Consider the following 144,179-nt stretch of genomic DNA (forward strand, 5'->3'; position numbering starts at 1 on the left):
TGTAGGGGAACAATATAATAAATGGGAGACAAAGGTGTAAGGTAGGGGTCATCATGGGCCGGGCTAGGGCCGGCCCTACCCTAAATTTTAGGGCTTAGGGTCGGGCCGGGCCGGGCCTAGTCAAAGTCAACAAAATTTAGGGCCGGGTAGGGTCTGGCCGGGGCTTAAATATGCTAACCCTTACCCGCCCGAAAAGCCCGATCCGTTAGGGCCGAAAGGGCCGGGTCGGGCCGGCCCTCAAATAGGGCCAAAATGGGCCAAAAAAAGGCCTTATTTTGTTTAAATAAAAAAAAAATTATTTTTTTCTTCTCAAAATATGGCTTAATGGTATATATTGGTAATAAAAGACTCATTGTTTTTTATTGAACATATTTAATACACACACCGAAGGTGGAAGTCACTGAAATTTTTACCACTACCATATATTCATATACGGACGACATCCAACGGTGCATTTTAAAAAATTCCATTTTGTCCCCCATTTTGCTCATGGAGGATAACAAGCCTAATAAACGAGTTATACTACATTAATAGGCATATAAGGATTATGTGCGATCCAAAAATTTTGAAATGGAAATCGACCAATCTGAAAATTCTCATATGTTTATACAACATTGATAGGTATTGTGTAAAAAAATTAGGCCGATCTGCCATGAATAAGGCGCCCAACGTAGCGGTCAACGCTTTGCACAAGCAAACTTCCCTAAGGGGAGCGGCACCATGCGCGGACAAACGTTGCGGAATTTTGACATCCGTAAGTAGACCCCCTACTCATGAGAGTGTGGGAGCTGAAAGATCGAAAAAATTGAATTGCCAAGGACCGGTTAAGAGCATATTTGTTTTATGTTCTATTTAGGGTATTGAGTTGACCGGGTAGATCGAGGTCCAACCGAATGCGGAAATTGTTGAAATTTCTACCACTAACATATATTCATATGCAAACAACATCCAGCGGTTCATTTTAAAAAATTCCATTTCGTCCCCCATTTTGCTCATGGAGGGTAACAAGCCTAATAAACTAGTTATACTACATTACAAGACATATAAGGATTATGTGCGATCCAAAAATTTTGAAATGAAAATCGATCAATCGGAAAATTCTCATATGTTTATACAATAGTGATAGGTATTTTGTAAAGAAATTAGGCCGATCCGCCGTGAATAAGGCACCTAACGGAGCGGTCAACGCTTTGCACAAGCAAACTTCCCTAAGGGGAGCGGCACCATGCGCGGACAAACGTTGCGGAATTTTGACATCCATAAGTAGACCCCCTACCCATGAGAGTGTGGGATCTGAAAGATCGAAAAAAGTGAATTGCCAAGGACCGGTTAAGAGCATATTTGTTTTATGTTCTATTTAGGGTATTGAGTTGACCGGGTAGATCGAGGTCCAACCGAATGTGGAAATTGTTGAAATTTCTACCACTAACATATATTCATATGAAAACAACATCCAGCGGTTCATTTTAAAAAATTCCATTTCGTTCCCCATTTTGCTCATGGAGGGTAACAAGCCTAATAAACTAGTTATACTACATTAATAGGCATATAAGGATTATGTGCGATCCAAAAATTTTGAAATAAAAATCGATCAATCGGAAAATTCTTATATGTTTATACAATAGTGATAGGTATTGTGTAAAGAAATTAGGCCGATCCGCTGTGAATAAGGCACCTAACGGAGCGGTCAACGCTTTGCACAAGCAAACTTCCCTAAGGGGAGCGGCACCATGCGCGGACAAACGTTGCGGAATTTTGACATCCATAAGTAGACCCCTACCCATGAGAGTGTGGGAGCTGAAAGATCGAAAAAAGTGAATTGCCAAGGACCGGTTAAGAGCATATTTGTTTTATGTTCTATTTAGGGTATTGAGTTGACCGGGTAGATCGAGGTCCAAACGAAGGCGGAAATTGCTAAAATTTCTACCTCTAACATATATTCATATGCAAATAACATCCAGCGGTGCATTTTAAAAAATTCCATTTCGTCCCCCATTTTTCTCATTAAGAAGTTAACATTACATTGGTAAAATAGTTTCAACTCGACCAATTGATTATTTTTAGTTATGTTGATTAATTGATTTATTTTAAAATTGGTATTACATGAATATATTGTCCAATTTGAAATAATAGCTTTGTAATTATTACAGTTAATTAGTTAACAGTAATTATTGGTAAATATTAAAATACCCATAAGATTATATTAAAACGGCGGCGTTTTTGCCGAATTAACGGTTAATTCTTAAAAAAAAATTTATTTTTTCTTCTCAAAATATGGCTCAATTTAAAAGACTCATTTCCTAATATGGCAGATTGAAATAATTTTCTACACTTCCATAGTTTTATACATATAACACATGTAATAGAAAATAACAAAAATAAAATATAAATTTTAGGGCCGGGCTTTTAGGGCCGGGCCGGGCCTAGCCCTTACGGGCTCAATCGGGCCGGGCCGTAGGGTAGGGCCGGGCTTTATTTGTGTGACCCATACCCTACCCTAAATAAAAAAGGGTCGGGCCGGCCCGCCCTAATGGAAGGGCCGGGCCGGGCTTCGGCCCTACGGGCCGAGCGGGCTTAGGGCCCAAGGGCCATATGATGAGGCCTAGTGTAAGGTGTAAGAATGAGACCATTTGTCATCTTTCAAATTTTGAATTTCAAAATAACCTAGACCCAAAGTCTTCCCACCTAAAGTCTCTAACCCTAGTCAGGGCCAGTCCTCAGCTTTTTGATGCCTTAGGCGAAATTTTGTGTGTGTGCCCAACTAGCTTAAATGGACATGTAATGATTCTTACAAAATGTCATATTCTAAATTTTTTTGTTTTAGGGGTTTGGAACCCAGTCAAGCTGGGCGGCTCATCCCCACGCCGATTTTATTACATAAAGAAACATTATACAATGGGGGGGACATAAAACCAAAACCCCATATAAAAAAGATTACAAATCATCTAAAATGATGCCTTCTTGCATTTCTTGAAGCAAAATCATCAATTATCTTCTCATAGTCAACATTTACCTACATATTTCTTTCAATGGTTAAAATAGCTAATCCATTCAGCCTATCTTGAGTCATGGTAGTCGGCAGATAAGACTTTAATAATTTTAATTTTGAAAAACTTCTTTCGGCGGATGCTACCGTCACCGGTATAGTCAATAAAATCCTATAGGCAACCATAACACTTGGAAACATATCCATTTTCTTTGCAAACTCCATAATTTGAATGGATGTCCAAGGCCTATCTGTTTCTTAGCCCAAGTTTACATTAGGTTCATTGAAAGGTAATTTACGTGAGTCTTCTAGGTCTAGCCCACTAGGACCTAAACTCAAATGGAGGTTCTAACCCTAGGGTTCCACTTTGGTGGTAAGCTGATTACACACATCATCAACCATACATAACGTTACAAAAATTTAACGAAATCAAACAAGCCAAATAAAATAAACTTTAAACAAAACAAATTTTGGCCTCCAAGGATTATCCTCCGTACCCAAGCTTCGACAACAACAGCCTGCAAAACAAACTAAAGTAGGGGTTAGGCTCCTACATCCAGTCATTGCCCATGCCCGCCCCCATATCTAAGTTTAAAAAAACATGAGTTATCGTTTTGAGAAAAAGTAATAGATAAAAACCGGTTTGCGATTCCACGTGATTGTCACCACGTAATTACAATCCCACGGCAATTGATCATCTTTCACACTTCCATCACAACCGTCCATCTAGCCAATCACTTTCTGGAATTCAATAATCACAAGGCTAGAGACAAAGGGGATAATTCAATAACAAGGGCATGGTGCACACTGCCCACCACTGGTGGCTCAAGGAGGAACTAACCTCTCCTTACATCCCCATCAATTGCCAACACATCAATCCAATCCACGCAAACCATTTCAATTGTAAAACAGATAATTTCCAAAAACCATGCAGGAGGCCTCATATAAAACATAGTATATGCAAGAAAAGTATAGATAGCAACTACCTGGAACTCGAGCTTTCACTTGCAGCACTTGGCCTCAATGCAACCTTGTAGCAACCACCACTTCACAAGTTCCTACCAAGATATCAAGCCTAGACCAAATAAGTGACATTAATAACGATATACTAGGCTAGCTATTCACTCTCAATACTCTCCGAAGAAAACATTTCCTTTAACCTAATTACTAACTAATAACCAGACCATTTGGGTTCCAATAAGGGGTTTGTTATTAGGAAGAGAGGGTAAGAACACTTTTTAAAAGACAAGTTGCTGAAAACCGAAAACAGAGTTTTAAAGGAGTTGTCAAGGGTCACGGAATTGTTCAAAATACTTGAGGTAAATTCTTGAGAAATTTTGAAAGAAGGATGGCTTGACAACCAACTTAGTAAGATTGAAATGGTTATTGAATTTCAAGTGAAACCAAACAAAGAGTAAAGGTTTTAAAGGCTAAAGTAAAACAATGTGCGGATTCTTTCCAGAAATACCAGCTTCTGTACACCTTTTTCAAAACTTCATAACTAATTCTAGAAACAAATTTTGACGTGATTCAAAATCCGGAATGTTCAACTATGTGTCTACTATATTTCTCTAGAAGACACTGATCCCAAATTCCGAGCGGTTTAGCACCAGTTTTGAAATAAATGAAACTGGGTCAGAATGTACCGAAAAGTGAAAAAACTGTAGAAAGTTGCTCTTTTGCTCAAAGTTCTTTTGGTACCCAATATGGCCAGTCGAAGCTAACCCAACACACTTAAGAGGCATGTATAATGCTCCTAATGATCTATAGCTCAAGTTACTTTCTTATACTATATGGGCAGGTGCTGTAGCTCGATCATATAATGCATTGAAACATGATATTTGGACAGCTACAAACAACAAATAACCTTTGAACCAAATACGATTCTAATACTCAAGGTGTAGCCATGACCTAGCAGAATCCCTAGACATTAGAATGGATAAGAAATCAAAATTAAGGCAGCAAGATACCAACAACAACAGTGACTGTGGGGGTGGTCAACAAAATTGACCCTACAATCAAGCCAATTAAAGGGAAGTAATAGCAACAGTAAATGCAACGGTTAATGTAGCTATAAATGCGATATTCAGTCTGGCAATCATGGCCGCCAATAAGTGACGATTATTGTAGGAGTGAATACGGCCTTAATGGTGGCGTGCCGCTCAAGTCACTGCGACTTGTCGTGCAAGTTTACTTGCAGCCCACGCCGAAATACACCTATAAATAGGCTGCTCGACGTCGAGGTAAGGCATCGAATTCCAATTCTCTCTACTCCACTACTAAGAAACGTACTGACTTAGGCATCAGAGAGTTTTCTGCAGGTAGCCCCCTCCTCCTCGAGCCGACGGTCAAACTTCGAGTCAACGCTCGAGGGAAGCTTCTCGATCGTTCCCGATCAGCTCCCGCTCCAGTCCGCATTCATTGGTGAGTCAAACTCCTCTACGGAATTTTTCTTCACCAACAAGTGGCGCCGTCTGTGGGAAACACTTATTCCCTAAAAAGTGATGGCGGGAGCTGCCCCTGACGGGATTCCATTTCTGTCACTAAGGACTGGTAGTGACGAAATTCCTCCGCACCAGCCGCCGAATGGATCCATCTCGAGCCCCATCGACGACCTGAACTTGCCTCCAGCTGACGAGACGCAGAGGCTGAGGCAGGAACTATAGCAATTTCGGAAGGAAAAGCGGGACCGCGACGCTCGTCGTCGACGAAAACTTGAAAGGTTCCTACAACTTGATAGTGACTCATCAGACGACGACGCCATCGGCGATCTCCACCAAACTAACAACGTAGTAGCAAACGCAGGCGCTAGCGGCGTTATCGGGGGAATCTTTGGTGGACCCCTCGTCGAGGGGGTTGGAGGCACGTCGAATGGGGGGCAGAACGGCGGAGCCAGATTAGGCCAATCCAAAAGGGCACACAACGAATCATGGCGCGAGAAGATAGAAAAAATGATTGATGCATGTAAGCGTGCCGGCCCACGAGAGCTGGCGGCGGAAATCGCAAGGGACGTCGGTAAGTCTCCGTTTACCGACGAAATTTTGAATGCGGCAAAACCCCGGCAAAGGACATGGACGACATCATTACAAGGGTTCAGGGGGAGATCATAATTGAAAAAGTCATAGAAGCACGCGAAGCCCAACTCACTGCTGTTGTCACCTCGAGAGAAGTTGAATGGAATAACACAAAGAATGACATTCAAAGTGATAAAGGAGGGAAGCCTCAAGATTATCCCCTTGAAGAATGGTTTACGATTCACCCTGTGACCATATACAAAAGACACGGTCATGAAGGAATATTTGAGAAGCCGCCCCCCCCAACCGGAGGCTAGTGACTAGGTTGAGAGAAGTCGATATTGCCCGCTCCACGAGACAAGGGGGCACGAAATATATAAGTGTCAAGGAGTGCGACCAATAATCGTTACAGCAATGAAGGCTGGTAAACTCCTTCAGTATAAAATGATATAAATTAAGGCAATCAGAGGGTTCATGGAAAAGTCCACGCGCCGAAATTCATCTCGAGTAATGGAGAAGGTATGATAATATGGTGACTTCGTTTTGATCAAAAGATGGCACAACTCGTAAAACTCAGGTAAGAAACATAAAAGAGTTTAAGTGATTTTTGCGCGTGTTGATATCTCATTCGAGAGACTATTGAAATTATGTATTTTGTATTTCTCGCATGAATAATATCACTGGGACTGGTTCCTCGTGTAGGACAGTCCTATTAATATGTATGACTGGTTCCTCGAGTAGGACAGTTGCATTCAATTTGTAGAAACTGGTTCCTCGAGTAGGTCAGTTGTTTTGATACGTAGGAGCTGGTTCCTCGAGCAGGACAGTTGCCTAAATGGTTCCGAACTGGTTCCTCGAGTAGGACAGTTGTTTTGATTCGTAGGAGCTGGTTCCTAGAGCAGGACAGTTGCCTAAATGGTTCGGAACTGGTTCCTCGAGTAGGACAGTTTATTTGATTCGCAGGAGCTGGTTCCTCGAGTAGGACAGTTGCCTTAATGGTTCGAAACTGGTTCCTCGAGTAGGACAGTTACGTTTGATTCATAGGAGCTGGTTCCTCGAGTAGGACAGTTGCCTTAATGGTTCGAAACTGGTTCCTCGAGTAGGACAGTTACCTTAATGCTTCGGGGAGGATGGTGTGCCTCACCCCTCGCCGAGGGCGGGGGCGGGATGATGGACCAAACCCTCGCTGCAGGCGGGGGTGGGATGGCATGCCTCACCCCTCGCCGAGGGCGGGGGTGGGATGATGGACCACACCCTCGCTGCGGGCGGGGGTGGGATGGCGTGCCTCACCCCTCGTTGTGGGCGAGGGTGGGATGATGGACCACACCCTCGCTGCAGGCGGGGGTGGGATGGCGTGACTAATTTTACATGTGCAAGATCTGGTGGTTATGCAATCGGTTCTGTACGAGGAGTAGGGGCAATCCCATCCCCGGACGTTGATATGCCGCACTGCGTGGCGGCTGTCTCTCCATTACGGTTTGATTTCCATTCTTCTATTGTTTTGCACAGCTCCATGCCTCGAATATTTTACTCTTGTTTTGTTTTTCTTTCTGAGCGTCTGCGAGCACAGATAAGAAAAACAAGGGGGCAACTAGGAGAGTGGAATACAAGGGGGCACATAGGAGAGTCGATTTCGAGGCACCCTCGTCGAAATAGACTTCGATTTGGAGGCACCCTCGTCGAAATAGACTTCGATTTCGAGGCACTCTCGTCGAAATAGACGCTGATTTCGAGGCACCCTCGTCGAAATAGACGCCGATTTCGAGGCACCCTCGTCGAAATAGACGCCGATTTTGAGACACCCTCGTCGAAATAGACTTCGATTTCGAGTCACCCTCGTCGAAATGGACATCGACGTCGAGGCACCCTTGTCGAAGTGGACACCTACGCCGAAGTTGAGACGTCCTTGCCTTCATTAAAATAGACGCCTACGCCGACGTCGAGGTTGACGCCAAGGGCCGACGATGAGATGCCAACTTCGAGGTCGACACTGAGGTTATTGCGAAACACGTCACCGACGTCGAGGTTGGAGTCCACGTCTAGGTTAGCGCCTACGTCGAGGTCGACGCCGAGGTTATTGAGAAAGACGTCACCGACGTCGAGGTTATTGCGAAAGAAGTCATCGACGTCGAGGTTGGCGCCGACGTCGAGGTTGACATCGAGGTTATTGAGAAAAACGTCACCGACGTAGAGGTTGGCGCCGACGTCAAGGTTGACACCGACTTGGAGGTTAGCGCCGAGGTTATTGAGAGCGACATCATCGACGTTGAGGCTGGCATCGTAGTTATTGAGAAGGATGTCACGACGTCGAGGCTGGTGTCGAGGTTATTGAGGAAAAGTCACCACCGTCGAGGTTGACGCCGCAGACATTAAAGAAGACGTCATCGACGCCTACGCCGACGTCGACGTCATGGTCATTGTGAAGGAGACGTTATGACGTCAAGGCCAACGTAGCAGAATGTTAGGTGACTAAGAAGGGAAAAGAGGAAGAGTTTCGCAGTAGGGTACCTCAAGCTCGGACTCTGGTTTGAGTTGCGCTGGGGGCACGGCTTAGGAACGAGGTAGCTCAGCGGGGGCACCGAGCGCAGGTGGGACTAGAAACTAGGCTTCGGCGCTGTGGGCGAGGCACCGGAGACTCAACAAGCAGACGAGTCCGCAACGCAAAGACCTGACACTAGAATGGCTGCATGACAAAGGCAGATTTGAGTCCTGATTTGGGCACGTCGGCGTCGTCAACGAGATGAGATGCCGACTCTAAACAAGGAACGAGGATCTTCTTATACGGGCATCTACATTTTCAACACAAGGAAGACCTAGATGAAATTCAAAGAAGGGTGCCCAAAGAGAAGTATAAAGATGTGGAGCCCATAGAGAAATTTGAGCTTTGGAAATTTTCTCTTGGGATGAATTCCTAATGAGAAAATTTGGGGGCATTGTGGGGGTGGTCAACAAAATTGACCCTACAATCAAGGCAATTAAAGGGAAGTAATAGCAACAGTAAATGAAACGGTTAATGTAGCTATAAATGCGATGATAAATGCGATATTCAGTATGGCAATCATGGCCGCCAATAAGTGACGATTATTGCAGGAGTGAATACGGCCTGAATGGTAGCGTGCCGCTCAAGTCACTGCGACTTGCCGTGCAAGTTTACTTGCAGCCCACGCCGAAATACACCTATAAATAGGCTGCTCGATGTCGAGGTAAGGCATCGAATTCCAATTCTCTCTACTCCACTACTAAGAAACGTACTGACTTAGGCATCGGAGAGTTTTCTGCAGGTACCCCCCTCCTCCTCGAGCCGACGGTCAAACTTCGAGTCAATGCTCGAGGGAAGCTTCTCGATTGTTCCCGATCAGCTCCCGCTCCAGTCCGTATTCATTGGTGAGTCAAACTCCTCTACGGAATTTTTCTTCACCAACAGTGACAAGTTCGTAGTCTTTAAGAATTCGTAATAACAACCAAAAATATATAGAGTTTTATGGAAAAGATGATACTCACCAAAGACTAATCAAAAAGGTGAGTTTCTCTTGAGGATTTCAACAGGAAAGAGAGCTGAGGGAGCTGATTGGATCAAGTCCAGTTGCAGGTCAAGAAATTCGCTCCATCTCGAACATGCAGAGTGAAACAGAAACTTCTCAATATGTGGAAGAGTTGTTTTGAATGTATTGAGCCTAAAATCGAGGAAAGAAAGGGGAACTTGATGGTTCCAGAATCTTACCAAGTGTTTGTATCAGTCTCAAGTAAGATGTGAGGGATTCGGGTAGAGCAACAGAGGGAATTCAAGCAGAAATCCGGAACAGGCTCGCTTCCGAACAGCTTCCTCTTCGAGGGATGTACAGGTCTCAAAACGTTTCCGATGGAGCTGAAATTTGGAGAATAGATAAAGGAGATGTAGAAGAACAACTTTGATGAATAAAGTTTTTTGGTCGGAGGTCCCTAACTAGGAGTTTCGAGGCATGCAAACACACTGATGTGCCCAGCAAAGAGAGAAAGGGCGAGAAAAGGAGGGTGGACGACAGTCTCTGGTTTGGGACTCTCCCTTTTGAATATCTGGAGTGATGTTCTTGGAGGAGTTGCCATATGCATGGTGATAACATGGAAGGGAAGGGCTGAACGAGGTTTACTTTCCCTCTGCCCAATTTGACGAGAACAAAGAAAGAGGAAAGACTTGGGCTTTGTATTGGTACAAGCAAGCTCAACGTATTGGTGGAAAAGGGGTTTGGATCAGCTAAGGCATGTGATAGGAAAAATAGGGTGTAAAAACCAATATGATGGGGAAATAAAAGTTGAACAAATAAATAAAAGAAAACTCAAAAATTAAAAATGTTGGCAAGACTAAATAAGAATTGGGCCTTACCAAACTTGTATGTAGATAGAAAAATGGCAAGGTAAATTTGGTCGGAATTTTGTTTGAGTTTGAAAAATATAAGGAGTAAATAAATTATGCTTTTGAAAGTCGGTGAGATGGTTGACGAGTAAGCGTCGGGTAAGGCGAGTAGGAATTCAACCAACGGGTAAGGAATAAGGTAAAATGAGAAATCGTAAACGCACGCACAAGTATATTTCAAAATTATGCAAAGATGTCATTATGAGCTACAAGGACCATATTGGATCAAGGGAGATGTTCGGGTCAAAGGTCGACTAACTTATTGGCTAGGTTCACTAGCATACCCGTCTGTTGGGTGTCCAAAGTAAATTTTGGACTCTAACCTTATGCTATTCTTGGACCTAAGGCCCAAGCCCAAACTATTTCCAAAAGTCTTTGGCCAAACAAAGGTCATGAAAAATTATCCCGTCAAAAAGTGATGTTTGGAATTTCACGGGGTCTACAATTCAAACAACAGCTTTTCAATTCATCATCATCCAAATAAGCTAGCTTTGATGCATCAAACAAGAAGCCAAATATAGATTCAAAAGTTTTCATTTGTTCAAACCTGCTCTTTAATTGAGGAAGAGCCATATCAACTAAAACTAAAAAGTAATCAGTTCTAAAGGACTCTTGAGCCGATTGTTGTTCCCTTTCAGTATTTGGAATTTCATCAAAATGTTTTTTTTCTGCAAACATGACGTTTTATAGGAAATACAGGCTCAACTCCCATGTCATTTGCAATTTCTTTAGCTTCAGTCATGGCAAAATTAAACCTATTTTCCCTATACTTTTCAAAATAAGAAACCAGTCCCTCTAAATTCTTCACGGCAACATCAAGAAGCATATCTTTGGATTGTAACTTTTTACTAACCAAGTTAATTTTATACAAAATGTCATGCCAAATAACCAAACTTAAAATAAAATTAAAGCTTGAAAGTTCACCAGATATCAAAGACTCAGCATCCCTACACACATTTCCATCATCACTAATTTCTGCCAGTTTTTTTAAGGCTTCTTTTATCGCCAGCTTGAGTTTTTATAGCTTTGACACTTTCAATATGACTTTCCCAGCGTGTAGTTGACAAAGATTTCAAAGTCAAGTCATCTACATATTCAAGTAAAACACTCCATCGCTTTGTAGAATTAGAGAACACCGTATAAATTGTTTGACACGTTCCAAAAAAAGACTTTGCTTTATGACAAGAGTTTGCCATGTCACACAATACTAAATTAAGAGAATGACAACCACACGGCATATAAAAGGCTCGAGGATTTATATCAAGCAATCTTTTTTGAAAACCTTGGTGTTTTCCTTTCATATTAGAACCATTATCATAGCCTTGTCCTCGCACACAATCAATATCTAAATCAAGAGATTTTAAAGCTGCTTGTAATTCATTAAAAAGCCCTAAACCAGATGTATCTTCCACATTTAGAAATTCTAAAAAGAACTCTTCTATTTTTATTGGAGAACTCAACACATCTATGCATCTTATAATTAAAGTCATCTGTTCTTTGTGACTTGCATCAGGAGTGCAATCAAGAATTACCGAAAAATATTTTGCCTCTTTGATTTTAAGGCCAACATACCAATCAGCTCATTTTGAATTTTATGGCTAAGATAATGATAATGAATTTGTTTATCTTGAATAAGTCGAAAATCTTGTTTCATTATGGGATCAAACTCAGCAATCATTTCAAGTAAGCCTAAAAAATTGCCATTAGAATCTTCATAAATTTTTTCATTTGTTCCACGAAAGGCCAAAATTATTCTTTGCAAGACATTTCACAACAGCAACTATTCTGACCATAACCTCTTTCCAATGTTCAGTATCTTTCTTAATTAACTCTTGTAACTCTTTATCAATTGTTTGATTCTTATTCAATCTCACTCGCAACTCAGCCCAAGTTCTCAAGTTAATGAGGTGCTCAGAATTGTTTTCATGTAAATTTAATGTTGTACCAAGATGTTTCCAATCTTTTATCCCATCACTTGCTAATTGACTTCTCGAGCGAGCTGTTTTAAATAATTTGCAACAGAAACAAAAAACTTTATCTAGCTCTTTTGAGTAAATCAACCATTTTCTAGCAAAAGATTCACCATTTAGTAATTTTCGAACATAAAACTCAGAAGAAAAATGCCGACCTAATTCATCCTTAGGAAAGTTGATATCATATTCCGTAATAGGTCCTTTTTCTACAACCAAGTCTCTCATTTTTGAATCTAGACTATCCCAAACTCTAGGATCAAAAATATTCAAATTAGCAGATGATTTCAAGCATTCAAGTTCATTGGCAATAATTTCATCATGGCAAGGATTTTCATTATTTTCTGTTTCATCACTTTCATTTTCACCTATATCACCAAGTTCTTCGTTTACCTCATTCTGATTTTCTACAAACTCATCAGAATGAATTTGTAGTTCATGTTCATTTACTAAATTCTCAACATGATTTTCAACAGATTCATTTGTTTCTTTAACAAAATATCTATCTAAAGATCCCCGTTGAGATTGAATAATTTCTTCTTCTCTTTTCTTTCTTTTTCTTTTTTGAGAACCTGAGAGTTGCTTCCGAGGAAACATTATTGAAACTAGCTAGAAAAAACTCAAACAAGCAAGCCAAAACACTAAACGTTGAATGATAAACACTTTAGCATAGAACTATAAAACCTGGAAATCTGGAATCAGCTTTTTTCCTTCTTGTTTTTTCCTTTTCTGATTGAGACTGACTTGCAAATCCAACTTCTAATTGCACCTAATATTGAAAAGTGAAAACCAATGAATGAGCAGGTTGTTAGAAATCAAAATTTGGTGTTCTTCAATTTTGATATCTAATATTCAATGGTTACTCAATTGCCAATTGCCAGAATAATCCATCATCAAGAAGTCCATGGAGAAAATAAAATGAAAACTTGTAAATTGGATTCAAGTCGTTCTGTAAAATTTTTGAGTAATCAATAACCACATCTGACTATAACTAGAATAGTATATGAGAGAAACTAAAGAATACACCAAAAAGAAGCATGGCATTTCTGAAGTTGCACTTACCGGACAGAATTTCTTGACCATTAGTCATTAGATGAGCGTCACTTCAATCGTGTAAGCATACTGGATCCGATGCTTTGGCTGCTGCAGAATGAGTGCTCATCGGCAGGGCCGGTCCTGAATTGAAGAACACCCAATACAAATCAAAATTAGATTTCAAAATTGAAGAACACCCAATACCAATCAAAATTAGATATCAAAATTGAAGATTTGAAGAACACCCAATACCTATTTTGATTTGTACCTCAGCCTACATCGATCGAAAGCTGAAAAATTCGTTTGATCACCGTAGAATAACAGAAACATAGAGAGGAGAAAGATTGGGTGATGGATGAGAATGAACTGAAGAATTGAGTAACCATTGAAACCAATTTAAAGAAAAAATTTGCAGGGTTTCAAGGTTTGGGACTTGGGAGAGAGCAAGAGACGCTTGATAATCAATTTTGTTCCCGTTGCGCGTTGGAAGAAGAAGAACTGAAGAACAATGAGAAGTAAAGACGCGATTACGCGTCTAGAAATCTGAATTTTTGTTTTTTTTTTTAACACGTCCCACTCTATACATATATAATTATATATATTTAAATATATTATATAATATATATATATATATTAAATCTTATGGTTGAAATCTGGTGACCCCCAATATTTTGGGCCCTGGGCTGTCGCCTATAATGCCCATGGGCAAGGCCGGCCCTGACCCTAGTCAGCTCTTCCTTGTCCTCCACACATGTTCTCAGCCGGCCAACTCGACCGGAAATGTCCGGAATCCGTCGTTGACCACCGTTGACCCTTTTTTTTTGTCCGTTTGCGCACTTTCTTCTCCTTTGTTCCTTCAATTGAATCTCCATCGAGAGTAAGGAATTGGCCGTCGACTTCTTCATACCAAAGGTTCCTCCATGAGTGTAGATCATCCTGGTAAAATTTCAGAGCTTAGTTCACCGTGGTGTGGCCGGAAATGCTGCCGGAATCCGTACAGATCCCATTTTGCAGTTTTTGTCTTCTAGTGCAGAAACTTGCACCAATCTTTTGAGGGCCTTTCATTCCGAACTAGCTCTTGCACTCTTCATAAAAAAATGATCCTTAGGATGTCTAGAATGGATCTGGAAAGTTTAAACTCATTTGGAGTTCATTTGGTCAGTCTACCGCTCCTCCTTCCTTGCCTAGCTCGGTTTCTCCTAGCCGAAGTAGGAAAATGTCCTAAGATTGACTTTTTAGTGCATTTCCAAGCTTCTCCATCATTTCCTAGCATGAGAAGGAAAATATAATAAATAAAAACAAAGGTTAAGCAAAAGTGCAAGATTAGGGGAATAATTACTAGGTAATTATGGACCTAACAGCCACAACCACCACATCTCCTCCACCTTCCAAATCCACACCTACTAAACTCAACCCCATCCTCACCATCCTCACCACCAATCACCTTTGGTCCACGACCCAAAATCTGCCACCAGTTTTGCCGTCCCTCCTCGGGTCCTTCGACTGCGACGAGTGTTCCTTATTACACTGGGGCCAACCTCAACGTCCTCCACTACTGCCCAATTGATCAGGTTCTTTCCTTGGCGGTGATCCGATTCAAAACTCATAGAGAACTGCAACGTCTGGCTCCCTCTCACCCTAATTCAAAGCCTCCATTCTTCCTCCACTTCTCTGGCAATCGAGGTCAGCTCAATCTCTCGTGCCCGTACAGAAGACTTGATGTTGAGGTGGAAAGAAGGAGAGGAATAAAAAGGTGGGGGAGAGTAGAAGGCGTGGTAGAAGAGCTGGAGGTGGAGAGAGCAGCCGACGAGGAAAGAGCAAGACTAAATCAAGAAGAAGAGGGTGAAGTCGGTGTGGTAGGGACAGGTGGTGAGGTTGGGGGTGGAGACGTCGACGGCAGTGGTGGTGGTTATGAGCAGAAGGGCTTGGGATTTAAGAGGCAAAACCAACGAAGTGAAGTGTGAGAGAGAGAGACTGTTTTACCCCTCAAAATATGACACGTGTCACACAAACTAACGACGTCATTGACGTCGTGTAAATATACTGGGTCTGATTTGCAATTTGATGTACCAAAGTTTATATTTTAGAACTTCATGCACAGAAATTAATGGTGGTCCAAACTTCAAGTACATTTACCAAAATTTTCCCTTTTTTAAATGACAGACTTTTTGAAAAGTTCACAGACTCTTTAAAAAGTTGATAGATTGCTATTGATTTCTTAAAACCATTGATTTTAGTAACAGACTTTTTATTGATTCTTGAAAATCCATATACTTTATTATGAATGACTTATATAGATTTTCTAATATATAAAAATAAAAAACATAACCAATGTAGTCCAAATGCAAAGCAAGATAATAACTCTTTGCCTCTTCAATGGTCAAGTATCATCTAGTAGAACTTGACTCAAATGAATGATTATTACTCTGTCTAGCTAGTTTGTTCTCATTTCTAATCTCCCAATCAACTTAAACATGCAATATAGATCACTTGATGTTTATGGTTAATTATTCTCATCAATTTTTTTTTTCTCCTATTAACATATATCATAAAAATATTGATCAATGTCTTGATCTATAATCAATCAATCGAAATTCAATTGTTCAAGCTTTCTTTGAACCATGATATAAATTCAAATCGATGAGAATAATTAATAAGACAAAACCCAGTATTTCATAGCAACACTATTCAAGGTTTTAGGGGTAGACCACAATATTTGGGTCTTAGGGTTTCATAAATCATTTTTTATTGTTATTAGGGTTCCAAGTATCACAATTGAACAAAAAAGAAGAAAAAAAATCGTATTCTACAATGAATATGTTGGGTATCAACAAATATTAATATCATGAAAGATTAGAGAAAAGATAAGAAGAAACAAGAAAGAGAAATGATAGATAACCAACCTCTTTGCGCGCAGAGAGAAAACTTTGATAGATTTAAATAAAAAAAACAAAAATCATCTTTGATAGACTTTTTCAATTTTTTGGTCTGGTGGCTAGAAAATTATTGGAATTTGGTATGTATAGTTAACACTACAAAGTCTATGATTATCCTTGATTTTCTAATTCCATAAGTATGAATGAAATTTTGAATACCTCTGAACTTTTATTCATTTTTAAAAGTCCTAAATGAATACCCCTAGATTTTGGTGGAATTCATAAAGTCTTTAAAAATCCTAATTTGTCACACCCCTGATTTTACACACATGAAAATCGATATATATAACCCCATAATTATATATGCGTGAACGTCCAGTCATCAATACAAAATACCTGAAATCTTTTTCCCTTAATCTTACACACATATTGATGCCCTGAACCCTCAAAGTTAATATACACTCACTCCAAAGAGTTATATATTACACAAGCTTACGAATTAAATTGTCAACAACAAGATAAACGTAAATGCTCCTCAGAGCTCACTACCACGGAAGTCCAAATAACGATAAAGTCACAAAATTTGCTTCCTACCGTAAGGCTGCAAAGGCGCTACCTCAGCTTTAGCACGATTATCCTAACCTGCAGGATTAACCCCTACACCGTTGGAATGGTGCACCGGGTTGTCACACAACAAACCCGGTAAGCTTTTGCAAGCCCGTATGAGTAACTCGAAACAACTCACACCAAATCACAACCACAACCACACTTAAAATCAAGTTAAGTAAAATCAATAATCCCTGCATTTAAACTTAGTTCAGGAGATCACATCAAAACAACAATCCAAAAAGCAGTAATCCCTGCATATAACTTAGTTCAGGAGATTACATTAAAACAATCGATAAAATCATAGTAATCCCTGCATAGAAATTTAGTTCAGGAGATTACATCAAAACAACAATCCAAAAAGCAGTAATCCCTGCATATAACTTAGTTCAGGAGATTACATTAAAACAATCGATAAAATCATAGTAATCCCTGCATAGAAATTTAGTTCAGGAGATTACATTAAAACAAACAATCTCAGTTTAAATATTATTCTCAAAACAACTCACACTTGAATTCTATCAAAATAACATAGAAAGCAACTCACACCTTGATTTCTATCAATCGTACCATAACGTACCATAGAAAACAACTCACACTTGAATTCTATCAAAATAACATAGAAAGCAACTCACACCTTGATTTCTATCAAAATAACATAGAAAGCAACTCACACCTTGATTTCTATCAATCGTACCATAACGTACCAAAACGTACCAAGTCGTTAATAAGGAAAACAACTTACACCTTGTCCCCTTAAAAACCGTTAATAAGGAAGCAACTCACACTTTATTCCCTAAAAACACGTAATGTCATGAGTTATCAATAACCAATTCCCGTTACCCCATGAATTACCTAGATGGCAGACAGACTAGAGCTCTAACTGAACGTAACCACTCGTCCGGCCAAAGACGTGATTACCTGATATTCTGCCCAAGGTCATAGACCTTCGATCCTCGGGCCGCACTGTCCCTTGGAGCAAATCATTAAAACAGTCGCACAAGACTCAAAAACATTACACATATCTTACGCTTTTCAAAACAATCGAAATCGACATTTCCAAAATCATTGTTTTCCGAAAAGCCACAAAACAATAAAAAGCATCATTTCATGCATATTGTTTTCATACACAAATCTCAACGCTTTTCAAAACAAATCGAATCAACAATTCCAAGTCATTTGTTTTCCAAAAGCCACAACCCAAAACAATAAAACGCATCATTCATGCCTATTGTTTTCATAAATCCACAACCCACTAAAACATATAATTTGCAGTTAAATCAATAACTCACAAAACGATAAGGTGTTCCGTTCCAAAATGAACCTTGTGAGATTACTCACCTCGAAACTCCCGCTGCGTCTTCTATACAGAACCGAACCAAAACTATCACCAACAACTCGTCCAATTCACCTTTAGAAGCACCTAATCACCAATGACCTCAAATCAGTAACGATTCACAAACGATTTAAGTCCGAAACCCCTGTTTTGAACTAAAATCCCCAAAGTGGTGCCAATCGAGGCAAAACCACATCCGAGACCTCCCAAAGTCTCCGGAATACGTCCATGATCGATGTGACCAAACCACATGTCGACCGGACGCTCGAATCCTCACGGATCGAATAAATCGATCGGTATGAAACTGCAAAAATCATAACAATTCCATACGAACTCCAAAATTTGCATATTATATATCGAAACGCTCGTATCAACGAGTAGAACATATATAATACCACAAATAGTTCCTTAAGTGGCCGGAACACCGCCAGAACGCCACCACAGACGGTGGAGCACCGCCACCGGCCAAAACTCATTATTTCACAAAACTCCCAACATCAAAAAGCTTCATCTAAGCATGCTTGTGGATTCTCATAACTAGCTCGAAGTCAGAAAACAAGCTTAAGGGATCGAAAACTACCTCACAAGCCGTGAACAGTAATCCCAACTGAGTTGATCGAAGTTTCACGTGAATCGATCCAAACAAACACCAAGGATCGATCGGCGAGGCTGCTCTGAGCTCAACCAAGAAAACTCGAAGCCTTGCCGACGTCGGAACAAGGATTTCCGACCGGGTCCGAAAACTCCAATCTGCACCGCCTTCTATCGCCGTCACCACCGAGAATCGGCGCTAGAGAACACCACAGGGAGGAGCGCACGGAGGAGGCGAACTGATCTGGAAAGTTTCGTCGCCGGAGATGGCCGGAGCTCGCCGGAAAAGTCGGGTCGGATCGACCGGGTTCGGGTCGGGTCAGTCGAAGATTTTCGTTTCTGAAGGCGCGGACGAGAGAGAAGAGAGAGAGGAAAATTATTTCCGGAAATGGAAATGAGGAAAATGAAATAAAATTCTGATTTTCCATATTTATACTAAAACGGAAACTTCTTCCGATAGCCATAACTTTCTCATACGAATTCCGATTGACGCGTTTCACATGTCCACGAACTCGTATCGACGCGCTCTACAACTTTTGTGAAGGAAGTTTTCGGAGAATCTCAACGCTTCGAAAGTCAACCTTTGCAACCCCCCCTAAAGTCATACTTCCCGAATAAAAATTCGTCCGAAACACTTCCACTCCATCCACGAGCCACGAAACCGTCAGACAACCACAATTTAAATTCCGGAAAATCCTCGGAAAATAAATACGAATTTCCGGGGCATCACATAATTGAGTACCCCAAGGCTTTCATGGACTGCTGAAAGTCTATATTGAATACACCCAGACTTTTAAATTCCATAGATTTCTTAAAAAGTTCCACTAATTCCACAAACACCCCCCTAAATACCCCTAGATTTTGGTGGAATTCATGAAGTCTTTAAATATCCTAAATGAATACCCCAAGACTTTCATGGACTGCTAAAAGTCTATATTGAATATGGAAAATTCTAGTATACGTTAATGTATGGCATCCATCAAGTTTGTTGAATATTTTAGGCCGTTGGATATAATTAAAATGTGAATATATCTAACGGTCTAAAATATTCAACGATGGTAACCTGCTTACCCGTTAGCCTATGAAATTTTTTTTTTTTTCAAATATTTAAATTACATATCTCCATTAAATTTTGAGACTCTCAGAAAACCCTAAATTGAAATAGAGAAGACGAAGAAAAGAGGAAGTACGATGTGCCAAGGCCGAAGAACAGAGAAAAGTGGACGCTAAACTTGAAGCTTGAATATTTGGTTTTAGATGCAACGGTCGTCAATATCATCCTGGTTTCACTGTTTGGGCAGATAGTTACGACCAGTACTACAACTGGAAGTTTCAATCAATACTCAGGTACGTAGAATCCTTTAATCGCTGGTTTTAGGGAAGTTGAGGTTTCTTGTGAATTAGTTACTTTTCTTGATTGCAGTGCCTTAAAACTAAGAGACATGGCCCTAATATTAACGTGATTATAAGCTGCGATTATAAGACTTTATAGTGGTAGGTTGTGCCATTATCATCTAGATGATGGGTTTAGGGTTTTCTGTTTGTTCGTCTTCTCCTTTTATGTAAATATAAAATGCACATGGTCCTTCCTTTTACACTAACGAACAAAATATAAACTGCACCTCTTGACTTAATTGGTCCTCTGTTTTACTCTATTAATTACTAGTTGGATTTATATTATTCTCTATGTTTTAGAATGGGATGGTTTCAGCATTTGTCAAGTGAGTTTCCGTGTTGTTCTTCTAGTCTTGTTCCTTTTGTTTGTTTGGGCCTTGCTGTTTGTTTCTTTGGTCTGTTGGCTTTGTGTTTTTGTTATGTTGTTTGATGCCAGACGTATTCCACCTTCTGTGTAAGGTTTGGAGTGTGTTTTTGGTTTTCTTTGTATTGTTCTTGGTTCAATAGATTGCTTTGTATCTAAAAAAAAGGTTTCTGATGGTTTCAGCATTTGTCAAGCTGAGTGAGTGAGAAAATGTGCAGCTTCTATTTACATAAAGAAGTGAGAAATTTGTTGAGTGGATTAGTCAAAAAGGGAAAAGCTGATGAGTAATAGATGGATGAGCTTTACTGCATTTTTAGTAAGTTATTGGTAGTAGCCTAATGAAAACGTTAGAAAGTAAAGCAGGTTTCAGCATCATTTTTTCTTTATTCTACCAGTCTGGCCCCAAGTATATGCTAGCCTCTACCACATTTTGAAGATTTAGAATGGAGTAATTCAGTTTTAGATATTTATACATTGAATGGATGAGCTTTACTGCATTTTGAAATGAGACATGACTAATGCAGCAGAAGCTTTATCTTTAACTGAATTTCTAAACAAGCACTAACATATCATAAATTCAAGAAAGGACAATCCTTTAGCTTTGATCTCATGATATCTTGTTCGTGGTTCTTAAAATGTAATTTTTTTCTCATGGATGGATTGAAAGACAGACAATCATGATACCAATTAGAAGAAATAAGTTACTATGTTAACAATGCATCAATTCCTCTAAACTGCATCTTTTTACGTAGTTTTCCCAATCAAAAGTATAAATTACATGAAGATGAAAGCGAACATTTTTGTGTGGTGTGCTTATATTTACATGTAGTATTTGATATCTTTGATATGTTATTGAAAGTGGAGAACCTCAGTTGGCAGTAAGAGCATACTGGTTTAGATAAGTCGTTATAGTAGATTAATCTAGGAGAATGGTCCGGGCTAGAAAATTAGACCAAACATAATGTTAATTGATTATGGTTTGTTAATACTTGGGTAATATTTTCTTTGTTTCAAGCATGGATGGATCGTATGAACCTTCAATATCTGATATTGGTTTGGTGTCCCAAAGTTTGATAAATGGAAGTGACTGTAATGAAATGCAATATAAGGGAGTTCGGTATGATAAGTTGTCTATAGAAGATCTTAAAGGGTAGGAGTTTAAGACTGTGGAGGAAGCTGAGTCCTTTTATAATGCTTATGCAAAGGCCATGGGTTTTGATGTTAGAAACGGCTACAAGAGATTAAGTATACGCACAACAGGGAGAGTCACTTCATTACGGTTGGTTTGTTCTACTCAAGGGAAAAGAAGAGAAGAGTACATGAGTAATAAGAAAAGAGTTCGCAGGCCAAAGAAAGAAACAAGATTCAATTGTCCATGCTTGTTCAAAGTAAGGTACCGTTCGAATATTAATGCCTATATTGTTGATGATTTCATAATTTCATAACGAACCACTCACATCAGCTTGCACAAACACATGAGTCACATCTTCTTCAATCACACAGATCAATTGAAGATCATCATTTAGCACTGGCCACATCTATGCAGAGAGTATCTGTTAAGCATTGTCATACATATGAATACATTGTTGATAGATCAGGAAGCTTTAAGAATGTCAGGTTTATTATGAAGGACTTGTACAACAAGTTAGATTCAAGACGCCCGAGAAATTTTACTCGAGGATGATGCAGAAGCTGCACTTGCATATATGAGAGGCAAAGTTGCCACAGACTCACATTTCTACAGCAAGTTTAGCATAGATGAAGATTACAGGTTGGCGAATATGTTTTGGAGAGACTCTAATTCTCTGGTGGATTATACTTGTTTTGGAGATGTCTTGGTGTTTGATAGTATCTACAAAACCAATCCTTATGAAAAGCCGTTAGTATTGTTTGTTGGTTCAAACAATCATTTATCGACCACCGTTTTATAGCCTAATGCGAAGCGCTATTGAAGTGGTACTCTCTGGTTGTCCTCATCGTCTGTGTACATGGCACATAGCAAAGAATGCCCGAAGGCACCTGCGTAAGAACAATGTTTTTTTTTCTGAATTTAGACGTATGTGGGATGATGTAACTCCAGATATGGTTAACACACATGGTCTCCACAATAAGGATTGGGTTAAGATGATGTATGAAAGGAGGCAAATATGGGATGAGGCACTCAAAGATGTGAGGGTATGAATAGCTATATAAAGGGTTATCTAAAAAACGGTGTGAAATTATTTGAACATATCTTGGCACTTGATAGGGCATTATTACGTCTTAGGAACAAGGTTATGGAAGAGGATTTTAGGTCCAATAACTCTAGTCATGTCCTTACTTCTTCACTTTGAAAATTGGAACATCATGCAAGTACTATTTTCACTGATAGCGTGTTTGAGCATCTACTTAAAGATTAAAGATTTTAGGACACATAACTCTATTCATGTCTTTACTTCTTCTTTTTTTAACATGGAACATCATGCAGGTACTATGTTCACTAATAGTGTGTTTAAGCATGTACGTAATGAGATTGATGGGGTCGGCGATTTAATAACATCTCGAACTATGATGTTTGGTTCAAGTCATGTATACTTTAGATCTAGTTACATTGACAACAAGCAAGAGACTGAGTACACGACGATTTACTATCCTGATGAAAACAATCCTCGTATGGAGTGTTCATGTAAGCTGTTTGAATGTGAAGACATTCTATGTTGTCATATATTTAACGTTATGAAACATGAGCGTATGAATGAGATTTCTTCATCCTTAGTAATGAAGAGGTGGACGAAGTCTGCAAAATTTGATATGCAAATATCAGTTCATGAAGACAACGTCCCTAATGAAGCTATCGAATTTGCCAGGTACATACTTCATATTAATATTATTCAATTCTTCTTATTTTACACTAAAAATGTCACTTACTTTTCTTTTCTTTTTTTCACAACACATTATAATTAGTTTTAGGCTCATTTGTGAATCTTAACTGATGTCTTGTTATAGTGTGATCAACAAATAATAAATCATATATCATGCAGCTACAGCGATTTAAATTGTTTTGGAAGTAAACTGTGTTTTCTTGCATTGAAAACAAAGAAGGGCACGGACATCCTGAACAAAGAATTCATCAGACTAGAGACCATACTATGAGACTTGTGGAAGCAGGAAAAAGAAAAAATTGTTACTCCGAAGCACTGCAGTAATATTATAAAAGATCCAATCAAGGTGTGGACCAAAGGCACCCAAAAGAGCACAAGCATTAAAAGATCTAGACAGTGTAGTTGGTGCAAGAACTACGGACACACAAAAACGACATGCCCGCAAAAAAAAACGTCGACGAAGCAGAGCTTGAAACATTTGGTTGAAACAGAGTAATAATTGGTTTCTATGAGCAAAGAATTTTTCAATTTTTAGCTATAAGTTATGGTCAATCCAGTTTTGTTAACGTACATTTTGTTTACAATGAGCAGCATATTATTTATTCATGATTACTATCGTTACTGCAGTTTCGATCCAAAAGGTCTATCGAAATCCTTTCTTCTGCTTATGCACATCTTATTGTGTATTAGGCGTATTAGGCTTGGCAAACAACTTCTTTATTAGTTCCATCATTTTATCCTTTTGTTATCTTTTGGCGATTTTCATTTGGGTTACTTTTCTGCCAACGTCAATGTTGATACAGCGATGGCACACAAAAAAATAAAAATAAATAAATAAAAATTTTAATATGAGGGCGAGTTGCTGGTCAAGTCATGAAACTTAGTAATTTTGGTCAACGTGGCTGCAAGTGGACTTGGTTTATGTGTTTGAACTTTGAACTGATTAACACCAAAGTCACGGCGACTTCAACCAACAAAAAGGGCGACCCCCCATGCCCTAGCTCACTTACAAAGAAAAAAGAAAAAGAAAAAAAAAGAGATGTAATAAGCTACTCTACGCATCCATATGAATGACATCTCACTAGCTTCAGCATCATTTGACCATTCAAAACAAAGGCTACTGATGATGATAACAAAATAACATTAATATCGAAGGTGGAATAACATGAATGTCAATCCAAGCAAAATGAAGAAGTCATATGCAAGTACAATAAACTCTCAATACTAGCCTTGGGAATTAAGTCTATGAAATCATCTCATTACATGCTCGTATCCCCCAAATTTCTTTCTATTCTAAACCACCACAAAATACTCTTACAGACACACAAAAGTAGAAAAGCTCCAGTATTAAAAGTGCTTTAGAGCTTCCCAAACAACATTAATACTCATCCTAGATTCCCAAACTACAAAGTGAAGTTTGTCACATTTGTAACAATCAAAATCAATCCAATTTCAACTCAAAGTAGTCCAAACAAAAGAGAAAATGCAAAATGCATAGTACCCCTCCGCCGCGGGTGTATCCTCTAGCAATCTTCTCACGATGAACGGCCTTGATGAACCCGTCCCCGATCCCACACCCAGATTTCTCCTGTTCATTTTATTTTGTAATTTCACCTTGGAGATCAAAAACGGACTTCTAACAATAACCAAAACATTTCATTAAGATATTTCTATGAACAGATAATTACGGGATACAAAGCTTCATCAGCAACCTATAAAATACAAATTTGGATTAAACAGTTAAATTTCACACCAAATTAATCCAAAGACTCAAACTTCTCTAAAGATTATGGGTACCCAAAAAGCAATTAAACAAACAATGAACAAAACTGAAGATGAACACACATCTTTGATATACCCCATAATCTCCGCTGCCAAGGTCTCCGGCATATCCCCAATACCCGGCTTTGATTGCAGAGTCATGGGACAACTTATAGGACAAATTATTTCACGGTCTTAGTAATATACTGAAGTCACTTGTGCTGAATTTCATATATCAGCTCTAAATGTGCATCAAATATGCACACTTTTAGTGATAGAAAGGTCATACAATTAAGCCTTAAGAAAGATAAACGTCTCAGACATGTGGCAAATTAATGTATCATCAGAGTTGTCTTGCAGCAATATCTTGTTGTTTAAATATATTTCAACCGTTTTGCAGATTATGGCGGAATCGAAAGTAATAAAAAGCAATAGTAAATTAAAGAATAAAACAGAAGACAAGAAGGAAGAGAAAGTAATTGTTGGGCAATTTGCGTTCAACTAATACCTGTAAGTACATGTACCTATATCATATATGTTGAATATTAATTGTAGCTAACCTTGTTTACCTTCTCATTTTCGTCAGAAAAATCCAAGCAGATGAGTTGATGGCTTGCGGAAAGAAGGTGAAGAAAGATAATGAGGTAACTTGTTAATTTTATATGTTACTGAAAACACTCGATGGAACAATTTATAGAGAATAGGTTCAAGATCAAACAACACAAAGATTTGCTAACGCAGTGTAAACCTCACCACTGAGGAAACTTCACTGCGAGGCTTGTAACGTAGCCTACACAAAAATCAAATCCACTATTAAAGAGAAAGAATACATTTTACAAGTAGTGATATCAAACACGATCACTTTCCTAGCATCAAGCTAACTTGTCTACAATTTGGAAAGCCTATACTACACACTCAGATGGCTTCAATCTTTGGTAAGCTTTACTGAATCAATCTTTCCTCTGCACCTTGTATCAAGGACTCACTAATCTCAATTATGATGCATGAGATGGATGCAGTGAGCAAGCAAGGTAAAAAGAATCAAAAGGAGAGTTTTGCATAAAACAGTTTGTGAGGAATATGCAACACAATGAACTCTAAGATGAAAAACTCTGCTAATGAACACTAGTTTCGAAACCTTTTATAGCGTCACAAGACTCCCCCTTAATCAAGACTCTGTAACCACTAAAAAGATAAACAAAGAAAGGTTTTTCAAACTGATTTCGATATGTAATCAATCTATTGCTAATTATATGCAAGCACAATGTTTATCTGATATGAGTATTAAAACCGTTTTAATGCAGATAATATTTCCAAACCAATTTCATGATATGCAAAGCAAATCAGATCCATTACGCATGCAGATTGATATGAAATGTAAACTACCTTTAACCTAAGATCAGTGAGCTTGATTTTTGCTTTCTGAGTCGATCCTTGATCACCGCAAAAGTAGGAGAGACTTTTGCAAACTCTGATCTCCTAGTAGCCTTGGGAGAATATGTGTTGAATGGAAATATCCCAATATACCTACAATCTCTCCCTTTGTGCATTCCCATTCAACACATAGATTTTTCTTCTTTATCCTACATATCAGTCTTCACAAAATAATCAAACACAAAGACTCATAATCAAAAAGGCTCAATAAACACGAGTTATACCTAGACGGTTTACTTGGATCAAGGAATTAGTTTCCATCCTTTTCCCGGAAGCAAAGGTTAAAACTTCAACATCCAACAACTAAACAAGCATCCAAATAGTTTGTGCTTATGCACTTACAAACCAAAACAAAATAAAAATAATGTCCAAAGAGAAACAAAAAGGCGAAAGAAGAAAAATTAACAGAAAATTGAAAATTTTTACTTCTCCTCCTTTGAAGGGCGCTCAAACTCCTCCATCAGCTTGGCCAACCGGTCCTGAAACTCCTTAGTGTCGATGGAATCGTCGCTGTCATCCTGCGTTGCCTCCTTGCGAGCAGCCGTGGTGGATGGTCCGGGATCTCCTCCAGCAGGGGCCCTGTTTTTCATAGCCTCCTTGCTTGTCACAACCTCCCTCCTAGGAAACCCCGGGGGGGGGGGGGGGGGGGGAGGGTGGGGGGATCAGCGAGAAGTTCATATCAGCGACATAGTCGACAAGGCATGTGACACGCTAGTCAGTCACCATGATACCGTCTCGGAGAGCAGAGCACATGTCATCGATGGACGCTATGAGGCTGTCCAGAGTGGCCGGAGGTCGAGAGGAGGAGGACTCCCCAGTAAGCAGCCGAGGGGAAGAGGAGGGGGACTCTAAGTGCACTCGCGAGATGGATGTTGGTCCCCCGGATGAGTGAGGCCAGCTCTGGCAGCGGCCTGGCATCCTTCCTCTTCCAAATATAAAGGAGGATGACGTTGGTTGCCCCCAATGCGAGTAGTGATCTTGGTGAGTACCATGCTTGGGAGGAAGCGAGAAGATGAAAAGATGGTGTGTTTTGAAACTGCACAGTGAGACAAACCCTAAAGAGGAACAACATTTATATAGAACAGAAGATTTAGGGTTAGGCATATCAAGGGACACGCCGATTGGCAACAAAGGTTGCTTCTCTTAGAAGGAGAGAATTTAAGACACATAAATGCCCCTAGATTAGTGCGCGCACAAGGACACTCCCCCTAAAAGTAAGTTGGTTTTGGAATGAATCATAAAGCCATTATAGAACAAATTCACATAATATATTCCAAATCAAGTAATTAAGAGCATAATATTATGTCACATCTCTAAGGAGAGAATATAGCATAGTTTAAGCACAGAGAAGCACATAACGATTAATGGAAGACACCATGGTTCAGATAATAAACTCAACCATGATATATTCTATCAACAAAGAGGATTGAGACTCAAAACTAGATCTCAAGCAGCAAACCTGTGAAATATGTGAGCATAAACGATAAATGGAGCTTTGAGACATGTTTAGAGAGAGAGAGAAGGGAAGTGAAGTCAGTGAACTGAGGGCTTGTGCCATCTTCTTATGTCTCCTAAGAGAGACAAGACACACTGCTCTTATAAAAGCATCAGAACCATTTTTTTTTTTTACTTTTTCAATGTAACAACTATAACAGCAAGTACTCATGTAGAGAGAAACACTTCAACAACGTACTCCCAGATCAAATGATCTTAGGGTGCTAAACATAACAAGGATGCTCAACGAAATGTGCCCCGAGTTGCTGCTCATATTTTCAAGGTGTAACTCCTTTAAGTACCTGACCATCTCGTTTCTTACAAACCCTGGAAAGTTCACCATAACCAGGACCTGATTACTTTGAGAGAAGGTATACTAATCATCCATTCTCGTTTCTTACAAACCTTGGAAAGTTCACCACAACCAAGACCTGATTACTTTGAGAGGAGGGATGATAATTTTCATCCGGCCTGATTGAAGTTCTTTTGGAATTGAGTCAGTTCACACACTTCACCTATGTTCTCAGCACAATTAAACAAATAGCATATCGCCACTTATAGTTATGAGTGAGAGTGCAGAATGAGTTTAACTGATTAAGAAACTAAACAAGAGTGGACAATCATTGTCCAGAATAGGACATGGCAGTATGAAATATAACACCAAAAATATGTGCAACCTCTAATGGCAATGTTCAAAGTACACTAAGTTCACAATTTTCTCACTAAAAGTTAGACAAATACCATGCTACCCTAAAACTTAGAGCATATTCCAATGGCATTCCTCAACAATTCAAACCTAGCAGTGTCTAACGGTTTAGTGAAAAGATCAGCTAACTGACTGTCAGTGGGCACAAAGCTTAATTCAAGAATATTCTGCTCAACCAAATCTCTAATGAAATGATATCTAAGATCAATGTACTTTGTCCTAGATTGTTGAACAGGATTCTTGGTGATATTTATGGCACTAGTATTGTCACAGAAGATAGACAACTTACCTTGGGATATACCATAGTCCATGAGCATTTGTTTCATCCACAACATTTGTGTACAGCAACTGCTAGCTGCCACATATTTAGCTTCAGCAGTCGAGAGAGAGATACAATTTTGCTTCTTGCTGTGCCAGGCGACTAGGTTGTTCCCAACAAAGAAACAACCTCATGATGTACTCTTTCTATCCTTTAGATTACCTCCCCAGTCCGCATATGAGTAACCTGCAATTTCCACATTAGTATCAAAGGTATAAAAAATGCCACAAGAAACAGTACCTGTGACATATCGGAAGATTCTTCGGACAGCTTCCAAATGTGACTCCTTGGGATTAGCTTGAAACCGTGCACAGACTCCAACACTATATGAGATATCTGGTCGACTGGCAGTGAGGTACAACAAACTGCCAATCATGCTCCGATAGAGAGTGGGATCAACCGACTTGCCATCTTTGTCTTCACTCAATTTTCTAGTGGTACTCATGGGGTTGTTTACCACTTTCTTTGACTCAAGTTCAAATTTCTTGATTAGATTCTCTGCATACTTTGTTTGAGAGAGAAACATGCCTGTGTCAAGCTGCTTTACTTGTAGTCCAAGAAAGAAGGTTAGTTCACCACACATACTCATCTCAAATTCATTTTCCATGACAGACTGAAATTCTTTGACAAGAAACTTAGATGTAGAGCCAAAAACAATGTCATCAACATATACTTGTGCAATGATAATGTCATTTCTTAATTGTTTCACAAATAAAGTTTTATCAACAGACCCTCTAGAGTAACCTTTGCTCACAAGATGAGCAAATAACCTTTCATACTAGGCTCGAGGATCCTGTTTCAGTCCATACAATGCCTTCTTAAGTCTATACACATGATTCAGGTTGTGTGGATCTTTGAATCCCTGCAGCTGTTCCACATAAACTTCCTCCTGCAATATTCCATTTAGAAAAGCACTTTTGACATCCATTTGAAACAATTTGAACTTGAGATGGCAAGCTACAGACAACAGTAATCTCACATATTCTAATCTTGCAACAGGAGCAAATGTTTCATCAAAGTCAAGACCCTCAACCTGTGAGTAGCCCTGAGCAACCAACCTAGCTTTGTTTCTAGTTACATTCCCTTTCTCATCACTCTTATTCCTGAAAATCCACTTGGTTCCTATAACATTACAATTACTAGGTCTAGGTACTAAATACCACACATCATTCCTAGTAAATTGATTCAATTCTTCCTGCATAGCACTGATCCAGTGATCATCTAATAAAGCCTCTTTAACATTTTTTGGTTCAACTAATGACACAAAACCAAACTGGGATATAACATTCATATTCATTTGATTTTCAGTGACAAAACAAAGCAGTACATTCTCTTGGCTTATCTTGTCTTGACTTACCTATGCACCAGCTTGCTTCCTATTCTTTAGACCATCTGTGACACTCCCAATGATATCTTAACTGGAATGATCTTTTTGTACCTATTCGAAACCTCTCCTCATTGTTGGAGCTGGTTCAAAAATATTGTCAGTCATCTCCTCCTCCTCAGCCTCAATGGATTCACTTAAAGGGGATGTGGTTAAGGTGGAGGTTGATGGTATATCTGCAAAGGATTCCTCCTGTTTGGCAAACTGATCATCGATAGAAACATTTATGGATTCCATAACAACTCTAGTTCTTTTGTTGTAGACTCGGTAGGCTCTCTGTTCATAGAGTATCCGAGAAATACACCATCAAGATGTATGGAATATGTAGCAGGGACTTCCAAAGACATGAAAGTGTTCGATGTTAGGTTTCTTACCGTTCCATAGTTCATAAGTAGTCTTATCAGTTCCTGGTCTTAAGAAGACTCTGTTGATGGTATAGCAGGCAGTACTTATAGCTTCAGCCCAAAAGTTTATGCTGAGGCCAGCAGCATGAAGCATTACTCTAGTCATATCCAACAGTATCCTGTTTTTCCTTTCCACAATTCCATTTTGCTGAGGAGTGATAGGAGCATTTTAATGCGACGTTTTAACTGCATTTCCTTACATTTCTTGCGTCATTTCCTTAGTAAAACTCTGTTTAGGAAAGTTTCCATTCTTTGATTGGGAAAGTTCCTATTTGTAGAAAGTTTCCATTTTTCTTAGTTTCTATTTTCCATTTTTAGAAAGTTTCTATTCTTGTAGTTTTCATTTCTCATTTCTGGCAAGTTTCTATTTTTCATTTTTAGTAACTTTCTATTTTTCATTTTTAGTAACTTTCTATTTTTCATTTTTTAGTAAGTTTCTATTTTTCAAATTAGGAAAGTTTCTATTTCTCATACTAGTTTCTATTTTCAGGACCTCCGAGCTAAAAAGTGGAAATGAACGCACGAATGGAAAGAGGAGCCTGCGAACATCAAGACGAACAAATATGAGAGATAACGGCCCACACATTTGAGCAGAAATGAAGAAACAAGCTTTCCTAGTGCAACCAGGAAACCCTGCGAAATGGAGGAGAGCTTACCAATGAAGTTTCCAACGCAACTATGAAAAGAAATGAAGAAAATGAAGTGTCTTGCGTTGGAAAATAAGAAGGCTTGAAGATGAAGCAACGAAGCCCAAGAGCACTTTGAATTTTCGGCAAAATGGATCATGGCCCATCATGGCCCAAGAGATTAGGGTTTGTGACGCATGAAGAAACCCTAGGAGAGTTTTGCCGTCCAAAATGAAGAGAGAAACAAGGAGTTGGCGTCCAAAAATCAGAAATTAAAAGGAGATATTCTAGGGAGATTTTCTAGGGCTATTTTTATGGAAATACATCAAGAGATAAACCCTAGAAGATCTTTTGCCGTCCAAGCCAAGAGGAAAAGAAGGAATTGCCGTGATATTCATGAAGAAACCCTAGAGAATTCGGCAAGGAGAGATTCTAGGGGAGAGTTTTAAGGAAAGCCAAAGTGTGGAGACCAAGAAACGGCCAAAAAGGAGTCTAGGTTCGTTCCCTATATTCTCTAAGGAAGTTTGGCCGAAATTGAACTACAAAATCAGAATATATCTTTATATATTTCGGCCCAAATATTAGGGAATTAAAATGGAGTTTTGTGATTGGTTGAACCATGTCATAGGGCTTATTTGGCAAGCTATTATTGGAGGAAATTATGTGGCATTTTCAGATTAATTCCTTGGGATATTAAGAGGTTTACACGGCTTGGAAAGCAAGGAGGCGTCCACTATATATTCTCCCCTCTTCTCAACGTCAGGGGTTCCTCTTCCCACACAATTACAACTTTAGAAAAAAAAATCAGAAAACTCTCTCTAGCTTAGCCGTGTTCTTCTCCATCCTCTAGGGCAACCACGAAGTTCAAGCAAGGCCAAGGAAGAAGAGGACAAGCCGTGCACATCATCCATCACCATCCTTGAAGATTGCTTTCGAAATTCAAGAGACCATTCATCCCATCTCCATCTCTTGGTGTAATCCGATTCTCCTTGCACTACAAAAAAGAATTCAATTGGCTTCACCAATTTGCGTCGGCGTGCAATTGCCGTCGCTAAAGCCTACTTTTTTGCGACGGCAAAACTTGACCGTCGCAATTGTGTAAAAGTTATGCGACTGTATTAATTTCCGTCGCCACTTGTGGTCGCCAACCCCTACGGTTTACTTCGGCAAGAATTTGCCGTCGCAAGGTAATAACAATTGGCGACTGCAAAAAACTTGCCGTCGCGTTATCCTGATTAACTTTGCTCCGCCCTCTTTCTTCTTTCAGTTCTTTGAGCCCATAACTCCATCTCGATCTGATACCCCGATGATTACCCAGATCTCCTCCTCGTCTCCTCCTCTTTCCATCACCTCCTTGAGCTATTTTCCTCTCTAGATCTACCAAATTCAGCAGAATACAACCGACGACTAAATGACCCGATTTAGGTCAACTCCATCGAGTTTATCAGGAGATCTACCAACCAGTCGTTCCTCAAGACGAGCTTGAGTCCACTTTATCCAAGGCTATTTACAATCTAGAGATGTCGATGATTAAGAAGAAGAACGACTGAGAGCTAGAGAGACAGAGACATAGTGTGTGTTTGTTTGGTTTGTACGAATAGATAGACGGATCAAATGGAAATTCTCTGCTCATCATCTGAATACGGGGTCAACTGGGTTTTGATTTCATCTTATTTTTGAGATTTCGTTCCCACCTTTACTTCTTTTCTGATTCATTTTTTTCTTATATTGCTTTTGCAGGGAAGTTTGAGTATCTTAGAGGCAAGGGTTGCGAATTTGTAGGTATGGTTTTCCCAATTTTGCTGATTTTTTTTTTCCCTTGCTACTCTTTTGCTGATATTGATATGAGTTTGAGTACGGGGTCAATTGGGTTTTGAATATTGTTATGCATGTTTCAGGAAGATTACATCTTTTTAAATTTTTTTTTTCTATTTGTTTTCCAATGGTTAGCAACAGTAGAGGTGACAAGTTTTTGGGGTTTTGTTTCTGGGTTTCATCTCTGAGATTTATGACATGATTTCAGGTAATTGGGTTTTGATAATGTTATGGGCACAAGCAGAGTTGATGAGGATGCTGAACCTGTTTTACAATATGGACACAGGTAGAAGCCTGCTGCTTTTAATATCTACAATTTAAGGTCTTCAATATCTTAACTACTATTTAGAAGTGCCTTAGCATTTTTTTTTCTTTAATGGAATTACTCCATGAAATCGTTTCTGTATAATGCACAGGGTTTTTATGAACGATTTGTGTCTAGAATTTGATCGATAGTGTATATATTTTGCTAGGTAGTGTAGCAAAGTCCAATTTTCCTGGTTACTTATCATCCGAAGCACCATCGTTACTATCAAATCACACTTTTGCCCCCACTGATTTGAGAAGCTATTCTTCAGATTTTCTGCTTAGAGATGTAAGAAGTTTAACTGCTACTTATGGATTGATATAAGTCTATGATTATGGATGTGTATAATGTGTGCATGTGTGAAGAATTGTGTTATTTGACTACTGCAGAAATCGTTGGGGTCTGTGCCGTATGGTGTAGATGATAGTGTGGGTAGTAGAGTTCGTTCTGATTCGGGTGTTGGGGTGACAGCAGGGTCTAGCCTATATGATCCTTTGGAAGATACTGAAGCCAGAGACAAGATATTGCGGTGATTTACTTTGAGTCTTGTGACATTTTTGTATACATGCCTGCGTATATTGTAATGTATGAAAGAATTGTGTTGTTCTGTCTGTTTGCATATGAGGTCAATGACGCCTGGGGTTTATGGTGTAGATGCTGTGAGTATTAGTGTTCGTGGTGAACCTGGTCTTACTGTAACAGCAGGGGCTGGTTTTCCATCTCCTTTACAAGCTCAGACTTTACTAAACCAAAGACATGAGGTCGGAGCTGGCATTGGCTCAAGTGTTTCTACTGACTTCTTTAGAGAAAGGTTTGTGCCTTCGAGGAGTGGTGATGGTCTCCTAGTCCTGAAAGGGGAATCAAATTAACATTTAGTTTGTGGATGAACTTCTCACTGACTGTACCAGAAGAGAAGTAGGCCGTATCCTTTTGCTTTTCGTGTGTCTATTTTTGCATGCCTGTGAATGTTTCAGGTATGCAACATTTCCAAGATAACTGTTTTTTACTTTGCGGTGGAAATGACTCCCCGAAACCTGCTATTTCATTCCTTTGTTCCAGTCATTTCAAACCTTAACTTATTATGAAGATCTATTTCGTCCATTCATTGGCTTTAAAGAAATCAAAGTAGTTCACAAGGAGCCTAGACACGTAAGTGCACTCATTTGCCTAGTTCTATCAAGTAATTTTGATAGACATCATAAAGGTTTAACACTGAGAGTCCACCGATCACTTATAGAGGAAAGCAACTGCACTTGTCATTGCCTTTTAGTGATGCAGAGTTGAGATAAGGCTATGGTTTTGTCCGTGTCAACTAGCAAAAACTTTTTGCTTGGGGAAAATGGTTTTTTGTTGCCATTTGTGTCTTGCTTCTGAATTGCTTCTGATCATAGTTTCCCTGTGTTTGGGTAGCAGAGTGGAGATAAGGCAATGGTTTTATGCTTTGTGGAGTTTGTGGATCCAAAGTGTGCTTTGACGGCTATGGAAGCTCTACAAGGTATCATATATGCAATATTCGTGATCTCTCTGCTTAGACTAAAAAAATTTGCATTTGATTACATTACTAAGCATAAGTATGCTGTTCAGTATTTTATTTTCCATTCTAGTCTGAAGTATCTTCAGAAAAAATATCTCATATTTAAATGTTTACTGTCTATGTAGCTTTTTTGTAGCCTGTTTGGAAAAATGAGTTGATAAAGCTTTCATTAATTTCTAGCAATTTGAGGAAAAATATATCACTTATCAAGCTCTGAAATGTGGATGTACACAGGTTACAAGTTTGATGACAAGAAACCTGATTCCCTTCCATTGAGGATCCACTTTGCACATTTTCCTTTCCGTCTACCATCTTATTCCGATCAGAAACAAACTGGAATCCGACACTGACGAAAAAATGACCGGTATGAAATCCCTTGTCTTCGTCCAGAGATGAGCAAATCTTTTCAATACAAAGGGATTGACAATGGTTAGTAGTAAACTACAAAGGGAGGGCATAAACTCAAAGAGTTGAGCCAAAGCTTGCTTTGGTTGAGGTATAGCTGCAAAACGAGGCATTCTTAGAGAATTGGGAACCTACTAAAAGCTCTTATCTTGGTGAGAACATCAATCTTCTTTTGTTCTTGATATAAACTTTGTTTTCCTTTTAGACACCAAAGACTAAACTATGGTTTCTGCAGCAGAAATTTATAACTAAGCTAGTGATGCTGTGATTCACCTGTTCTCAATTCTAGTTTACTGATTATCACTTTGCCCCGTCATGTTTATTGGGTTCTGTAGTTTAGTGCTTATGTTTAAATGGATTTGTACTCTTTCTTGCTTTTCATGGAATTGATGGGAAAAGATTCAGAAAGTGATGGGAAAAGATAAGGACATGAGGAATCAATTACACAACCAGATGAGTTTAGCACATTGTTTACTGCTAATAAACCTTTGCTGTTGTTCACACTTAATTTTCTGATACAGTCTTCATCTTATCTTAAGATATAAAGTATGTTTAGAGAGATAGATGAGTTTAAGGTTGGCAATTTTGTTTCTTTTAAGAAGAAACGAGTTTAAAATCTTTAGATTGCAGAATTTAATATGCTTCTGGAGTTGTGGACCTTCATATGCAACAAATCTTGGACTTTCATACTAACCTTTTGAGTTTTTAATTTATGCTTTTGGATTTCTCAAGCATATATATAAGGTAGGCTCAGTAAAATAGGAATATAAAGAGCAAGTTAGTCTGCAACAATAAGTAATTGTAAGGTTGTAATGGTAATGATCATGTTGTAATAGATAGCAAAGTTGTGGAGTTAAGCTGCTAATTTACCTGATTTGCTTCCATTAAATTATCCTTTGTCAACATTAGCTGCAGTTTCAAAAAGGCTTAAAGTCAGAATGCTCAGCCATGATTCCATTCGATTATGTTACAGGGACTCTTGTTTTGGCTCTAATTGGTGGTCATTTAAAACTTTGTTGGTTTTTGCTGTAACGGTTCTGTGCTACTTTGCTATTCTATCTATTTGATTTGCTTTGCTGGAGATTATATCTAGTACAATAGGATCATTGTAAACAGATATATCCCAGCTTTAGTTGGTAGTCATAAAATCTGAGCACTAATTTGTTCCCGAAATCTTTTTTTAAACAATTTAATGGGAAAGACTATCCTTTGCTTTTGTGAGACTGGTTTGATGGTTTTGATATTAAGGTATGTGTTTTGAATTCGGGTTTGAGGAGGTTGGAATGAAAAAGGTGTAAGCTTTTGATTTTTATTTTGTGTGTGACATCAATTGGTGAATAACAATGATAGTTATTGATGATTCACAATCTTTTGATCTCAGTTGTTTGTGATGAGTTGATTATGTGGCCTATTCCTCTAAGGGTTTATCTTTTGGATCCTTCCTGGGCACAGGACAATGAAGCTTAGAAGTAAAACAGGGCATATCAATACCGTAAGACAGTAGGAACTAAATGCTTTCATAGAGTATATATGAATTGAAACTATAATGAAATGATTGAAAGCTACGAAACTAAGTAAAGGTTTTTTGGTTTTGTATCTTATTTCTTTTGTGTAATTCTTGTTCATTGTTTATCAATTCTTGTTCATTGTTTATCAAGTTCTAAATTTGCAACTCTATGTTCATTGAATCTTGAATTTATGCAGGTATGTCCAGAACTACAAGGAAAAGGAGAAGTTGGAGCATAAGTTCTGAAGTGCACAGTTGGGAAAGGAGGATGAGAGGCAGAGCTTTCAGCAACATTTTTTGGAGATTTGCAGGTATGAAAAACTCATGTGTAGTTTAAATTTCACTTTAATTTTTTTTTTTTTATGTGGATTGGTGTGTAGTGTGCACACTGATATTGTTTGATTTGGTTGACAGTAAATTTGCCAACCTAGGATATATGCTTTAATGAAGTAATTAATCACTCAAATGTACACTTCTCCAAATTTCACTCTAAATTTCACTCAAATGTACACTTCTCCGCACTAGGATCTATGCTTTCATAAAGTAATTAATCAGAGGATATCAATATCAATTTGCCTAAACTTTAGTATCAGTAAGTGTAGTCCCAAGTCTCATGCTCATCCTCCCTCTCTTCACTTGATTTATGTTTCTTTATCTGAATACTTTTCACTTATCTATGTAGATAGAAAATGGACACATATCTTGAGGAAGATGGAGCAAAGCTTTTCTTGAAGTAGAGGAAGAAAAGTACCTTGTATTATCTTGTAAACTCTTGTATAAGAGCTTCATTGCTTTTGTAACATTTGTGAGAAAAATCAAAATGTAACATTCCCTTTTCAATATGTTTAATTCCTTTTTGTACAGCTTTTATCCAAAAAAAAAAAAAAAAATCTGGCAATGCATATTTGCATGCCAGATTTTTTTTTAATTCATAAATAAAATTTTGCGACGGCAATTTTACCGTCGCAAAGTTTTGGTAGCGGTCGGTGGCGTCGCCATAGATATTTGCGACGGCATTTTTCAGTCGCAAAAGTCTTGCGACGGCAACCCCTTGCCGTCGCTAATAAGTTTGCGACGGTGCATTTGCCGTCGCAAATACCAATGGCGACGCCCCCAACGACATCGGCGCAATTGCCGTCGCCTTGCCGTCGCCATTGATCTTTCGCGACGGCAATTTCACTTTCCGCGACGGCACATTGCCGTGGCAATTTGAATTTTTTTTTGTAGTGTTGTAACCTTTGCTTTGTAATTTTCGTTGGTTATGCCCTAGTTGACACATGTGTTTGAACAAGTTTCGAATTCTGAAATTCTATGATTAATTGTTAATTTTCAGATTCATGTTTTGCGATTTATGGTTGCTTATGTGTGAGTGTTTGATTAAATTTGCATGATAGATAACTTTTGTATTTTAATCTTATGTGGTTGCAAACACCTAGGGTTTTTATATAATTGGTGCTACGAATTTAAGAACATGAATCAACTTTTTGGTTTTGTGTTCTTGAATCAATAAGTAGTAAAGGTTTTGTACAAAAACCGAATTTAATCAGGAAAATTCTACAATGTGTTAACGTATGACATGCATACAATTGCCTTAAAAGTTGTAAAATGAGTCCTCAAAATAGTAATATTAGTCCTCAAAGCGGTAACATGAGTCCTTAAAGTGGTAAATTTTCTTAGTTACCACATGAGTCCTCAAAATAGTAATATTAGTCCTTAAAGTGGTAACATGAGTCCTTAAAGTGGTAAATTTTCTTAGTTTACTGTATGAGTCCTCAAAATAGTAATATTAGTCCTCAAAGTGGTAACATGAGTCCTTAAAGTGGTAAAAATAGTTGATGTATGAGAAATGTTAACATACCATAGCTTTACCCATTTAATCAAAGAAGATTGCAATTAGGTGGACTTTTTCATACTAAGTTGCACATTTGAATTGATAGCCTTTCTAGATGCTTAATGCGTTAGACATGTATGATTGACTAGCTTTCTAGGGCTTGAATGCATGTTTGATAGGATTAGTCTATGTGCTTTCGCTTAGATTAATTAGCGTTGAAAGTAAAATATGGGAAATTGTTTGCTTTGAACGTTTCACATGATCAATTCCTCTTGCATGACTATGATGAACAATGATGAACTTGAATTAATTTTAATCATATGTTTCGATTTTGATCTTTGTTCTTGCATTCCATTTATAATTTTATGTTTTTGCATTTTAATTGTTTTATTAACTTAGTTTTATTTTCAGAAAAACCAAAATCAAAAACCCCCTTTTAATTCGTAAATAATGTGCATATGTGTAAATATTGTACTTTGTTTTAATTTTAATTGTTTAATTGTTTGACAATGACAGGTGTACCCTCAATCCCCGGAATAGAACGATCCCTACTTACTTATACTACTAACGATATTTCAGGGTTAAATTATGCGCTTGCTTTGAGCGCATCAAGGAGTGATTGGGGCCGAGAACTCATGTGACACACCAAGCTCATTAAAATAGTTAACGAAGGCAGTATTTTTAAATTCAGTACCATTATCTGATCTTACCAGTATTAGAAGACTGCTTTTCAACTAACATCGTTTGACTCAAGTTCTTAAAAGATTCAAAAGCTTCAGTCTTATCTTTTAAGAAGTTGACCCAAGTAAATCTAGAGAAATTATCCACTACTACTAACATATAACTCTTACCTCCAATACTCTCCGATTGAGCTGGTCCCATGAGATCCATATGAAGCAGTTCCAAGAATAGTGTGGTTGTAGCAGAGTTCACCACCTTATGAGGTGCCTTGGCAAACTTTCCGATTTTGTAGTCACCACAAATCTTGTCAGTCTTGCCATTTAAAACAGGCAAGCATCTAACACACTGCTTAGAGGACAATTTTAATAAGTCTTGATAGTTCACATGGCCTAGTCTCCTGTGCCATAGTTCAAAAATCTCTTCTGTGGAGCTTACTGATAGACATGACTGCATGCTAACAGATTTATCAGCTTGAATATGATAACAATTGTCAAAAGATCTCTTTTCTCCAATTATACCTTCTCCTTTGTGATTCAGCACCAAGCACCTTTGTTTATTAAACCACACATCCCATAGTCATCAGCCAAATGGCTGACACTAATCAAATTTGCGGTTAAACCTTCCACATATAGCACATTCTTGAGATTAGGTATACCTGGAGTATTCACAGTGCCTCGTGCAAGGATACTTGCTTTCCTTCCATCACCAAAAGTCCAAAAGTTCCCGAACCAGTTGTGCATTCATTCTCGAACGAAGAAAACCAAGCTTTGTCTCCAATCATATGTTTGGAACAGCCACTGTCAACGTACCAGAAGTCTCGACGTTTGTCTGCCAACGCTGTGAGTGCTACCAGGCAAGTGGCTTCAATGTGAGATGAAGCTTTATATATACTTACACACGACAAGAGACAGGTAGCATCAATAACATCAGAACGAGCTAAAACACACTTATTAGTGTCCTTTTTAGTCCAGATTAATTTTCTTTTATCAGTGGGCAGATTATTCTTTGAAAATAGTTCAATTAATTTAATGATGAGTTCCTTCTGTTCTTTAAGTTCACTCTGTAGAGATTCCACAGTACACTTTTCTTGAGCAGGTTGTGCTTTTAAAACTCTCTCATTACATTTAGGTCTAATATGTTCTAACTTACCACAGTGATGGTAAATAGGAACAAAGATTTTAGAATTCAAATACCTGTTTTGACCAGTTGCAGTTCCTTGGTCAACCATTACCTGTTGAGCACGTTTTGGCTGTTCATCCATCTTGTCCTTCAGTACAGAGTCGACTTCTTTGAACATAGCTATGACTGATTCACCCTTCTTTGCAATTGGTTTTGATTCTCACAAATTTTGTGCTCTTGGAACTCTCCCCAGAGTAGCCTAAGACAAAGGTATCATGAGGAGCTTTTCCTAACCCAAACAATTTGGACACTGCTCCCGAGCTGATCTCAAACTTGGCAAATTTTTCTTGAGTGGACTTCAGCTCACCCTGTAAGGAATCATTTTTAGTTAATAAATCTAGATTCAAAGTTTGTTGTCCCCTTGCCTTAAGTTCCAACATTTTGATCTTGTTGAGAAGCTCTGTCTGCTCAGTCTTCCAAGTCAGGGAGCCTTGGTTACTTTGTAATTAGTTCATCAGTGAACTTGCTTCTCTCCTGTTTCCACATGGCTTGTGAAGTTTTAAGTATGAGCTCACTCTTCTCCTTCTCAACCCTCAAGGCCTCAATCTCCTGTTCCAATTCCATGTTTTTGAGCAATGTGGCTTTTGACACCTTATAGAGTTGTTTGCAGCGGATATCAGTTTCCTCATCTGAAAAAGCATCATCACTGTCAGACTCAGTTAGAAGAGATGAAACAAATGCCACATTTTCAACTTCCTGAGACTCATCATCATTCCATGTTGACAGAAGTGATTTGTTGCTGCTATTTCCATGTTTCCTGTTACCACAGTCAGTAGAAATATGGCCATAGCCACCACATTCATAACATTTGGTTTTTCCGGGATTATTCATCTTGTTATTTCCTTTTCCATTCCTAGCATTGTTATCATTATTACTAATATGGTAAGAATTTCTCCTGGAATCGTTGAGATTTCTATTTGAACTCTTGTTCTTAAGAAATTTCCTGAACTCTTTCATTAAGAGAGCAAGATCAAGAGGTTCTTCTTCTTCTTCAGCTACTTTCATAGCCTTAAACACAACACATTTCACTTTCTTTTCAGGTTTCAGCCTCATCTCATAGGTCTTTAGATTCCCGATAAGTTCATCTAGAGGATGGTCATCAATGTCAAAGGAATCCTCAATACTAGTGACCTTAGAGTGAAATTTTTCTGGCAAGGCCCTTAGTATTTTCGTAACAAGTTTATCTTCCTCAAATGGTGTGCCTAAACTCCGACATTGACCGCAATTTTCAAAATTCTACCATGGAAATCATCTACTGTCTCCTCATCTGCCATAGTTTCAAACTCATTGATCAAGTTTTGCAGTTTTTGTGCACGTACCTTTTTGTTGCCTTCATATGTAGTTTGTAGAAGGTCCCAAGCCTGCTTGGCGTTTTCACAATGATTGATCCTTAGTTTCTCTCTTTCAAACAAAGCTGTGAATATGCTATTCTTAGCTTTGAAGTCAGCTTGAAGATCACATACTTCTTCACCTGTCCAGTCCTTTCGTGGCTTTGGGGTGACAGCAAAGGATCCTTCTCCCTTGGCCGGAACAACTGTTGTAAAATTTTAATTAAAATTCGCAAGCGCACAAATCGTCGTTAGTATAGTGTGCAAGTATAAGGTCGTTTCAACTGAGGATTGATAATCAATTTAAATCCTAATCTAATTAATCCAAACACAAAAACACATAAACAATCAAACTAAAGAAAATATGGTTTTAAGGTTTTTGACTAAACAAATAATGTGAAAATTAAAGAAAAAAAGAAACAAACAAACAAATAATGATAAAACCTAGGGTTTCAGTATCAACCACTAACAATCCTATTTATGTTTAAATGTAATTAACAGATTCTTTTGTTTCTCTAGATGATAATTCCGGTATCTAAATCCTTCTCAAGTACTCTAGACCATAGTTTTCCTTAAGTGTATGATGCTCTTCCTCTCGGGTAAAGATCTTACATCCTAACTATGCAGTTTATCCTTCTCAGGTATAAATTTAACATGCAAGACTCATTACGCTTTAGAAAACAAGGGAATCAAGCAAACCATTAGTTTTTCTCAAGTAATAATGTAATTTACCACACTTAATAACAAGAAGCTAATCAAATTATATTGCATCTCTGCTTCAAATTTGTCTTCCAATTACTATATGCAAAGCCCTAAGGTGATCAATCAAAGAACTTAAACATAAAGCATCAATTCAAATAGTGATTAAGCATTCATCATAAAGAAATTATAAATCATTCAATATAACATCAAAGTACATAAATGTCACGCCCCTGATTTTTAAAACAATTAAAAATCGATATACAATCCCATAATTATACATGCGTGATCGTTCAGATATCAATACCAAATACCTGGAAACTTTGGCAAAATAGTCAAATTACCCCCTAACTTTTCTCATGACTGCCGATTTACCCCCTGACATTTCAATTTTGATTATTTACATCCTCACTTTTCTAAATGTTGCCAATTTACACCCTATAGTTAAATTTTAGATTTTCCATCCAATTTCTCCGTTAATTTGGTTAGCATGTGAGGGGCCTTTTCATCTCTACAATTGTCACCCAAAAAATAAAAAATAAAATACTGCTATTCATCTCCCACAACTTTTTTTTTTTCCCTCAGCTTCTCATCTTCTTCTCTATCTATCTCGCAATTATCTTCTTCTCAGCATGACCTCTTCCTCTATGTTCCTTTTATCGAGATCAATATAACACAATCCCAACTTGAATCAATCAAGATGACCTTCACATGCTTGCTACAATTTTAATTTTCATATTCCATACATATAAATATTTTAGTTTGTTCGATGGCTTCTCAATCTTATACACAATACAAACCCCTCCAACTGGAAACATGGAAGATCAAATTCTCATATGAATGTTTGAAATATTAATGACCAGTCCGGCCTTCAAAGAAAAAGAAAAATAGAAACCTAAATAATGTGACTAGCAAATATTAATTAAGCGATCAGTTGCAAGCTAACGACCAATCTTGAAATAAAGGGAGTGAAGAAGAAGAAGAGATGGACAAGGAAGAAGCGACAAAGGACAAGTTTTTTTTTTTTTTTTTCCTTTTTTAACGAAGAACAGTTTTGAATGTTTTTTTTTTTTTTTCTTTGACGATGTGTTGGTTTGTTTAATTTATTTTTTTTTGGGGTGATAGTCGAAAATAAAAGACAAAAAAGCCCCTCACATGCTAACCAAATTAACGGAAAATTGGATGGAAAGTCTAAAAAATAACGATACGGTGTAAATCGGCAACAATTAGAAATGTGAGGGTGTAGAAAATCAAAATTGAAATGTAAAGGGGTAAATCGGCAGCCATGAGAAAAGTCAGGGGGTAATTTGGCTATTTTGCCGGAAACGTTTTTCCCTTTAAACTACATACATATTGATGCCCTGAACCCACTATGTCAATATTGACCCGCTCCGTAGAGTCATATATTACATAAGCTTACGAATTAAATTGTCAACAAAATAAAACGTAAATGCTCCTCAGAGCTTACTACAACGGAAGTCCAGATAACGGTAAAGTCACAAAATTGGCTTCCTACCGTTAAGCTGCAAGTATGCTACCCCAGCTTCAGCAACGATTATCCTGACCTGCAGGATTAATCCCTACACCGTTAAATAGTGCACCGGGTTGTCACACAACAAATCCGGTAAGCTTGTGAAAGCTCGTATGAGTAACTCAAAACAATCAACATAACTCACACAAGAAATAAGGAAAACAACTCACACTTTGATTCCTTAAAAGCACGCAACATAGAAAGCAACTCACTCCTTGGTTTCTATCAAAGCGTAACATAGAAAGCAACTCAGACCTTGATTTCTATCAATCATAACATAGAAAGCAACTCACACCTTAATTTCTATCAATCGTTAATAAGGAAAACAACTTGCACATTGTCCCCTTAAAAACCGTTAATAAGGAAGCAACTCACACCTTGTTCCCTAAAAACACGTAATCACATGAGTTTGCAGTTTATAAATAACTCTCAAAACGATAAGGGTATTCCGTTCGTAAATGAACCTTGTGAGATTACTCACCTCGAAACTCCCACTGTGTCTTCACACCACTAGACTGCTTATAGAATGCTCTCTATCAAGCACCAAAGGAAGTACAGCCTTGATTCAGCCAACGAATCACAATTAAATAAAGTTCGAATCCCCAAATTGAACTAAAATCTCAAAGTAACGCCAATTGAGGTGAAACCACTTCCGAGACCTCCCAAAGTCTCCGGAATACTTCCACGATCGATGTGTCCAAACCACAAGTCGATCGGACGCTCGAATCCTCACGGATCAAATAAATCGACCGGTATGAAACTGTAAAAATCATAACAAATTCATACGAACTCCAAAAATTGCGTATTATATATCGAAACGCTCGTATCGACGAATAGAAGATATATAATACCAGAAACAGTCCCTTACATGGCCGAAACGCCACCACAGGAGGTGGCGCACCGCCCCCGGCCAAAACTCAATATTTCACAAAACTCCCAACAACAAAGATGTTCATCTCAGCATGCTTATCAATTTTCATAACTAGCACGAAGTCAGAAACTAAGTGGTCGAAAACTACCTCGCAAGCCGTGAATTACTGTTCAATCCGAGTTGAACCAAGTTTCACGTGAATCGATCCAAAAAACCACCACAGATCGACCAAGGAGGCTGCTGCAAGCTCCCCAAGCCTGGTTTGAAGCTTCGTCGACGTCGGAGATCGAAGAACCGATCGGGTCCGAATACACAATTTTTCGCCGTCTTCCAGCGCCGTCGTGGGTGAGAATCGCTGCTAGAGGATACCAGAGGGAGGAGCGCACGGCGGAGACGAGCCGATCTGGAAAGTTTCACTGTCAGAGATCGCCGGAGCTTGCCGGAAAAGCCGGGTCGAGTCAGTCGGTTTTCTTCGATACTGAAGGTATCAATCAAGAGAGAAGAGAGAGAGAGAGAAGGATTTCCAGAAATGGTAAATGGGAATTATGAAAGAATTTTCGGAAATTCCCTATTTATACTAAAATGGAAACTTTTTCCGAAAGCCATAACTTTCTCATACGAACTCCGATTGACCCGTTTCCCATGTCAACGAACTCGTATCGACGTGCTCTACAACTTTCATGAAGGAAGTTTTCAGAGAATCCCAACGTATAAAAAGTCAACCTTGAACCCCCCCCCCTAAATCCACGATTTTCGAATAAATAGTTGTCCGTAACAATTCCACTTCACACATGACATACGAATAAAGCACAATAACGATTATTTGTACAACTGGTCCATTATTAATTACCAAAATTAAATAACAAAAATCCAGGTCATCTGTGATGACCTGGAATTTAATTTTAGTAATTATTAATGGACCAGTTGTACGAATAATTGTTATTGTGCTTTATTCATAGGTTGTTTGTGAAGTGTAATGGTTTTCGTACGTGTAATTATTTGAATTTCACAGTTTAGGGGGTCGTGTTAAGTTTGACCTTTTATACGTTGGGATTATCGGAAAACTTCCTTCAAGAAAGTTGTAGAGCGCGTCGATACGAGTTCGTGGACATGCGAAACGCATCAATCAGAGTTCGTATGAGAAAGTTATGGCTAGCGGAAGAAGTTTCCGTTTTAGTATAAATAGAAAAAAAAAATCAGAATTATTTCCATAATTCCATTTCCATTTCTGTATATCAGTTTTCTCTCTCTTTTCTCTCTCGGTCGACTCCTTCAGAAACAAAACTTTCCGTCTGACCCGACCCGAACCCAGCGATCCGACCCGGCCGTGAATTTTGGACAGCTGGTTCGCCTCCTCCGTGCGCTCCTCCCTGTGGTGTCCTCTAGCGGCGATAGCCACCGTGTACGGCGCAGCTAGGCGGTGCAGCTTGGCGTTTTCTGACCCGACCGGAAAACACAGCTCCGGCGATTGCACGGCTTCAAGTTTCTTTTTGTGAGCTCAGAACAGCCTCCTTGATCGATCTATAGTCTTTGTTTCGATCGATTTACGTGGAAATCGGTTCAACTCAGTTTGATCAAAAATCCAAAGCTTGTGATGTAGTTTTCGATCCCTTATGCTTGTTTTCTGACTTCGAGCTAGTTATGAAAATCCACAAGCATGCTTAGATGAAGCTTTTTGTTGTTGGGAGTTTTGTGAAATAATGAGTTTTGGCCGGCGGCGGTGCGCCTCCGTCTGTGGCGGCGTTCCGGCCATGTTTGGGACTGTTTTTGGTATTATATGTCTTCTACTCGTCGATACGAGCATTTCGATATATAATATGCAAATTTTGGAGTTCGAATGGATTTGTTATGATTTTTACCGTTTCATATCGGTGAATTTATTCGATCCGTGAGGATTTGAGTATCCGATCGACTTGTGGTTTGGACATATCGATCGTGGAAGTGTTCCGGAGACCTTGGGAGGTCTTGGATGTGGTTTCGCCTCGATTGGAGCCACATTGGGGATTTTAGTTCAAAACAGGGGTTTCGGACTTAAATCAAATGTGAATCATTACTAAGTGGAAACCGTATGTGCACTATGCCAATAACCTCATCAGACGACAGACTTTGACTGTCGTCTGATATGAAGAAAATCTGTCGTCTATTAAGCTGATATCTGATTGGTGTTCAGACGACAGTCAATGCCCGACGTCAGAAGGTGACTCAGACGACAGTCACCAAAAATATATCTGTCGTCTGAATGTTGCTCAGATATGCACAAACGGGTAGTATATGTGGTTAAATATGATATCAGATGACAGTCAAATGTTGTTGTTGTTTAACTTTAGCAACAGACTTTAATAATTTTCTATTGTATTAAAAAATATGAGACAACAATAAAGTGTCGACTGAATGTGTAGAATTTAGAAGTTTATTTTCAAAATATGTTGTGTGAACTTCATTGACACAACATTTTCTTTCATTTATCTATTGTGTCTCTTATTCTAAAAGGACTTTTAATTGTCCTCTGATTGTGTGGATGCTTGAAATCTCTTTGTTATTTCTGATGTGTGTACTTCTTTCAAACCACAATCATTGATAACATTCTATTGTTTGATATTGTTTAAAAAGACATTTATATGTCGTCTGAATATGGAGATAGTTGATGTTTCATTGTTACGTCTGTTGTGAGAAAGTATCATACATCACAATATTCTGTCGTGGGAATGAGACTAAGACTATAGAAATTTATTTTTGTCTGTTGAATCTTCTTGTTTCAGACAACAGTATTTTGCTTGAATTCTGTTGTTGGATGTTCAATTGTTCAACATTTTTATATTGTGTGATTTGGTTTAAAACCACAGAATTTGGCTTCAATGTGCCATACCAGAACCTGGAAATATACATAAACCACAATATATACCAATACCATTCATTTAGAAAATGGTACCATATATTCATCAAATATCTGGAAATCACTAACATATCCACTGCAAATCATGTACTACCATTTCCATATTCCACCAATGTACATCAACTGTTGAAAATAATCAACAGATTAAAATCCATGGAGGCTAAAAGTGACTAATCAGCTGCTAAGGTTAAAATGATCGATAATAGCAAAAGCCGATCATTTTGTTAGGCAAAAACCCTCCAATATCTAGCTATATAGGCATGCTGATGTCAATATGCACAAAAACAGACCCTAACTATTCATGTACGACAAACCTCCTAGCACGCACACTACATATCTGGAAACATGATAACATGCTTCGCCCATTCTGCCCGAACTTGATCAATGTCCTTTTCTGTGTAAATAAGATTTGTCCTTCTTTCCCACTGCAAAAAACAAAAACCAAGACCCAAATCAAATCACTATCATATATCCCAATGATGAAAAAGTCATACTGAAACCATGAAATACAATCTGTTATGGTATCAAAAACACATACTTTAGCTGCAAACTCCAAATTCTTATCTTCCACTATCTCCTTCATGTAGCGCATGATCCAATACCCACAAGTCTTACTATCTTTCTGCTCCGGAATGCCCTGAAAAAAAAAATACACCATACCATATCAGAAGCACTTAAGAGTATAAAACCTTAGGTGATAAGACCCAAAAAAGGCAATTAACTCACAGCAAGATTTTTCCATTGAATGGTTTTCCTCCCTTTCTTATTCTTGTGTGCATTGTAGATTTTAATGGAGCTTGCAAATCAATAGCAGACCATCAGCATATATAATGCACAAACAACTCCTAGTTATCGACTTATACAGTGAAAAATCAGTTAACTCACTTGTCCAGAATTGTTTTCCATTCACCAGCGATGAGTCGCCTCTTTAACGGATCCATGAAGTGAATGGTTTCTTCAGCTGGATTCACAGCAGACAACGTCCAATGACCACTATATTAACAAATGTATCAATTACAATATTAACATTAGACCTAGCTAGGATCATGCTACATAAACTAGCTAGTGCACACAAACATGTACATTTATGCACATCTGAAATCAAGCAATACAATAAAGCAATTAGCTACTTCATGTACATTTAGCACTTCATCAAGCGATACGATAACAGGGGCATTTAACATAGTACAAATCTTTCTAGTTTTACATCATCATACAATTCATACTTAATACCAGCCATGTAATAATTCGACATTGCTCATTTGTAGTCCAGCACAGGAAAAATGAAAAAAAAAAAAAAAAAACTTGTAATGATCATGGAACTCACCAAAAATTGATTTAAGTCAAAGCCAACTCAAACACCACAACTTGTTTCCACCACTTCCAGACTTGCTTAATTCATGATGTCACCGATTTTTCAACTCTGCAAATCATAAGACAGTGTCAATTTGTTTGACGTGTTAAGAGTTTCATTATGTATTCAGCATCAGATCAATAGCAAAGGTGAAAAACCATAACCACAAGGTCCCTAATTTACACGTCCACATGGAAATGGCTACCATCAGATTTTGAGACAAAATACTTGCAGTTCACATGATTATGACAATCCAATACTTACAGTTCATACAAAATACACAAACCCATAGTTGACTTTTCAAAACTTCAATAGGGAATAGCCGAACATCAAACATAAGAGCCAATGTAAGAGCCAAGATGACAAATAGAAATGTAAAGCATATTTCGATAATGACATAACACAGTAAACAACAACTGCCCACATGGAACCCAAACTATAATTGGGTCAATGCCCACATACAATCACAATTCCAGGTTTGGTTACAGTTAAATGTTGTCAAGAAAGAGACCAAATTCTATAACTTTAATTGGAGAAAGTGAAGGAGTAGTGAAGAAAAAGAGCAGAGCTTTACCTTCGGAATTCAACGACTGTCAATTCAGATTGGCAAATGTTTTCCAGTTAACCCAGGCCAGTACTGAAACAACAACATTATGCTATTTGTCATTCAACTTCAACAAAAACCCTAACACTTATAACCTCGCATCCCCAATTCGATTAAAACCCAGAAAAAAAAAAATTCAAGATTGAAAGGAAATTTCATTTTCAAGCCCGTAAATCCCCAATCCAACAAAAACCCTAAATAGCTGAACAGTGAATCTAAGGGCTTACCAGCATAGATAAAGAGCTACTGATTGAGACCCATGAAATTTGCAATGAGGTTTGGATGATTTCGCGATTTAGGTTTGAAACAAAGACTCAGATGTGGAATGAGGATTTCTTCGTCTGTCGAAGAGAGATGGGGAATAGACGGAGTATGAGGTTCTTCGATCTGGGTTCGATTAGGGTGTTTCGATTTGGCAAGAAATTTGGATTTTCATCAGTTGGAATGGTTTCAGCTATGAGAGCGTTGCGAGGGAAAAGTTTGCTCTCTAGCGCTTTAGGTTTTAGTTTTCATAAAGTCGGGGAGAGAATCTCATTAAGTGTTCCAAACTAAATCCCTTCATGTTGTGCCAAAAAAAAAAAAAACAGGACAAAAAAATCCAAAGCCAATTTACTCCTTTGACGACACAACATATATCTGTCGTCTGAATACAAACAAAAAAAAGAAGCTACGACCCAAAACGAAATCAATTTATCTCCTTTGACGAGACGACAGATAACTGTTGTTTGAAAACAAACTTAATTCTCAAGACCAATTTTGTATGGTATGTTGCTTATTCAGACGACAGTTTTTACACTGTCTGTCGTTAAAATATATCAGACGACAGAAACCAACATGTCTGTCGTCTGAGCTCTGTCGTCTGATGAGGTTATTGGCATAGTGGTGATTAGCCACCGTGTACGACGCAGCTAGGCGGTGCAGCTTGGCGTTTTCTGACCCGACCGGAAAACACAGCTTCGGCGATTGCACGGCTTCAAGTTTCTTGTTGTGAGCTCAGAACAGCCTCCTTGATCGATCTATAGTCTTTGTTTCGATCGATTTACGTGGAAATCGGTTCAACTCAGTTTGATCAAAAATCCAAAGCTTGTGAGGTAGTTTTCGATCCCTTATGCTTGTTTTCTGACTTCGAGCTAGTTATGAAAATCCACAAGCATGCTTAGATGAAGCTTTTTGTTGTTGGGAGTTTTGTGAAATAATGAGTTTTGGCCGACGGCGGTGCGCCTCTGTCTGTGGCGGCGTTCCGGCCATGTATGGGACTGTTTCTGGTATTATATGTCTTCTACTCGTCGATACGAGCATTTCGATATATAATATGCAAATTTTGGAGTTCGAATGGATTTGTTATGATTTTTACCGTTTCATATCGGTGAATTTATTCGATCCGTGAGGATTTGAGTATCCGATTGACTTGTGGTTTGGACACATCGATCGTGGAAGTGTTCCGGAGACCTTGGGAGGTCTTGGATGTGGTTTCGCCTCGATTGGAGCCACATTGGGGATTTTAGTTCAAAACAGGGGTTTCGGACTTAAATCAAATGTGAATCATTACTAAGTGGAAACCGTATGTGATTAGGTACTTGACGAATTATTTGGACGATTATTCTGTGGTTTGACTACTTATTCTGCATTGAAGACGCAGCAGGAGTTTCGAGGTGAGTAAATCTCACAAGGATCTTTATGAACAGAAGTACCATTATTGTTTTGGCATTAATTAATTAACTGCAAACTATAGTTGGTATTAGTAGGCATTCCTGAGAGAGTGACTACGTATATATATATTTACACGAAATATATATATTCTTGTGGATGGTATTTGATGAATAATATGCATGATGATGCTTATATTATTGTTGAATGTGACTTTTCATGGAAATAATATTGTGGAAAAAGATGTTTTCTATTGTTGAAATGTATTGAGTTTGATGTTACATTTTTGAGTCAAGCGTGACTCTTTTAAATGTATACGTCTTTGTACCAAGGGTCACAGATGGTGAGCAGGGATAGGAAAGTCGAAATTAGATATTTGTAACGTTTTAGGTCAGGTATGACTTACTTAACGGTTGACTTTGAGACCAGACGGGGTCTAAAGATCATATGTCACAGATGGTGACAGGTTGTAGATGGCGACCTTGATGTTTGATTTCATGATCAGACGGGGTCTGAAATCATATGTCACAGATGGTGACAGGTCGCAGATGGTGAGCAAGGCAGGAAATAGGTAATCATGTCCTTGGTAGGACGAGTGATTACGATTTCAATAGAGCTCTAGTCTGTCTGCCATGATAGCTTATGGGAGTAACGGTCGAGGTTGCTGGAGACTCATAGGTATGTAGTTTAAAGGAGAGTTCTGCTGGTATTTTTCTTTAATTGTCTAGATGAGACTTGAATTGCTACTTGATGGTTAAGTTAGCAAATAGAACATTGTCACGGCGGTGACTCATGTTGTCCTTTCTGTGGAAAGGATATGGAATGTTAGGAGGAATCATGGTTGCATGTGTTCCTTAAGTAGATTGATGTGAGTTGTTGATTGATGTTCATGAGTTACTCATACGGGCTTGCAAAAGCTTACCGGGTTTGTTGTTTGCCAACCCCGGTGCACCATTCAAACGGTGTAGGGGTTAATCCTGCAGGTCAGGAAAATCGTGGCTGAAGCTGAGGTAGCTTGTTGGCAGCAGAACGGGTAGGAAGCAAATTTTGTTGGCTTTGCCAGTGTATGACTTCCTCTATGTAGTAAGCTCTGAGGAGCATTTACGTTTTATTTTGTGATGACAATTTAATTCGTAAATTTGTGTAATATATAACTCTGTGGAGCGAGTGTATATTAACTTGGATTGGTTCAGGGCATCAGTATATACTTGTTTTAAGGGAAAGATGTTCCAGGTATTTGTATTGATGACTGAACGTTCACGCATGTATAATTATGGGATTATATATATCGATTTTTATTGTTGTTAAAAATCAGGGGCGTGACATCATCACAATAAACAATCATGATAGGGCATCATCCTAGCCTTAGAAAAGGTTTAACAAAATATAACTAAGTAAAACATAGGAAAAGTCAAAATATAACAAGAAACAAGAGACAATTTTGGCTGAATGACTTTTTTGATATTTCATTCATCTTACAAGAAGGAATTATATACAAACTACAATTGTGCCTAATAAGACAAGTACTACTCCTAAGGCAAGTAGTAAATCTAATAATACTACATATATTACAGAATAATACAGATCACATAATATTACAGAATATCTACATAAATAAGGTAAGTATGACTCACGCCAACACTCCCCCTCAAGTTGGCGCATACAGATCACGAATGCCCAACTTGCCAAGTGAGTCATGAAATGCCTTGCTCGATACTGCTTTCGTGAGAACATCAGCTAACTGTTCTTCTGAGTGGACAAACGGAAAAGAGATAAGCTTAGCATCAAGCTTCTCTTTAATGAAATGTCTGTCAACCTCAACATGCTTAGTTCTGTCATGTTGAACTGGGTTGTGAGCAATATTCACCGCTGCCTTATTATCACAATACAAATCCATGGCTCGTTTGGGTTTAAATCCCAAATCACGAAGTAAATTTCTCAACCAAAGTAATTCACAAACTCCATGAGCCATACCTCTATACTCTGCTTCAGCACTTGACCTTGCCACAACCTTTTGTTTCTTACTTCTCCAAGTAACAAGATTACCACCTACAAAAGTGAAGTAACCAGAAGTGGATTTTCTATCTGTAACACAACCTGCCCAATCTGCATCTGTATAACCACTAACATCCAGATGATTATGCTTTGAAAACATCAAGCCTTTTCCAGGCGCAGACTTTAAATACCTCAGAATACGGATCACAGCTTCCATATGAGTTTCACTTGGATTATGCATGAATTGACTCACAACACTAACTGCATATGCAATGTCTGCCGAGTATGTGAGAGATAAATTAATCTGCCAACTAATCTTTGATAGCGAGCTTTCTCTGTAAGAGTTTGATTAGGGTACTCAGCCAGTTTATGATTTTGCTCAATAGGAGTATCAGCAGGTCTACACCCTAGCATTCCTGTCTCTGTCAACAAATCAAGCACATATTTTCTCTGGCACAAGAAAATTCCTGAACTCCCCCTGGCGACCTCAATCCCCAAAAAATATTTAAGAGAACCAAGATTTTTCATCTCAAACTCTGATGCAAGCAGATCTTTTAATCTTTCAACCTCCTCTGAATTATCACCAGTAATTATCATATCATCAACATAAATAATCAAGGCAGTTAATTTACCTTCACTGCGTTTCAGAAACAATGTATGGTCAGAGTTGCTCTGCTTGTACCCAAACCGACGCATAGCTTGAGAGAATCTTCCAAACCATGCTCGTGGTGATTGTTTGAGTCCATACAAGGACTTATTTAACTTACACACAAATCTACCTCTTGTGCTTGCCTCATATCCTAGTGGTAAATCCATATAGACTTCTTCAGATAGCTCTCCATGAAGAAAGGCATTCTTTACATCAAACTGTTGCAAAGGCCAATCTAGATTAGCTGCTAGAGACATCAACACTCGAACAGTATTAATCTTTGCTACTGGAGCAAAGGTCTCCTCATAATCCACGCCATATGTTTGAGTATATCCCTTTGCAACAAGTCTTGCCTTATACATGTTCACTGAACCATCTGCATTGTGTTTGATAGTAAACACCCATCTACATCCAACAACTCTCTTTCCTTGTGGAGGTGACACCAACTCCCAAGTATTATTCTTCTCCAATGTCTCCATCTCTTCATTCATCGCTTGAGACCATTTGGGATCCTTAAGAGCATCCTGCACTTTACTGGGAACACATACAGAGGATATTTGATTCACAAAAGAAGCATGGGATTTGGATAACCGGTGGGTGGATACAAAGTTAGCTATGGCATACTTAGACTTAACATCTAAACTTGGCTCATATTGACGAGGTGGTTTACCACGGGTGGACCTAGGAGGCAAAACATACACACTATCACAATTATCAGAGTTAGAAGAAACACCACTAACCTCAAGATTGGGACGCTCCTCAGGGATTGGTTGACAAGGGTTATCTGTATCTAAGAGGGGTGGAGGAGCTTGGCCTTCTTGAACTGCTAAATTTTGGACGTCGTGTTCGCTGGCATTCTCAGATGAAGATTGAACAGGGGAGACCACTGATGGAGAGGGAGAAACTGAGTGATTAGGAGCTTCTTCTTGAAGGGTAGACGATTCGACAATTGTATTTTTTGGTTCGGAACTTGCAACGCTCTGTTCGGCAGTTGCATGATGAATGGTAGATGATTCAGTAATTGCCTTTTCTGTTTCTGCAGGAGTGTCATTGGCTTCAATTGGCTGAATTTTAATCCCACAAGACTTCTCTTCCAAAAAAGTGTGTTTCTCCCCCTGAAGTGAAGGATTGATGGGAGAAAAATAACATGCATCCTCATAAAAGGTGACATCCATGGTAACAAAAACTTTCTGTGTAGGAGGATGAAAACACTTGTAGCCCTTCTGATGAACACCATAGCCCACAAATACACACTTTAATGCCCTGGCATCGAGTTTGGACCGTTGATTCTTAGGAACATGGACAAACACAACACACCCAAAGACACGAGCAGGAAGATTAGAAAACGAAGGGACAGACACATGATTTGAAAGGGCAGCATAGGGGGTTTGACCATTGAGAACAGAGGAAGGTAGCCTATTGATGAGATGACAAGCAGTAAGAATTGCATCTCCCCAAAGATACTTAGGCATATGAGCACTAAATAGAAGAGACCGAGCTATGTCAAGAACATGACGATTCTTTCTTTCTGACACCCCATTTTGTTCAGGGGTTTGAGGGCAAGTAGTTTGATGAATAATCCCATGAGAATGAAAGAATTGGTGAAACTGAGAATTGACAAACTCCCCCCCCCCCCCCCCCCATTATCAGAACGAAAGACTTTAATATTGGCTCCAAATTGATTTTGAACAAGAGCAAAAAATTCTTGGAAAGCAGAGAAGACTTCATATTTGTGTTTCAACAAAGCGACCCAAGTAAGACGGGTATAATCATCAATAAACAAAACAAACCAATGTTTGCCAGACAAGATTGACTCACGGGAAGGTCCCCAGACATCAGAATGAATAAGCTCAAAAGGAAAAGAACTCCTAGTAGTACTCAAAGGATAACTAGTACGATGACTTTTAGCTAAGACACATGACTCACAATGCAACTTAGACTCATCAATGCCCAGAAACAAGGATGGCATAGATTTCTTCATGACACTAAAGGAAGGATGTCCCAATCTCCGATGCCATAGCCATAATTCTTCAACTTGATTAGTAACCCCAGTCGAAATCAAAGCTGCTTGGGCTGCCTTCTCCGGCTTCATTCCGGCAAACATGCAATCCAGATGGAATAGTCGACCCCTCAGATAACCCCTGCCGATTATTTCCCTGGTGAGGAGGTCCTGAAAAATCACATACAAAGGAAAAAATGTTACAGAACACCTAGATTGAGTATTAAGCTGAGGCACAGATATAAGATGATGAGAGAGATCAGGGACATAAAGAACATCATGTAGTGTCAAAGAAGGGGTGAGACGAACATACCCTATTCCTAAAACAGGAAAAGAATCACCATTGGCATTGACAACAGAGGAAATAGAGGGTGGATTGAGAAAAAGAAAGAAACTACGATCATAGGTCATATGGTCAGATGCTCCAGAATCAATTATCCAAGTATTGCCACCAGTAAAGCCAGAAATTTTTAAAGCAACTCCAATCTTACCATTACCACCGCAACTTAAGGATGCGGTATCCTTACCAGCCAAGTTGGTGTGATCTGATTTTGTCACCGCATAGTAATCTTGGTCTTGAACAAGACGACCAGCAGCCTTTCCCTTAGGTTTGTTGTCCTGAGGTCGTGGCCTATCAAAGTAGCCTGCTGGAAAACCAACCAACCTGTAACAGTTTGTTTTGATGTGGCCTGGATTCTTACAGTAGTTACAAGTCAGACTTGAGGAGAACACGGGGGAAGAAGGAGCTTTCACCATGGTGAATATGCAGCGGAAGGAAAAACAACAAAGTACTTGGAAATATAAGAAGGCAACGGTGATGAAAGGATCAAAGGACAACGAACAAATCCAAGCACAAAGAACAAGAGTCAAGGATCAAAGGACAATGAGTCAGAGTCCAGGATCGGATCTCTGCTTTGATACCAAGTCAAAATATAACAAGAAACAAGAGACAATTTTGGCTTACCTAATGACGAAGTCATGGGTTCGAGTCACCATGGGGGTAGGAGTGAAATCCGTTGATCCTCTTTTAAAAAGAGTAGAGAAAAAAAAAAAAAAAAAAAAAAAAAAAAAAAGAGACAATTTTGGCTGAATTACTTTTTTGATATTTCATTCACCTTACAAGAAGGAATTATATACAAACTACAATTGTGCCTAATAAGACAAGTACTACTCCTAAGGCAAGTAGTAAATCTAATAATACTACATATATTACAGAATAATACAGATCACATAATATTACAGAATATCTACATAAATAAGGTAAGTATGACTCACGCCAACAGGAAAAACATAAAAAGAATGGAAAGGAAAAGAAAGGGAAGATGGATGAGTCGTCTCCGCTCCTTAGGCGTCTACATTGTGCTCCCGAGACTCTCTTCTCATGTAAATTCGTGCTCCCTTATATAGGGAAGATTTCTGCTCATCTTTGGCTTCATGTTTCCTTGTAAAACTTGGGTTTAGATTCCTTTCTTCATTTGGAATGGGAAAACCTTGAAATATCTCTTGTAGAAGTAAGAATAAGTTCATCATTGAATCCTCATCTGAATTAACTTACTTGAAACATTAGGATTGACAATCTTGTGCCACGAAACTTGAGTTCTCCATGAATGTTTGTAAATTCCCGAGCAGGTTTCCTGTCTGCCAGTTTTCCATGTTACTTCCTTCATTTTTAATGATCTGTTTCAAGTTCATTAGGATTTGGAGTGCAGACAAAGAAAAGAGGTTTCGTTGTTAAGAATTGTAAGCAATTGTTTCTTTGCTGATTTGCAAGTTCAGAAGTTCAGAAGCAATTTTTCTATACCAATATGTTTGTAGTTAATTATTATAATGTTTAGAATTGATTAAAGGTGTTTTGCTGTTATTTGTTGTTACAATTGATCAAAGGTCAACTCAGATATTGCTCTGCATATAGCTTCAAATGAGTTATCCAGTTTTGTTAACCAAAATTAATAATCTTTTGTTTGTTCCTGTAATGCTTAATTTCTGTTTTGGTTACTGTGCTTTGACTTTGATTTTTTGTTTGTTCTTTGAGTTTTATTTTTTGTTCATTCTGCTTTGTTTTCTTTTTTTATGTTGATTTTCAAATTATCTTTAGAATGAATGAATGCATCCATTTTTTTTTCTAAGTTCATAAGTACAGATATTGCTTTATAATATTGAGTGTCATGCTTTGTATAAGTTGTTGTATGTAGGAGGTAATATATTGGTCTTGAATAGTTCATTGATTTCAAGAGGAACATGTCAAAAATGAAATTGCATAGAAATAGGTTCAAAGGTGACTGCTTTCTTGATACTTTTTAATATAAGTACGCAGTGTTTCATACACAGAATTATTGATAGTTCAGTTGTTAATTTTTCCCCCCTCCTCTGTAAAGAAGGCTGATCATTATTATTGAAAAGGTCAAGGGGCGTACTTTGTTGGTTAGTGGTTTGTTCTTTCCGATTTTTTTGATTTTACGATATGCTTGATTACATTTCAGGCATCAAGATCAGTGATATTTGAAAGAAGTTAGGGAGGAGTTTGTTATAGCACCTTCTGTTTGGTTAAGGTAATGTAATTTTTTAAATTGTACTCATTTCTCTGCAATGTTTTATTTAAGTAGAAGCAGTACAGTTTTTATGGAAAAGCTCATAGATTTACCTTTTGTTATTATTTTCAATTTTTTATTTGTTATTTTGGGGCTCTGTTTTTGAATTCATCATTATTAAATGAATTTTTTTGCTGGGGAAAGTTACTGTTCATGTGATTATAACCATTGATCAAATGTGTCTGCAATCTATAGGCAGTTACTTATTTAACCGTTCATAACAATTGTTTAACGTTTTATTGAATGTGTAGGATTGTCGGGTGATTGGAACAATTGGTTAAAATATACTAAACAGAAAAGAGAGTTAGTGTTATGTTTCATTTATTTGGCAAAGAGTTGTCCAAAAATCATAAGTAAAACATTGCAAAAAATTCTTTTTAAAGTGAGCAAGTCCTTTATCACTAGAAAAGACAAAAACAAATGTTTTCGTAATCTCTGTAAAAAGAGAAGCAGCCATTTCAGATTATGATTTTCTGTGTAATTACTCAGATGTATTGGTTATGGCTTGCGGATGTCATATAATGGTTTCAGTTTGGTGATGGAAATGTTTGTATTATCATATCAATTATTTAACCTCAATGCAATTTTTTTGCAGACTGTCTTCAACTGAATCATATCATTCACGAGATTTTGTTGACAAGCAAGCTATGTTGCTGCATTTCCTTACTCCCCTCATTTTTTGGTAAGTATTAACACTTGCTCTATATCATTTTTGGTAAGAAGAAGAAAAAGGTTCATGCATGTAATACATGGATTCCACTTATGGTAATGTACTACTTCATCTCATACCCTCACTTTATAATTCTGTAGTAGCATTAAATTGTTAAACAGCGACAAGCGTGGCCAGTGGCCCACCATTGTACCGATACTGTCCCAACTTAACCACCCGTTAGGTGTTGGGTTTTAATCACAAAAGGCCTCGGTACAATTGGGTAAGAGCCACCCACTTATAAGTTATATTTTATTTGTCACTTTTCCAATGTGGGATCTTTCCTCTCCAACACGCCCCCTCACGTGCAACCTAGCTCTAGGTCTGCACGTGAAATTCATTCATCCAATTCCCATATTGGAAATTGGGACACAAGTCTCATATTGGAGACTTGGTCAATACAATCCAAGGCCCACATTGGACACTTGGTAATTTCATTTCAATGGCAACTTGGTCAATACAATCCAAGGCCCACATTGGACACTTGGTAATTTCATTTCAATGGCAACTTGGTCAATACAATCCAAGGCCCACATTGGACACTTGGTAATTTCATTTCAATGGCAATACAAGGAACCCCAATTTGGGCTCATGATACATGCCTACGTGGAGACACAATTGGAGAAGGACCCGCTCTGATACCATGTTAAACAGCGACAAGCGTGGCCAGTGGCCCACCATTGTACCGATACTATCCCAACTTAACCACCCGTTAGGTGTTGGGTTTTAATCACAAAAGGCCTCGGTACAATTGGGTAAGAGCCACCCACTTATAAGTTATATTTTATTTGTCACTTTTCCAATGTGGGATCTTTCCTCTCCAACATAAATCAATTCAAAGTAGTTATGGTGTTTAATATCAACTTCTAGAAATTGAAGAAGACAGTGCTCTAGCTCTTGCTATAATTCCATATTAGATTGAGAAAATTTGTCAAATATGCATCTTGCAGGGACAGAGATTGGTAGAACTTCAAAATGGCAATGATGCATTGAACCTCAGGAGAGATCCAAGATTTTGGTCAATTTTTGGAGGAAGCTTTAGCTTTGTTTCAGAAGAAGTGGTTGCTAAAATTCAGTTATCTAAAATTCTGCTCTTGAGTGATGTTTTTCTTTCTAAATTTTGTGTATTAGTATATTAACATCTGAATGAAATAATTTGGCCTTAAGTTTCAATTTGAATGGAGATCAAACTAATGATGTCCCCTGATACTAAGATCTACTTTAGCTCAATGAAGGCTTCTAATTCATAACACTAAATCCCGCGGCAAAATTTCTAGAGAAAACTAAATATAAATGTCAAGTACTACAGCTACATTAAATACATTAGAGATCTTGACTGCTGCTGTACGTTACGGTATTCCAGATTTGCTGCTTCTACAGTTCTACTGCTGTATAGGTGTGCTGAAGAGAGCAGCTCAAGTAACAATATATATACCGTAATTCCCCCCTCCCCCCAAATTTTCCATCCTGATTCTGCTCTTTTAAGACTTTGATAAATCACTTTACCATTTTAGATATACGAAACCGATTGAAGCTTGCACTTTGCAAAGCTTCCCTAAATAGCTATTCCTGTAATGGTTGGTTCAAAGAGATGGTCAAATGGTTAAACCGTCAATCAAATAGGTATGTAAGAGCAATGGGCTAGCACATGCATGTTTCTTCTCTAACTTCTACAATGCAACATTTTATATTTATTTCTGTCTGATTTACGAAAATAAACGAGCAAAAGATATAAGAGGAAACACAAGGTAATACCAATTATTGAATGTCACATCACTAGTTAGAGCTAGGGCTAGGGCACTGACTAGACATTTGTCTCAGATCACACGAAAGAATGTATATTTCAACCAATTACGGAAGCCGCTGGAATACTTCAGGTATAAGTTACGCCTCAGTCCTACTAACATACGTAGCACATACTAAAATGTGTATTAGTTTACTCTTCCTAAACGTTTCTCTCTCTCTCTTTGAGAAACCCTAGGCGGCCTCTCCGTATTGCAAAACTTTCTCGTCCGGCAGCGCCCGGACGTCCGGCCTGGCCTCCGGCCTCGTCGTCGCCTTGGGGTTTGCTGCCGGACGGGAGACCTACTGCCCAGGGGATTTTGTCTAAGGATTTCTCTCCGGTTCTTTTGATGGTTTGGCCGGGATGGTGGTAAGGTGATGGTCGTGCGGCATAGCTCGGTTTTCTGCTCCCCGCTGATGGCTTCTTTGATCGACGGCGCCATGAGGCTTGTTCGACGGTGATGGGGATTGCGAGGCCTGGCTCGGGGATGGCGGTCCGTGGTGATGCATATTGCGGCTTCGTCATGGTGGAGCGGTGCAGATCATGGCGACGCGGTGACGTGTTCGGACGGAAAGTGGCCGGACCGTGGTGCACGACGGGTCTGGGAGGAGCCGGTTGACTGATCCAAACCAAGAGGATGGGCCTGAGTGATCTCTTTGGTGACCCTATTGGGCTCAAGTTTTGGGCTAGGGTTTTGGCCCTAGTGCTTTATCTAGGATAGTATTTTATTACTTTCAATAAGTCCCTATTTTTCAGGGACAGTCTAGATACTTTTGTGCATTTAGTTTTGGCATTTGGTTTGGTCTTGTCGACTTAATTCTCAGTGGATCTAGGTGTACACCAATTGAGGTCTCTAGGCAGCTAGGTTTATTGGTTAACGAGTTAGGTTGGAAGGGCCGGATCTTTCTAGCGCCTCCGGCGTAGTACCAAAGGGGGATTCTCGCTATGTTTACGTATTGATTGTACAATGAGTGGGTCTATGTTTCTATGTACCGTTGTGGGTACTACCACTATCTTCTTGTCTGTAAATGGCAGCGGAATGGTATGTAATGGTCTATTCTGACTTTTGATGAATATATATATTCGCCTACTGGCTCCATTATCAAAAAAAAAAAAAAAACATACGTAGCACATGGATATCCACATAATTTTTTAAAGTCGGGACAATATGTAATGTCACAATGACGGACGCTATTCGATAAAAGTTAGTCATTGTGGTAAAAAAATACTAGGAGTTTGTAGACTATTCACTTTGTTGTAGTGTAATTATTTCTGATCTCGATATAATCAGCATACTTTGTGGCGAGGAATCAAACTATCAAAGTACCTTTTTCTCTTCTATCAAAACTGGGATTCTCTCTCTCGTCTCTTATCGCCAGTTCTTCCTCTCCCCTTCCACCACCATGTTTCAAATATATGGAAATGATGCTTATAAGCTGATGACGAATAAAATTGGAAGTCTAAATGGAAGCCAATAGCAGCAATAAATTTTAAGAATCCCACTGAAAGATTAATGCTTCCTTTGTAGTTGATCAACTATAGTTTTAAACTTTTAATTTCTTCAGTTCTACAGAAATCAAGGGAACATAGAGAGAAATGATGATATTAGTGTGTACTAGACCCAAAACGTTGTAAACCCTTTCTGGAATTCATCGAGTTTTCCTGCCTCTCGAAGCTGTTCTTTGAGGGATGTGAAGATGATATTTGTGGTTGATGAGAGGCCAACGACGAATTGAAGTAGCCCAACAACTGTCACGTGAGAGGAGCAGGTGTGGTGAAATTTTATTTACACGTGTTACTGCGTCCTCTGTGGCGTAATCTACGTCTGGCGTACTCCAGACATTCACCAATTTGCTTAACCAACCTCATAATCTTTTTGACCAAAAACAAATTTGTACAGATGATTCTCGAAGAAAATCAACATTTCGGTGGCCAAACGGCTTCTGATAACTAAATCGAAGTATAGCTTTAGCAAGTTTAGTTAAACATTACCTCATGGGTTGAAAGGGGTGTCCAATTATTTTGTTCTACTCTGCAAGTTAGTAGGGATGGGAAGCTCTGGAATGGTGCCAACAAACCTACCAAAAATCCCACATCAGAGATGGCTGAAAAAGCTAACAGATAGTTGAGTGAGTTTGCGTAGTGAAAAGAGATATCTGCATTAACTTGCTCTGCAATTATAACGATTTACGTATTTCTTTCTTTGGTAAATATATAGGTTTACTTTAGTTGACAAAATATACAATAATTATAGAGATATAAAATGAATTTGGGGAGATAAATCAAATTCAGAAAGGATTTAGTTTACTACAAGATGCATGACACCATGCAATATCAGTGAAAACTACAGGATTTTCCAATCAAAACCTGTGAACTCCATTGCAAAATTATCTCCTGAAATTAGCAACAGCTTATTATGGGGACTAAGAAAGATTAACAGCTGCCCTTACTGCACAATCACTCGCTTAGCACCATCCAATGTGTTCTTGAGAAGCATTGCAACAGTCATCGGGCCAACTCCACCAGGAACTGGAGTTATCCATCCAGCTACCTTACATGCTTCCTGGAAATCTACATCCCCGACCAATCTATAACCTGACTTTCTACTGGAGTCATCTACAGCATTTGTGCCAACATCTATAATTGCAGCACCTGGTTTTATCCAACTTCCCTTGATCTGCAGCAATTCAGTTATTGATTTGATTAACAAACGAGATGTATAGAGAAATAATCAATTAAAAAATGATGTCATTCTTTCCATTGAACCAATCAGCTTACTAAAAGAGCTATTTTATAAGCATCAAATGGATTGTTCTACAACTCACATGTGATAGTCAACTATGGAAGTATCAGGGCCAAGAAATGTCCTTTTTCTTTCACGTTGGAATGGTATGAAACAACAACTGATCCTATTCTTATTTTCATTTGGTTTCTCTTCTTTAATATTTTAAGATGTTTTATTTAACCATGGATAGTGTTCTGTGCTAGTATGAGTTTAACCACTATTAAATACTTTTAACTAGATCTAGAAAGAGCAGTACATTTTCCAAGCCATACAAGTATTAAACTAGATAACAGTGACATGTAATAAGACGACTGTATATCGAAGAACACTAATGTGAAGTGCCTACCATCATTGCCTGTCCTGCTGCAGCAATAACAATGTCCGCTTCACGAATGATACTCTCTGGATCAGGAGTGTTGGAATGAACCACGGTAACAGTAGCATTGGCTTTCAAAAGCAGCAATGAAACTGGCAATCCAACTATGTTACTTCTTCCCACCACGACTGCCTTCTTTCCCGTTATGCTTATACCACTTCGCGACAGAAGTTCAAGACAGCCCTGTGGAGAAAAACAACAAGACAGCTATTTAATACATCAATAACTTTTCAGAGTTCCATATGAAAACTTCTTGGACAATATGGATTGCTAGTTTAACAGAACACTCAAAACAATGAGAACATGAGTGTGTGCATCTACATCTATCTGTGTTTGAATACATTACTCGAGTGTCTTGCCTTGGGAGTGCAAGGGAGGAATAAAGGTTCTCTGCCTTTCATTGCAAGTTTGCCGATGTTGAGAGGATGAAACCCATCTACATCCTTCTCGATGCTGATTTCACTTAACACTTTCTCTTCATTAATATGCCTTGGCAATGGAAGCTGAACAAGTATGCCTGCGTGAAAAATAAAATCCACCTTACCAACAAATGCAAATTTAGCACATAAAAATAGTTTCAGATTCCAATATGAAAAAAAAATAAAAGAGTTTGCAATTTATTATCTCAGTTTAAAAAGAAAATCATCATAAGTAACCAACCATGTACATCAGGATTCGCATTTAATTCGTGAACTTTGGCAATGAGATCATCTAGGAACACATTCTCAGGGAGATCTATGTCGACAGATTTAATGCCAACTTCAGCGCATGCCTTTCGCTTCATGCTGACATAGCTTTGGGAGTCCTTCCTGCTCCCCACAATCACTACTGCCAGTCCAGGGACCTAAACAATTGAATAACTGCATTGTCATAATTCATCCACTGTGTAAACTTAAAATATTCAGGTAGAGTAAACCTTGCCATATTTCTGAGAGAGATGGCGAACTTCCTCAGCAATTTCAGATCGGATGGTCTGTGCTATGGCTTTGCCATCAATTATCTTAGCCTGGTGATCTGATTGCGACGCCATTGATCAACCACTCTCTTGGTCTATGGGGGTTTCTCACTTCTGATAAGCAGCTCCAAGCTCAGTGTGCTCTGCAATCCACCACAACCAATTGCCAGCATATAAACATACTATTCATTTCTTCACATGTGCTGAGGTTAAACAAAGTAGCTTTAGAGGTGGTTTCTAGTTTCTTGTAGAAAGAGTGATAATCTTACCAAGAGCACAACCTTAATTAAAGCTTTCATTTTCCATTCGAAGCCAAATGGAATAAGAAAAAGAATTGCACTACAACAACAGCTTCAATTCTATTTTCCTAGTTATCATTTGAACATGTGCAGCTGAGTTTAATCATAATATCGATATCCTGTTGCTTAATTTCCTCCAAGAAATGCAACCATTTTCCTTTACCACAAGCTAATCAATGATTCTATCAACCTAAAAGAAAAGACCCAAAAACCAAAATGCAAGCTTTGCCCGAATCTCACCCAAATCCTAGCTAGAAGCAAAATACGTAAGACCCCGTTTGGAAAAATGACTCGGATTTTGATTTTGATTCTACAGATGAGGGATTTAAAATCTTGATTTTCATTCACTACTCAAATCCTTTGTAACACAGATTTCCAATTGCCACTGAATCCAGATTTAGCATAATCCAAAGATGCATAATATCATCATCCAATTGTACTAGGATCGACTCTAAATTGGTTCAGCCTTGCTCTTACACTAACTTCCCTAATAGAAAGAGAATAAAAAATAAAAAAGAATGAAACTTTGTGGTAAATATAACCGAAAAACATGAAACTTGGTACCTCTGGCGATTGGCGAAGTTATAGGTGAGTGAGTGGTATCGTTGCAGTTGAACAGTGGTTATTGGAGTGGAGAGGAAACGAGGGTGAGATAGAAGGTGAGGGGTCAATTAGGGATTTTGCCCATAATTTTTTTTTTTATATATAATTTATTGGGATCATTTTTGTCGATGAGCAACAACAAAGAAAATCAAAGTTCCAGGCATCAGGTCGAACACAACAAAAAATATAGGGAAAATCGTCCAAACAGTGTCTGAACTTTTCCAGACTACTAATTTTCATACCTATACTTTGAAAAACATCAAAATGGTACCTCACGATTTAAGCCCGGCTCAATTTATGTACCTAGCAACAGTAAAGCCGTCAACTCCGTTAAATTTTGAGGGGTAAAATTGGTACTTCGGAGTGATGTAAATTTTATTAAAACAAGTTGATAGCAATGATTGTTCAATGATTCCATATAAGTAGGATTCCTATGTTTTCTGAATCGTACCAAATATTTCATCGTCTAACAACCATCGACTGTTTTGTTATAAACTAAGGTTGCATCAAGCTTTTTTCATAGTCATATTTTGATGTTTGACTGAAACAATTCCCAATTTGATTTGTTTGGGTGCAGATAATTTAGCTGCGAACTTCAGCAGAGAGCTGGCTGACTATATTATTTACATCATAGATGTATCTGGTGGTGATAAAATTCCACGAAAAGGTGGCCCTGGAATCACTCAAGCTGACTATATTATTTTGTCTACTCATTGATTATTGTTGTCGTCACTATTCTCACATTTTGTCTACTCCTTAATTTCCATTTGTTTTTTAATTTGTTTGATATTCTTTTGTCAGTTTAGTTCGGTTTGTCAATTGATCTCTTTTCATCAGATGCTAGCAAGAACAAAGATTGAAGAAGAAGAAGAGTTGGTTACCTGAACAGCGCTAGGGATATGGCTGCAAGTAAAAGCTTATGAAAAGGCACGCAACGAAACACTTCTGCTGTGTCAAGCTAATACATTTGTTTTGGTTGCTTTCTTTAAGGTAGAAAAATGAATGTCCTGGAAAAGCTTTTTATGACAAAAAGATGTTTGCCATAAGTTTCCTGCAAAGTTTATAATTAATTTGAAGGTTGAAAGATTTGAACAAAGTAACAGAGCACAAACCCAGAATAATTCAATTGAAAATATAGAAGATCAGAACATTAAAGAAAAAAAATCATAAAAAGATAAAAACATCAATTAACATCAGCATAAATCTGATTATGAATCTTAGATGCATTACATGTTAACAGTTTATTCAACTAATCAACAATTATTTGGAGTAAATAGTAACGTTTATTGAGAAACCAAGATGCAGTAATCGATACCTTAGAAGTTGGACCAATATTCTTAACTGATGCTTTCGTTTGTTTAGAATCCAGCCAAATGCACAACACTGAAATTACCACAATGAAAACCAAAAATTGGTTAACAGCTCTTTGATACTGCAAACAAATAAACAACATATTGATATAAAAAAATCAACCCAAACCTACCTTCAAATCTCTGAACCTAGAAATGAACAAAGACACAGCTGCTTATGATTCTTAAGCAAGTCCCCGCTCCCTTAATATGTACAACTTCTAGATTAAGCACACACTACATAAATAAATAAAAAACCAAATTCAATCTGTGAACAATTCAATCAAAACATTTCAACCTTAAGAAGCAAAATCACAACCCAAATTTTCACCCTTCTTAATGGCTGTGATTTGAATTTGGATTTCCTCACCTCTACACGAACTGAGAAACGCTCCCACTCTTTTTCAACCTATAACCCAACCATCAAAAATTTTTTTACAAAAAAAGCTACAATCAGAGAAGAAGAAACCAAATTCAAATTCATAAAACAAGAATTTGACAATTCATTGAGTTTTAGAAACTCTTTACCTGATCCTATTTGTAGTTCTCAAATTCTTTTGATTTTAAGAGCAATATCTAGCTTTAATATGTTTTCTTGTTAGAAAAAGAAAAAAAAAAAAAAAAACCAAGTCCAAATTTCACATATCCAAAAAATCGATGAACATGCAATCATGCTCAAAGGTCATTTTTTTCCTCTACTCAATAAAATGAATCCCACAACCCCAGCCGACTTGAACATGGCATCAAATTCGACTTCAGCAAATTGTTCAGGCACTAACAATCAAAATGTAGGAACTGTAGTTTACCAAAAGAGAAAAAGAAAACAAAACAGTGTAAAAGCAAACAAAACTCAACAAACAAAGCACAAATAGTTCCATATCAATAATTTGCTAAATATACATATATGAAATTTGCTCATGGGTTTTACTGTACTAAGAATATAGAAAATTCACATTCTTTGAAAATATATATACCTGAATTCAAGACAGTTGAATAATCCGGCTGCAAACTGCTCCTAAAATCTACAAAATCAAGTGACAACAATTAGAAAACTTGATATTATCATGGCTATACATACTATATACAAACTCAATACAGAAGCAATGTAATAAAATTTTACCGTTTATAACTGAATAAGAATAAGCAAGCAAGACGACACTGAGCAATAGGCAAAGGAACAGCTGCAGAAAGATGGTGCCAAAATTCTTTTGCATAAACTCTGCAGAAATCAAATAAAACAACTATGAAACACTAAAATTAATTGCAAAGCTACCAACAATAACTTTAACACAAAGTTTCTGTGAGCCAAAAAAATTAAAAAATAAAACTTTATTTGTCATGGGAAAGAAAACAGACGAAACTGAATGAATGACAATTATAAACAACGTAAAATTAATGTGGATTAGCCTAAACAAAATTTCAGTAATTAAATCCTTTCCACAGCAATCAAACACAAATATTGTTCCAAATTCCAATTAAGAACATAAACAGACCCAACACTCTAAAAAATAAAAAAAATAAAAAGCCAGCCCTATAAACCTACGTCAGGAAAAAGCCAATTCTCTGGAAGTAGCTTTGACACTTCTGGAGGAAGAACCGCACCCCTGTATTACAAACACAGTTTGTGCTCTTAGCAAAAAAAAAACACAGAAGAAGAAGAAAGAATTAAATAGTTCATTGCACCAATGACTAATGATAAATGGCTAGCCTTTATCTTTTATTTTGGACATGATAATAAAGTGCAAATAGGGTTTCAATTGTCTGGGTTCCTTCCTAAAGTTCCCATATTTAAAAGGAATATCTTTTATTTTCACAACTGAAAGACCACATCAAATCAATTATCAGCATTCTCACAAAATATAAAATTAAAAAATTAAAAAGAATAAGTATGAGCATATATGGTAAGAGCTCGATCATGTTAACGACCAATAAGCCTCTCTCTAATTCTAGTTTCACCTCTTGCTTTCCCAAATCATCAAACCCTAACCTGCAGGTTTCCTCTTATATTTGGAAGTTAGTTTTCAGTTCTCACAAAGCGAAAAACCAGAGGAAATTTGGATAAAATCACAGGCCGAAAGTTCGGCAATTTCTTGCTCCACATCCATTCCCTCACAGTAAACTTTTGTCTCTATGCTTAACTCCCCATCAACTAACTTATCAACTTGCAGCTGTGGGTTCCCACTCAATCTTTCTATTTATAGTTTTATACCCAACCGTAATGCCATACTCCTTCATACCGTTTACCAACTTTTAATAATTTCAAAGCAAAAATAGTAGTACTCGCTCTTCTTCATACTTCATTACACCTTTATTGCAATTACTGCTCTGTTTTTCTAGCAAGTGCCAACTGCAAGATGAATATAATCTGCTATATACTGATTTAGATATTCTATTGCTAACACAGTTCTATTTTCATTGTTGGTCTGTAGGAAGTTCCTAAGAATAGCCCCCCAACTATCGCCAATACATCTAATTCAAAAGCACCGACAGCAGCAGTCAATCGTGAATCTTTTGAATCAAAGGGTGCAAGCAAAGCAGCCATTGATAAGGTAAAGGATTCTAAAGAAAGTGATGATGAATCCAAGGTCAATTTAGGAAACCCAGCACTGGAAACTAAGTAATTAGCACCATTTTGATACATAACCAATAAGCATAGGGATACAAAAATTGAACCTTGATCGATTCCGTGAAGAGGAGCAGAAGGTCAATCAAAAAAAAAACCCTCACCTAGTTGCCTGAAGTCACAATACAGTCAATACTTATGCATAAAATTCAAATCATCCTAGATGATGCTTTTATCTTACATCCCTATCATTTATGGACGGGCAATTCTAAATGGACTCTCTAAAGCTCAGGATTCTTTAATTGAATACATTATTATAGTGGTCACACTCGCCTACCCTACCAAATCCTCAAATCCATTATCTATTTCTAACACAAAAACATGTAGAGTTCCAATTCAAGGGTTAAAACAGAAAATTATAAGGCAAAACAGAAATCGGTGAAGACCAACAACGACTAAAAACCCAGCTAACAAAAAACAAAAGCAGAAGACTCACCAAAACCAGAAATCAAAATACCACAGTCCCTTCCACTGCATAAAACACAAAGGTTAATCTAACCAGAAACCAAAAGAAAATTTCCACATGCTTTAATCTAGCAAGAAAAACTTCCAAACCTTCGATCTCTGAATAATATTCGAACCAAACACAGACTAATCGTGTTTGGTATAAGGCGTGAAATCACAACAAAATTAGTCTTATTAGGGTGCTCTCAGAATTAGGGGATGTATTGATTATTGAATGAGCAGATCCAAACAATACCCATAGAAAGAACGAAAGAAAGAAGAAAATGAGCAGACCACTTCTCTTAGATAGTACTTTCAGTCACAACAGTGAAATTATTAGTCTGTTGCTCTAAACAATCACCTACAAACACACATAATTTGACATATTAATATGGCTGACATTATGAACAACATTTACTACATCCATATCTATAGCTTATGATTACCAAGAAAGCAGATCAGCAAACTAAGCCATCAAAATATTGGGACAATCACAATTTCAAAACAGAAAGAGACGAACTTCTAAGACAACAAACATATATCAATTTGCTGGTTAAAAACAATGTACAATGACATAGGAAAAAAGAAAAGAAAAAATAACTTACTGAAAATAAGAAACGAAGCAAGAGGCCGACTCAATAACCTCTTATCCTAAATTGGATTGGGTTTTTATATGTTTGTTATGATATAAGGGCAACTCCAACCATGGGATTCATTTGGGGGTGCTATTCTCATTTTAGCACCCCCTTGTTGCACTATTCATTGAAGACTCAATTCTCATCTCCAACCATGGGGGGTGCTATTTTCACTATTCTTGACTAAAATATAATATGAGTATAATTTTGATGAATATTATATTAAAAATATGTTAATTTAATTAAATAAGGTAAAAAAAATAATTTAACATTTTATCATAATATTTAAAAATTATGATAATTTATTTAATGAATTTAAAAAAAAATTTAAATTTTTTTTTTTGTGTCGGCATATACGACAAAAGTGTCGGCACATACGACAAAAAATCTAACTATTTAGAAGATATTTTGATGTTTTGTGTCGGCATATATGCCAAACATCCGAATTTCGATGTGATATCAGCGCCACGTGTCAATCTCTAATTGGCTGTCCAAATTACGGTCGAGTCTTTGTCCGCCACGTGTCATATCTTATCTAATGAAATGAACTCAATCCGTCCATAAATATGGGGTCATTATCATCCTTATCTCTCACAAATTCACAAACACTTCTCATATCCAAATCACACAAATCTTTCTTTCTTTTCCGTTTTGATTTTGTCAAACCATTTCTGCAATGAATCGTTTGACGAAATGGTTGCAGAAAGATCAAGAAGAGGCCGTCACGAGAAGCCGTCGACGAAACTTGATGATGTCTGCCGCTGCCTTGCAAATCCAAAATCTGGAAGATGAGGATTCACAATGGGGTGGTTCTTCAGAAGGTCGTACCTATAAGGCCAGGGATCGAGAGCTGATGGATCTTCGACTCAAAGCTCAATACTTCACGGATCCGTGCAGGTATGAACCAAACATTTTTCGCAGGCGATATAGAATGCAACCTTGGGTCTTTGACAAGATGATGCGCGACGTGGCCAACTACGACCCATATTTTGTTCAAACAAGAGATGCTTGTGGGAGACTCAGCTTATCCACTGAACAAAAGCTGACATGCGCCATGAGAATGCTCGCGTATGGCATCACAGCTGATTTCTGCGATGATTACCTAGATATTGCGAAGTCCACTGCCATTGAGATTTTTGAGCACTTCACAAAAGCAATCTGGAATGTGTACCATGAGACTTACCTCCGCCGACCAACACCGGCAGATTTGCGACGGCTGCTTGACAAAGCTGCAGAACGGGGATTCCCGGGGATGATCGGTAGCCTTGATTGTATGCATTGGCAATGGAAAAATTGTCCCACCGGATGGGCAAGGCAGTATACTGGCTACAAGGGGAAGCCCACAATCATCTTAGAGGCGGTGGCCTCCTACGATACTTGGATTTGGCATGCCTTCTTCGGACTTCCAGGTTCCCTGAATGATATTAACGTCCTTGGATGTTCACCGTTGTTCAATGACGTATGCACCGGTGAAACCCCTGAAGTGAACTACCAGGTACATAATAGGCATTATCGTCAATGTTATTACCTAGTTGATGGCATATATCCTAAGTGGGGGTCCTTTGTACAAGCAATCCGAAACCCGAGGTCGCCGCAGAAACAACATTTCACAAGGATGCAGGAAGCATACAGAAAAAATGTGGAGAGAGCATTTGGTATTCTCCAAGCTCGTTGGGCAATCATAAGAGGACCAGCTCGTGGGTGGAGTAAGGAGAACCTTCAATACATCATGATGACGTGCATTATCTTGCACAATATGATTGTTGAAGATGAGCATGATGAAGATGCAGCGCAGCCATTTGATCCGGATGATATCCCAACCAGACCAAGGAAAGCAGAGATATATAAGAGACCAGTAATGGACACCGATGTTGATCGCAATCCGCAACAACTAAATCAATTCTTGCGTCGTTATAGGGAGGTTAGATGTCCAGTGATGAATAAAAACCTCCAAGAAGATCTAGTCGATCACCTATGGACCATGAAGTTACAAGCTGATCAGAACCACCAGTGAGCATTTTTTTTTGTTTTGTGCTTTCAATAAGTGGCCATGTTGTCATGATAAGTGGTCATGGCCTACTTTGGTTGTATTGTTGTGTGGTATGCTTTTACTTTGTGTTGTGTGCTTTTTATTTGTGTGGTTTGCTTTTACTTTCCGTTGTGTGCTTTTTATTTGTGTGGTTTGCTTTATCATGAAAATAAAAGTTCAATGCTTTTTTACGAAGATGATATACTCAACATAATGATTTTTATTATCATAAATTAAAACACAAACCATTCAAAGCAACTAACAATATTAATTACATCCAAGATGTCTCGCCAAGTGGATCATAAGTGGTCAATCCAGTGTTGTCTCCTTCAGGGGGTGTAGGATATTGAGATTGTTCCGGGATGCTTGAAGTTTCGGCCTCCTTATCAATTATTTGTTGTTGCTTCCTCTCCCAATAACTCCTCTTTCTTGGGGTGAAAATTGATGGATCCACCTGCATCGTGCGAGCATCCTCAGCGCGTTGCTCAATTAGTTGACCTTCCTCAAACTGTTTTTGCCTTTGTTGGTACTCGCGTTCGGTTTGTTCATAACATTTCTGCATTTGAACTCGTAGGCCATCCGCATCCTGCTTATTGCTTTTTTTCTTAGCTAGCTTCTGAGCTTTCTGTCCTTGAGGACGTGCCTTTCTTGATGAGGGAAGCTCATCCTCAGTAGTGGGTGTTTCATCGCTATCCAAGTTGACATGATTAGGACTAAAGTGGGTGTTTTCCATTGATGGCGTTTTCCCAAACTTTTCCGTATTTTTCAAGTATTGCCAACAATGCTCAAACACAAAATCGCAACCTTCCGAGTCGTAGTACGTTGATTTAACATTCATGAGCTACATTTAATATTAAATAAATAAAATATTAAAAAAAAACCCTTCATATAAATCAATCAATAAACTATATAACAACATTTTACTTTTAACAAATACATGAGAAATAAAAAAATTATCATTATTGAACATATTTCAATATAATTACCTCGTCCTCCATATTTTCGCCGCTTCTTCGTTGAAAGTGTTCGACCTTGTTAAGAGCTTGGCGCCACTTCATACATGCCGAACTTATTCTCTTCCAACGAGAGTGGCAACTAGAATGTGTTCTCTCCATGCAACCGGCCGGTTTGTGAGCATTGTACTCCTCCGCCACACGACTCCACAATAAATCCGACTTTTGATCTTTTCCGATGCAACCATCACCCCCAACGGTGATCCAAGCTTGGCAAAGAATAACTTCTTCATTGTGCCTCCAAGAATCCCCTCTTGGAGCCATTTTTTCCAAGACAAAATAAAAAAGGAAGATATATTTAAGAACAAGAAGATGTAACAATGAATGGAAAATTGTGAAGGAGATGGAGGATATTTGGTGTGAGGAAATAGAAAAGAATGGGTAGGTATTTATAGAATTTCCTATAATTCACTGTTCCAACGGGTATATTTTTTCCCCCAATTTTCTGGTAATTTTTTTTATTTTTTTTGGAACAAAAAGGAAATAATAACTCTTCAATTAATAAGAGCCGTTCATCACTTTTTTTCCAAATAATCTGAACCATTGGATCTTGAATAGATCCGTTACAGTCAAAAAAAAAAAAAAAAAGAGGTAACATCGGACCGTCCAAATTGATTTCTGCAACATCTGGACCGTGCATTTCATGACCGTTGGGGGTTCCAACGGTCACCAGGGGACAGCTGCGCAGGCGAGGGGCCCACGGTTGCAGACGGAAAGCTCGGAATCTTCTCTCTCCAGCGCGCGTTCCGAGCGTGCTCTCTCTTCCTTCTCCCTTTGGCGCGCGTTTCCTTCAATTTCTTCGTTCCGCGCGTTGGTTCGGCATGTGGGCTGAGACAGCAAGTGGGCTGGCCCCCATGCACAGTAATCAGTTCTGGTCTTGGAAAAGTCTCATATTTGAGACTACAAATGAGTCCAAGTCCTATATTTATAGGACCAGACCCCCCAAAAACAAAGGGTTGGAGATCAAAAGTCTCAAAATGGCCCAAAAATAGGTTTGGCACCCCAAGGTTGGAGTTGCCCTAAGAGACTGCTTTGGGTTAATGTAGATAATAGAAACGGTTTTATCAACTCAATATGGATATCAGAACTTGGAATTTAAAGAATTACATGCATATGCATTTACATGTTAGATTCTATTATTAAGCCATAAATTCCAGAACAACCAACAATCTAAGAGATTCTAATAACTTCCCCATCGGTATAACATACAGTAAAATCATAACTTGAAACCTCTCCAATCAATAATCAACAACCCAGACCCGCAGACAAACAAAACCCCCCAAAACGCAGAAACCCAAACCAATATCAAAACCACGAACAACAAAAGACCCACTCAAAAACCGAATCACACAAAAACTGACAAAAGCAATAGCAGCAGAAGCAGAAAACTTGCACACAAACTCTTGTCAAACTCGCTAAAGCCACAAATTCGGTACTGTCGAAACCAAATCCTCTTCTCTCTCTCTCTCTCTCTTCAAACACCACAAACCTTTCTTTCGTTTTTTTTTTTTTTGGGTCTGAACGACAACCTTTCTCTCTCTCTCTTCCAAATTAACAGCGACAGACCCTAATTCACCGACGACGAAGGGCAAAACTGTTACGACTCTATCTTTGTACATGGGCCATCATTGTTGCTTTTCCTTACACGAGTCCATTACCTCTGGAGGCTTTCTTTGCTTAAATAGCTGATAGGAATTGTATGGAGTTATCAAAGAAATATATTTGCTTAGCTTTTCCTCTTGTTTTTCCTTTCCTTCCTTTTGCACCGACGTCGTTTCACGGTTACGATCCCGGAGATCGTATCAACTGGTATCAGAGCCCGCACCTGGGCCTGTTTCCGGTGAGTCCGGCGGTGTGATATCCGGTGGGTGTTACGGCGCTCATTCTCATCACCCTCACGGTAGCCCTTGCTACCCACCTAGCTACCCACCACCTCCTTCACAATTTCCATCGCAACCAAGCTACCCACCACCACCACCACCTTCCCACACAATCATCAATGGTTATGTTTTTCCTCACCAATTTCCACACCTTTCTGCAAATCATGCTCAATCGAGCACCGTTGCAGCTTCGCCACACAATTACCCATCTTCTCCGAACCAATGTTACACAAGTACTGGGCTGCTCAACACCACACACCAATCACCTCTAATTCCAATTCACCCTCATCCAAGTGAAATCTATTACCCTTACCCACCTACCCAGCCTCATTTCATCCCCACAAAAGCAGTCTATCCCTCCACCGCTGTTAGTTCCTCTTGTAGAACACTTGGAACATCCCCAATTTTCAACTCCAACCATGGCTAATGAAGATCTTTCTTCAATTACTCTCGAACTTGAGATGGGTCACATGGTAGAAACCAACATTTCTACTAAGCTAGCGGGTTTGGGGGGTGAAGACGGGGTGAATTCTCAAATTCATGGTGTGAATCCAGAACCAGTGGCCCAACCGTCTTGGTTGTTGAAGCAGACCGAACCACGGAGATTCACGTTACATGATGGCAATAGAAACGCAGGCATTTGCTACAACAGTAGCTTGGGCTCCCAAGAGAACGACAGTGATGGAACCTCCATTCACCAAGCTAAACCATGGTCTGTCAATGACGTCGAAGTGAATGATGAGAGGTTAGAATACCATGCTCTCCACCTGTTTGATAAAATGCCTAGGCCAAATTTGTACTCATGGAATGCTACATTGGGTTGTTATTGTAAAGCTGAAGGGTTAATGGATGCTGGAGAATTGTTTCTAAAAATGCCTGAGAGGAACATTTTCTCGTGGAAAACTCTGACTAGTTCTTTGGTCCGAAATGGTCAGGAGGAAAAGGCGTTGGGTGTTTATGATGCCATGATTTGGTTACAGAGCATATCCAAGCTTCAGGCAGCTTTGGTTAAGGCCGAGGATAATCTTTCTACACTTCCATCTGAGCCACCCTATTGTGAGTTTGAATATGTATTACAAGGATTGGGTTTTGAGCGAGGTTGGGGAGACACTGCAGCACAGGTATTGGAGTTGATGCATCTTCTCCGAGATATCCTACAGGCTCCTGATCCTACTACCTTGAAGACATTTCTAGGGAGAGTACCAATGGTTTTTAATGTTGTCATTTTGTCTCCACATGGATACTTTGGGCAAGCGAATGTCTTAGGCTTACCTGACACCGATGGGCAGGTTGTCTATATACTGGACCAAGTGTGTGCCCTCGAGAATGAAAGGCGTCAAAGAGTCACTGGAACTACATGCAACCAGCGGCTAGAAAGAGTCACTAGAACAGAGCACAGCCATATTCTGCGAGTTCCTTTCAGATCAGAGAATGGAATTCTTCGTAAATGGATATCAAGGTTTGATGTATGGTCTTATTTGGAGACCTTTGCTGAGGATGTTGCAGGTGAAATTACTGCTAAGTTATAGGGACATCCAGATTTTATTATTGGAAATTACAGTGATGGAAATCTTGTTGCCTCTTTGTTGGCTTATAAAATGGGGGTTACACAGTGCACCATCGCGCATGCTTTGGAGAAAACAAAATATCCGGATTCAGATATCTACTAGAAAAAATACGATGAGATTGAAAAGATGCATGCTCTCATTAAGGAGTACAACTTGAATGGTCAATTTCGATGGATATCTTCCCACACTAACCGAGCACGTAATGGTGAGCTATATCGTTACATTGCAGATACTGGAGGTGCTTTTGTTCAGCTTGCACTTTATGAAGCTTTTGGACTCACAGTTGTGGAGGCCATGACTTGTGGCCTTCCGACATTTGCCACAATCCACGGTGGTCCTGCAGAGATCATTGAGCACGGTATATGCGGATTTCATATCGACCCTTATCACTCTGAACAGATGGCTGCAATTGTGGCTGATTTCTTTCAATGTAGTAAGGAGGATCCTAGCTACTGGAAGAAAATTACAGATGGGGGCCTGAAAAGAATTCCTAAAGACTTTGATGTGATCACTACAGCTAATCTTAAGCAGATCAAGAGGCAATTCCATCGTGCACAAATTGTCGGACAACGATTTCCTATATGTATGGTGCATATTAAAGGTTCTGTCATAGAGGTATCCAGTTTTGAAACGGTGGCAAAAGCAAAACACTCTAATAAAGAAGTTACTTTCTCTCAAATGCCAAAGGGTTGTGATAAGAAAGATTTCATCCGCTGGAGAAACAGCATGCATCGAGACTTCACAATTAACAGTTTGTTCTTTGATCCTTTATCAAATAAAATCTTTGATTATGCAAATGGGATGGCAGATTTGAGATCCACTACTACACAAAAGGCTTCACACGATGGTTTAAAACTGTCGTCTCATGTTTTGCATTTCCGTGGTCTATCGAGGCGTCGTCTGATGAAACGCTGTCAGACGACGGTTTTCAACCGTCGTATACCGATCATTGGGTCGTCGGTTTGCAGCTGAATCCGTCGTCTGATGAACCAGCAGATCTGCCGACATGCTGTCGACAAGCTGTCGACAGAAATAAGCCGTGGTGTGACTTCTACTCATACCATAGTTTTTAGGATTCTAGCGTGGTGTGACTTCTACTCATACCACGGTTCAGTGTGTGTGCCTTCACACGACAGATATAACTCGAACCGTTATATTGTGACATTTGAGACAATGGTTTTTGCTAATACTTGTTGTTTTTGTGTGCATCCAACAATGATATCGGTAAGAACCGTCGTGTGAATTGTTGAAAATTTGTTTGAATCCACCCTATAATCCTCATCAGACGACATTTTCATTTGTTGTCCTACTAGAATGATTCATATTCAATGCTGGAATCAAAAATCACCAAATAAATAGTAATTTACCAATATATATATGATTGTTATAATCCACAAAAATGTACCTAAATGGATTTGACAATATATGCTACTATTGATACACAAATGTAGTACATCTAAGAAACCCCCATTGCAAAATACATCCAAAAATGTACTTAAAATTGTCAGGCCAGCCCTAAAAATAAATTTCAAGCCTATTGCACTTCAGAGCTTTCAGTCCATGAGCTTCAGCAGACTTTGCAGCCATGAGCTCATTACCTTGTTTCTTTTTCTTCTCATGCTAAATAATATAACCATTGATGCTACAAACATAATAGCATTGCCTCAAAACGAAAAGGCCTAAGATGAGGTGGACAAGGATCAAGGCTCAAGAGTAAAGGGCAGTGATTAGATCAGACCCTTGTCAGATGCCTATAGCAAGTCCACCAACTTCTCCAATTAATGGAACGAAGACATTGGCTTTCTTCTTCTTCCATGATATTGCTGCACATAAGTTTTCGTTTTCTCCGACCCTAGCATGAACAAGGTTTATGCATATTAGTCATGAAAATATAGTTGACTACAGTAATCAATTTGTATAATAGATCAATAATGCCTAACAATATAGAAATTTTTCCACATCAAAAAATATAAGATTGCAACCAAAAACAGAAAGAAATACTCTGAATATATTACATGATGACTCTGGACAGAAACAGACCTTAACAGTAGTGATCCACTTGTCGATTTTTCAATTAGCATAATCCAGCCATATACATACATTAATTTATAAATTCAGGTACGAATTACTGCACATATACACACACATAAAGTCAGCACAGATGATCATTACCTTATGTTGAGGGAGCAGGAGCTCATCATCATTCCATGACAAGCAGCACTTGATCTTCTTATATTGAGTGATTAATTGTGCGAAATTCATTGCACTAACAAAGTTGCAAAATGTGAAACACCAACAGTTCCTTGTGACAAATATACAAATATTCAAAGTAAACAGAGATATTGTATGATTGATCATGCTAACCAAGATTTCTTACCAAAAATTGTTATTAGGCTATAGACATCTATATTTTACAGAATATATGCAGCTCAAATTTTGACCATATGATGAAATTGTCTCATGGAAGAAAAGAAAAGAAAAAAGTCTCTGAATTCATATTAAATGGTGATTAACGATAGAGTTACTGGAATTACTACCCAAATCCACAGCTAGTACTAACAGAAATCAAAGTAGATCCAATGAATGAGAGTGAAAACCTTAACAAGCCAGAGATGTGAGTGGACCAATAAAAAGAGAGGCACCTTACCTTTCTTGCAAACTTATTGAGAGGCAATTTTGAATCAGTATCACATTCACCATCCCAAAGAACTTCATAAGAGCATATCCCATTACTCCCACAACATTGTTCAGATTGGTCATTTGACCTCCTGGCCGAGTTCTCTATCCTCTCATCATCCCCATTATTCTCTCTATGTGATGGCCCTGTAACATAGAAAAACAATTACAAGTAGCACAAAAAAAGAGACAAAACATTAATCTAAAGTGAAACATAGTATTCATTGAATTATGGGAATTACGACAAAACTCGAAGTGTTAAACCAAGGAAGGATATATATTAAGTCCAGGAAAATAATCACAAAGTAGTCGATAATGGCTGACCAATTCAATTACTCTAAAAGTCATCAACTCAAAGTAGTCGACTAATTTCAGTTAAAGTTTCAATTTTGGAAATCAAATAGCAAGCAAGAGAAGAAGAACAAGGACAAAATCCCAATATCAATAACAAGTGCCAAGTAAACAGCCTTTTGCCGAATAGTTAGTTAAAAGACACTGGTCTTGATCATTCCCAAAAGGAACTTGTATACTAAAATAAAGGTGAGTTCAAGAACATAAAATAAAGCTCAAGGGATTTAAAAAATCTCTAATACATGTACACAATAAATAATCACAATCCTATATATAATGACCAAGAAAGTCCAGAACACACACAACCACACCACTAGAAACTATAATGTCAATGCAAGACATGAAATTGAGTGGGGATTTAACACGATAAACAAACTTCATTCAGATAAGCAGAGAGAGCAGCAGTGCTGAGCTGGGCCTTGTTAGATATCATTGGTGAGTTTCTCACCAAGATAAGCAATGACAAGAGCCATACATGGAGTCACCTACCAATCAACTAAAACCCAAACCACAATCACAAACGCCCTAACCCAAGCACACAACCAGGGACTTTACACAACAATACTTGCTCACTACAGCTGAAATCCCTGATAACATGGGGCTGACGGCCACCATCTTCGCCACCATAACCGATATCTGCAGAGCATTGGGTACAATAGTCTGTCATTTTCACAAAACCAATAAGAAAAACACATAACAAACAACACACCCAGCCATTCAAAAATCAAAAGACTTAACTCACATTAAGAACAGCATACACAGTATGCGCAACATCCAAGGCATTAGCAGTGATCCTTTAAGCAACATCCTCAGTCTGTTTCACCCTGGTGCCTTTAAAAAACACCAAGTCCCTCTCCAGAACCTTCTCCCAGACATGAACACGAACACGAACTCGAAACGCAACTTTCAATGCAGGCTCCCATAGTCACGCCTGCCAATAGATGGCGACGAGCCTTGCCAGGACCAAAACCCCCAAAGCCAAGCCCTCATTTTGCAATCGCTGAAAATGGGTAAAGCCAAAACCACTGTTGATCTCTTAATTGAAGTAGTAGCATCTTAGTTACCTTCTTGGCCCCAATTTTGACATTTTTGCCTTCAATCCCAAATCCACAGCTCCAATGTTCGAATCCAATACTGAAACCACAAAATTCAAATCCTAGTTACCCATAGCTGAATTTCGAATCAAATACCAAAAAGTAGTCTTAACCTGAATCGCGATCAAAATCCTGAAACCTATCGAAAATCAATGCAAATCCCTAACCCTAATTAATCTTACTCCGATTTCGAAGCCCTGGCAATCCGAGGTCTTCTTTCTCTGATTCAACTCCACCCGAAAGCAACAACCACCATCGCCGAAAGATCTGAAGAACCCTAGAGGCTACCTATTAGGTTTTCTTCCCTTCGCTGCTTCCCAGATCGAATAACCAGATCGCTAGGATTTTGGCGTAGGTTTGTCTAAGAGAGAAACAACTTTGGTTGGGGTTTGTCGAAGAAGAGATAGGATTGGGGTCTATCGAGGAAAGGCAGGCGTTTGTGAGGGTCTTTCAGTGTCGGGGTTAGTGGCTAGTTGTGGAGTGAACGCCTAGTCGTTTTTTTTTCCGCCAAGTATACTTTGGTCTAAATGGGCTCACGTACTTGGCACGAACACATGAATAAGCTATTAGTTGATGCATATGTACAAGCCATCAGACAATGGTTTTACATATAAGTGTTGTCTCAATGTCACTTTTAAATTTTTAATTTGCCTCCTATTGCTGCCTGGGGGGGGGGGGGGGAGAGTGGGGGGAAACATTTGGGGGGAATGTTGGTGAATATGTCTCTCTCTTGTAAACCTATGGATTCATACCACAGTTTTAAACTAACCGTTGTATCACCACTATATGTTGGGAAAATTTGAGTGGTGCCAAATGGTGGGAAACTTGCCGCCCTATAACCATTTTAACCTCACACCACGCTTCCATTTATAAACGTCTTCTGAAGCAATACATAATTTAAACATGAAAAACACCCGTTGGTTGAATTCATATTAGAAGACAGAAATTTTACAACCGTCGTCTCAATAATGAGAAATTATTCACACCACGGAAAACAGTGTTACGTCGTCTGAGAGGTGTCGTGTGAAGCCTTTTGTGTAGTAGTGATCCTTAAAGCTACAGTCGTTAGGCTCCGCCAAGTTGTCATTTAAAGAGGATTGCGCAAGAATTTTACGTGGCTTAAGAATTGCTGCTCGTCTGAGTTTGTCAATTCCAAAAGACATAAGTTTTCTTCATCCATTTCGACATTGGCAACGAGTAGAATTATGATGGAAATGAACTATATGCTTTCTTATGGAGCTGCTGAGCCATCTCTCTGTCTGCTCTGGAGATTCAATCTACTCAGAGTTCTACTTCCAATTCATGCAGCATACTTGGATGAACAGAGTATTAGGAAGTTTCCTCAGAATTCCACGATGTTGATGAAACTATTCTTTAATTTGGATAAAGTTGTCACGGTTGATGGACCTTCTAACTGCAGTTTATGGGTAGCTCTCTTGGCTTTTCACATGGCACTGGTCAGTCACCCTCAAGACGCTCCTGTGGTGTTCACCTTTGCTTCTATCCTGTATCATAGGGGATGCAAAAAGGGTCTTAAATTTGCTAGAGACAATGCTCAAGTGATTGTTGACTATCTACCTGAGATCTCAAGTTCATATCTTCCAAGAATACAAATTCGGGGCTTTGAACTTGATGAGGTCACATATATTAATTTGCTTAAAGCATGTGTCAAGTCTGGTGATATAAAAAGTGGCCATCAAATGTCCGATAACATCTCATGCCCAAATGTGATTTCAGTGAATGCCTTTATCTCTGTCCATTCCCAGAATCAAGACCACATGGAGGTAATCAAGCTTCTCAGGGAAATGCAGTTTCGGGGTGTGCAACTTGATCAAACAACATTGGCAATTTTCCTCGGCTCAAGTGCATCAATGGGGATATTTGCATGGAGGACCTTTCCACTTTCCACCTTTATGATTCTTGGTGCATTGCTGATATTAGTCTCACATGCAATGGTACGTCTTTATGTGCATAAAATTCTTGTTGTGATTCAACCTTTATGGATTGATGAAGACTATTATGCACGTGTTGAGGGGAGAGAAATTATCTCCAATCTTAGTAAAGCAACTGCCTCAAAATTTTTATTGAATTGGTTGGTCCATCCCGAGCATGAATACCGCAAATGGTCTGCTACAATTTCTCTTGGATTAATCTCAAATTGCCTACATGTTACTGATCATAAGTGGGAGTTTGAGAATATCGCAAGACTTGTTGAGGTGATGTGTAGTAGCAAAAGCACCCTTGACAAGATGTCAGAAAGGGACCTGCTTGGTGACGTAATTAAGGAATCATTATGCATGATAAGAGAGATCACTCATGTGGTTCCTGATATTTTGGAAAGTCCCTGTGCTTATTTCCCACCTATCAGATATGATATAACTACCAGTATAACTGTTGAGTTGTCAAAAGAGAACTGCGATAACTCTCTCGAAGATCTCTGGGGTTTGGCTGGACTAGTTCTTGGTTTGTCGAGTCTTGTTGGTGCAATGTATAGAGTTGGGGGGCCTGATGCTATTTTCAAGATACAAGATGTTATGGTATCATGGGTTTTGCATAAGAATATACCGGTTCAAGGCTCATTTCATCATCTTCTGCAATGGGGTAGCACATTGTTCATTTTCTACCTTGATTTTTTCTCTCCTGTCTCCATTTATGGTTGCTTCTTTTACAAGTTGGGGTCTGTTTTTGACAATACGATGGCTGTCCAGTTGGTCAACATCCTTGATTATGCTCTTGGAACTTCACTCCATGCATTTGGCAAGTATTGGGATAAAATCTTCTTGTGGTTGGCAATATCTACAGTTCTGGATCCTCAGATGTCAAAGATAATTTTTGGTGACGTAGATGATGAAGCAGGGACAAGTTTTGGAAGACAAATCAGGCTTGAGGTCAAGCCTGTTCTTTGAGCGGGTGGAAATGTTACGACTCTATCTTTGTACATGGGCCATCATTGTTGTTTGGGCCTATTTGGGCTTTTCCTTACATGAGTCCATTACCTCTGGAGGCTTTCTTTGCTTAAATAGCTGATAGGAATTGTATGGAGTTATCAAAGAAATATATCAGTTTTATTTGCTTAGCTTTTCCTCTTGTTTTTCCTTTCCTTCCTTTTGCACCGATGTCGTTTCACGGTTACGATCCCGGAGATCGTATCAAAAACCAGCATCGAATCCCTCTTCTCCTTCTTTCTAAATTACCGACTATCAACCGATGTGGGTAAGTCAAATCCCCCCAAGCAACCCAAAACAAAACCAGAATCAGATCCCGGTTCTCCTTCTTTCTAAATTATCTCTCCTTTCACAGTTTCTAAATCTAGATCGATCGCTCCTTCTTTCCTTTCACAGTGTCTCCCTCTCTCTCACTCTTTTTTTCCTTTCACCAAAACTAGGCCAGGGCTCGGGTCGGGCCGGGCCCGAAATTTGGTGAGACCGAGACCGAGCCTGAAGTAGTCGGTTCGGGCTTTTTCAAAAATGGTAATCGACAGAAACCGATCCAGTTCGGGTCGGTTCAGTCTTCGGGTTTTTTGGTCCCAAAACTTACTGATACCAGAGCTTACTCTTTTCCCACTTTTTCAAAGACTCATCTGGAATTCTGGACTTCCTGGCAGTTTTGCCACTCATTTGGGTACCTGGAAATCTGGGATGCATATCAAATTGACAAACTCATTAACATAATTGATCATACAACACTACAACCTTAATGGCTGAGATGGTTTATTAAAAGTTTACAATGCAAAGTCACAAATCACAATTACATTGTCCAACTCATTGAACAACTATCCAAATTATTCAATCATTCAAATGTTCAATGTAACTGAAATTTTGAATGGTACAACATAAAGTGAGAAAACAATCAAATGATCAATTAATCAAACATGAACAGAAACTGCAGTTTTGCACAAAGTGAAAAGCATACCTGTTTCTTCTTTTGATCAACTCTTTCTTCTATTTTCTCTGCGCTCCAAATGGCTTACAGAGGAAAGACACAGCCACTTCGTCCACTCGAATCCCAAATTCAAACACCCTAAAACATGGACAGTTGGACACCCAAATCAATTCAAAGACAAGGGGAGAGAATTTCCGGATTTAGTTCGATTCACGCAGCGATGACAACCTCTCTCTCTCTCTCTTGATCTTGATCTTGACCTCGATGTCGATCTTGCTTGATAACTGATAAAGATGGGGAATGAATTGGGGAATAACTGAAGAACATGGAATAGTTTCGAGAGAGAGGCTGAGATGGTTTTGACTTTTGAGAGGGAGGTTGAATGGATCGTGAAAATGGGTTAAGGTAGGTTGTGTTAGTGTTTTAGGGTTTATTTTATTTATTAAATATACAATTTTATGTTTTTATTATCAGCCAATCATATAATGGGAAGTGGCATGAGAGGAGAAATCGGTCTGCTTCGGTCTTTCTGTCTCAAAAATTATGAAGCCCGAACCCGAACCGAATAACTGTGTTCGGGTCGATCCATGAACCGAACCGAGATTTCTCAATATAAAACCGAACCGAATAGGGCTTTTTTGATCGGTTCGATTCGGGTCCTCGGTTTTTTGGGTTCGGACGCCCAGGCCTAACCAAAACAAATGGACGGGTCTCAGAAGCAGCAATCGAGAAAAGAACATCTTCCAATAGAAGGGCAAAAGCGTCATTTTACTGTTAATGAACAGTGCGAGGAATAGTGTTTATGCTTTAGATGTATGTATAATTTTCAAGAGGTGGGATCTAACTAGAATCCCCTGCAAGCATGCCATTTCTGCCATATACCTGAAGAAGGAGGACCTGGATGACTATGTGGCACCATGCTACCTTAAGAAGACTTATATGAGTATATATAGCAACCTAATCCAGCTTGTGAATAGCATAGACCTGTGGTTTAGATGTGAAGATTCACGTATCTCCCCCCCCCCCCTCAATATTCAAGGCAACCTGGACGCCCAAAAACAAAAAGAATAAAGGATGCCTCAGAAAAGGTCACAGATGGTGGTGTGAAACTTGGAAGGGTACAGAGATCATTGAGGTGTGGCAATTGTCAACAGATTGGTCATAATGTCAAAACATGCCAGCGACATCTGCCCCCAAATTCAAAAAAGACTGCAGTAATGAATAAGAAGAGGAAACACAATGAGGAAGGAGGTACATCCCAAAATCAGGTAAGAAGTTGTGATTTCAGTCACTCATTTGTGGTTTTAAATGAGGGTTCCATTTGTAATTAACATGCTTATTATTTGTTGCAGTCCAAGAACGCAAATAAGCAGTCCTTTACCAAGAATGAATTGAGGCAGAAAGCAAAAGAAAGGGCAGAATACCAAAGGGTATAACATTACACTATCCTGTTGTATAAGGATCTGAATTTATATGTACTGCTTTTGTTTTTAAAACTCTACTCATGTACTTGTACTGCTATGAAGGCATCGAGGTTGGATGCAAATAAGTATGCATCAAAGTCATCAAGGGCTAAACAAGCTAGTTCTGCTAAGCAAAGTGCAAGACCTGCACAAGCTGCATCTGCCCCACCTTCAAGGCCTATGCAAGCTGCATCTGCCCCAACAACTTCAAGGCCTGTCCAAGCTTCTAAGGCATCAAGGAAGCAGGATGCAGCAGCCACAAGGTCATCTCAAAGGATCTGGGAATACTCAGGTAAAGGAAATTAGTGCGGAAAGTTGTAAAAGACATTAGCAAGCCCAAGAAAACATTTTAGGCATCCTCTTTTTTCTGCAACCTTGTGCTGTGACATTTGGTTGCTAGCTCTAATCTTTTGTGAAGATGATTAGAGCTATCTTCATTTTAGGGTTTAGGAGTACTTGAACAGCTTTTGAGGATGTAATGCTCTTATTTTTATTTTTGGTAAATTTGAGCTCTGTTTATTGGCTTGTTATTGCTCAAAATACTATGTAGTTTGGATTAATCATGAATGTAGGTGAATGGTTGCCTTTAACCTTCCAGTTTATGTTATTTCATATTGTGGATGTTTGGTTGGGTTATTATTTGCAGAAAATTACCATGTATTACTTGGGTTATGATCTATGCTTCAAGTAGGTGATTTGGGGATTTGGACACAAACATTGACATGTATTGAGGGAAGAAAATGGAATAACGGAGCTTCTGACGGTAGTTGGACGGTAAGGACCAATTTGTTGAAATTGGAGAGTATAGGGAGTTTCTAGGTGAAATTGAAATGTTAGGGACTGAAACGTCGACTCCCTTTAAGTATAGGGAGTAAACAGTATTGTGTCCTTGTTAGGTCCATAATTACCTAGTAATTATTCCCCTAATCTTGCACTTTTGCTTAACCTTTGTATTTATTTATATATATTTATTATGTATTTTTTTTATCATGCTAGGAAATGATGGAGAAGCTTGAAAATGCACAAAAAAGTCAATCTTAGCACACTTTCCTACTCTGTTTAGGTGAAACCAAGCTAGGTAAGGAAGGAGGAGTGGCAGACTAACCAAATGAACTCCAAATGAGTTCAAAATTTCCAGATCCATTCTATACATCCTAAGTATCATTTCTTACGAAGAGATGAAGAGCTAGTTCAGAATGGAAGGCCTTCAAATGATTGGTTCAAGTTTCTGCACTAGAAGACGAAAACTGCAAAAACGGACCTGTACGGATTCCGGCAGCATTTCCGGCCAAACCACGGGGAACTAAGCTCTGAAATTTTACCTGGATGATCTACACTCATTGAGGAACATTTGGTATGAAGAAATTGAGGGTCAATTCCTAACTCTCGGTGGAGATTCAATTGAAGGAAGAAAGTGCGCAAACGGACAAAAAAATGGGTCAACGGTGGTCAACCCCGAATTCCGGACATTTCTGGCGGAGTTGGCCGGCCGAGAACATGTGTGGAGGACAAGGAAGAGCTGACTAGGGTTAGAGACTTTAAGTGGGAAGACTTTAGGTCTAGGTTATTTTGAAATTCAAAATTTGAAAAATGACAAGTGGTCCCATTCTTACACCTTACACCTTTGTCTCCCATTTATTACCTTGTTTCCCTACACAATGACCCTTCTACCCCTAATTTTTCACCTCCACCAAAATATCTATGGGCTTTCTAGGTCATTTCTATGTGGAGTCAAAAACTGGATCCACATTTTGTGCTTACAAATTTGTCCATCACATCTCACCGTTGATTCCTTTTGATCTTCACCCTTGATTTGAATTGCCTTGGCCTTTAAATAGCCCATTCTCTCTCCCCAAAACCGTGCACCCCCTTGGCTCTTTCATTTTGGAGCATCAAAATCTCTCTTTTATTTAGTTTTAGGTTAGTTTTTCATACCTTGTACATAGCTCTTTGAGTTTGTGTGAGAAATAGGTGTGTAGGCACTTGGGTTTCACCAAAACCGAAGTTACTACACACTCTAAATCAATCACAACACTTGCTTTCACAATCTAAGCCTTTGTTCTTCTTTGTTCTTGAGTTTTGTGGATGTGTATGGTGTTTTGGGTTGTAAAACCGAAAATCCCATACCTTGAAGCAATTCTCTCATCATTTGACATCTTTGAGAGCTAGGTGGGAGGTTGGGTAGTTCTTCTCTTTTCTCTTCCTTCTCTCTTTAATTTGATGTTCATGGCTTGTATTTGTAATAACATGTGTTGTGAGTAGTTGGATTTGAGGCTAGGGCTAGCTCTAGCCAAACTTATGTGCAAATAATGTAAATTTCCATGTGTTTTGATGTTTATGCATGTTTTGAATCTTTTTGCTACTATACTTTCATGTATCCTAAGTGTGTTTATAGATTTATCACCTAGAAACATGCTTTAGGAAATTAATGAATCGGAAACATGAACTTGATAAACTCTTGATTCCGTGATCATGTGTAGCTAAATAGGTGGTGGCTTAGCTTATTCCTACGGGAAGAACTAAGTTGCTTGAATTTCTTACCTTGAAATTAAAGCATGATGTTGTGAGTTTAGGTTCCGGAAGAATTTAGGCCACGGCACCATAGGCCATTTAGGATCCGGAAGATTTGAATGGTATAAAGGTCGTGTAATTTAGCTTTGCTTCAAAAGAGATTGTTAAATTGCATGATTAGTTTGTTTCTTGGTAGCTTCACCAAAGCACTAAGGGGAAGTTTGTCAAAGCATGTTATTACATCAAATATGGGTTACATTTTGTGCATGAGTAAGGTTAGGTGTGGCGACCCGGAGACAGGATTACCACAACGCCGCCTCCCCAAGGAACCCTACACCCGCAACACTTGGAGTAAGTGTTTTGGGCCTAGAATTCCTCAAAGAGACCCTTTAGGTTGGAAAACAAGAAATCTATAAGCCCGAAATTTTTGGGCTTGTATAGTGGGCTTGGCTCGTAATCACAAGATTACGAACTAGGCGAGGAAGAGGAAAGGAAGGTGGTGTTGTGTTGAGTTTTAGAACCTATGTCAATTTTTAGTTCTTAGCCCAAGTTTGCATTAAGTTCATTGAATGGTAATTTACGTGAGTCTTCTAGGTCTATCCCACTAGGACCTAACCTCAAATGGAGGTTCTAACCCTAGGGTTCCACTTTGGTGGTAAGCAATCACACACATCATCAACCATACATAACGTTACAAAAATTTAACGAAATCAAACAAGCCAAATAAAATAAACTTTAAACAAAACAAATTTTGGCCTCCAAGGATTATCCTCCGTACCCACGCTTCGACAACAACAGCCTGCAAAACAAACTAAAGTAGGGGTTAGGCTCCTACATCCAGTCATTGCCCATGCCCGCCCCCATATCTAAGTTTAAAAACATGAGTTATTGTTTTGAATAAAAGAAGTAGATAAAACCGGTTTGCGCTTCCACGTGATCGTCACCACGTAACTACAATCCCACGGCAATTGATCATCTTTCACACTTCCATCACAACCGTCCATCTAGCCAATCACTTTCCGGAATTCATTAATCACAAGGCTAGAGACAAAGGGGAGATAACAAGGGCATGGTGCACACTGCCCACCACCGGTGGCTCAAGGAGGAACTGACCTCTCCTTGCATCCCCATCAATTGCCAACACATCAATCCAATCCACGCAAACCATTTCAAGTTGTAAAAACAGATAATTTCCAAAACATGCAAGAGGCCTCATATAAAACATAGTATATGCAAGAAAAGCATAGATAGAGTTAAAGGCATTCCCTACCTGGAACTCGAGATTTCTCTTGCAGCACTTGGCCTCAATGCAACTTTGTAGCAACCACCACTTCACAAGATTCCACCACGATGTCAAGCCTAGATCAATAAGCGGCATTAATAACGATAAACTAGGCTAGCTATTCACTCTCAATACTCTCCGAAGAAAACATTTCCTTTAACTTATTTGCTAACTAATAACCTGACCATTTGGGTTCCAATAAGGAGTTTGCTGTTAGGAAGAGGGGGTAAGAACACTTTTTAAAAGACAAGTTGTCAAAAGCTGGAAACAGAGTTTAAGTAGAAACTGTTAAGGGCCAAGGAAGAGTGTTCAAAGTACTTGAGATAAATTCTTGGGAAAATTTTGGAAAGAAGTTGGTTTAGCAACCAAATCAGTGAGATTGAAACGGTTATAGAACTCTAAGTGAAGCCATTTTAAAGAGTAAGGGTTTTAAAGGCTAAAGTAAAACGATGTGCAGATTCTTTCCAGAAATACTAGCTTCTGTACACCTTTTTCAAAAATTCATAACTAATTCTAGAAAAATGGTTTTGAGGTGATTCAAAATCCGGAATGTTCATCTATGTGTCTACTATATTTCCCTAGAAGAAACTGACCCCAAATTCTCAACGGTTTAGCTCCAGTTTTTAAATGAATGCAGCTGGGTCAGATTTTACTGGAAACTGAAAAACTGCAGAAACTGGTTCTTTTGTGTAAAGCTCCTTTGGTACCCAAAATGGCTGGTTAAGTAGGCTCTAAGACACCTATAGGTTATATATAAAGCTCCTAAAGACTCAAAGTCTCAGTCACCCTTCAATACTATAAGGGGAAGGTCTTGTAGTTCACTAACATGATGTTTTGAAGACATGGTGTTTGGACAACAGTAACACAAATAAACTTTTGAATCAAGCATGACTCCAATGTTCAAGATAACCATGGTTTAGCACATATCTAACCCACTTAAGAGGCATGTCTAATGCTCCTAATGATCTATAGCTCAAGTTACTTTCTAATACTATATGGGGAGGTGTTGTAGCTCGATGACATAATGCATTGAAACATGATATTTGGACAGCTACAAACAACAAATAACCTTTGAGCCAAATACGATTCTAATACTCAAGGTGTAGCCATGACCTAGAAGAATCCCTAGGCATTAGAATGGATGAGAAATCAAAATTAAGGCAGCAAGATACCAACAACAGCAGTGACAAGTTCACAATCTTCAAGAATTCGTAACAACAACCAAGAATATAGAGTTTTATGGAAAAGATGATACTCACCAAAGATTAATAAAAAAGGTGAGCTTCTCTTGAGGATTTCAACAGGAAAGAGAGCTGAGGGAGCTGATTGGATCGAGTCCAGCCACAGGCCAAGAAGTTCGCTCAATCTCGAACATGCAAAGTGAAACAGGGACTGCTCAATGTGTGAATGAGGTGTTTTGAACGTATTGAGCCTAAAATCGAGGAAACAAAGGGGAACTTGATGGTTCCAGAATCTTACCAAGTGTTTGTACCAGTCTCAAGTAAGATGTGAGGGATTCGGATAGAGCAAGAGAGGAAATTCAAGCAGAAATCCGGAACAGGCCCGTTTCAGAACAGCTTCCGCTTCGAGGGGTGTACAAGACTCAAATCGACTCCGATGGAGCTGAAATTTGGAGGCTAGATAGAGGAGACATAGGGGAACAATTTTGTTGAAGAAAGTTTTTTGATCGGAGAGGTCCCTAACTAGGAGTTTCGAGGCTCGCAAACAGACTGATGTGTCCAGGGTCGAGAGGAAAGGTGAGAAGAGAAGGGTGGATGACGATTTCTGGCCTGGTTCTCCCTTTTGAAGGTCTGAGGTGATCTTCTTGGAAGAGTTGCCATATGCATGCTGGCAACGTGGAAGGGTGGAGCTGAACAAGGTTCCTTTCTCTCAGCCCAATTCTGACGTGAACAAGGAAAGAGGAAAAGCTCTTTGCGTGTGGACGTGAACAAGGCTCAGCTTGGGCAGATAAATTTGGGTAAAAGTAAGAAGTTGTAAAAACCAAGAGGATGGGGAAAATAAAAGTAAAATAAGTAAATATAAGGAAACTCAAAAATTAAAATGTTGGCATGACCAAATAAAGATTGGGCCTCACCAAACTTGGTACTTAGATAGGAAAACGGTAAAGTAAGTTTTGTCGGAATTTTTGCTCGAGTTTGAAGGAGTAAATAAATTGTGCTTTCAAAAGTCAGTGAGATGGTTGACGAGTAAGCGTCGGGTAAGGCGAGTAGGAATTCAACCAATGGGTAAGGAATGAGGTAAAACGAGAAATCGTAAACGCACGCACAAGTATATTTCAAAATTATGCAAAGATGTCATTATGAGCTACAAGGACCATATTGGATCAAGGGAGATGCTCGGGTCAAAGGTTGACTAACTTATTGGGCTAGGTTCACTAGCATACCGGTCTGTTGGGTGTCAAGAGTAAATTTTGGACTCTAACCTTACGCTATTCTCGGGCCCAAAGCCCAAGCCCAAACTATTTCCAAAAGTATTTAGCCGAACAAAGGTCGCGAAAAATTTTCCCGTCAAAAAGTGACGTTTGGAATTTCACGGGGTCTACATTAGGTGCAATGCCTAAGTCTCTATTCTTCTCATTGATTTAGTCTCTACATTTTTATTTATTTATTTTATTTTATGCATTTAATTTTCTTTATCCAAATTAAAATCAAGGATTAATTTCAGTTTACCTACCTGAACTTATGGTCATTCTTCATGTTAGTCCCTAAACTTTTAATTTCATCAAGAATACCCCTGGACTCCTAATTTTCATCAGCCGTGTCCAATTCTTCAAACTCCATCCAAAATTTCCGTCAACTGATGACGTGGCAGGAGACAGAAGGGCTAAAATGGTCAATTTACATTTCATATGCCTTTTTTATTTATTTTTATTTATTTATTTATTTATTTTTATTTGAAGGGGATCATTTTCTTTTTCTTTTTGATATCAGGACCAAGCTCCACATCTTCTTCTCTGTCTCCGACACCAAGGATCTCCAGATCGTGAACCTCACTCTTACGGTTCTCTATCACCCTAAGGTGAATCGCCTCCATCAGATCTTCAAAACCCTAAGGATCGAGTACGACGCGAAGGTCCTCCCTTCGGTAACCACAGGAAGGCCTCACGGCGATCTGCTTGTGAAGCTGGCGTCAGGTCGCGGTGGTGGAAGTGCTCGAGCGGCTTTGATGGTGGCTGTGGGTTCATGGACGACTTGGGTCGCCGGTATTTGAATTTCGTTGGTTGGGATTTTCCTTTTCTATTTTGATGCTGGGTTCAAGAACATAAATATGTAGAATTGATTGATTCAATTGTTGCAATCTTGATTCAATTGCTGGGTTTTCTTCTAGCTAGATGGCTTCAATTATCTGTGAATTTTTGGTGTTGTGGTTTCCAATTTGGTAGTGGAGATGAGAGATTGAGGAAAGCATATGGGTTTAGAAACCTGTTGCAGTTCTGAATTTAAGAATCTGTAGAAGAAAAATGCATGCTTGGGAGTGATAGGCTTGAGATAAGGCCATGGGATTAGATAGATTGACCGTAATATATAACTTGGAGAGGCTGCCAAATCTAGCACCATTCAATTTTCGATTCGATCGAGTGCGAGATGCGGAGCTATCCTTACATTAGGTCTGGGCAAGCTAAACTTGGCCGAAAAACCGAACTGGAAGCCGTCATAGTCATTTTGCTTCAGATCGAAGGGACTGACTGGTCGAGGTTCATTTTCCAGGTATATAACTATATACGCCTTTGTTTAACTTGATTTGTTTATTTCTAGGATCAAATTCACAATCTTTAATCTGAAATCTCTGTTTCCGTTGGTAGAATGAGGAATTGAAATAAATCATGTCTATGAGTTGGATATAGAAAATCGGTGGGGAAGGGGATAGAGAAGCGCGCGGTGGTCTACTGAATTTTGAATTAAAGACTGAAGGACTGGGTTTTGGAGTGCGAGATACTAAGACTCTCAGTCTGAGAGAGAGTTAGATCGCAGATTGCTGGAAAAAAAAACTGAACAAGACTTGATATTGTGGCTCAGAGTCTCAAAATCTTGGAGGAGATGTTGTGTTCATATAGAAGAAAGAATCTGTCAAGAAATTGTGATTATGTATGAATACAAGACTTAATATCGTGGAAGATATTCTTCCTATAAGTCCTTATTTTCATTTTAAAAACATTGGCTTTTAATTATTATTTATTTATAATTATAATCAAATAGGGTTATTATCAGAATTTCACCTTTCTGTCGTCTGCCACGTCATCAGTTGACGGAAATTTTAGACGGAATTTGAAGAATTGGACACGGCTGATGAAAATTGGGAGTCCAGGGGTGTTCTTGATGAAATTGAAAGTTTAGGGACTAACATGATCATGAAGAATGACTATAAGTTGAGGTACGTGAACTAGAATTAATCCTAAAATCAACCAAGCCGCTCACTACCACAATTGTTAATACCATCCTCATGATCTTTAGCTTCTAAAGGGCTAAGGTTGTGAACTTGTAAAAAGGTAGACTTTACATATGTTTTCTAGGTTTATTTCACGGTGATCTAGCTAGGGTAGAGTTACTCAATCCCTTGGGTATGATACTCTTTACTTTTTCCCTTTACTAAAACTTGACCTCCTATACTTGGGAGTAGGGCACATCATTCATAAATTGCATACACTTTCATACTCAAGGATGTCCCCAACAGTCCTATATATATGTATGTATGTGTGTGTGTGTGTATGTATGTATGTATGTATGTATATGTATGATAGCTAAATTTATAAGCTATTGATTTTCCTTATTCACACTTAAGATTGTCAATTGTAGCAAGGGTAAACAAGGGTCTTTCCCGCAGAGGACTAAGATTCTAACTACTCAAAACAATGTCACAAAAGTGACCACTGTTCCTAGCAAACAGTAGTCGAATACCTAATTAAAAATCTAACATAAACTACTCAGAAAATTATGAAAATTTACAAAGATGTACTAGACACATAGGGCGTCTAGCACACAAAATTTGGTATTATTCGGAATTGATTTACTATTCTAAACAAATACGAAAATATAGAGTACAGAAGCTGAAAATAACAAAAACTGGTTTTAAGATGGTTTGAAAACAATATGATGAAGATAGTTAGGGAAGATGCATCCACCCCGGACAATCACACACAAGACAATTTGTTCAATCCTAATTCAATTAATCTAGATGAAGATGCTCAGGTTGGCTCGGTACGCTTGAACACAACCTATTACCCTTTCTTACTTTGCACGCTAGGCAGGAAGTGCTCTACACCTAGACTATTCCCAAGCAATGCAACCTAAAGGTACGCTTATTAGATTAAACATGCAGAGATCATTAAGGTCTAAAAGAGTTTGAGACATCACTAGGCATCGCAATAAACTTAGCGCCTTGCTTAACCTAGGACTTAGTTTACTTGATAGTGAAAACTAACAATTGCTTCTCTAGAAGGCTTGAGGAGTCCAACTATTGACACAGGCATCAAACAATCAAAGCGGTAGAATCCTAACATGCATACTAAGCGTGCACTCAAAGCATACAAGCAAGCATTCATCAATGGAAAAAGTAGTAAACAAAAGTCTCATCTTGGATTAAAAGAAAATAACATCAAAGGTCAAATCATCTTGTAGTTCATGTCTAGGGGCTTCAAGCAGCCCCCTAACTAATAAAAACTAGTTAAACATAGAAGAAACAAAACAAACTAAAGAAGGGGAGGAAGAGAGAGAGAGCTGCTGCAGATTGATCTCCTTTTATATGCTTAGAGGTTAGGAAATCCAAAACCTAAAAGAATTAGGGTTCGCGTGCTTAGGTGGAGTTTTCCTATTGGCTCTTGAACTTGATGACTCATTCCAACCATTCACATCGTGCCATTTGTCCATCATAAGTCGGAATATGAAGCACAAACTCGTCCTCGGGCTTCTCGGTGTGATTTGGGCCTCGAAACATAAATTCCCGTCCAACCTCAGATTCACGCGCAGCCTGACCTTCTTGTACTAAATCGGCCATAACTTCTTCTAGAAAAATGATATTGATGAGCCGTAAAAAGATTCGGAAACTAGACATCCGAGGCTATCCATCAATATAAAGATCATCCTCTGGATCGTTCTGAGCTGGTCTCAGTGCTCTGTCGAAGTTAACTGATCTGCACAGGCAGATTTCCCGATTTTGCTTTTCAATCCCTCTTTTACTTCTTTTCTCCTTCTTTGCTCCAAAATACCTATAAAACAAATAAACAACGTAAATAACGAGAAAATACACTAAACTAACAAAGAAAGTATAGAGATTAACGCTATTAATATCGCATAATTATGCTCCTATCAAATACCCCCACACTTAAGCTTTGCTAGTCCCTAGCAAACAAAGAACTAACTAGAACAAAAGACACGGACCTAATATCTTCCAAACATCTCAGAGAACTTATAATGCCCACAAGTATGGTCAACAAAATTCACACAACCACATGTCAGAATTCATAACCTCACTTAAAAGCTAATTTATTTTGATAACCATAGTGCTAAAGTTATAATACATGAACAATCAAACTAGTGCAACAAAGGAGAACCAACTTATTCATGTGTCAAACAAGCGTCAACTCAATTTCTCACAAAGATGCTCTCAATTTCTTTGCACTCATGATTTTCTGACTTGATGTATAAGCATAGATTTCACTCAAGTTATATGTGAGAGGAATGATATAATAAGACAAACAAATAGCTCACATATGATAACAAGAAAGAAAGGCTTTTTCTGAAATTTTTTTTTTTTACATATGATCCCATGATTGGAATGCCAAAACTCGGACGAAAGGCCAGTGACACCATATGCTCACCCCTCCACACAAGTTTCCACAAATCGAATGCACAACTTCAAAGATCAACAAGGTCTTTATTCAGGGTTGTAATGGGGCCAAGGGTTAAGGTTAGAAGAAAGAAAGGATAGGAAATTCAAAGATCCTAAAGAACCTAGTGGAGCACTAGAAGAACATAAGAGATAAAAGAATCGATCTTGAAACTCTTCAAGGTAATCAATCTTCGAACATGAAGCAAATAATTTTTTCAAGGCTAGATGTCATCTTTTTGGGCCTTTGCTTCATTCTAAACCTTCTTTTAACACTTGTGAAATAGGACAAAGACCACATTTTCTTGAACAGGCCTTCAATTCAAAATAAACTCCTTATTCACAAAAGGGGGACTAAAATCCATTCACACCTTTTTTCTCGCTTTTGCCGTATACTTTTTTCTTTCATTTTTTTTTTTTTCGTTTTCTTTTCGGCATACATATATATATATTTTTTTATGGACAAGTCTTACCCCCACACTTGCTTACAAAAGTACCTCGAACATAAATATATCTCTAAAAATATTTGCTCCACTAATTCCTTAGGATAGGGTAATGATACATCTATACTAAGCTTAGGGTTAACGAATTTGTGGTGATGAAACAAAAGGCTTAATGTAGGCTCAAGGGGGTTAACTAGGGGATTGCACATCTTGTGTACATAAAAGGGACACAAGTTAATTTGGCTATGATGGTAATCCTAGTGCCTTTATCCCTTCCCATCCATCATGCAATTCAACCATACGCTTCAAGAGGCTTTGGGGCAAGTTCTAGCATTTGTCCTTATAAAATATGCAAGTCGAATCCGAGTCTCAACCAAGATGAATAAAAGATGAGATCATGCAAAATCCTCATCAAGAAAATAAGATGATTCTATACTAAGCACTCAGAAAAGAAATAGCACATATACAGGCTCAAAAGCTCACAAGGGTTTAAATCAAGTTTAACCTGTCATAGCATGCATCCATCAATTCTCAAGTGTTACATTAATCCAACCATCAATGTATATAAATCAAGCACAATAATCATCAAAATCTATTAACAATTATTTGAAATCAAGAATCTAACACATGCCTGCAATCCTTTTGTGACCAAAATATAAATCCGAAAGTTCATGCTCATCATAGAGTTGGAAGACTCCTAAGACTCATTGAAAAATAAAACCTAAAACTAGACTCTTTTTTTTATTTATTTTATTTATTTTATTATTATTATTATTTTTTAAACAAAGAATGACTCAAAAACAAATTGACAAATTTGTATTTCCCTCCCCCACACTTAAACTAGACATTGTCCTCAATGTATGGCAATATAACGCACAATGCACAAGGAAAGCATAGAGAAAGAAAATCCAAAAGAGGGCAAGTAGGAAGATAAGAAAGGTTATAGAAAAGCTCCCCCTTGTAGACCTTCCACTGCTCACGACCTTTGGAAAAGACCAAAGTTAGACACCATCTGCAAGGCACAAGGCCTCGACTTCCAGAATGTAAGCTCCGTGCCAAACTCGGTCCAAAGATACTCTGAATATCGGAAGCTACATGGGTCACATTCAGAAACCCTTTGGTAGGAACGAAGTAGACATCTAGGGCTTCAAATCCATATAAGGATTGTCTCATTTAGACCTCGGGAAGTATCCCCTGTTTTACACTTTATGTGGCTCAGCTGCCCAGTTTTCTGGTTTTCTGCCCCGACCTTTCTGTACTCAACTGGAGACTACAGACTCATTAGAACTCAGAATTAGGATCTGCCAACACCATTGAAAAATAGACTCCTGGGGCGTTAGATCCATGTATGGTACGTCTTCTAGTTCTCAGTGAGCTGTGAACGGCAGCCGTTCAAAGTGAACTGATCCGCGAGGCAGAAAAACTGTTTTGCTCAAAAGTGATTTTCCTCGAACTTTCCTCAACTATATGACCTGCACACAAACCAAAGACATAAAAACGAACAAATATGAAGCAAAGATTGAGAAGAAAAGGAACAAAGAGAGCGTCTCTTATGATTAGAAGCTTTAAATGCCGCAATCTTCTTCCTCCATTAATTGGGTTGCCTCCCAAGAAGCGCTTGGTTTAACGTCGTCAGCCTGACATAGCAGCTCTTCATCAAGAGTAATCTGGAGGTTTAGGTCTTGGTTCCACCAAATGCTTGACTCTCTTTAGTGACGTTTCATGATCTCTTGACAGCAACTTGGATAACTTGGGAGCAATAGAAATATATGATTGGATGCTCTTCTTCTTCTTTCTTTTCTTCCATTGTCTCCATCTTCTATTCGATCCACCAAATATGGATAGAAGGATCTCCTTATCGGATTTCGGATGTTCACAAATCACCATCTCCACATGATCAAAGAAATCAAATGGTGCTTGGACACAGGCTTCAAGCTCGGTTGTGTATCGCACTGCATAATCCTCACAAGTCACGACCTTGAGTTTCTCTTCATGGGGCTCATCCAAATCCAAGCCTTCATCCTCATCAAATATTAATTCAAGTGGTGCATCATGAGGTTGAAGCAAGGTTGTAGCTGTAGGGGGCTCCCATAGAGTTGTCATAGGTGTAGGAGGGTGCTCTTGCGGTACCATGGTCTCTAAAATCTCATCAACTGCCGGCCAATCATCATCCTCATTTGTGGATAACTCTTGACTTAGTTCTTGCTCCTTTGACTCTTGATTCAAGCATGCCAAAATTGTCTCCACATGTTGCCCAATATTCTCAACAGATTCATTAAAACTTTGGTCATAAATTTCCATGTTTTCCTCATAAGTTTTCATGTCTTGGATACAAGAATCCACAATCTGCGAAAAGGAATAAACATTTTTAGTCATAGAAGCAACTAATTCTTCAAGAGATTCACCTTGAGGTGTTGGCGATTGATAATTATGGTATGATAACGAAGAAGCTTCAAAATCATTAAAGGATCCTTGTTGGATATTTGAGTTGCCATTCCACTTAGAGTATGGAGGATATGCCTCTAATACCCCGAAAAATCCAAATTAATTTCCGTGGATTTTTAGAAATGATTTCACAATAGTGGGAGCGAGTACGAGGCTCTGAGAAGTTGTGGAATTAGTTCGAACGATTAATTTTCGAAAACGTACGTTATTTAGGGGCACGCGAAAATCGACTTTTTATACGTATGGAATTTGGGAAAACTTCCTTCATGAAAGTTGTAGAGCTCGTCGACACGATCGCGTGCATATATGGAACGCAAAAATCGGAGCTCGTATGAATTAGTTATGTTTTTTTGAAAACGTTTCCAGTTTAATATAAAAGCTTCCTTTTTTGTTAATTTTTCCAAAAATACATTAAGTTTCCAAAATTGGAAACTGAACATTCTCTCTCTTCCTCACGCGTCCGAAACCGACGGAAACTGGGCAATCCTTCGCCGGCGTCTATCTTCCAATTCCGGCCACCTCTGGACGAGCAACCACGTCCATCAGCTTCGCCTCACTCCTCCGAAGCCATCTGTGGCAACCTTGCACGGCGGCACGGCCCCTAGCGGCGGCGGCGGCCCGGTTTCGATTTAAGCTCGATTTTGGTCAACGCCGGTTTTCTCCTAGCTCCGGCCACCAAAACTTCCGATCCTTGGCTCCATGAACTCCCCTCAACCTGCTGATCATCATACTAGGAGGATTGCACCTAGAGTGACCGGTTTCACGTTCGTCGGAGCTCGGTAAGTTTTCAATCCGAAACGAAAATCTTTCGATCGGTATATCTCGAGCTGTAGTGCATCGTTTTGATTGATTCTTTTTCCAGTGGGTTCCCCTTGATGTTATTAACAACTCTCTAGAAGGCATCGAGGCCTGAAATTGAAGCTTTGACGTCGAAATCGAGCCTTGCCGGATTCTGCAAAATTCTGGAATTTTTCCGACCACCGAAGCTTTCGATCGGTATATCTCGAGCTACAGACCATATTTTTCTGTGATTCTTGAACCAGTGAGTTCTTCTTGAGTTTCTTAACAACTCTTCAGAAGGAATCGAAGCCTTAAATTGACGTTTTTACGTCGAATTGGAGCTCGCCGTTTTCTGCAGTTTCTCGCCGGTTTCTGGAAAATTCCGGCCACCTTCATACTGTTCAAGGTAATTTTCGACCCCTTCCGGTCATTTTCAGACTTCGTGCTAGTTATGAAAGTTGTTAAGCATGATGAGAGGAAGAAGAGCAGCCCGGCCCCGACACCATTGGCGGTGGTCTGCGGCGGCTCTGCCACTAACTCCGGCGGCCCTTTCCGGCCACCTCCGGGGATCAAAAATATGGTTTCTGTACATTTTCAGATTCTATATTTCAATACGATCATTTTGATATATTATGCGCAATTTTTGGATATCGTATGATGAAGTTATGAATTTTTAAGTTTCGATCGATTTCGATCGTTAGATTTGTGATATGTGAAGTTAGGACCGTCAGATGGACTTGTAGTTTTGATATGATGATCTTATGACTGTCCCAGTGGCTTTGTGTGGTCATGGGCGAAGATCCGACCGTTGGATCTTCGTATAATTGAGAAATGGTGATTCGGAAGGCGATTCGTGAGAATCCGACCGTCAGATTTTCATATAATTTTGTGGAGATGTTTGTAAGGATGATTCGAGAAGATCTGACCGTTGGATCTTCATTATAATTTTGGAGGATGATCCTAAGGGCGATCCGTGAGGATCTGACCGTTGGATCATCATTAAATTAAGATTCGACCGTCGGATCATCATATAATTAGAATCCGACCGTTGGATTTCAGTATATGTGTGGTTTATGAGTAATTTACTAAGTCAAGATAGTATCTGATTAGGTGATTGACGAATCGAGTTGGTGGACGATTCAGATGGATATGTGGCTTTTAGAAGACGCAGCTGGAATTGGAGGTGAGTAAACCTCACGTGGTTCATATTACGAACCCAATATATTTAATTGCTTTATTTTGCAATCATATGAACTATTGTTGGTGTATTAGACGTTCCTGTGTGAATGTCTGTATATATATTATTACGTGAAATAATATGTATTGTTGGAGTTGTGTTGAGTTTATTGTTGAGAAACAATATATTGTGAGGGGTATTGAGTTTATTGTTGAGAAACAATATATTGTGAGGGGTATTGAGTTTATTGTTGAGAAACAATATATTGTGAGGGGTATTGAGTTTATTGTTGTGAAACAATATATTGAGAGAGATGTTGAGTTTTATTGTTGAGGAACAATAAATTGTTGTGATCTGTGGAAGATCAATAGGTCACGGGGTGACCATGGCATACTATCAGCGAACCACGCTCTCGCGCCGGGTAGGTGGAACTGAATAGTATTAAATCGTGAACCACGCTCTCGCGCCGGGTAGGTGGAAACGATCAGTTAGAGCTCTAGTCTGTCTGCCAAATATTGAGTGACCTTATGGGGGAAATTGAGAGTAACTCATAAGTGTCTATATATATATATATGAGAGTGAGAAAGTAACGTGGGTTTGTGGTGGTCTTGTAATTTAATAAATCAACAGTTCTTTCTTGTTTACTCATACTAGCTGTCAAAAGCTTACCGGGTTTTGTGTTGTTGCAACTCCCGGTACACTATTCAAATTGTGTAGCGGGTAATCCTACAGGACAGGAGAACCAGGACGGTGATCGTGCGGTTAAAGCAATTGTTAGAGTTTTACAGCAATTGTAAGTTGTGAGGTGTGTTATGCTCATTTGAGCTTTACAATATTGCTTGTGAGAGTGGATTGTAATAATGAACTCGAAGTTTCGAGATTTGGATTTTTGTAATTGTAATTATTCATGTTTCGGATTTGAATTTATTATTCAAAATTCGGGGCGTGACAATGCCCATGCCGGATTGTATGCAGGCGCATATTGATCATTCCAATGCCCTTGGTTTGCTTGATATCCTCCAAACATGCTACTTTGATTAAAGTAATTTTGATATTGCATGTTTGGACATGTCTCTATTGAATGACCAACCACAGAGCATATGGAACACGCTTCATAAGCCGGGTGCCACATTTGAAACAAAGAAAACAAAAATCAAGTTAGTAATATATACAAAAACAATCAAAACAAAAAACAAGAAAACAAGTAATTAGAACACAATAGTCCCCGGCGACACGGCGCCAAAAATTGATAGCTAAATTTATAAGCTATTGATTTTCCTTATTCACACTTAAGATTGTCAATTGTAGCAAGGGTAAACAAGGGTCTTTCCCGCAGAGGACTAAGATTCTAACTACTCAAAACAATGTCACAAAAGTGACCACTGTTCCTAGCAAACAGTAGTCGAATACCTAATTAAAAATCTAACATAAACTACTCAGAAAATTATGAAAATTTACAAAGATGTACTAGACACATAGGGCGTCTAGCACACAAAATTTGGTATTATTCGGAATTGATTTACTATTCTAAACAAATACGAAAATATAGAGTACAGAAGCTGAAAATAACAAAAACTGGTTTTAAGATGGTTTGAAAACAATATGATGAAGATAGTTAGGGAAGATGCATCCACCCCGGACAATCACACACAAGACAATTTGTTCAATCCTAATTCAATTAATCTAGATGAAGATGCTCAGGTTGGCTCGGTACGCTTGAACACAACCTATTACCCTTTCTTACTTTGCACGCTAGGCAGGAAGTGCTCTACACCTAGACTATTCCCAAGCAATGCAACCTAAAGGTACGCTTATTAGATTAAACATGCAGAGATCATTAAGGTCTAAAAGAGTTTGAGACATCACTAGGCATCGCAATAAACTTAGCGCCTTGCTTAACCTAGGACTTAGTTTACTTGATAGTGAAAACTAACAATTGCTTCTCTAGAAGGCTTGAGGAGTCCAACTATTGACACAGGCATCAAACAATCAAAGCGGTAGAATCCTAACATGCATACTAAGCGTGCACTCAAAGCATACAAGCAAGCATTCATCAATGGAAAAAGTAGTAAACAAAAGTCTCATCTTGGATTAAAAGAAAATAACATCAAAGGTCAAATCATCTTGTAGTTCATGTCTAGGGGCTTCAAGCAGCCCCCTAACTAATAAAAACTAGTTAAACATAGAAGAAACAAAACAAACTAAAGAAGGGGAGGAAGAGAGAGAGAGCTGCTGCAGATTGATCTCCTTTTATATGCTTAGAGGTTAGGAAATCCAAAACCTAAAAGAATTAGGGTTCGCGTGCTTAGGTGGAGTTTTCCTATTGGCTCTTGAACTTGATGACTCATTCCAACCATTCACATCGTGCCATTTGTCCATCATAAGTCGGAATATGAAGCACAAACTCGTCCTCGGGCTTCTCGGTGTGATTTGGGCCTCGAAACATAAATTCCCGTCCAACCTCAGATTCACGCGCAGCCTGACCTTCTTGTACTAAATCGGCCATAACTTCTTCTAGAAAAATGATATTGATGAGCCGTAAAAAGATTCGGAAACTAGACATCCGAGGCTATCCATCAATATAAAGATCATCCTCTGGATCGTTCTGAGCTGGTCTCAGTGCTCTGTCGAAGTTAACTGATCTGCACAGGCAGATTTCCCGATTTTGCTTTTCAATCCCTCTTTTACTTCTTTTCTCCTTCTTTGCTCCAAAATACCTATAAAACAAATAAACAACGTAAATAACGAGAAAATACACTAAACTAACAAAGAAAGTATAGAGATTAACGCTATTAATATCGCATAATTATGCTCCTATCAATGTACATGTATGTATGTATGTATACAAACAAACATACATACATACATGTATATATATATATATATATATATATATATACAAGGCCCTTCTAGTAAGGGATCCCTTTTTTGGTATTTTCTAGGGATAGGGCATTAGACCAACTTTTCGACCATATTTTTGCATCTCAACCGTTCAGTTTTTAGGTCCTAATGTGTAGATCACTTCTGAAAATTTTCAGCCAAATTGATTATCGTTAAGACATTCAAAATGGCGATTTAAGATTATAAGTATGAACGGTTCAAGTTTGACAGATTTGGTTCGTCTGTTGAATTAATCTAGTTTGATACCTTAACGATCACCGATTTGACTGAAAATTTGCATAAATGATCTACACATTAGGACCTAAAAGCTGAAAGGGTTGAGATGCCGAAATGTGATCGAAAAGTTGATCTAATGCCCTATCCCTAGAAAAACCAAAAAAAGGGATCCCTTAGTGGAAGGGCCCTATATATATATTACTAGTTTTCTGCTCACATGCTCTGCATGTGTAGAATTTTTATAATTATTATATTGAGAAAAAAATAAAAGTTATTTGAGAAAAAAGAAAGTGGGAAGTTATCTGAATTGTGAGTGGTTATTGCAGACATGGATAGTTAACTATTTGAAAATTATATATTTTATTTTTTATATGATTTTTAATTTTTGTATTTACCATACTGCCACTCAATTATTAAAAATTAATATAAGGTATAAGGGTTTTATTATATTTTCACACCCACTTTGACTAACAAAACCTCTTCTCTTAATAGTATGTATATATATATATATATATATATATTGGGCCCTTCTACTAAGGGATCCCTTATGGGACCCACTTATCGATCGTATTTCGACATCTCGACCATTCAGTTTTTAGGACTTAATGTATAGATCATTTCTGCAAATTTTCAGCCAAATCGATGATCGTTAAGGTATCGAACTAGATTAAATCAATGGACGAACTGAATCTGTCAAGCTTGAACCGCTCGTGTTCATAATTATAAATTGCAGTTATGAATACCTTAATGCTTATCAATTTGGCTGAAAATTTGCAGAGATGATCTACTCATATATACTTAAAAACTGAACAGTTAAGATATGAATATATGTTCGAAAAGTGGGTCTAATAAGCGATCCTTTAACATGACCAAAAAAAGGGATCCATCAGTAGAAGAGCCTTATATATTAGAAGCTATATATAATGAATGCCTTGCTAGTTCAGTTAGTAAGACCGCTACACAATTCTTCAATGTTTGAATCACCGAGGAGACCTTCCTGATTTTTTTTTTCATTCCCTATTTTTTTTTTTTTTGTCTTCGTGGACTTTTTCTATGTCTTTCTTTTTCTTTTCTTTTTTGTTGATTTTTCGTTCATAAATCCTAATATAAAACAGTGCAGTTTTTTATTTCTTTTACCTGTAGAATATAATTTTTTTGTCTAGCTTTGTTTTATGTATTTTTTTTTGTAGGGTGTGTGTGTTTGGTGGGGTGGTAAGGCTTTGGTCTCATATATAAGAGGTCATGAGTTCGAGCCCCATCAAGGGTGGGAATGGGGTGGGGTTTTAAAAAAAATAATGAAAAAAAAAATATAAAAACAAAATAAATAAAATAAAATGTATTTTTTTTTGTGTAACTTTCTATGATTCTGTATCAATTGTGGCAAAATTATTTTTTTGGATCAATAAAGAAAGCTGCTATGAGAGAAACCTAATGTTAGGGTTTGGTCGTCATCTATTTATAATATTGGTTTTTGTTTTATTTTTGTTTTTTTGTGCCCTCCAAAAAATAATATGGAGCCTTTTTTTTTAATACTGCCAATTCCCCCCCCCCCCCCCCAATTATAATTTTTTCCCACCAAAATCTACAACGACGAAATTATAGATCCTTGCTAAATGTATTTATGGCGAGGAAATCATTCATCGCTATTAAATTTGGAAGGTCTTATACAATTTTCTCCACAAAACTAACAACGACGAAATCATAATTGTCCTATGAAAATGCTTCTTTTGATGAGGGAATTGTTCCTCGCAGAACACAAACTTTTAGCGAGGAAACAATAGTTTTGTCGCCATTGAATTGGGTGGGTTTTACATAATGCTCCGGAAAATAAATAAAGACGAAATCGTTATTTCCTCGCTAAATGCTTCTTTTGATGAGAAAATAGTTCCTCGTAAAACACAGACTTTTAGCGAGGAAATCATAGTTTTGTCGCCATTGAATTTGGCAGGTTTTACATAATTTTCCGCCAAATAATTAACGACAAAATCATTATTTCCTCACTAATTGCTTCTTTTTTACAAGGAAATAGTTCCTCGTAAAAGACGTACTTTTAGCGAGGAAACCATACTTTTTGTCTTCATTGAATTTGATGGGTTTTTCATTATTTTTCGCCAAACAAATAACGAAGAAATCGTTATTCCCTTGCTAATTGCTTCTTTTTTACGAGGAAATAGTTCCTCATAAAAGTCTGTCTTTTAGCGAGGAAACCATACTTTGTCGCCATTGAATTTGGCGGGTTTTACAGAATTTTCCGCCAAACAAATAACGACAAAATTGTTATTTCCTCCCTAATTGCTTCTTTTGACGAGGAAATAGTTCCTCATAAAAGACGGACTTTTAGCGAGGAAACCATACTTTTGTCGCCATTGAATTTGGCGGGTTTTACATAATTTTCCGCCAAACAAATAACGACGAAATCGTTATTTCCTCCCTAATTACTTCTTTTGACGAGGAAATAGTTCCTCGTAAAAGTCTGTCTTTTAGCGAGGAAACCATAGTTTTGTCGCCATTGAATTTGGCGGGTTTTACATAATTTTGCGCCAAACTAATAACGACGAAATCGTTATTTCCTCGTTGAATGTCTTTTTCGCGATGAAAACATTCCTCACCCAAGTTTCATATTTCCTCGCTAATAACATGATGATTTAGAAGACCAAATTATGGTCACCTTCAGTGATGAACTAAAATATTCATCGTAGAAAGTGGTGTATAGTGAGGAAAATATGTTTCTCGCCGAAAACCTAATGACATTTAGTGAGGAATCGAAATATTCCTCGTAAAAAGTGACATTTACTGAGGAAAATAAATTCCTCGCAGAAAACTTAGTCGCTAAAAAGCCTTTATGTTGTAGTGTGCATAAGGCACTTTTCCTCTAATAGACACATACATTGCTTCTAAAAAGCTGCTCAGGCTTGACAAAGCCATCCTCGAGTCTCAATTTTGATGGTGCTTTGTACTTTTTGTCTTATCTTAGATTCAAAGGTGCAGTTTGGGAGGACCCCATGAATCCTAGGCCCCTAGCTCATTACTAGTGTCCTAATTTAACTTCATTATCTTATCTACCATTATCGAGTCTTAACAAAACCATCCTCGAGTCTGAAATCCTGCAGCCACCTAGCTTTCAGTTTCAGCATCCAGGGTTGCTCCTACTTTGTAAACATGAAGTTGAAATACAGAATGCTTGACTACCTCAATAACAAGGGTGTCTCCAAATGAAATTTGGTTCTCTTTACAAACATTACACCAGCCTTCCATACGCAATCGACCCCTTGTCGTTTCGTTGAGTTTAATAGACCATGGCCTCCCTACTACCTATATTTGACTTCGGCATTTTTGCAAACACCTTCTCTGCACTCCAAAGAACCAACAATCTAACAATCTAAGTTTCTGAAACTTTCTTTTCTCTGTTCTGTAAGTATTTCACTAATGATACAACAACTCGTATTAACATAAAGAGGGTCTTCGGAAGGTCTTCTTGTCGACTCAACAAAATAGTAGAACAAATAGAGGAGATTGAGTCACCCACACCCACAAACCTACAAAGCCCAATTTCTTAATGCTGCTTTTACAATCTCCAACTACATAACTTGTGAATAAAAGAAAAAAGAAGAAAAACAACAAAACAACTCTATACAACAACTAAAGTAAACTTACCCAGTTTCAACTTCCAAGTGTGAATGGCTGCAAAAGCTTCCACGGTAACGAAATCCTCGCCCCCTTTGACTCCTCCACATGACTCACACCATTGCTGCTACCATTTTGCACAATTCTCAGTTGACCCATTTCTTCCACCACATCACCCTCAATCTCAATTTCACTCTCATTACCACTCCCATTCCCATTTTTGGCCTCCAAGAACCCAACAATCTCTGACTCACTATGGTTATATGGATTCGAATTGCCATTCATAAGAGCAATCCTGGCCGGCCCAAGAAGCTATGAACCTGCAAAAATGGATCTTGGACTGATACGCTAGAATTTCAACTACGGACCAAGAAGGAAGAAGAAAGAAGAAAGAAAGAGAAAGGAAAAGAAAGGCAGACAGAGAAGAACTTAAATAATCATATTCTCTTTTGATTTTACGCTAATAGAGGACAAAAGTAGTAATTAAGGTTGTAATTTTGATAATGCTTCGATATTTTACCAATAAAATAACGAATTGTGGTAAAAAGTGGTAATCTAGTTGTAATAAGTGTTAGTACTTCACTATTACGTACAAGTTTTCAAAACTACTTTACTAATAAAACAACGAATGTGTTGCTATAATGGTAAAACTTCATATATTTAAGTAAATTTGTGGTGAGTCCTTTATCGTGTAATAAGGTTGTCTATTTTGTAACTACTATCCTTTAGGGGTTATTTACTTATTTGACAATGTGTTTTCCAGATTTTATGGCAATTGAGGTCCAAAGTAGTAACCAAGGTTGTATTTGTGGTAATTCTTCAATATTACAAGTCTGAGAACCATTTGACCGATGAGACAACGAATTGTTGTAGAAGTAGTAACCAAGCTCTTATTTGTGGTAATTTTTTATATTACAAGTCTGAGAACCATTTTACTAATGTGACAACGAATTGCTGTCAAAGTGGTAAAACTTTATGTATATATTGTAAATGAGGCGCGAGTCCTTAATTGTGTATTAAGGTTCTCTATTTTGTAACTAATACTTTTCTTGTGTAAATCTCACCATCCATGAGAGAATTACTCGTTTGACAATGCATTTTACTATAAATTACAACAATTGAGGTATTGTCACGCCCCTGATTTTTAACACAAATAAAAATCGATATATAACCCCATAATTACATATGCGTAATCGTTCAACCATCAATACCAAGCACCTGGAAACTTTTTCCCTTTTAACTACATACGTATTGATGCCTTGAACTCACTATGTCAATATTGACCCGTCCACTGAGTCATATATTACATAAGCTTACGAATTAAATTGTCAACAACAAGATAAAACGTAAAAGCTCCTCAGAGTTTACTACATAGCGGAAGTCACAACAATGGCAAAGCCAACCAAATTTGCTTCCTACCTGTTCTGCTGCCAACAAGCTACCTCAGCTTTAGCCACGATTACCCTGACCTGCAGGATTAACCCCTACACCGTTTGAATAGTGCACCGGGTTGTCACACAACAAACCCGGTAAGCTTTTGCAAGCCCGTATGAGTAACTCAAAACAACTCACACAAAATCACAGGATAAAAGCCCGCACGTTTCAATCAAGAAACCAAATCACACTTTGATCCCTTAAAAACACGAAATAAAGGAGAATAACTCACACTTTAATTTCCTGTCAAATAGAAATAAAAGAAAGCAACTTACACCTTGGTTCCTTTTAAAACGAAACATAGAAAACAACTCACTCCTTGGTTTCTATCAATTGTACCAAAATCGTACCATAGAAAACAACCCACACTTGAATTCTATCAATATAACATAGAAAACAACTCACACCTTGAATTCTATCAATCGTACCAAATTGTACCATAGAAAGCAACTCACACCTTGATTTCTATCAATCGTATCAAATCGTACCATAGAAAGCAACTCACACCTTGATTTCTATCAAATCGTTAATAAGGAAAACAACTTGCACCTTGTCCCCTTAAAAACCGTTAATAAGGAAGCAACTCACACCTTGTTCCCTAAAAACACGTAATGTCATGAGTTATCAATAACCAATTCCCGTTACCCCATGAATTACCTATATGGCAGACATACTAGAGCTCTAACTGAAACGTAACCACTCGTTCGGCCAAAGACGTGATTACCTGATATTCTGCCTATAGTCATAGAACTTTGTTCCTCGGGCCGCACAGTCCCTAGGAGCAAATCATTAAAGCAGTCGCACAGGACTCAAAAACATTACACAAATCGCAACGCTTTTCAAAACAATCGAAATCAACATTTCCATAATCATTGTTTTCCGAAAAGCCATAACACAAAACAATAAAAAGCATCATTCCATGCATATTGTTTTCATACCCAAATCTCAACGCTTTTCCCAAATTTCAACGCTTTTCAAAACAAATTGAAATCAACATTTCCACAATCATTTGTTTTCCAAAAGCCACAACCCAAAACAATAAAACGCATCATTCATGCCTATTGTTTTCATAAATCCACAGATCCACCAAAACATATATATTTCACTTAAATATATATATACGTAGTCATCCGCTCAGGAATGCCTATTAATACCAACTATAGTTTGCAGTTAAATCAATAACTCTCAAAACAATAAAGGTAATTCCGTTCGTAAATGAACCTTGTGAGATTACTCACCTCGAAACTCCCGCTGCGTCTTCAGTACAGAACAAGGCAGCCAATCCACAAAATAGCCGTCCAAAAGTACTTCGCCAAGCACCTAAGGAAGTACAACTCTGATTCAGTCAACGAATCACAAGGAATAACGTTCGAAACCCTAAATCGAACCAAAATTCCCAAGGTGACGCCAAATGAGGCGAAACCACATCCGAGACCACCCAATGTCTCCGGAATACTTATACGATCGATATGTCAAAATCACAAGTCGATCGGAAGCTCAAATCCTCACGGATCAAATCATCAAACGGTCCGAAACCGTAAAAATCACAACTTAATCATACGATCTCCAAAAATTGCGTATTATATATTGAAACGCTCGTATCGACGAGTAGATGATATATAAAACCAGAAACTGTCCCTTACATGGCCGTAACGCCGCCACAGGGTCAAACTCGACCACCGGAAAATCATGACCAACAAACATGATCATCATGAAGAGTAGAGAAACTTTCATACCTAGAGCTATGCCTAGATCGGTCTAGATCGTCCTAGATCAAGCTTGCAAGATTGACCAATCGTTGCTGTTTGATCAAGCTCCAGATTCACTGTGCACCGCTGATCTTCAACCCTTGATCTTCCACTCCACACGCAAAATCGTCCCTCAAGGTGGTTATGAGGATGATCAGAAGGAGGAGGACATTCCAAAACTGAGAAGGATCGGCCGAGAAGTCACCAAAAAAGTGGATTTCCGGTCGGGTCAGTCCGCGCGCCACTGTTCACGTCTGCGATCTCCACTTTTCGGTGAACCACCGTGCAAACCAACACCACAGAGCAACGCACGAGGCTGGTCTGAGTCAGTTTCGGCTTGTCCAGTCACCGGAGGTGGCCGGAGGTGAGAGAACCAGTCGGGTCGGGTCGGGTCGGCGGGTTTCCGTCGGGTCTAGGTTCCGCGGAGGAGAGAGAACGGAGAGAAGAAACTTTCCGGAAATAGAAAATGGGATTTTATGAAAATATTTCCGGAAATTCCTTATTTATACCAAAATGGAAACTTCTTCCAATTGCCATAACTTCTTCATACGAACTCTGATTTCCGCATTCCACATGTCCATGAACTCGTACCGATGCGCTCTACAACTTTCGTGAAGGACGTTTTCGAAGAATCCCAACGAATAAAAAGTCAACCTTTGCAACCCCCCTAAAACCATATTCTTCAAATAATTATTCGCCCGAAACACTTCCGCTCCATCCACGAGCCACGAAACCGTCCAATAACCACAATTTAAATTCCGGAAAATCCTCGGAAAGTAATTACAAATTTCCGGGGCATCACAGGTATAAAGTGGTAATTATGGTTGTTTTTATGATAATTACTTGAAATATGATTTCATTTACAAAAAAAAAAAAAAACGATCACTTTACCAATGTTACAACAAATGTTTTGTTTATATGGTAAATAATCATATTAGACCTAAAACTTTTCAAGTCCTTATTCTTGTAATCCGGTTGTTCTTTTTGTAACTAGAGTCCTTTCTTTTGTAAATTATATCATTGATGAGACATTTTACAACAAACGACTACATTGGACGTATTTAGTGATAATTATAGTTGTAATCAAAGTAATTACTATATTTACGATATTCATTACAAGTTTTTGAACAATTTACGTATAAAACAAAAAATGAGTACTTAGTATGGTAATTTTTTTTTAAGTACATATGTCAAATTGGGTAAAGCTATGGTATGTTAACATTTCTCATACATCAACTATTTTTACCACTTTAAGGACTCATGTTACCACTTTGAGGACTAATATTACTATTTTGATGACTCATGTGGTAACTAAGAAAATTTACCACTTTAAGGACTCATGTTACTACTTTGAGAACTAATATTACTATTTTGAGGACTCATTTTACCACTTTTAAGGCAATTGTATGCATGTCATACGTTAACACATTGTAGAATTTTCCTGTCAAATTATAAGTGGATAACCTGTTGACCTGTATAACATGTTTCACCAACTAATTTAATTTAATATATATTTATTAAAAAGTTGATGTATGACAAACATTAACACACCTTAGACTTTCCCATTGAATACACCCAGACTTTTAGATTCCATAAATTTCACAGATTTTACACTAGTATCCCTTAGATTCTTATGCAAGAAGTGTGATTACAAAATCCGTGGTTAGAGCACCCACTACCTAATGACGAAGTCATGGGTTCGAGTCACCATGGGGGTAGGAGTGAAATCCGTTGATCCTCTTTTAAAAGAAATAAAAGAGAGAAAAAACACTAGTATCCCTTAGATTCCTATGCAAGAAGTGTGATTACAAAAAATCAACTAAATTCATAATCATTTGGTCATTCAAAATTGTGTAAACAAATGTAGTCCGATAGATAAAATTAAAACGAATAATGTGCTAATCAAATGGTTAAACGTTTTCCGATTAGGCTAATTTTTTGTAGGATTTATATGTGTGTCTAGAAAATGAATGGTTTAGATTAATAAACTACATGCTAAAAATAAAAATATCCTCACATTTCAAGTTTAAGGAGGTCCTCTCTAGATCCTCCCTATATATATATATATATATATATATATATATATATATATATATATATATATATATATATATTTAGATGAGTTACTACACCTATGGACGGCGTTAGACTGCAATTGGAATCCGAGTTAGATGAGTTCCTACACCAAGAAAATCTCTTCTGGAAACAGCGTGCCAAGGTTTTTTGGCTCACTGATGGGGATTTAAATACAAAATTTTTTCATCAGAGGGCGAGTAATAGGAAGAGGAAGAATCACTTAAAGGGTCTGTTTGATGAGAATAATATCTGGCGTACAGAGGATGAGGAGCTTGAGGAGGTGGTACTTTCTTATTATCGTAACTTGTTTATGTCGTCTGGGCCTAATGACTTTGCCCAGATTGATGGTATTATTCCTAGATTGGTGATGGAAGACATGAATAGGGAGTTGACCAAGCCTATTTCTATGGGAGAGGTGTACGGAGCACTTAAGCAGATGCATCCATCAAAGGCGCCCGGGCCTGATGGTTTCTCGCCGGGTTTCTACCAACATTTCTGGTCCGTGGTGGGTTTTGATGTTCTGCAGGCGGTTCAGGGATTTATGGGGTCTGATGAGCTGACAAGGCAGCTTAACCATACTAATGTCACTCTGGTGCCAAAGGTAGATGATCCGGAGTATGTGACTCAGTTGAGGCCTATCAGTTTGTGCAACGTCATTTACAAAATCGGCTCCAAGGTGTTAGCTAACCGGTTGAAGCCTCTTCTCAAGGACATGATCTCGCCATATCAGAGTGCCTTCGTTCCGGGGAGGTTGATTTCTGATAATTCTTTAGCGGCTTTTGAAATCTCACATTTTCTAAAGCGTAGTAGGAGGGGTAATGTTGGCTATGGAGCCTTAAAGCTTGACATGAGCAAAGCCTATGATAGGGAGGAGTGGAAATTTCTAGAGTATGTGATGATTCAATTTGGTTTTAGTACGGTGTGGGTGAATTGGATCTTATGCTGTGTTAGAACGGTTTCATATTCATTTGTGCTAAATGGTGTGCCTAGGGGGAACCTCATTCCATCTAGGGGTTTACGACAGGGCGACGCTATTTCACCATACCTTTTTCTACTCTGCGCCGAGGTGTTATCACGGTTGATTATACAGGCTGAGAATGATGGTAGACTGCATGGGGTTTGCATAAGCACAGGTGCGCCTTGTATTTCGCACTTATTTTTTGCTGATGACTCTTTCATTTTCTTCAAAGCAGCAATAGAGGATACGTTGGTGTTGAAAGATATTCTTGGTGGTTATGAGCGCATGTCAGGTCAACTTGTTAACTATCAGAAAAGTAGCGTTTCTTTTAGTAAGAATGTGCAGCGGACTTTCCAGGATGATATTTCAGCTATCTTGAATGTGATGAGGGTTGAGAAGCATGACAAATACCTTGGCCTTCCCATAGAGATTAGCTACTCAAAAACTGAAGCTTTCAACTTTCTAAATGAGAAAATCAAGAAAAGAACAAAAGGTTGGAGTGAGAAGACCCTTAGTGCGGCAGGGAAGGAGGTGCTTATCAAGGCGGTGGCTCAATCCATCCCTACTTATGTTATGAGCTGCTTTGAAATTCCTATACACATGTGCAATGAAATGCATAGCTTGATGGCTAAGTTTTGGTGGGGATCGTCGGAAGAAAATAGGAAGATACATTGGCTCTCGTGGGAAAGATTGTGTTGGCTCTCTGGGATTTCGTAACATGCATCACTTTAACCTTGCCTTACTAGCCAAGCAAGGCTGGAGGATCATCCAGAACCCTCATTCATTAATTGCCCGGCTTTTGAAAGCGAGGTACTTCCCTAATTGTGATTTTATGAATGCTTCTATTAAGGGTGATATGTCGTTTGCATGGCGGAGTATTTTGAAGGGCAGAGAGGTACTACGTAGGGGTCTTTGTTTTCAAGTGGGCAGTGGTTCGAACATTAGGGTATGGGAAGATCCTTGGCTTCCATTACCTTACAATTTCAAACCGTTCACTCTACCTATGGAGGGCCTGGATTCACTTGTTGTCGAGGACCTAATTGATCAAGAAAGGATGGAATGGGCTGTTCCATTTTTGCAAGAAATCTTCTCGCAAACCGAGGTTGATTTGATTGCAAGTATTCCTCTCAGTGTACGGGCTCCAACTGATAGGAGAGTTTGGCACTGGGACAAAAGAGGGGTGTATAGCATCAAAAGCGGCTACCATGCCTATAGGCTCACAGAGAATGTGTCTAATTTGGCCTCTTCTTCAAGAAGTTCGGACAGGGCAGCTGATTTACACTGGAAGGCGTTATGGAAGGCACGAGTGCCTCCCAAAGTCCGTTCTTTCATCTGGCGGATGCACAGGGAGATTATTCCTACTCGGGCTGCTTTGGCAAGGAAATGTGCAATCTCGGACTCAAGTTGTGTGTTTTGCAACAATTACCATGAAGATGCTTTGCATGTTTTTAAAGGCTGTAAAAGAGTTGAAGAGTTTTGGAGCCTGAGCCCTCTTAAGTTAAAGGTACGTTCCCACCATTTTACTAATGTGTCTGCATGGCTCTTGCATGTTTGTGAACTATTGCCCAATCATATGATAGAGATGTTCTACATGCATTTGTGGGCTTTATGGTGGCACGTAATGATGTGGTCCGGAAGGGGGCTTCTTTTTGTCCTTTTAACACCACAACTTGGGCTACTAGACTATCATGATGCCCACCCTGTCAAGATGACGAAGAGGGTGAGACAGAGAACAAAGTGGCAGCTACCCCCGAGGGGGAGACTCAAGTTAAACACTGATGGTGCTTTCTTCAGTGAGACTGGTAAAGGCGGAATTGGGGCAATCATTAGAGATGAGAACGGTGTGTGCGTAGCTGCCATTGCTCGTCCCTTTTCTCATGTTCGATCTGCTCTCCAGATGGAATTTGAAGCTATGAGAGCGGGACTCCTACTTCTCATTCACCAAGATATGGATAACGTTGACATTGAAACGGACTGTACCATGGTGATTGATGCACTTGATAGAGACACAGAAGATTTATCTGAGGTAGGATGTATTGTAGAGGATTGTAAAGCTTATTTGCGTTCAATTCCTTCTTCATCACTCTGCTCTATTTATCGTGAAGCAAATGGTGTGGCACATAGATTGGCCCATCTTGCTAGTGTTGATTACTTAGATGATTATTGGTTAGATGAGACACCTGTGATTATCCAGGATGTTCTCTATGAGGATGCTTGTACTAGTACTCGAGGTTTAGGTAATATGTCCCCCCTCGCTGTACAATTGTCCATCTATTATTAATAATAATTCCGGGCGTGGGGCTGAGCCTCCCAGTTAGGCTGGGTTCCAAACCCCGTTTCAAAAAAAAAAAAAATATATATATATATATATATATATATATATATATATATATATATATATATATATTTATATATATACACTCACACTCACACACACATATATACATATATATATATATATATATTAGTATCTTACATTTTGTCTTTTTATAAGAACTTCAACTAAGAGATAAAAAAATTGAGTGTGAATTTCATTGTCTATAATTAGTTTTCCTCACCCTTGTTCGCAATCACTAGCCAAGCAATCAAAAAAATGTATTTTGGTTTCGATTCCGATGGTTTGGTTTGGTATGAATAAGAAATCAAATTATTTGTAATTTTCCCAAATTATTAGGTTAATGGGTTCGAGTCACCATGGGCGTAGGAGTGCAATCTTTTGATCCTCTAAAAATAAAAGAAGAAAAAAAGGTTAAAAAAAATTAAATGGCAGTTAACCAAACTAGTTATACATGTTAATCTGACTATATTTAAAAGAAGATGGTTTGTTAGCCAAAGCAAGTGTGAAATTGCATAGATCCTTACATCATATATTAATTTAAAATTATATCTTATATAATTAAGCCAATTCTTGAGGGAATGGTTACATTTTTGAACTACCATATATGCCCTCACATAATATAGATATTAATAAATAAATTATTTCTATATGAGGATAAGATAGTCAATTGACTATATCATATTTCAAAAAATTGCAATACTTCTCATGAAAAAATGAGAAATTTTCCCAACATCAGAAGAGAAACTATTGTAACTTTTTAAATTTTAAAAAATAAAAATAAAAATAAAAACCAATTGACATGTGCGGAGCACATGTTAAGGGGCTAGTTTAATAATTAAGGGATAGGAAGGTAAATGATATCTATTATATTAAGCAAATTTTATTTTGTTACGGTTAAATTTTAAACTTCCACATATGCCCTTTAGTTAACAATATAATTAAAAATAAAATTTACTAAATAGGTGCAAAATTGTAAACTGCATTTGAAAAAAAGACACAAATTGTATCAGCCAAAATCTTACTAATGTTTTTTTGTTTTTAACGGTTCTAAATTTTACGTCTACAATAATTATAGTATTTTTCTTTTTTAAATAAAATGTCAATTTTTGCGTGTGCCATGACGCGAATGAAGTCGTGATATTCCTCGCCCATACAAAATCCGCTAAAAAAGTAGTTGATGAGTTTTGAGGTTTTCCTCAACTAACGGTCCTAAACCGACTCTCGTCCCCACGACAACTACAAAACTCGGATTCTCACATCCCATACTGTTCATTCTCCAGAAAACAAAAAACAGAGAAAACTTGATCCACACCAAAAATCTTCTGAGATGAATTCGGTGACTCTGTATTTTTGCATGGAATATAAAACAGGTACAAACTCCATCCTTCAAATCCCTTGTTTTCCTTTACGGTTCTATAATTTCCAACAAGAATTGGAGTTACAGGACCTCACATGATTGAAAATTTTCTTTTGATTACTAAAATTTTAAATTTCTACGCACCAATTTTTTTTTTTTTTTTTTTTGATATATCATAGATTAATTTCCTCCTTTTTGAGTCTTTTATCAAGCAATTTGAATTTGGCAGATATTCTTCGGTGATCGATTGTCGGGAATTCATATATTATAATAGTAATAATCTGAGAAGAGAAGATGTCATTCAAAAAGCAGCGGGAAAGTACGATAGAGAAAACATTGTTACCAGATGAGCAGCAAGCCAAGGTATGCTCTAATCTCATTTTTCACTATATTTATCCTTTTCCTTTCTTTTCATATGATTTTTGTTATATATTGTTTGATTTGAAGGATCATCTATACTTGTTCATGGGTATTGATTGAGACCTGAGAACCTTGGCACAAGCAAATATTCATATCCCATTATATGTAAATGTAACATGTTGAACTCAAATTAATTATATTGGGAGTTGCAGTCTAACTTGGGATTTAATGACAATTTGGATGCTTTTAAAAAATTGATAGGAAGAAAATGGTTGTTTTAGTTTTTTGGGTATTTTGAACTTTGAGGAGTGCAGTTAAAGTATATAAGGGCACAGTTAAAGAGGATATCGGCCTCATATGTCATGGTTGAATGTTGTTGCATAATCCGCACCCCAAAAGAAGCTGCAAATTTCTAAACCAAACACTTCTCCTAACAGTCATCTAGGAAGCTCTTTTACCTATCATTTTGGAAAACTGTCTCTCCTGTTTAGATGAAGGTTGGGATTGAAGTTGGTTTATCCATATTCAACTGTTAATGATAACCTTCAGATAGCTATGTTCTTTAGAAAATACAAAATTATAAATTCATGTTCTGTATAAACCAACCTTAAATATGAAACCGGGACTCTCATATTATGCTTCATTGAATATCAAAATGAATTTACTTTGTTCATGCTACTTTCGTTGTAGCGATATGTGAGAACTTTGATGTCAAGTCATTAGTTTTATTGTTGGGTCTCTCGATCATGGGAAATAATTAATGCATTGCTAGCTGTCTCCTTTTTAGATTGATGAAGTCAAGAAGATGATAGGCCCTATTGTTGATAAGCTACCAACGCTTTGTTCAGAAGCAGAAATATCAAGGTACCTTAGAGCGCGAAACTGGAATACAAAGAAGGCAGGAAAGATGTTGAAAGACTCCATAAAATGGAGACTGGAATACAAGCCAGAGAAGATTCGCTGGGTACGTATGAAATGTTATTGTCTACCATTCAACAACATAATCTCGAGGGCCCAATTGCGCAATTTTAACTGGTTTATTCTTGTATCATACAGGAAAATGTTGCTCATGAAGCAGAGACGGGAAAAATCTACAAAGCCAGTTACTCTGACAAGTATGGAAGGACAGTTCTTATAATGAGACCTGGTTTTCAGGTAGATAATTTAATTTTATAGCACTAGAGTCCCTCATACGATATAATGTTTCCAGTTAGTTATTGTTATGGTATAATTGAAAATCATGAAATCTATTGATTAATGTTGCAGAACACAAACGCGGTAAATGAACAGATCTTATATTTGGTATATTGCATGGAGAATGCCATAAATTCAAATCCAGATCACGAGCAGATGGTGTGGCTGATCAATTTCCAACTATGGAACACATCAAGTATATCATTGAAAGTGACTAGGGAAACAGCAAAGGTCCTGCAGAATCATTATCCTGAGAGATTGGGCCTTGGCATCCTTTATAACCCCCCAAAAATATTTGAGTCATTTTGGACGGTATGCTATCATCCATACCCATTCTCTATTATTTCTTATTTGAACCTAATTATTGTTTAGTCCTATCCTATGTTGGAAAATATATAGCAAAATAAGCAAGGGCTTTGGGATTGTTTCAGTAGTATATACATGTAGCGGTGATTAAAAGTAAGCAAGTAATATAAAGTTAACTGCAAGCAACGAAATATAGTATCACTGTATAAATACGCTGTTAGGTTAGGGTTTCCTGGTGGGGTAGGGAATAGTAACTGGTTGGAATTGATGTGAAGATGAAGCATGTACACAAAAGTAAGACACGAAGTAGTCAAGTAGTAGAGAAGAATCTGGGCAATCTGGGAACCGGGAAGGTTAGGACCTCTCTATATACCAGCTCAACATTATGCTAAATTGGTCTTACATATCCAGTTAGTAAGGACCACTCTAATTTTTGTATACTTCTAAATAGTATAAGTATATCCTTTCAAAAAAAAAAAAAGTATAAGTATATTGATCATGGATATTTTGGACCAAAATCTCTCGCTAATATGTGGCTTGTATGTGTTAGTCTTCATTTAGTCTCAGAATTAAGAATTATAAATGTAGTTCTATGTTATATTAAAATTGAATTAAATGATCAATCAATTATTTTGTTTACTATCATTTTCAAATTTTGTGTTTAAAAAATTGGTTTCATGCAGATGGTAAAGCCATTTTTTGAGCCTAAAACATTCAAGAAAGTGAAGTTTGTGTACTCTGATAACCCACAGAGCCTGAAGACAATGGCAGAGCTTTTCGATATAGATAAGTTGGATGCTGCATTTGGTGGCAGGAATGCATGTGGTTTTGACTATGAAGCCTATGCACAAAGAATGAAAGAAGATGACAAGAAAATGTGTGATTTCATTGAGACTGGTTGTTCTCCATCTCTTCAACCATCAATTATGTCTGAATTGCAGCAGTCCAATTCAGTGGCTTCTGACCCTGGTTCTGAGGGCTCTGATGAAGCAGCTGGCTTATCATCCGGTGACGAAGCACCTGCTGCTTCTTCAAATATTATTGATGACAAGATGCAACAAGACCAACCCCGTCAAAATACCAATGACGTTGCAAATGGTGACACGAAGAAACAAAAATGAGTAAGCCTGCAAATCAGCACTAGTTTTAGGATCTATCTGGTATGGTGTTGGTCTGAAAATCTCAGTTTACATAATTTCACCTTGATGTAACCAAGTAATAGAAATTTTTAACTTCTTTTACCCTCTAATTTTCTATGTGAATACCACCGCCGATTAAGTCAGAAAGGAAAAACTTCATAATCATACAAAATGAAAAACCAATGAATTTGCTAATTACACAAAATTGTAACTAAATGGCACTAATTCGTAGCCAATTTGACGGTAAAATTCTTGAAACTTATGTACCTTATGCAAGTCCATATTTCACTTTTTCTTATTTATTTTCGATGTCACGAAATGAGATAACTAGGGCTTGGCACAGGTTAGGCCCAACACATTTTTCATTAGGTCTAGGACCAGACCAATTTTTTTTTGTCGGGCCTAATTTGTCCCTAGTAGGGACCAAACATAAGCAGGATTGAGAGATTTTTGGCCCAAAGAGCCTCCTCCTTCTGACCATCACCGCCGTCACTGGCCATGCCTTGGGACAAAATTGATCTTTTTTAAGATCAAGTCTTCAGATGATCATGGGAGTGTTAACAGACTTTGCTTCATCTTCATTGAAGCGCCTAAGTATCTTTTGTATATCTTTAGCGACACGATGCTGAAGCTCTAAACTGAGACAAAACTATATTTTCCAAGATCTTTTCATCTCAATTTCGGATTTTAGGTGTTTAATGGTTTCCTCTAACTCATCTAGAGTTCCAATAGGGTTCATGTCATCAACATATACCTCAACAATAGCAAACCCAGAACTTGTCCTCTTAATGAAAATGCATGGGCATAATTCATTATTGACACATCACCTTCCGATCAAGTAATCACTTAAACACATCCTTCCATATTATTTTAATCCGTAAATTAAGCATCTCAGTCTTATTGAAAACGCGCTTTGTGGTCGAGAGCTACTTGATTCGGATAATCGAAGTCCATAACGATGGTTCTAACGTTGAGGCATCCCCTAACGATGTCTCTTGGACAAAACCATAATCCAAAATATTCTAATGAGACGGATTTTGAGTATCGATGATCAAATGATCTAGTTGTGCCAAAGTCGCTCTCTTTCTAGGGAAAATATCATTCGAACCCACAAGCCTTCCACTCTTCCTAGCTGGGGCCATGGCCTGTGACGCCACAGTGCCACTATCTATGGCGTTGGCGCCATGCCCACCTCTATTTAGGGCGGCTCCACGTCCACTCGTAGGGACGTTAGTCCTTACAGGCACCTTTGCAGCATGTATGTGTGATCTCATCACTGTAACGATGTGATAATTCGCCACATTTCGGACTGTGCAGTTCGGAGATCAAGATGAGACAAAGTCAGGACAGACCACTATAATTCTTGTCGTTCATGTTGAACATTGACGTTCTTATCTCCCCATAACGATAGGAAGATTGTCCCATCAAAGTGACAATCCGCAAAACAAATGGTAAAGAGATCGCATGTCAAGGGTTCTATGTAGCGAACAATGGTTGGAGAATCATGTCCAACATATGTATACTCATTCGTCATGTATGACCTATTTGAATGCATTGTGGCAGCGTAATTAGGCACATAAACCACCCAAATATGAGTAAGTACGGGATATCTGGTGCGTACTTAGTCACCAACTGTGACGCAGAAAGGGGTTGAGTGGCAATGAGTCGTAGACGACTAAATACAGCTGTGTACAAAATTGCATAGACCTAAGCGGAAATAGGAAGATTTGTGCACATTACCAATATGCTGGCTACCATGTATAACTTATTAGTGGTGCCTTCTGCGAGACCATTTTGGGTGCAAACATGGGGAACCATATATTCAACATTAATCTCAATGGACATGAACATGCATTAAGCATCAAAGGTGTTCAATGAAAACTCTCTAGCTGTTAATGTCTAAGATTTAGCAGTGGCCAAATCTCGGTTAACGCTGATCCGGTGGGCAGACCTCTACTTATGATGCTCTTGTGGCTTCCGCTATCTATCAAATGAAATACAAAGGGCATCAGAGGGAGACCGCGGTTGGCGGTCTTCTCTTTTCCGATGCCTAAGTTAGTCAATGTATTTGTGTTGACAGAATAACAGTATGTAAGTAGTAAATGCGTAATTAATGAGGAGAGAGGAGTAAACCTTTTATAGGTGGGGAATAGGCTGACATCTTCCTTGTTTTCGATGTGGGACTGATATGCTTCAGTTCCCAGCTTCTGATGCTTCAGCGAGGCGATCTTGGCGCGGCGCATGGATGCGCGTCAGCAGTGATCTGGGGGTGAGTCGGGGCTCAGGTGATAGCCTGCTTGGCTGTGTTTCCGTAGGTCACACCGTTGGTGGTTGTTGGCACCGCTGGCTGTGGTATGAGCGTGGCTTATTATAGCTAATTATGCTTGACAAATGGTTATGTAAGTACACTAGCATTGTTAAGATGAATTGACTTGATAGGATGATTTGAGTGGTGAGCCCGTAGAGGAATATTGTGTACTAGGAGTTTAACATAAGCAGCGTTTGGCTGAACAAGAGTGTGGCATGTGACCTGCACGTCGACTTGTCAACCAACACTATCAAAATAGTCCGCAAGTTGGTTGAATAGCTTCACAAATATTCCTTTGGATTTTGTGTAAGAATAGAATGGTATCCTTTGCGTAGGACGGTCTCAGTCCTAATTTTCCTAAAGAACAAGCTTTGCAAAAACGAGCTATAGGTTTTAGAAGTAACGATGAGCATTTCGGTTGGACCATGGCACCACAATTGGCGTTAGAAGCATATGATCGAGGAAGTGATGATGTCACTCTTGGCATCAAAAGATGCCAGAAGTCGCAGGGGGATGGCGGCGGGGACACCAAGGTGTTTGATGGTGGTCCAAGTTTCTCCTTGAATCAACTTTTGATTCTTGCTTTTTGTAGCTCAAAAATGAGGTAAGTCCGTGTGAAGTCGTTAGTAGACGGATCATCATATCACAACCAGGATGACCTAATCTGTCATGCCAAAATCAATATGTATCAGAATTCCATAAGTCATCTCTTATGACATTATTAAATTCAATAGCTCAAATAGTGGTAACATAGAGTCCACTAGATAGAGACATAAGCTTCTCTAATATGCACTTACGTCCGCAATCATTAGAGGTAATGCAAAGGAATTAGTTTCTATTCTCACAATGTATTTCCGCATGAAATCCGTTGGCTCAATATCTCGAAAGCTCAAAAGAGTTCTTCCAGCTCTAGGGGCATAGAGAGCTTTTTGTGACAGTCATTATGGTGCCATTAGGCAAAGCAAATTGAGCAATTCCACAGCCTTGAATTAATTTGGATGGGTTTTGCCATAGGTTTCACATAGGAATGTGTAGGCAACATCTAAAAATGATTGTCATGAAGAAGTGTGCATAGTCACACTATCCATGAGACGATATAGTTATCCAGAGTCCATTCCTAAAATGCTTGACTAGAATAAAGAGATAGAATAAAAAGTAAAAATTTTATTCATTGAAGCCAATGATTACATCAAAGTTTCTGACTAGAAGTCTAATCCAAATAACTAATGCAGATAATAGTAGTCACTTAACTTCTTTCGGTAACTCCAAAACAATATGACCAGGTAAGAACGGAGAGATGTAGGTGGAGCGAGACTCACTTAAGTACCACTAATCTAACTTCTTACCTTGACATCGCATGTACCTTGGATGAGTCTATTCAAAGAAAAGCTAGAAACCAAAGGCAACAATAAGATTATGGCAAGTGCCATTACAATCATTCTTGAAAATAAAAGGTTCTAATCAAATTCGGCTACTTCAATGTTGTTTGATATTGGCAGAGTCAAAAATATGCAACCTTGAGCTCAAAATGTTGATCTTCATGTTCTGTGTGATAAGATTTTCTTGCTTCCCTTCAAGCTTTGTAGGTAGTAGCTATTAAATCGGAGTCATGACACATTTTTTTCCCAATGATTAATTGCTTCACATTGGAAACACACTTCATCATTAAAACTCAGTTTAATTATGGTTGATCTTATCGTGATTGAGGCACAAATTGTGAATGTATATTGCAGCCCTATGGCCGCCTCTGGCGCCACTATTGACGATAGTGGTGGCGATCCCTCTCTTTCCACTACGGCATCCACAGCCGCGTGTCCGCTTCATTGTTATGGTGGTTTTCTTTCTGAGTAGGGTGATTAGATGGACTAAAACTTTCGAATTGATTACCCTTAGAGTTAGGGTTTCATTTGCGGTGACCTCCCTTAGGTGTGTCATTATAATCTTTTTGACAAGAAGGTGTAGAGAGTCTTCTTAATCAATTCCTCATCTGTAACATTCTGATTACAAGATCGCATTATAGATCTAATGCTGAGAATTTCTGAATAATACTCACGTACTGACTTATAGTTCTTGAGGCAGAGATTTTGTCATCTCTTACGCAATTCGAAAGTTGGGAGTCTCGGATATTCCCAAAGCAAGGGCAACCCATAGATTCTTTGGGTTATTTTCAACCATATACTCGCCTAGTGTCCATAGTGAAGCAAAGTCGAGTTTGTTTAAGTTTGACCTCCTTAAAAAAGGAAAACAAGAACAAATAAGTTTCGGAGCCTAAATGCTTCCACGAAAAAAAAGTAAATTTCTAAGCGTAAATTGCTACCAAGAAATTAATTTCCAAGAGTTTTGGATTAGACCAAAACAATGAGGTTTCAATTAATGGTCAAGAACAATCTTTGTTCAATGCCACCACTAATCCAAATTGGAGACAGGCTTCCACGAACAATGTTCGGAGCGGCACGAATCTCCACAATTTTGCGTAATCCCACGTTATAAGAAAGATGGAAGGTAGAACAATGGAAATTAGAATCCTCGAGTGTAAGAAAGTAGGAATTTTAAATCAAAACAGCAAGTCAGCAACTTTTATAAAATTTTACTTTGAAAAATTGCTGGCGAGGCTAAAAAGCAGTGTAGTGGGCGCTGTGCGTGGCCTGTGTAGAGGTTGTGCTGGGCCTGTGAGTGACAGGACCCGCCCCAGATTTCACCCTGAAATCCGAAGTGGCCCTGCGGGGCCCACTTTAGAAGAGATTCTACCAAAAATTTGGCGGAACTTCCCCTAAAAGTAGGCTACCCAAAACCTGTAGGAAAACATTTACACTTCTAAATCATCCATCCTTAATCTTCTAGAGCCATCTGCTCCCCAAATCACAACTCCAATTTCACAAATATCAGTCTCAACCCAAAAACAATATTAATCCCATAGGTTATCAGAGCAATACTAATCCACTAGGTAACAAAGAAAACAGAAATAGAATGAGTACGCGGAAGCAATGCTGTTGGCTATGCCTCGACTCCATGTACGCCCGACCTCAACTAATTTCGCCTGCAAACTGGGCATTTGAAACCGAAGGGCCCAGGGGAAAAGTATTGAAAAACACGTTAGCGTGAGTGGACAAAAATAAACAAATTAAAACCAAATGTATTTCATACTTTCCCACATTTTTCGATATATATAAAATCCGGATGCATGCAACATTTATAAAACACTTAAGAAAATAATCCGAAAAACGTTGAACTCCAGAAAACCGACTAGCCCCGCTAGTCACAACAACAGAGTAAAAGATTGAAATTTCAATACTCGAAAATATAAGTCCAGCCCCGCTGGTTAAGGAAACTCAGACTAGTCCCCGCTAGTCAAAAATAGTATAAGTAGGGGAAGATGATAGCCATACGAATAAGCCACTCAGGCTTGGTTGGGTGATAGCCTCCCAGGCTAAAGAACTCCCATAACTCCCGTAATATACCCTTACGCCACTAAGTGTAGCGATAGGATACTGGGCTACAGAATTACTGTCACAGAGACAATAACCTGCGCCACAAAGGCGGAAGGGCTACGGTGATCCCATCACCGCGCCACAAAGGCGGAAAATCAATGCTAGCATGATAAAATCACCCCTCAGTATGGCACAGGGAAACATAACCGAAAATCCAGTAAATCCAAAATACATAAGGCTTCCCCCATCTCTCGTAAAAGAATTTCCAACGACGTGTCCCACACGCCAAGATAATCTCAAGTTCAAAATAAATAGGAGAGAAAATAATAATAAAACATAATCTCCATGAATCGAAACAAAACCAATTCCAAGTTCATCATCAAGGCACTCCCAATGCCAAAGCCGAAAGTCGATAAATAAACAAGAAATATAATTCCATCGAAATCTCATTTCGAAAATCTTTCAGAGATCTCAAATCGGTGAATGAAAAATAAATATGAAATTCCGGAAATCACCTCGGAAAAGAATTCATTGAAAATCACAATATCAGAATTTCAAATAATAATTATAATCAATTTCTGAAAATCAATTCATATTCTCAAAAACAACTCATAAATCCAAATCCGAGCATAATAAGTTCATATCCGAAACTCATGAAAAATCAATGTCAAATTATAATCCAAGACAAAATATCATGCTCGATAATTAAATAAACCAATAATTTCAAAATAAATGCATGCATCATTTACTTAAAAACAAAAGTCCACTCACAGTACTATTGGGCGACCACGCAAACGAGTTCCTTCATTTAACCGTAGCTCGCGGCATTGCCCTGTACACAATTATATTTCCGTAAACGACAATCCGATAAAATAATTACGAACCTAAACGAAACCCGAAAATCCCTATCTCCATTACTTCTCAAATTCAACCCAAATCTCTTCCACAACACCAATTCCTCAATTTATATATCCCACAACGAAAACGAGGGAAATCCGACGGCCGGATTTCCCACAATTCAATCACAAAACTTCAAACTTCGGAAATTCACAAATAATTCCAAACCCCTCCAAAATTCACCAAACTTTACATACAAGCTCTACAACAATTCTACAATTTAATGGGCTAAAAACTGAAATTAAAACACTGCCGTACACGCCTCCACGCACCACCAACAGTGGCAGCGCGTGGGCCCCACGCGCCACCGGCAACCACCTCCGATGGCCACCAAAATTTGGCAGCACCATCTACTCAACAAATCCAACCTCTTTCTCCACTACAACAAGTTCCAATTTTACCTGGAAGAGCTCCAATTTGGCCGGTGAAAAATTTCCAGAAATTCCAAGAACCCTAGAAATTGAAATTGTTAATTCGACCTCTACACTGCAAATTGAAATGAAAGACCTTAGGGGAAATGATCTATGTCAAAAACCGAACCTTCGATGCCAGTTAGGTGGCTGGAGACTGCCGGAATCGGAAAATATCGGCGTTGACTCAAAACTGCTACAGTGACCGTCCTCTTCTTCTCGTTGCTGCACCTTCCACAGTTCATATTAAGCTACGAAACGAACCCAGAAATGAAGAATAGGAAGAGAGCTTTCCAACGACATCTTATACGTCAAAATCCGTCGCCGGATGGAGGAGTTATGGCCGGAAGAAGGTGAAGAGGTCGGAGAGGAAGAGAGGGTCGGGGAGAGAGAAGGGAGAGGGCTCGGTAAGTTTCCGAAAATGGAAACTTACCACAGTAACTCGGCTATTTATAGAAACTTACTATATGAACAGTAAAATTAATATTTCGCTTATAACTTTCACATACGAACTCCGATTTTTACGTACCACATATGCACGCGCTCGGTTTAACGTCCCCTACAACTTCCATGAAGAACATTTTCTCAAATTTTGACCCGAACAAAAAGTCGACTTTTAGGGCCACTAAAAGTACTAAACCGAAAGTAAAAGTGAAAGTAAAGGTCGTTTACCGTCCAAATGACTAGTAAACGGGTGAATTTGGGTTCGGGACGTTACAATCTCCCCTCCTTATAAAAATTTCGCCCTCGAAATTTCATGCTGGTTAGAAAGAAAGAACACACGAATTGATTCAAAATACCACAATCTCAAAACTTACCAACTCTAACTTAGATTAAGCTTTCCTTTTCGCAACCTCAAATCAACAACCACAGAAACTCTTATGATCCCCACTACAAAAGCAATGAAGACATGCCTATAATCCAAAATTATCAACGTCCAAAGTCGATTCACTTGTCTTGTTAAACCATGTAGCACCATAAGCTCGCAAGTACATGAATTCCGGTGTAAAAGAAAATTCATTTCAATGGTTAGCTCAGATAACACATGGTATTAACGTCACAAATCACCCTGTTAAAATTATAGCATTCATAACCTTCTCACAAAAGTCGCTTAGTGAAAATCCAACCCATTTACCAACAACATTGTGATAACCATGCCACAAGATGGTCACTGCTAATCAACAATTCCAAAAGACATCACTTCCTTAGCTACCACAAGACAGCACTTCCTTGTTTGTGCTTAAGTTCCTAATCGAATGTCGCTCACGTAAAGGTCCCATAGTTGTCAAACATACAAAGGTCGACCTCAAACGAACCTATAAGTTCTTAATCAAGTAGATTATGAGGCCACTACACTTCCCCTGCGCTACTCTAATATCTGACTAAAATCATTAGTCCAGCCTTGAGATGACGTTCCGAGCCGACTAAGAAAACTCATTTGATAGCTACCTTACTGGCCACACATATAACACCTCACTCAAAAACTTTTATAAATACGATAATGTGGAAAAACTTTTCTAAATCAAATGTGTCACAAGAAATTTACTATTTACAAATGCCTCCGATCAAAACTGTTAATAATTCTCACAAGTTAGTACTCGCTTAACTACCATGTCCTGTACCACATCCTCAAAAATCCAGTGCAAGCAAGAATTATAACTACTAACTCTACTCCAGCTCAAAGAATCATATCCGGAAGAAGATGCATCACACTCAAGTTGTTCTTAGCCGAAGCTACACTTCTTTAATAGTCATAGATTTGAAATCTGGTTGAATCCATGTCGTTCTCGTTGATCTCTGTTGCCCCAATTGATATTCTTAATCCATATACCAATGTAATTCTCACAACCGAAAACACCACTATCCGTATTATTAAATAATTGATTGGAATTCTGATCAAACTCAAATAAAATAGCTTCCTTAGATAATTAGAAAAACTCTCTCTCATAACTGCTCCACCAGTCCCAAGTAGAACATTTCCAACCATCTGTCCGACATCACCTCATAACAATTCTACTACAGGTATGACATTATAGAAAAGTTCTAAATTCTGTATGTGTCAAATCCTCTAATGGACACATACCCCTAATGGACTATGATGCATCAAACAACACTAGAAATTGTTCCAAATCTGATCCAAAATCTGACCAGCAGGAAAGAAATTCAACATTTGAAAAGAAAAATCCTCAAGCTGGAATCTGGTCAGAGGCAACAATCCCCACAAAATTCACAGCATCCCTTGTTGACTCAACAGTTCTAAAGTATAAATATACCCTCAAGCATTACCAAAAAGTCTTATCCACTACTAAGCAAAATTTTGCAAAAACTCTTTTGCTCAAAACAACCTGGAGAGAAAGTCGAATAATAGGCCAAATGGAAAAGCTCAAAGTCAATTAATTAAACAAATAACACTTTGCGTACCGCAGAAACGAAAACCTAATTCTCAAGACAAGAAAATGAGATATCAAGAAGTTCATTATCTGATGTTACAAGAATCACCAAAAATCAGTCATGTCAAACAACGTTGAACTTGCAAGTACTAGAATATAGTCAACTCTTCTTATTTAACTTAAGGCCAATGCTGATAGAGGACGACTGTCCTTACCGAAAAGAGGATAAGATGGCCACAAATCCGCTCCTCGATCGACGCTTAACTTATCAAATTTCAGCGACAACAAGAATCCCTATGACTTTCCTGTGCTAACCAAAATTGTACCAAAAACTTTCCAAATCTTCTCACCAAGAAATAATCCAATAACATAACTCAATCATAATAGCTCAACAATTAGTACTTAAATATATGTTGAACCCTTGATAGAACATAAGCCCAATCAATTTATTCCAACTCGACTCCTACTTCCTGTTCAAGTCGTCTTACCCTTAAATAAGTAGTGACCGGATTTCACTCATACCAACAACTTCCTATACATTTCCAATTAAGGGTCACCAGGGTGACAAGGTTCGCTCAATTCCTCCAAATAAATCCATTACATATATTCGAATCAAGCAATAATCAATTCCCCAAGGTAGCTAACACAATTCACAAAATCTTTCCTGAACAATCCTTTATATAAATCATAGGACACCCGTCCAACATCTTGTAGCACACAAAGCGATATCCGGATCCAAACGTGGTCCCACCACAATAATGATCCAATTTCCTCAAAGTAATCATTACTGAAGTAGATCACTAAAAAAAAACATGCTACAATACCTTCCGCCCAAAATAACAAGAGTCCTAGTCAAACCTTGACTCGAAATATTTCCGGAGCTAACTGAAAACTTATTTCCTTAAAGTTATTCCACCAACCGCTAATATCATATCACAACCCATCCATCAGGCAAAACTTCCACCAAGAGCCTATCACAATTCAACCTTCAAGGCTCCATGATTCAAAACTCGAATCAAATTCCATATCACATAGTAATTCCATTCGAACTTCTATGGACACCCAACAAAGTCATTACCGCTATTCCCCAAACTTATGTGTAACTGTTTCACTCAAAAGCGGATAACCAAGGACACCCATTTGCATAATATCACATACGAAGAGTTGATTCCAACTCTCCCAATTATTTACCGACCAAAACAGTAACTCTATTATAAAACCTTAAGCATTCTACCAATTTCTAGAACTTCAAACACATAACTATAAAAACCCACTCATGTTCATCTCCCTACTCGATACCATCCAAGACTCAGGTAGACAAAACTATAAGTTGTGGTATCTAAAGTCAATTTCTTTTATTCCGAGCAAAACTATGCTCATACACCCTGGTTAGGTCAACGACCCAAATCGACAATTTTTAAAAAATTTCATTCTATTTAAAATTCTCATTTACTGTTATCTCTTCCCACTTACCAACATCAGTGACCATAGCCACTTGAAAACACAGCCTCTAGACATAACAACCCAGGACATCTCTATAAATGATTTCCAACAATGAGATTCACAAAGAATCTCCATCGAATTCCAGAAATATTCCTCATGCCGCTTACAAAGCCGATCGTATCAAGTAACACATTCTCCAAAACTCAATTCAAGGTTAGAACCATCATTATTACTAATTTCAATTCTCCAAAACCGGATTCTACAACAATTATAATACTCAGAGACAGCCCAAAACAATGGTCGTTCATCTCTACCAATAAAGTACAAAATAAAACTCCGGTCTCGCACCTTAACCATGCCCCAACAACTTGTCGGCATCGAGGAAGGGATAATCATAACATTTCCTCGAATCACATTTCATAGCACAACTCGAATCTGTAGAGTAGCCTTACTCTACCAATACCAGGGAAAGGTGCATATGTAAGAACACCAATACGCAGCGGAATCCCTAAGAGGTCGGCGTACAAGAGGCATAGCACCAGAAGAAAACCAACTAGCTTTGTACCTTACACACTTGATGAATACCACAGTACCGAAGAGTACACGATGGGGAACCGCTGCAGTCGGGCCATCACTCGAGAGGTACTAGGCAACACCAAGCATATAAGGTAACAGAATAGAAACGAGTCTACAGAACCTAACAACCTAATGCTCTGATACCAACTGACAGGACCCGCCCCAGATTTCACCCTGAAATCCGAAGTGGCCCTGCGGGGCCCACTTTAGAAGAGATTCTACCAAAAATTTGGCGGAACTTCCCCTAAAAGTAGGCTACCCAAAACCTGTAGGAAAACATTTACACTTCTAAATCATCCATCCTTAATCTTCTAGAGCCATCTGCTCCCCAAATCACAACTCCAATTTCACAAATATCAGTCTCAACCCAAAAACAATATTAATCCCATAGGTTATCAGAGCAATACTAATCCACTAGGTAACAAAGAAAACAGAAATAGAATGAGTACGCGGAAGCAATGCTGTTGGCTATGCCTCGACTCCATGTACGCCCGACCTCAACTAATTTCGCCTGCAAACTGGGCATTTGAAACCGAAGGGCCCAGGGGAAAAGTATTGAAAAACACGTTAGCGTGAGTGGACAAAAATAAACAAATTAAAACCAAATGTATTTCATACTTTCCCACATTTTTCGATATATATAAAATCCGGATGCATGCAACATTTATAAAACACTTAAGAAAATAATCCGAAAAACGTTGAACTCCAGAAAACCGACTAGCCCCGCTAGTCACAACAACAGAGTAAAAGATTGAAATTTCAATACTCGAAAATATAAGTCCAGCCCCGCTGGTTAAGGAAACTCAGACTAGTCCCCGCTAGTCAAAAATAGTATAAGTAGGGGAAGATGATAGCCATACGAATAAGCCACTCAGGCTTGGTTGGGTGATAGCCTCCCAGGCTAAAGAACTCCCATAACTCCCGTAATATACCCTTACGCCACTAAGTGTAGCGATAGGATACTGGGCTACAGAATTACTGTCACAGAGACAATAACCTGCGCCACAAAGGCGGAAGGGCTACGGTGATCCCATCACCGCGCCACAAAGGCGGAAAATCAATGCTAGCATGATAAAATCACCCCTCAGTATGGCACAGGGAAACATAACCGAAAATCCAGTAAATCCAAAATACATAAGGCTTCCCCCATCTCTCGTAAAAGAATTTCCAACGACGTGTCCCACACGCCAAGATAATCTCAAGTTCAAAATAAATAGGAGAGAAAATAATAATAAAACATAATCTCCATGAATCGAAACAAAACCAATTCCAAGTTCATCATCAAGGCACTCCCAATGCCAAAGCCGAAAGTCGATAAATAAACAAGAAATATAATTCCATCGAAATCTCATTTCGAAAATCTTTCAGAGATCTCAAATCGGTGAATGAAAAATAAATATGAAATTCCGGAAATCACCTCGGAAAAGAATTCATTGAAAATCACAATATCAGAATTTCAAATAATAATTATAATCAATTTCTGAAAATCAATTCATATTCTCAAAAACAACTCATAAATCCAAATCCGAGCATAATAAGTTCATATCCGAAACTCATGAAAAATCAATGTCAAATTATAATCCAAGACAAAATATCATGCTCGATAATTAAATAAACCAATAATTTCAAAATAAATGCATGCATCATTTACTTAAAAACAAAAGTCCACTCACAGTACTATTGGGCGACCACGCAAACGAGTTCCTTCATTTAACCGTAGCTCGCGGCATTGCCCTGTACACAATTATATTTCCGTAAACGACAATCCGATAAAATAATTACGAACCTAAACGAAACCCGAAAATCCCTATCTCCATTACTTCTCAAATTCAACCCAAATCTCTTCCACAACACCAATTCCTCAATTTATATATCCCACAACGAAAACGAGGGAAATCCGACGGCCGGATTTCCCACAATTCAATCACAAAACTTCAAACTTCGGAAATTCACAAATAATTCCAAACCCCTCCAAAATTCACCAAACTTTACATACAAGCTCTACAACAATTCTACAATTTAATGGGCTAAAAACTGAAATTAAAACACTGCCGTACACGCCTCCACGCACCACCAACAGTGGCAGCGCGTGGGCCCCACGCGCCACCGGCAACCACCTCCGATGGCCACCAAAATTTGGCAGCACCATCTACTCAACAAATCCAACCTCTTTCTCCACTACAACAAGTTCCAATTTTACCTGGAAGAGCTCCAATTTGGCCGGTGAAAAATTTCCAGAAATTCCAAGAACCCTAGAAATTGAAATTGTTAATTCGACCTCTACACTGCAAATTGAAATGAAAGACCTTAGGGGAAATGATCTATGTCAAAAACCGAACCTTCGATGCCAGTTAGGTGGCTGGAGACTGCCGGAATCGGAAAATATCGGCGTTGACTCAAAACTGCTACAGTGACCGTCCTCTTCTTCTCGTTGCTGCACCTTCCACAGTTCATATTAAGCTACGAAACGAACCCAGAAATGAAGAATAGGAAGAGAGCTTTCCAACGACATCTTATACGTCAAAATCCGTCGCCGGATGGAGGAGTTATGGCCGGAAGAAGGTGAAGAGGTCGGAGAGGAAGAGAGGGTCGGGGAGAGAGAAGGGAGAGGGCTCGGTAAGTTTCCGAAAATGGAAACTTACCACAGTAACTCGGCTATTTATAGAAACTTACTATATGAACAGTAAAATTAATATTTCGCTTATAACTTTCACATACGAACTCCGATATTTACGTACCACATATGCACGCGCTCGGTTTAACGTCCCCTACAACTTCCATGAAGAACATTTTCTCAAATTTTGACCCGAACAAAAAGTCGACTTTTAGGGCCACTAAAAGTACTAAACCGAAAGTAAAAGTGAAAGTAAAGGTCGTTTACCGTCCAAATGACTAGTAAACGGGTGAATTTGGGTTCGGGACGTTACAGTGAGGGCGTTGTGCAAGATGTGTGGCAGAGCGTGCAGGGGCGTTGTGATTGCAGATGTGAGGGGGTTGAGCGGAGGCAGGGCCTAACGAGGCTAGCAAAAGGCACAGGGGCTTAAGAGGCTAACAGCAGATTTTCAGTTTTGGTTTTTCTAGGGTTTTTGGCTATTGATTCAGGATTAGGGCTTCGTGCTGATAACGTGTGTAAGGAAAAAAAAAATTCGGGAGAATACTGAGATCTTTTTATTGATAATAGGGGTCTTCATATAAAAGATTACATGTACAATATCTTGGAGTACAAAGTATTCTAATCAAATACAGATTAGGATATCTAGAATATTTTACCCTATTACAATTAGAAGAATAAATCATGTTTGGGCCAGACACACACTTTTAATATTTTTAACACTCTCTCTGCTAGGATTTTCCGAAAAAACTCTCTTGCCTCCGTCCGGCGGCGGGTCAATGGACGCTATTGTCGGACGGGCCTTGTTGCTGGGTGATCGTGTCCCTTGTATTGGGGTGGCTTTGCTCTTGATCGTTGGGATCGATGGCTGGTGGTAGGGGAGATCGGAGTTGCTGAGGGGTGGTGGTTCAGTATTTGCAGGTGGAAGTTGTGGGTTGGTTGGGCGGCATGTCTGGGGATGAAGAGGGCGGAGGAGATGGGATTTGTGGCGGGTCAAATCCTGGATGGTCGGAAATGGTGGTGGATGGTCGTTCCATTCTGGGTTGGCGCTATGAGTCCCTGACTCAATCTGGGTTCGGTGGACTTCTGGATTGGGGTGTGGGCTGTGGATCTTTGGCAGTGGTGCGACCGGGTTGGTGGATCGTCGGAGGTGGTGCGAGACAACCGGTTTGGGGGAGCGCTGATGGTGGTGGCCCGTTGCAAGTGGTGGTACGTCAGGAATGAAGGGACAAAGGTGGGGGTTGTGCAAGAATTGGGCTGTGCCCTATTTGGTTGCTTTGATTTCTCTGCTACTTGGGTTGGAGGTGGGGTTTGGGCTCACTTTTTGGGACCTGCCTTGGTTGGTTTTTTATTTAATGTTGTTATTTTTAAAAGTTGTTTAGTTTGGTTGCGTTTTATGCGAGCAATAAGTCCCTACATTTATCGTGTAGGGCTAGTCGGGCTATATACATGTGTGTGCACTCAAAATGCCTTTTCTGCTCTAGGTAAGCGGTGAGTTCCTTGCTTCGTCAAATAGTCATTTCCGCCTAGTGGCTGGGTGAAACTAAGTGTCGTCGGATTTATCCTCCAGCGGCAACATAGTAGGAAACCTGTGCTTTTGGTAATTATGCGACGTTGTAATCGAGTTACATATCGAGTTATCTTTCTGTGATGTCACCGCTATGTCAAAGTAAATAGAGCAGCGAGTAGAACACTCTTTGCTAGTTAGTGCCTAGTTGAATACATTTTTTCAATAGAGACTTCTGATATCATTTCAGGACGTTCTCTAGATGTTTCTTGTAATCAGGGGTTTACGCTCATATCCTCCCCTTGTATTCGACAGTTTCATTAATCAAGGCTTGAGGACAGCCGCATGGCCGCACCCGCCCTTTATTCAAAAAAAAAAAAAAATTGTCCTTATAGATTATAGTGTATTAAAAAACAATAAAGAAGAAGAAAAAAAGTAGGAGAAAAAGTTTTGTGCCGCCCCATTTTCTTTCCTGTCCGTCTGTCTGTCAACAGTCAAATTCAAATACCGAACACAAAAAGCAAACAGCTTTCGCAGCTGTCCTAATAAGTGCTTGGCCTTCCAAAAAAAAAAAAAGAAAAGAAAAAAGCAGAAAAAGAAGAGCGGGGAGCGATCAGCGAACTGAGCATTCATTCCCATTTCCTTTTTCTTTCTTTTCTTCTCTTCTGAACTAAGAAATCGGAGGTTTCCAGATACAGAATTGTGTTCAACTGTTCACTTGCGAGGTGTGTTTGATTCTCTACTCTTTTTGGTTTTGATCGGAGGTTTCCAGTAGGTGGTTAACTGTTTAGATTTGAATTCATTCCATACTAGATAGAGCCTCTAAGTGTAGAGATGGGGGGATTAGTGTTGGAAATTGGAAGTCAAATCAGCAAGTTTGTGATGATATCAGTGAAAACATGTTATAAATCAGTTGGCAATCATCCATTTGTTGTGGGCATCCTGCTTTTCCTTATATTTCTGCACAGATCATTTCCTGTTTTGTTTTCTGTTTTGGTGTCAACATCCCCTGTTCTAGTCTGCACTGCTATTCTTCTTGGAACCCTTTTGAGTTTTGGCCAATCCAACATCCCCGAAATTGAACGCCAAGACCATATTGCTTCGCTTAGAACCAGGGTTCCAGGCGATGACACTGTTGTTCTTGAGAGGGGTGGCAGCTTTTCCACACAGAAATTCTCTGCGAGCAGGGATGTTGTCGACGCCGTGGCCCTTGAAGAAGCCGGCTCGACAGATTACACAGTCAATGATGAGGTTGGTGCGCCACTTATTAATCAGAATGTGCAGCAGACTCAGAGTGACAAGAGAGCGGTTGAGGATGCGGACAGAGACATAGAGTTGGAAAATCAGGGCTTGCCAAATGATGTGGAAGCAGTTGAGCAGCAGTATACTTTGCTTCAAAAGGTTCGAGATCAGATTCTCCAAGTGCACGATGATAATGCGTCTCCCCGAGGGGGAGAACACTTGGATTCCTTTCTGGGTGGCTATGGTCATGATGACAGTGGTGATGCTTCTGATTCCGGGTCGGATGGGGCCGAGAGCTCGTCGCCAGATGCTTCAATGGCTGACATCCTTCCAATTCTTGATGAGCTACACCCGCTTTTAGACTCAGAAGCTCCACAGCCTGCTCGTATGTTGCATGATGGATCTGATGCAGCTTCAGATACTAGTGTTGAGTCGGACCAGGGTGGACAAGTAGATGAGGATGATGGGGTTGATTACAATGGCGGAGATGAGGAAGAAGTACCGGCACACGGTGGCACGGATGATGAAAGCAAATCTGCAATTAAGTGGACAGATGATGACCAAAAGAATCTCATGGATTTGGGAAATTTGGAGCTTGAAAGGAACCAACGCTTGGAGAGTCTTATTGCAAGGAGAAGGGCAAGAAAAAGCTTCAAATTAACGGCTGAGAAGAATCTAATAGATTTTGATGGTGTTGATCTTCCCCTTAATGTTTCACCAATTTCAACAACAAGGCGCAACCCATTCGATTCTCCATTTGATGACTCCTATGGCAACATGCCCATCCCTGGTTCTGCTCCATCCATTATGTTGGCAAGGAGAAATCCTTTTGATCTTCCTTATGACTCCAATGAAGAAAAACCTGACCTCAAGGGAGACCATTTCGAGCAAGAGTTTATTGCATCGCATGCCAACGATGCATTCTTCCGTAGGCATGAAAGCTTCAGTTTGGGAGCTTCGAGCTTGGGGGGTGCCAAGCACGAGAGGCAAGAATTTAAGTGGAAACCTGTTTTCGTACCAGAAAGATTGGCTTCAGAAGGAACAGGTTACTCCTCATTTCAAAGACAATCAAGTGAAGTTAGTGAATCAAAGTTGAGTTCTGTTCCTGATAGCGACTCGGTGAGTTCTGTAGCAGATTTGGATGATAGGAAGTTCAGTGAGCAAGACTTTACTAAAGAAACGGAAGTTATCTCCAACATTTATCATGCATCTGGTCTTGTTGACCATGGAAGTCATTCCTATGAAGACGTATATTCCCTGGAAATGGAACAGGCTGACAAAAGGGATGTCCTACACAATGGGCTTGATATAGAATTGGGTAAAAGGGAAAATCTGGAACCAAGCTTGTCGGATAATGGAGGCTTACCTACTGTTGTTACTAATGAACTCCATCTGAATCCAGAATTAGTTGAAGAGGAGGACAGCAGCAGTAGGTCAAGCTTGTCATCATTGTCAGAAGCAGATGAAAAAATTTCAGATGTGAGGAAGGGTGAAAAAAGTTTGGACCCAAGTGGTGATCTCAACACGGAGTTTCTAATTTCACCGCAACATTCACTTGAGGAGTCAAATGTTCAATTCATGAGCACGACAGCTGATGAAAATCAATTTAAGGAGCCAGTCTACGACTCAACTCCCCTTGACGCAGAAAACCTCATTTCCTTGAACTCCATTTCTTCTGATATGCAAGCAGAGATATCTGAACTAGTTAGACCTCAAGCATCAGCGGAAATGTATGAGTCTTTTATGTACAAGGATAATGATGTGGATGGTGAGAACATAGAGAAGGCTATTTCAGGTGATGAAGAGATATGTGGTGCCACCTCAAAAGTGCATGAAGCAGATGCAATTGAGGGAGACTTGGGAAACTACAACCAACCCCAGCTAACATCTTCTCTTTCAGAGGTAGAAATCAATCTCCCAAGGAATTTGGAGGTGAATGCAGCTTCTTCAGAATCTAGTTACCACTTTCTTCTTTCCAATGAACAGACATCAGAACAGGAGAAAGACCTATCCTGGTTGGATAAATCCATGGTTGAACCATGTCTTGATGATCATTTGGAAGCTCTTGTTATTGAAGATACTGTCAAGGAAGAGGTGGACGACATAAAGGAGATTGATGCAGAGTTGTTATCAGAATTGGATACAGTTGGAGATTTCAGTGTGAAAGAAGTTGTTGGTGAGCCACTCCATTATGAGTTGATAACAGAGGAAGCTAATGCTGTGAGCACTGAATCTGGGTTGTCGACGGCGGATTCAAACCTGTTAGAGCCCATCCAGGAGCTACCTGTTCTTGAGCACACTCAGGAGGTAGTAGATGTTGATGGGACTTTCAAACAAATTCATGAGGGAGTCAATGTTGAGGAGGTCATGTGTCCTAGCGTGGTTGACAATGAGCTAGAGGTAGTGTCAAAAAGTACAGTGCAGGCCAGTTCACAGTTGCTAACAGTTGAAGCAACATCTTTGGAAGATATTATTACTTCTTCAAATCAAGCTCTAGACAGTTCTGTTAATGAGTTTCCACAACTATTGGATACAGAGGGGTCAGCAGAATTACATCTGGAATTACCTCCACAGGGTAATGAGGTATCAGCAGATGTCTTGCCTGATGCAGAGGAGGAGATCGCATCAGGCAATATAGGATCCAGTGTTCAAGAAACTATCACTACGCATATTCCTTTGAAGCAACTATCAGAAGGTAATGTTGCTGAGCTGCCAAATCTATCAAATTCAAAGGATGTATTGGCAGAAGTAGGAACTGAGGCTGTGGTGGAGATTGTATCAAGCAATGTTGTATATGGTGTTGAAGAAACTATCACTGATTCTCCTTTGAAGCAACTATCAGAAGGTAATGTTGCTGAGCTGCCAAATCCATCAAATTCAAAGGACGTATTGGCAGAAGTCGGAACTGAGGCTGTGGTGGAGATTGTATCAAGCAATGATGTATATGGTGTTGAAGAAACTACCACTGATTCTCCTTTGAAGCAACAATCAGAAGGTAATGTTGCTGAGCTGCCAAATCCATTGAATTCAAAGGATGTATTGGCAGAAGTAGGAACTGAGGCTGTGGTGGAGATTGGATCAAGCAATGTTGTTTATGGTGTTGAAGAAACTATCAGTGATTCTCCTTTGAAGCAAGTCTTGGAAGATGATGTCCGTGAGCTGCCAAAACCAGCAAATTCAAAGGATGGATGTGAAGAAGTAAGAACTATGGTGGGGAATTCTATAGACGAGATTGGATCGAACAATACAGGATCTGGTGTTCAAGAAACTATCCCTACTCATAGTGCGTTGAAGCAAGTCTCGGAAAGTATTGTGGCTGACTCCATAGAGATTGCATCAGGCAATAGAGAAGTTGTGCAAGAACCTATACCTACTCAAGTTTCAGAAAAGAGTGTTGGTGTTGGTGAGCTGCCAAAACCATCTGATTCAAATGATGGATTAGCAGAATAGAAACAAATCAACGAATGATGTGGGTCTTCCAATTGAGAATGTAAGACGCAAAATGAAGAATGCTGAACAGTTTGTGGCTTGGGTCTTTTTCATGTCTTCTTCAGCAACAGGCTGTGTGTATATTTTCCTTCCGGTGTGGTTATAATGATCTTTTTGGGAGTGGGTCGTAGTTCCATTTGCTTTATTTTCTTTTACTTTGCCGATTGATTGATTTCTTCAAGAATGAGTTTTTGGTTTGATTTCTTGAAGTGTGAAGTTTCTTTGTTCATACTACCTGTGTGTAAGTTTTAATTGGAAGAAGGTTGGCTTTAATCATCCCATGTTTTGAGAAGTTGAGAATATTGGATATATATATATATATATATATATATATATATATATATATATATATATTGGTACGAGGATATTGTAAACTTTTGCACATGTATAAAGTTCAGTTTCCAATTTTCTGTTTTTCTGATAGATTTCTACATAATTGAACGGTGGACCTATAGTGGAGGGTATAATCTTTATATAAACTTTGCACTGGTTCGTTTTGCTCTCCCTTCAAAAATGAGGTATTTCCTTCTTGTCAGATCTTGGCTCAGATATACTGTACTGGGGTGGAAGGTGTGTGTGGGGTACAGACGTTATTCTTTGCAAGAACAAGAAGTTCAAACTGTCTCTGCAGGGTTTAAAATCTATTATAGAACCACTAAACTAATGAATTTCTGTAGAAATTGGAAGAGAAAAGATCAGTAAAATTCTTGCTATACTTGTTAGCAGCATAGATTGGGATTGGTGAGGCATACACCATGCTTGCTTCACTTTCAGATTACATTTTTCTGGCGAAAAAAATGTGGTACTTTTGAAGAAGAGATTAATCAATTAATAAAATTTAAATTTTTTGAAAGGGATTGCCAAGATTACAAAAGTAAAAACGCCACCAGTGTACAAGCCCGAGACTACACATCAAAATGATTTTGGTTTCGAGTAATGCAAGGACAAAACAAACAGCATGAATGAAGGTCATCATTCAAATGATTCTAATCATTTCATTTAGCATTTAATGTAGAACATTGACATTGCAAACTAGATACAATAAGAGTTTTGCATTTTCTGGTAACAAAAGCAACAACTTTAACATCTAAAAATAGTAGGGGTTAACCGAAATTTAAAAATACAAAGAAAAAAAGAGTATTAGTGAAACAAGGACATGTCGATTTGTTAGACAAGTTAGCTGTATCTGCACTAAATTGTATCAAACCACATGATCTGACTGCTTTTGCTTCTTCTGTGACGGCCCAGAAGCAGCCCCAA

The 144,179-nt window shown here is 38.7% G+C and overlaps 10 protein-coding genes, 4 long non-coding RNA genes and 1 pseudogene across 21 annotated transcripts in view; 8 read left to right on the plus strand and 7 right to left on the minus strand.

Annotated features, from left to right (window-relative positions):
- Nucleotides 1–12,114: 12,114 nt before the first annotated feature.
- Nucleotides 12,115–12,957, minus strand: LOC133723237 (uncharacterized). Its single transcript, XM_062150055.1, has one exon. The coding sequence runs from the start codon at nt 12,955–12,957 to the stop codon at nt 12,115–12,117; it is 843 nt and encodes a 280-aa protein (XP_062006039.1).
- A 19,764-nt stretch (nt 12,958–32,721) lies between these two features.
- On the plus strand, nt 32,722–34,180 carry LOC133723380 (uncharacterized). Its single transcript, XR_009852963.1, has 4 exons — nt 32,722–33,334; nt 33,576–33,653; nt 33,841–33,962; nt 34,064–34,180. It is a non-coding gene; the product is annotated as an uncharacterized LOC133723380 (long non-coding RNA).
- A 117-nt stretch (nt 34,181–34,297) lies between these two features.
- LOC133723379 (RNA-binding protein 1-like) lies at nt 34,298–36,397 on the plus strand. The gene is given in 5 exon segments (XM_062150207.1): nt 34,298–34,537; nt 34,539–34,596; nt 34,762–34,823; nt 35,088–35,169; nt 35,443–36,397. Coding segments are annotated over 5 exon segments (552 nt in total). The 5' UTR covers nt 34,298–34,303; the 3' UTR covers nt 35,559–36,397.
- An 11,901-nt stretch (nt 36,398–48,298) lies between these two features.
- LOC133720624 (uncharacterized) lies at nt 48,299–49,113 on the minus strand. Its single transcript, XM_062147034.1, has 4 exons — nt 49,019–49,113; nt 48,860–48,929; nt 48,672–48,770; nt 48,299–48,558 (listed from the first exon to the last, which is right to left on the minus strand). Exons 1-4 carry the CDS (start codon nt 49,072–49,074, stop codon nt 48,463–48,465), a joined length of 321 nt encoding a protein of 106 aa, XP_062003018.1. The 5' UTR covers nt 49,075–49,113; the 3' UTR covers nt 48,299–48,462.
- Nucleotides 49,114–63,720: 14,607 nt separating this feature from the next.
- LOC133720237 (bifunctional protein FolD 2-like) lies at nt 63,721–71,095 on the minus strand. Of its 5 annotated transcripts, XM_062146447.1 has the most exons (13): nt 70,888–71,094; nt 69,372–69,432; nt 68,949–69,047; nt 68,803–68,850; nt 68,199–68,237; nt 67,963–68,065; nt 67,795–67,862; nt 67,361–67,530; nt 65,539–65,720; nt 65,283–65,466; nt 64,982–65,139; nt 64,593–64,805; nt 63,721–64,138 (listed from the first exon to the last, which is right to left on the minus strand). In XM_062146447.1, the coding sequence occupies exons 9-13, from the start codon at nt 65,650–65,652 to the stop codon at nt 63,908–63,910; spliced, it is 900 nt and encodes a 299-aa protein (XP_062002431.1). In that variant the 5' UTR covers nt 65,653–65,720; nt 67,361–67,530; nt 67,795–67,862; nt 67,963–68,065; nt 68,199–68,237; nt 68,803–68,850; nt 68,949–69,047; nt 69,372–69,432; nt 70,888–71,094; the 3' UTR covers nt 63,721–63,907. The 5 variants fall into 5 exon arrangements, with proteins under 5 accessions (XP_062002431.1, XP_062002432.1, XP_062002430.1 ...); XM_062146448.1 differs by lacking the exon at nt 67,361–67,530 and having other exon boundaries at nt 70,888–71,095; XM_062146446.1 differs by lacking the exons at nt 67,361–67,530; nt 67,795–67,862; nt 67,963–68,065; ... (3 more) ...; nt 69,372–69,432; nt 70,888–71,094 and adding an exon at nt 66,441–66,589.
- Nucleotides 71,096–72,206: 1,111 nt separating this feature from the next.
- LOC133723238 (uncharacterized) lies at nt 72,207–73,544 on the plus strand. The gene has a single exon (XM_062150056.1). It carries the CDS (start codon nt 72,207–72,209, stop codon nt 73,542–73,544), a length of 1,338 nt encoding a protein of 445 aa, XP_062006040.1.
- A 286-nt stretch (nt 73,545–73,830) lies between these two features.
- LOC133723239 (glutathione S-transferase T3-like) lies at nt 73,831–75,583 on the minus strand. The gene is made up of 2 exons (XM_062150057.1): nt 74,546–75,583; nt 73,831–74,400 (listed from the first exon to the last, which is right to left on the minus strand). The coding sequence occupies exons 1-2, from the start codon at nt 74,834–74,836 to the stop codon at nt 73,831–73,833; spliced, it is 861 nt and encodes a 286-aa protein (XP_062006041.1). The 5' UTR covers nt 74,837–75,583.
- A 1,288-nt stretch (nt 75,584–76,871) lies between these two features.
- On the plus strand, nt 76,872–78,699 carry LOC133720236 (sucrose synthase 2-like; annotated as a pseudogene).
- Nucleotides 78,147–79,225, plus strand: LOC133720238 (uncharacterized). The gene has a single exon (XM_062146451.1). The coding sequence runs from the start codon at nt 78,147–78,149 to the stop codon at nt 78,990–78,992; it is 846 nt and encodes a 281-aa protein (XP_062002435.1). The 3' UTR covers nt 78,993–79,225.
- A 21,952-nt stretch (nt 79,226–101,177) lies between these two features.
- Nucleotides 101,178–103,909, plus strand: LOC133723602 (uncharacterized). Of its 2 annotated transcripts, none has more exons than XR_009853144.1 (4): nt 101,178–101,789; nt 101,873–102,196; nt 102,565–102,973; nt 103,685–103,909. It is a non-coding gene; the product is annotated as an uncharacterized LOC133723602 (long non-coding RNA). The 2 variants fall into 2 exon arrangements; XR_009853145.1 differs by having other exon boundaries at nt 101,411–101,789; nt 102,901–102,973.
- A 15,564-nt stretch (nt 103,910–119,473) lies between these two features.
- Nucleotides 119,474–122,728, plus strand: LOC133722321 (uncharacterized). 3 transcript variants are annotated; one of them, XM_062149201.1, is made up of 6 exons: nt 119,474–119,632; nt 119,849–119,982; nt 120,767–120,943; nt 121,036–121,134; nt 121,246–121,485; nt 122,163–122,728. In XM_062149201.1, the coding sequence occupies exons 2-6, from the start codon at nt 119,914–119,916 to the stop codon at nt 122,598–122,600; spliced, it is 1,023 nt and encodes a 340-aa protein (XP_062005185.1). In that variant the 5' UTR covers nt 119,474–119,632; nt 119,849–119,913; the 3' UTR covers nt 122,601–122,728. The 3 variants fall into 3 exon arrangements, with proteins under 3 accessions (XP_062005185.1, XP_062005186.1, XP_062005187.1); XM_062149202.1 differs by having other exon boundaries at nt 119,476–119,632; nt 119,832–119,982; XM_062149203.1 differs by lacking the exon at nt 119,474–119,632 and having other exon boundaries at nt 119,846–119,982; nt 120,752–120,943.
- Nucleotides 122,729–127,806: 5,078 nt separating this feature from the next.
- On the minus strand, nt 127,807–130,067 carry LOC133719725 (uncharacterized). Its single transcript, XR_009851408.1, has 4 exons — nt 129,792–130,067; nt 129,653–129,704; nt 129,126–129,186; nt 127,807–127,970 (listed from the first exon to the last, which is right to left on the minus strand). It is a non-coding gene; the product is annotated as an uncharacterized LOC133719725 (long non-coding RNA).
- Nucleotides 130,068–134,424: 4,357 nt separating this feature from the next.
- Nucleotides 134,425–136,685, minus strand: LOC133723972 (uncharacterized). Its single transcript, XR_009853389.1, has 4 exons — nt 136,410–136,685; nt 136,271–136,322; nt 135,744–135,804; nt 134,425–134,588 (listed from the first exon to the last, which is right to left on the minus strand). It is a non-coding gene; the product is annotated as an uncharacterized LOC133723972 (long non-coding RNA).
- Nucleotides 136,686–138,740: 2,055 nt separating this feature from the next.
- On the plus strand, nt 138,741–143,195 carry LOC133719921 (uncharacterized). The gene has a single exon (XM_062146115.1). It carries the CDS (start codon nt 139,023–139,025, stop codon nt 142,878–142,880), a length of 3,858 nt encoding a protein of 1,285 aa, XP_062002099.1. The 5' UTR covers nt 138,741–139,022; the 3' UTR covers nt 142,881–143,195.
- Nucleotides 143,196–143,882: 687 nt separating this feature from the next.
- Nucleotides 143,883–144,179, minus strand: part of LOC133721392 (uncharacterized) — a 2,935-nt gene continuing 2,638 nt past the window's right edge. Inside the window, exon 6 of the mRNA XM_062147993.1 lies at nt 143,883–144,179. This exon is cut by the window's right edge and continues 1 nt beyond it. Coding sequence (XP_062003977.1) covers nt 144,121–144,179 — 59 coding nt within the window. The 3' untranslated portion in view covers nt 143,883–144,120.

This window comes from Rosa rugosa, chromosome 7 (assembly GCF_958449725.1).
Source record: "Rosa rugosa chromosome 7, drRosRugo1.1, whole genome shotgun sequence".
NCBI lineage: Eukaryota > Viridiplantae > Streptophyta > Magnoliopsida > Rosales > Rosaceae > Rosa > Rosa rugosa.

Excerpts from the sequence above, each read along its gene's own strand:
- LOC133723237 (XM_062150055.1), bottom strand. The coding sequence starts at position 12,957 with ATGTTTCCTCGGAAGCAACTCTCAGGTTCTCAAAAAAGAAAAAGAAAG.
- LOC133720624 (XM_062147034.1), bottom strand. The coding sequence starts at position 49,074 with ATGGATCCGTTAAAGAGGCGACTCATCGCTGGTGAATGGAAAACAATT. Across the intron at positions 48,930-49,018 it reads TGGAAAACAATTCTGGACAA|CTCCATTAAAATCTACAATG; the intron begins GTGAGTTAACTG and ends TTGATTTGCAAG. Across the intron at positions 48,559-48,671 it reads ATTTGGAGTTTGCAGCTAAA|TGGGAAAGAAGGACAAATCT; the intron begins GTATGTGTTTTT and ends TGTTTTTTGCAG.
- LOC133720237 (XM_062146448.1), bottom strand. The coding sequence starts at position 65,652 with ATGGCGTCGCAATCAGATCACCAGGCTAAGATAATTGATGGCAAAGCC. Across the intron at positions 65,467-65,538 it reads TCTCTCAGAAATATGGCAAG|GTCCCTGGACTGGCAGTAGT; the intron begins GTTTACTCTACC and ends TCAATTGTTTAG. Across the intron at positions 64,806-64,981 it reads TCCTCCCTTGCACTCCCAAG|GGCTGTCTTGAACTTCTGTC; the intron begins GCAAGACACTCG and ends TTTTCTCCACAG.
- LOC133723238 (XM_062150056.1), top strand. The coding sequence starts at position 72,207 with ATGAATCGTTTGACGAAATGGTTGCAGAAAGATCAAGAAGAGGCCGTC.
- LOC133723239 (XM_062150057.1), bottom strand. The coding sequence starts at position 74,836 with ATGGCTCCAAGAGGGGATTCTTGGAGGCACAATGAAGAAGTTATTCTT. Across the intron at positions 74,401-74,545 it reads GCGAAAATATGGAGGACGAG|CTCATGAATGTTAAATCAAC; the intron begins GTAATTATATTG and ends TATTAAATGTAG.
- LOC133720238 (XM_062146451.1), top strand. The coding sequence starts at position 78,147 with ATGCATGCTCTCATTAAGGAGTACAACTTGAATGGTCAATTTCGATGG.
- LOC133722321 (XM_062149201.1), top strand. The coding sequence starts at position 119,914 with ATGTCATTCAAAAAGCAGCGGGAAAGTACGATAGAGAAAACATTGTTA. Across the intron at positions 119,983-120,766 it reads CAGATGAGCAGCAAGCCAAG|ATTGATGAAGTCAAGAAGAT; the intron begins GTATGCTCTAAT and ends TCTCCTTTTTAG. Across the intron at positions 120,944-121,035 it reads AGCCAGAGAAGATTCGCTGG|GAAAATGTTGCTCATGAAGC; the intron begins GTACGTATGAAA and ends TGTATCATACAG.
- LOC133719921 (XM_062146115.1), top strand. The coding sequence starts at position 139,023 with ATGGGGGGATTAGTGTTGGAAATTGGAAGTCAAATCAGCAAGTTTGTG.